Here is a 144,179-nt window from a genome sequence, read left to right as displayed (position 1 = left end):
TAATGTACAGGACTTATAAACAGTGATAGGAAGCTTAGAATTTTCATCTTACTGGCTCTTTAAAATAATAATAATAAATAATAATATGGAAGAAACCTAAAGGAAGCATTTTGCAGATGAGTTTATCAGGTAAGCTCTCGTTTTGCTCACTCAGGCAGCTATGCCTACCTGCAGTCATGAATACAGTGATGGACAACTTTCCTCAGTCGACTGGTGTTTGGATTTCAGTTGATTTCTCATTGTGGTGCTGATATTATGACAACTCAGTTTCACACATTACATTGATCAAAAGTAATTCCATTGTGTAAGATAATTTTCATCCAAATAAGTCCAACCATCGGTAGGCAGACGACGACCTTCTGTGATCAAATAAATCACCTTGTGGTTGACACGTTCCACAGCGCCACCCAGTGCATTTAGTTATAACTGACTTTTAGCTAGCGTGCTTTATCATGGATTCCATGCATTTACGGCCAGCATGGTAAGACATAGTAAAATCAAATACTGTTTTTATTTTTTCGAATAATAATCACAGATCTACTAATCGACTGATTGGGCATACCCCTAATAAGAACACAGCAGTATTCAAGTCTGCTTTTTTAACATAAGGAAAAGTGACCAAAGGTATTATTTATGAAAAGAAGCAGCCTAGGCAGATATTGTATATGAAGGAGGGGAGATGATTATTACAATTTTCATTTTGGGAAATGCAATAATAATGATAATAATAACAATAATATTAATAATAATAATAATACTTTCGTCATTTACTGTACACCATAAAAAATGTATATGTGTATATACAGAGGTGGGTAGAGTACCCAAAAACTGTACTCAAGTAAAAGTACTAGTCTGAATAGTTACTTGAGTAAGAGTAAAAGAGTATCGGATAAAACATTTACTCAAGTAGTTAGTTACTAGTTACTTTGGGTCTTATATACTGAGCCTATTTTTATTTAGATATATAGATAAAATGTATGTAATGTATGTGTGCGTGTATAAATATATATATATTTCATCAGCCTTTACTCCAATTTATGTAATTTATTATAAAACCCTGTCTGTTTACTTAAGTCACAGATATAGGTGTCATGACATTTTTAATACGACTGACTTTATAATAAATGTGAATTTAACATTGAAAGTTAATGAGATATAAAAATTGCTACTAATCTTTCATTGTTCAGAAAGAGAGCAAATAACATTTGCGTTATTAAAGATCATTTTAACTAGAGTTCAATCACTCTCAGAAACTCCCATTAAAATCACTGACACTCTTAACACTGCAAAATCAATATCTTAAAGGGCGGGTGAAATGCTTGTTTTCACTCAATACCCTGTTAATCAAACAATCACCTTTATTTATATAGTGCTTTAAACAAAATAAATTGCGTCAAAGCACTGAACAACATTCTGTCAGTCGAAATGGGCAGGATTCAGATGCGGGTTTACACAAGGCTTTATTTAGAGGCAGAGGAGGCAGAGCAGATGAGTCACGTTCACAGGATTACTCGTAGTGATTGGATGAATAGTCGAAGCAGATGAATCAAAGCTGATGAGTAACGTTCCACAGTAATTCGTATAACCACTGAGACCGGAGTGATGAGGACTGGAAGCTTCCAAGAGCTCTGCGCTTTGTAAGAACAGGGGGCAGAGAAATCAGCTAAACACACTGGAGCCTGAGGACAAGACACGACAAGGTGAGTGCCAAGAACAGCTAGAAGATTGGAGCTATTGATACGAGTAACAACAGTCTGACAATAGACAGAGAAACACAGGGAATGATAAAGGGAAAAAATTAGAAGAACATAGAGAACAGGTGGCGAGCAATTAAGGTTCACAACACTGAAACAAGGAGGGCGGGGAAAACTCAAACAGGTAGACGCGGTGAGCTGACAAGCGATCCAAACACACACAAATACACACACACACCAAAAACGCAGGTGATTAGCCCCGAGACCTGACAGTACCCCCCCCTCCCAGGAGCGTCACCTGACGCTCTAGGAAGGGTCCTACCTCGATGCCGCCGGAAGTCCTCAATCAACGAGCGGTCCAGAATGTCCCGGGACGGCACCCAGCACCTCTCCTCTGGACCATACCCCTCCCAGTCCACAAGATACTGAAACCCCCTGGCGCGGCGCCGCTCATCGAGTAATCTCTTAACCGTATAGGTAGGAGGGAAGAGAACACCGGCTTGAGCCTGGAAAAATGAAACACCAGGTGAACCCGACCAAAAGTTGGAGGGAGCTTGATCCTGATCGCCACCGGACTAACCACCTTGGTGATGCGGAATGGCCCAATGAATCTGGGTGCCAGCTTACGAAAAGGCGCCCGGAGAGGCAGATCCTTGGTAGAAAGCCAAAGCCGCTGACCACACACATAGGCAGGAGGAGAGTACCGGCGACGATCAGCTGCGGTCTTGGTTCGGCCAGAGGTTTGGATCAAAATCCTCCTGACTTTCTCCCAGCGCAGCCGGCACCGGCAACCTGCCAGCCGGGCACCCTCCCGGCATCTGCACCCCTCGACCGGCCTCCTCAACTCGCTGCTCGATACCCCATGAAAGAGCCCCGACCACCACCCCCTCAGGAAGGATGGCCTCGGCCGCAACCTCCCCCCTGGAGCACCGAACAGACGAGAGAGGGCATCGGGTTTGGTGTTCTTTGATCCTGGCCGGTACGAGAGGGTGAAGTTGAGCTGGCAAAGAAGAGCGACCAATGGTCCTGGCACGAGCTTAGCCTCTTGGCCGAACGGATGTATTCCAGGTTCTTGTGATCCGTCCAGACCAAGAAGGGCTGCACTGACCCCTCCAACCAGTGACGCCACTCACCCAAGGCCAATCGTACCGCCAACAGTTCTCTATTGCCGATGTCGTAGTTACGTTCTGCAGGGCTGAGACGACGAGAGAAGAATGCACAAGGGTGGAGCTTCCCATCGTGGAGGGAACGCTGAGATAGAACTGCGCCAACCCCGACGTCCGAAGCATCAACCTCAACAATGAACTGGGCCTCCGGATCTGGAACCAACATAACAGGTGCAGAGACAAAACTGGACTTTAAAATGTCAAAGGCTACCTGCACTTCCCGGTTCCATCTGAAGGACACCTTAGTGGAGGTTAAGGCTGTGAGCGGTGCAGCGATCTGACCAAAATTTCTGATGAAACGCCGGTAGAAATTGGCAAAACCCAGGAATCGCTGCAGAGCCTTCCGGGAGTCAGGGACCGGCCACTGGGCGACAGCTTCAATCTTAGCGGGATCTGGCTTGATCCCCTCCGTAGAAATAATGTGGCCAAGGAACGTAACTGACTCAGCGTGGAATTCGCACTTCTCCTCCTTGACAAACAACTGATTCTCTAGCAACCGCTGGAGAACCCGTCTGACATGCTGGGTGTGTAATTGGAGAGAAGAGGAGAAAATCGAGATATCATCCAAATACACGAAGACAAATTGATTGATCATGTCACCCAACACGCTGTTGACGAGTCCCTGGAAAACGGCTGGAGCATTGGTAAGACCAAACGGAAGAACCAAGTACTCGTAGTGTCCCGAAGGGATTTAAACGCCGTCTTCCACTCATCCCCCTCCCGAATGCACACCAAGTGGTAGGCGTTGCGCAGGTCTAACTTGGTGAAGACCCGAGCTCCCTGTAATAATTCAAAGGCAGAAGACATTAAAGGTAGGGGGTACCTGTTCTTAATAGTAATGTCATTCAAACCTCTGTAATCAATACAGGGGCGCAGGGAGCCGTCCTTCTTCTGAACAAAGAAAAAACCTGCACCAGCGGGAGAGGAGGAATGGCGGATGAGCCCAGCTTAAAGTGACTCACGTATATACTTGTCCATGGCCTCTCTCTCAGGACCCGAAAGGGAATATAAACGACCCTTAGGCGGAGAAGAGCCCGGGAGAAGATCAATGGCACAGTCGTAGGGGTGATGCGGGGGTAGCGAGGTGGCCCGGGCCTTACTGAAGACCGCCCGAAGATCATGGTACTCCGCAGGAACACCGGACAGGTCAGAGGGATCCTCCTGAGGAACACAAGACACAGAGACAGGAGGAAAAACAGCACCCAAACATGACACGTGACAAGACTGACTCCAGGCTAAAACAGAATTGTTGACCCAGTCAATGTGTGGATTGTGTTTATGTAACCACGGGTGTCCCAGAATTAAAGGAGCCTTAGGGGAATCAATAATAAACAGTTCAATCAGCTCGCTATGGCTGTCAGCAATATGATGGTTTATCTTTGGGGTGATGTGAGTGATGGTGGTAAGGGGACGGCCAGCTTATGACCATGCTGATACGGGACTAACCAAAGGAATAAGTGGTATTCTCCAACATTGAGCAGAAGCAGCATCGAGGAAGTTCCCCTCAGCCCCTGAATCCACAAGGGCGAGTCCAGCGTGAGATTGACTCTGGAAAGAGAATTGGAACGGCAGCTGAGTCCGTGCTGCAGGAGAGCTTGAACTAAGAACCGTGCCCACCAGGACTCTCCGCCTCACTGGTGGACCCTGGCTTTTAACGGACAGTGAAGGGCGAAGTAACCTCCCCTGCCGCAGTATAGACACGCCCCCGACGACAGACGCTCCTGCTTCTGTTGTGGTGTAAGCCGTAAACGACCCAACTGCATGGGCTCCACCTCCGAGGGCTGTCGGCCGGCTGAACTGGCTGAAGAGGACTCTAGGTGGCACCACGGAGCGGGAGTTTGCCGTTGTTTGCATGGATTGTTGGCATGAGGTTCGGACTCGTGGGACATACCGGTGTGAAGAATGGACCCCCGGCTCATTGCCTCTCGCTGAAGGTCGTCCACCCGTGTGAGGAGCTCGGAGACTCGGGCACTGAGAGCGTCCACATCCTGCGCGGTGGTGTTGAGCTGGGTGGCATGCTGTCCTAACAAAATTCCCTGCTGAACGAGAGCTGAGCGGAGTGGATCAGATCCCGCTGAATCTATGATCTGGTCAGACTGTTCTGTCAGGGGAAATGGGCAGGATTCAGATGCGGGTTTACACAAGGCTTTATTTAGAGCAGAGGAGGCAGAGCAGATGAGTCACGTTCACAGGATTACTCGTAGTGACTGGATGAATAGTCGAAGCAGATGAATCGAAGCCGATGAGTAACGTTCCACAGTAATTCGTATGACCGCTGAGACCGGAGTGATGAGGACTGGAAGCTTCCAAGAGCTCTGCGCTTTGTAAGAACAGGGGGCAGAGAAATCAGCTAAACACACTGGAGCCTGAGGACAAGACACGACAAGGTGAGTGCCAAGAACAGCTAGAAGATCGGAGCTATTGATACGAGTAACAACAGTCTGACAATAGACAGAGAAACACAGGGAATGATAAAGGGAAAAAATTAGAAGAACATAGAGAACAGGTGGCGAGCAATTAAGGTTCACAACACTGAAACAAGGAGGGCGGGGAAAACTCAAACAGGTAGACGCGGTGAGCTGACAAGCGATCCAAACACACACAAATACACACACACACCAAAAAGGCAGGTGATTAGCCCCTGGACCCGACACATTCATTTGGAAAACAGTGTCTCAATAATGCAAAATGATAGTTAAGGCAGTTCATCATTGATTTCAGTGATGTCATCTCTGTTCAGTTAAATAGTGTCTGTGCATTTATTTGCAATCAAGTCAATGATATCGCTGTAGATGAAGTGACCCCAACTAAGCAAGCCAGAGGCGACAGCGGCAAGGAACCGAAACTCCATCGGTGACAGAATGGAGACAAAAACCTTGGGAGAAACCAGGCTCAGTTGGGGGGCCAGTTCTCCTCTGACCAGACGAAACCAGTAGTTCAATTCCTGGCTGCAGCAAAGTCAGACTGTGCAGAAGAATCATCTGTTTCCTGTGGTCTTGTCCTGGTGGTCCTCTGAGACAAGGTCTTTACAGGGGATCTCTATCTGGGGCTCTAGTTGTCCTGGTCTCCGCTGTCTTTCTGGGCAGTAGAGGTCCTTTCTAGGTGCTGATCCACCTAATTAATGCAGCCTAAAAATCCTTTAACGGATTTGGATATAAAAAGCATATTAGTATGTTATGTTTATGCTAGGTTAAAGAGATAATCTAGATTTAAACTGCAAGCTTGTGTCTTCCTCCCGAACAATGTTAGGTAGGTTATTCCAGAGTTTAGGCACCAAATAGGAAAAGGATCTGCCGCCCGCAGTTGATTTTGATATTCTAGGTATTATCAAATTGCCTGAGTTTTGAGAACGTAGCGGACGTAGAGGAGTATAATGTAAAAGGAGCTCATTCAAATACTGAGGTGCTAAACCTTTCAGGGCTTTATAAGTAATAAGCAATATTTTAAAATCTATACGATGTTTGATAGGGAGCCAGTGCAGTGTGGACAGGACCGGGCTAATATGGTCATACTTCCTGGTTCTAGTAAGAACTCTTGCTGCTGCATTTTGGACTAGCTGTAGTTTGTTTACTAAGCGTGCAGAACAACCACCCAATAAAGCATTACAATAGTCTAACCTTGAAGTCATAAATGCATGGATTAACATTTCTGCATTTGACATTGAGAGCATAGGCCGTAATTTAGATATAATTTTGAGATGGAAAAATGCAGTTTTACAAATGCTAGAAACGTGGTTTTCTAAGGAAAGATTGCGATCAAGTAGCACACCTAGGTTCCTAACTGATGACGAAGAATTTACAGAGCAACCATCAAGTCCTAGACAGTGTTCTAGGTTATTACAAGCAGAGTTTTTAGGCCCTATAATTAACACCTCTGTTTTTTCTGAATTTAGCAGTAAGAAATTACTCGTCATCCAATTTTTTATATCGACTATGCATTCCATTAGTTTTTCAAATTGGTGTGTTTCACCGGGCTGCGAGGAAATATAGAGCTGAGTATCATCAGCATAACAGCGAAAGCTAACACCATGTTTCCTGATGATATCTCCAAGGGTAACATATAAAGCGTGAAGAGTAGTGGCCCTAGTACTGAGCCTTGAGGTACTCCATACTGTACTTGTGATCGATATGATACATCTTCATTCACTGCTACGAACTGATGGCGGTCATATAAGTACAATTTAAACCATGCTAATGCACTTCCACTGATTCCAACAAAGTGTTCAAGTTTATGCAAAAGAATGCTGTGGTCAATTGTGTCAAACGCAGCATTAAGATCCAATAAAACTAATAGAGAGATACACCCACGATCAGATGATAAGAGCAGATCATTTGTAACTCTAAGGAGAGCAGTCTCAGTACTATGATACGGTCTAAATCCTGACTGGAAATCCTCACATATACCATTTTTCTCTAAGAAGGAATATAATTGTGAGGATACCACCTTTTCTAGTATCTTGGACAGAAAAGGGAGATTCGAGATTGGTCTATAATTAACAAGTTCTTTGGGGTCAAGTTGTGTTTTTTTATGAGAGGCTTAATAACAGCCAGTTTGAAGGTTTTGGGGACATATCCTAATGACAATGAGGAATTAATAATAGTCAGAAGAGGACCTATTACTTCTGGAAGCACCTCTTTTAGGAGCTTAGATGGTATAGGGTCTAACATACATGTTGTTGGTTTAGATGATTTAACAAGTTTATACAATTCTTCCTCTCCTATAGTAGAGAATGAGTGGAACTGTTCCTCTGGGGGTCTATAGTGCACTGTCTGATGTGATACTGTAGCTGTCGGCTGAATGGTTGCAATTTTATCTCTAATAGTATCGATTTTAGAAGTAAAGTAGTTCATAAAGTCATTACTGTTGTGGTGTTGGGAAATGTCAACACTTGTTGAGGCAGTTTTTAATGCTTTTCTGTTAATCTTGAGTACCTATAGAGTAGTACTGCATCCTTCATAACTCCAAAAAGTCTTTAGTTTATTATATTCATAAGAGAAAGATAGTCTGTACCGATTTTTCCCCGGAAAAACACGACCGGCTGGAGGCGTGACGTGTGGGCAGAGCTAAAGAATCACGAGCGCCAGTAGGCTTTTGCGTTGAGAGCGTTTGGAAGCTGTGACATTTCCGTGAGGAAAAAAAACATCTTCCAAAACAAACCATGGCTAAGAGTCAGATTCAGCGTATATTTATGATCCAGAATCAGATCCAGAGGTTGAAATTTAACAAGAGCAGCATCAGCAACGACGTCTCTATGTGGTATGTACTGAAACTGTATATATTTGCTTAGCGGTTTTGGAAAATGACTAAGTTCCACTTTATGTGTTTTTTTTTAAGCTGTACATGTGGAAAGTGCAGTTTGATGACAACATCGCATGTTGTTTACTTGATGTGCTTACGCGCCGATAGCTAAGTTAACAACACAGAGATATTTGAAGCAGTTTTACTCACCGCATGCGGTTCCAACACACGATCGTGACCCTTTTTCGTTGGGACTGCATTATCCTTAAGAAATAAACGATGTGCAAATCCGGCGTCAAACTGGGCCTTGTTTGTAATACAAGCATCTTCGAAATGCAGGGGAACAAACAAAAACACTTGCACAACTCCGTTGATGCTCTGTAAAAATAAACTCCATCCATTGGTCCCTTAATGCTGTTTTTTTTGGTAATCTGTCCAGGGTTGTCTTGCCCTGGCAACCAAAAACACACTTCTTTTGTGACTTTTCGCGACGCTCTCGCTCTGATCAGTGAATGTCTGTGCTCTCAGTGCTCTGCTATACGGGAGCGCGCGCTCTTCCGGCAGAAGTGCCCTTAGGACCCATATAAGGAAATTCCACTCCATCTAACGTCACACAGAGCCATACTCGAAAAAAAACTTTCTGAAAACTTGTGACAAACCGGAAGGAGTATTTTTGTTCCAAAAATACTCCTTCAAACGTACAACTTAATTTTTGAAACTTTGTCCATGTTTAGCATGGGAATCCAACTCTTTAACAGTGTAAAAAACTCAGTATGCATGAAATAGCATTTCACCCCCCCTTTAATTATAGATTCGTATACAAATCTGCACTTTGTTGTTTCTGACGAGAGAATTCGCCAGAGAGAGGTCTCCAGTCATCGAGCGAGTAAAGGAAGCACCGGCATTTTAGCGATGACTCATCTGAACACCTCTGATTGGCCATTGCATTCAAAAGCTCAACAGAATCGTGTGTGATTGGTTATAATGCGCAGCGCTGTAAAAACGCATCTATCTCTGGCTCAGCGCCAGCCAGCGACCACTGATGATATGACTTGCTGAACGTACTCGCACCGGTGTGATTGTATTAAAATTAATAAAATCTTAATCTGCTATTTTTTGCCTTTTGAAAACTGTCACAGTGGTATCGTGTACTGTAATCGAATGTAGCCCAAGTTATTATCTGTTGAACAGTAGACAGCACACGCGGTGTTCATCTAATAAGGATCTCCATCGCAAGCAAATAATAGCCTTTGCAGATTTGCTTTCAATTTAGTGCAGTTCCATAGCCACGTTTTCAACGCTGCTGTTAAACGTTACAACTCTGAGTGAACCGCTTCAGATGCTCAGCGTGTGCGGCAGGGAATTGAACGAATCATTCAAACTGATTCATGAACCAATTCACTCGTTTACCAATTGGTTTGATCAAGCCTTTGAACAGAATTGACTCAAAAGAATGAATCATTCGCGAATGGGCATCGCTCATTGTCCAGAGAAAAGTAGACAGCGCGTTTCGAATAAACTGAAGCATTTATAACATTTATTGCATTAAGATAATGTAATGAGAGGAGCATCGCACACAGTAACAGAGTAAAAGTACAGATTTTTCCCAAAACATTTACTCAAGTAAGAGTTAAAAGTACCCATCTTTAAATATACTCCAAAAAGTATGTTACCCCAAAAAATTACTCAAGTAAATGTAACGAAGTAAATGTAACGAAGTAAATGTAACTCGTACCCACCTCTGTGTATATATATGAAACACATTTAGTGTTAAAAAATGTAATTGCATGTAAAACTTGCCACATCCAAAACCTGTTAAACAAAAGAAGCTAACCTAATGCTCACTTTTATGCAATGTAAACAGGTCATAAACACTCCAGACTTTCTGATGGGTCTCATCTTTGCTCTGGGAGGTTGGAGATATATCATAATCAGATGTGGATGTCAGTGTGCGACGCTGTCTTTGACCAGCAGGATGCAGAGGTTGTGTGTAGAGAGCTGGACTGTGGGGCTCCTGTACAGGTGCTGGGAGCAGCTGCTTTTGGTAAAGGAGACACTCAGATGTGGACACAAGAGATTCAGTGCAGAGGAAATGAATCTCAGATTTCATTCTGTTCGATATTGTCACCACACAAACACAACTGCACCAGTAACAACACTGTGGGACTGATCTGCTCTGGTTAAGTATAAATATTCAGCATCTCTTCATTTGTTTTTGATAGTCATGTCTTAGATTTAAGATATGAAGTGATCAATCTAAAGATACGTTTATACATTTTTTCTGAACTTTCCTTACTTTGCTTAGGTTATACTGCTCTCAGGCTGTTAAACAGTTCAGACTCTTGTTCTGGAAGAGTGGAGCTTCAGTTCCTCAGTAAATGGGGCACAGTGTGTGATGCATGCTGGGATATGAGAGCTGCCAGTGTTCTCTGTACACAGCTGAATTGTGGGATTGCTGTGTCTGTTGTGGGATCAGACTGGTTTGGAGAGGGAAGTGGTGAAATCTGGGCTGATGTGTTTGATTGTGACGGGAATGAAAGAAAACTCTCAGAATGTTCCATCTCTTCATGGAGTCGAGCTGAATGTTCTCATAGACGAGATGTTGGAGTCATCTGCTCTGGTGAGGTCATATTACTGTAAGATTGACTGATATTATGCTGCTCAAAGACTCAATAGTAGAAATACAATATTTAATCTCAAATGCATTTAACATATTTATTTTAGGCTGAAATGTTAATGTTCTTGTCATTTATTTCTAAATTGATTTATTAATATATAAAACGTTTTATTTTAAAACTTGCAGTATTTTAGTAAAATGTCAGATCTTTCACTCAGATTCCTCTCTGGTTCTTCATGATGGTCTGGTGCGGTTGTCTGGAGAGAGACAGTGTGAGGGGGAAGTGTATGTTTTCTTCCATCAGGTCTGGAGGAGAGTTCTGCTGGACTCCTGGAGTCTCACTGAATCCTCTGTGGTCTGCAGACAGCTGGGCTGTGGCTCTGTGCTGAACTTCTACAGCTCCTCTTCATCCAGTCCTGAACACAGTCATGAGTGTGTGACAGGCTTCCAGTGCTCTGGGAGTGAAGCTCATCTGGGGAACTGCAGCTCTCCACAAACTCTCAACTGCAGCTCCACACAACAGCTGTCAATCACCTGCCTTGGTGAGAAGAAAAACATCTGGACAGATTCTTCAGTTGTTCGTGATCAATAATGTTTCAATAATGTTTTTCTTTCTCTGAATAACAGGTCGGGGGTCCATCAGGCTGGTGGGTTCTGGGGGAGACTGTGCAGGGAGGCTAGAGGTTTTTCACAGCGGCTCATGGGGGACAGTGTGTTATGACTCCTGGGATATTAAAGATGCTCATGTGGTGTGCAGACAGCTGCAGTGTGGAGTGGCCCTCAGTAACCAGCAGGTACCAGCCTGGTTTGGTCCTGGTTCTGGAACCATATGGCTGGATGAGGTGGAGTGTGAGGGGAATGAGACGTCCCTGTGGAGCTGCTTTTCTTCAGACTGGGGAAAACATGACTGTCAACACAAGGAGGATGTAGGAGTTGTGTGCTCAGGTAACAGTACTGTAATTTAAATGTTTTTCAAAGAAACATCCTACATTTAAAAACACATTGGGTCCAGGAATATGTTTAAATGCTGTCAGTGATTGCAGCATGCATTAGAATTGTCTTCAGCACAGGTTTAGTACAACCTGAATACAATTGTATTCATTCACACTTTCCCATATAGAGTTTAAGGAGATCAGGTTAACTGAGGGCTGTGAAGGGAATGTGGAGGTTTTCTACAATGGATCCTGGGGTAATGTGTGTTACAACCAGATGGACAGAGACACAGCGAGTCTGATCTGTCAAGAGCTGAACTGTGGAAGATCTGGCAGTGAACCAAGATATTCAGAGGGACTTAGATCTACTCCTAATTGGTTAGATCATCTTAATTGTCGAAAACACGATGGGACATTGTGGCAGTGTCCATCTTTACCCTGGAGCCAGAACAACTGTTATGATAATGAGGTGGCCAATATCGCTTGCTTTGGTAAGACTCATTTTAATTATATAATAGTAATTGCATTTCTTAATTTTTTATTGATTTTATTTCAGCAAAATAAATACAGTTTTGTTTGTTATTGAGTTTTCATAAAAGTTTAGTTTCCATCTAAATCAGATGTTTGTTAATTCTTGAATGCTACTGTATAATCGCAGAGAAAGAGATTCCTGAGTCTCCACAGAGTCGTCTGACATGTTCAGCATCTCCTCACCAGAGACAGTGTTCAAGTGAGTAGGTTTTGTTTAAGTAAGAAGAGCATAATAAATGATTTTTGTTCAGTTTATAGTTGTGAATTTTCTGGCTGGTAAGTAATAACTGATGAGTCTTTACTTTTTATTTCAGAGCGTCTTCCTCTCAGACTGAGTGGAGGGGACGGCCGGTGCTCTGGGAGGCTGGAGGTGTATCATAACGCTGTGTGGGGCTCAGTCTGTGATGATCACTGGGACATCAGCGATGCTCAGGTGGTCTGCAGGCAGCTGGGTTGTGGAACAGCACTGAGGGCTGATGGGAATTCAGTCTTTGGTGCTGGTGAAGGTGTTGTGTGGATGAACAAAGTTGAGTGCAGAGGAAATGAGATTCACCTGTGGGACTGTCCTCTCTCCCTGAATAACCACACTGACTGCTCCCACAAAGAGCACGCTGGACTCACTTGTGCAGGTCACAGCAAACACAGGAATATTATTCATATTAAAGTTAATAATATTGTGACCCTGAAACTCAAAACCAGTCGCTGGGGTATATATTTTTTGCAATAGTTAAAAAAAAAAAAAAAAAAAAAAAAAAAACATTGTATAGTTCAAAATTATAGATTTTTTCTTTTATGCCAAAATCATTTGAATATTTAGTAAAGATCATGTTCCATGAATATATTTTGTAAATTTCCTACCGTAAATATATCAAAGCTTAATTTTTGATTAGTAATATGCATTGTTAAGAACTGAATTTGGACAACTTTAAATGGATTTTCTCAATACTTAGATTTTTTTTTTTTGCATCCTCTCATTCCAGATTTACACATTGTTGTATTTTGACCAAATATTGTCATATCTTAACAAACCATGCATTAATGGAAAGCATATTTATTCAGCTTTCAGATTATGTATAAATCCCAATAAATAAAAAATTACCCATATGACAGTTTTTGTGGTCCAAGGTCACTATTTGTGTATTTGCATGACTTTAATGTGTTTGTGTCTGTTTTGTCAGATGTGTCACTGTCCACTACTCCTGCCACAACATCATCAGCTTCTCCTCCAGTTTCTCCTCAAGTGCGCTCAACATCAGTCTTTCCTCCACAAACTCCTCCACCAGTGTCTTCCCCAGTGCTTGTGATTGTTCTGGGAGTTGTGCTCTTACTGCTCTTAGTGCCACTGCTTATACTGATTCAGCAGAACAGAGTGATGAGGAGAGGTAGGAGAGATCAAGAGACTGTCATATTGTGTCTTATTCAGTGTGTGATCAGTCATGTGTTGTGAACTGACAGCAGGTTTGTCTGTCTACACTCACAGCTCTCTCTAAGAGGAGACACAGGATGATGTCTGAGGCCATTTATGAGGAGATTCAGCACATAAACAGTCTCTTCACTCATAGGGGTGAGTAAGTGTCATCGTGTCTGTCATGAAGTGTCATTGTTTAGGTCAAGAGGATAATCACTTAATTCTGAGGGATGAGTGGAACAAAACACATTCATTTGTGGGACGTTGAGTGTTTTTTTTTAAAATGATATAGAGTTGGTGCTGAATGATCCAAAGGAAGTAGGGTTTTGGCAGATTTGTGATTCTAAATGTGTCTAATGGTTCTACTTCATAAGAGGAAGTGTCCTTTCTGAAGAACAGCATTCTGGATGTGAAGATGCTGATGAGCTCCTTTCAGGTTAGATGACTTAAAGTGCTAGTTGACCCAAAAATAAAAATTCTGTTATTAATTACTCACCCTCATGTCGTTCCAAACCCGTAAGTCCTTTGTTCATCTTCTGAACACAAATTAAGATATTTTTGATGAAATCAAAGAGCTTGCTGACCCTGCATAGATAGCATTGCAACTGAAATGTTCCCAGGCCCAGAAACACAGTAAGGACATCAATAAAATAGTCCATGTGACATCGGTGGAACACGCATTTGTCATTCTACTCTCAATAATGGCAGAGGACAGTGAGTTGGAGGAGAAGAGTGTTGAATAAAGTCGTTATTTTTGATTTCTTTGAACACAAAGTATTCTTGTAACTTGGACTATTTTACCAAGGTCCTTACTACGTTTCTGGGCCTGGAAACATTTTGGTTGCTATCTAAGCAGGGTCAGAAAGTTTTCATCAAAAATATCTTAATTTGTGTTCTGAAGATGAACAAAGGTCTTACAGGTTTGGAAAGACATGAGGATGATTAATTAATGACAGAATTTGAATTTTTGGGTCAACTTTCCCTTTAAATACAACTTACCTGCTAAATACAGAAGCCTATGTATGTTGTGTAATGCATGCAGTTAACTAAAAACATTTACTTAGCAAGCACTTAGCACTTTACTTAGCAAACATTTTCTTTGCAGAAATTATGTACAGTGCACTATTCAACACACAATTTAGATATGGTTTAATTCATTCATTTATTCATTTGTATATGCTAATTTAAGCAAAATCTGCAGAAGGGGTCACATAATGTTTCCATCACTATGGAGAAAATGAAACCATTTACAGGTCAAAAATAAAAATGACAGGTCAGTGACTTTAACTGATGGGTTTCCTCTGAACCGTAAACCTGTTTGTTTATAGACCTTTTTCAAGGTAGACTGCATATTTTAATATATATATGTGTTTTAACTGATGGATGCAGTTAATTTCTTACTGTTTTTGTTGTAGATGACTTACCAGAAAACTATGATGATGTTGTCATTGTACGACAGTTGTCCAGTGATAAACCAGGTGTGTGATTTAATTTTAAATTTAAATTTTTTAATTTTTTTCCCTTATTTTTCTTCACATTTCATGCCATATAAAGTATGTAGTCCAGTGATGACCAAACCTGCTCCTGGAGGGCCAGTGTCCTGCAGAGTTTAGCTCCATCTTGTCCCAAAACACCTATCTGGAAGTTTCTAACGCTGAAGACCTTGATCAAATGGTTCAAGTTTGTTTGATTGTGGTTAGGACTGTGGCCCTCCAGGAGCAGGATTGGACACCCTGATAGAGGTTTTTTCTCATGTAATTAATAAAATAAAACACATTTATTTCAGAGGGTGTTCATGAGGAGTATGATGATGTGAAGAATGTCTCAGAGTATATGAGTGACATGTTTGGTATGTTATGAACACCTTTGTTTCTTTATAATCACTTTATATTATCAATTTCTGTTATCATGAAATCTTATTTAAATTTACTGCTAATATTAATATTTATGTAATACATTTTAATGTATGTATTAACACATGAATTTGCTCTTTTTTTCTGCGATAACAGACTATGATGATGTGGAGGAGGAACCAGGAAAAACGGGAAGAAACTGACTACTCTTATAAGTGTTATAAGTTTCGTTACATTCTGTATTGAAATATACAATTGAAATTTTTGACAGAAATGTTTTGAAACTTCATAAAGAGTGGAGCCACCACCACTGTTTTGCCATATTGTTTTGCTGTATAATTCCCACATATTCTACTGAGTAATTAGAAAATCATATAAATTGTATAAGAAAACGTCACTAAGTCAGCATTTTTATATCTGAAGTCTCACTGTACATTCATACAATGCAAACGTCTTTAGCCAGTAAATATTTGTATAATGTTGGGAATTTCCCCTGCTTATTAAAAAATGTCATTCATATTCATTACTGTAACGAACAACGTTCAGCGGACAGACAAGACATCTCAATATATCCATTACAAATGTCAAAGTTATCATTCTGAAATCTGAATAAAAGTATATGCTTTGTAACGTATACACTGTGTACAGTTATACTCTGTGAACATTTTTCAACAATGATTTTGTAAACATGCATTTATGCATTTTGAAGCATTTAATGATTTAAATGTTGGTTAAATTAATATTTACAACACTTGTCACCTCTATGGAAACTGTAATTCAGTAAAACGCCACTGAATTAGTTCAGTCTTGAAGAATCTGACACAGATGTTGCTCATTTAGGATTGAGCAATAAACACATTATAATCTATATCTAAAAATTTAAGTACTTGCTTCTTGATTTATGTCTGTATCATAATCATAGTGACAGATGGTCTTCTCTGTAGTGTAAATAAAATCAGAAGGGTCAAGGCTTGATGCTGTCCATCATCAAACTCACATAAAATAAACTGTACCCATGAGAATGATGTCATACTGATATGTTCTGGTAAAATGTTTAACCTATTTATTTAACAAATCTGTTACATTTACAAAAATGTAATTGGTTGATCAGTACCATCATTATAAACTCAGAGTGACTGTATTAAACAGAACTATGAAATTTGTTCTCTTGCTTAGAATCTCAGTAAACTCTGTGTTTTTTCTCCAGATTACACTGATCTCAGGCTGCTCAATGGTCCTGACATCTGTTCTGGTCGAGTTTAACGTCAGTACTTCAATAAATGGGGAACAGTGTGTGATGCATGCTGGGATATGAAAACTGTCAGTGTCCTATGTAGACAGCTGAATTGTGGGATTGCTGTGTCTGTTGTGGGATCAGACTGGTTTGGAGAAGGAAGTATTAAAATCTGGGCTGATGTGTTTGATTGTGACGGGAATGAAACTAAACTCTCAGAATGTTCCATCTCTTCATGGAGTCGTGCTGAATGTTCTCATAGACGAGATGTTGGAGTCATCTGCTCTAGTGAGTGCATATTACTGTAACATTTACTGACATTATGCTACTGGAAGACTTAATCTTATTCAAAATGCAATATTTATTCCATATACATTTCAGACTGAAGATTAATGCTTGTGTGATTTAAGTTTTGAATTTACTTATATAAAATGTAACATTGATACTGTATAAAGCATATTTATTATATAAATGTTCCTTTGTGGTCTTTAAAACATTTGCAGTATTTTAGTAAAATATCAGATCTTTTAACATATTTATTTTAGATTGAAATATCAATGTTCTTGTCATTTATTTCTGATGTGATTATTTAATGCACACACACAGCAGTGAACACACACACACACACACACACACACACACACACACTGTGAACACACACCCTGAGCATTGGGCAGCCATTTATGCCGTGTTGCCTGGGGAGCAGTTGGGGGTTCGGTGCCTTGCTCAAGGGCACCTCAGTTGTAGTATTGCCGGCCCAAGACTCGAACGCACAACCCTAGGGTTAGGAGTCAAACTTTCTAACCAGTAGGCCTTGACTTCCCTTGCAGCTGTTGTGTATGTGACGGTAGTTTTGTCAGATTAAACAGTAAAATACTAAAGAAGTGACTCTCAGAGCAGATGGGGATGAAATTTGCGTGTTCATATTTTACGTTCAATTTAATTGTTTTTTTTTTTCAACCGGTTTATTGAATCAAACCATCCGAAAGAACCGGTTCGCGGAAAAGAATCGAACTTCCCATCACTATCAAGGACTCCCTGACTGCTTCATTACATGAGAATTATACACATGGGTTCAACCATTTCTCAGAAGCCGTAATATCACATGAAAATCATATTAAGTACTAACACATAAAAAAGGATTCAAAATCAAGTAACACTATTTCGTTCATTCCACCAAATATCAATAGCACAATATACCATAACTTCAAATTTAGCAATAATTATAAAAGGTCAAATACAAAAACTAAAGAACAGTTTCCATCCCGTTCCATGCATACTTGGTATCTCCCAGTCCCCATGATGCAACACAGCAAAGGTATAAAAAAGCTGACAAAAGTCCTTTCAGGTCTTTTACTCATTTCAAGATGGCTGCCACATGTATGCTGATCCAGGTAATAGCCAACAGTTTATAAAAAAAATTTCAATATCCACTGGTTTTAGTGTTCAGGTGGCTAGTCTGAACACAACAGTCTAGTTACAGGTGTGTAAAAGTGTGTGCTTGTGTGTGTATCATCCATCTCTACACCTTACTGACACATCAAGGTAAATAAAGAGTTTTAAAACTCAAGTATGTGTTCATGTGTTAATGCTAAAAGACTAGACCGAGGGAACAGAGGGCAGCTCTGTGACCGTTCCCCAAACACAATTAATTTTTAATCAATTTAAAATGTATGAAAAATTGCATCAGCTCATTGAGTCAGTTTATTGAAAAATTCTGACTGTTCAACAGTTACTATAAAATAGGCCAGCCACACAAAGTGAAGACTAGTTTAAAGTGCACTGACAGATGCTGACCAGCACAACAGACACACTTGTCCGGTTTTGTTGGATCATTGTGTCTCCCTGTTACTGGAGATGTTGAAGTCTTCATTGTTTCCATGAACTGAATGTTCATTCTGCGTTTTCATGTTGTGAAAAGTCTAAGCTGAATGGTGATTTTCCAAAAAATAGATGTGATCTGATGATTGTCATCTGTTGTTGCAGTGTGAATTAACCCTAAAATGCAGTGAGCTGAATAAACCGGTTGTTCACACCGAATGAAAGTGAGCTTTAAAAAAAAGCAAGGCATAGTGCAGTAAAAAAAGAGTTCATGGTCTAAAAAAAGGAAAGCTTTTAACTTGACCCTGAATTGGAAAAAACCCACTTATAAAAGATCCTAACCAGGGCCGTATGTATAAAGCCACTCAGAGTAAAATATTATTCTCAAGAGTGTCAATTCTAAGAATATAATTTTAATCTTATTCTTAGACTTAAGACTTATACGTGGCAAACTAAACACAACGTACAAAACGCTGCGGTTCAACAGCGGAGAAAACTCAGGATCTTCAGTCAGGCAGGTATATGGTACGATACTGTCAATGTCCTCGTCGTCTTGTAGTTGTGGCATTGCTATGCTCCATTCATGACAACATATGCTCTCCACTTCTGTTGGCATCTCATAACACTTGCTACTAAAACACCACCAATTTTGAAGAGATCTGTCTCTCTGAGGCTTGAAGACGTGGTGCTGCAGCGAATGCTTCTTCCATCGCTCCTGAGTACTTGATCGGTGTAATCAAATAAATATGGTTGTGAAAAAAATCCAACGTTGTCTGTTGACATATCGAAATCGTCTTCCATTGTGATTTCTTGTACATCTAAATATGTTTAGATCTTCACAGTGAAAGGTAACACTTCTGAAATCTGTGTAAACAATGAGTGATGTACAAGCACGAGAGATCACTTACGGCACTTGCGCAGACTAAGGCCCAATCCCAATTCTATTTTATACCCCTTCCCCTAAGGATTGAGACAACACTACTATGCTGTCACACGTCATCATTCGTCATCTAACTCTTACCATACACACATATACTGGTGTGCTGGTGTGCATTAGAGCCTTTAATTATTGTTCTGTATTAATGAGCTGCTTAATGACACTGTTACAAACACGCCAGGTTCCACCTCCACACAATCACAGCGCACACCCTCACCTGAGTACTAGTCATCACCACCTGCTCCTCATCATCCACTCATCAGCGCTGCACCATATAAGCCACACACACACGCACCCAGTCATCATCCGGTCACGTTCGCGACAAGAACATTCCTGTGTGCTAACTATTAGGACTAACTCCTCTTCTACCTTCTCTCTAAGGATTGCTTCCGAAGATTCCGATTCCCCTACAGTGCGTGTGTGTGGTTCACCATCCCTTCTCGAAGTCAATACCTTCCTGGCACGGATCCCAACGCCCATCCACTCCTCACTGCCTGCTCCTCTGCTTGTGTCTTAAAAATAAACACCTTCATCTGTTACTCCTCTGTCTCTTGAGGGATCCGTAACAGATGACCGGACCAGCACCGAGAGACACAAGCATGAGCCTCATGGATCCCTTCCAAGACCTAGTTGATGCACTCCGTCGGACACTCATGTCAGCACCAGCATCCCCACCACCAGCGAGCACTTCCGCTGATCCCGTCATCCCTCCTTCACCTGCCGTGCACGCCAGTCCCATGGCCAAGCCAGCGCCCTACTCCGGTTCGGCGGAGGAATGCAGCGGTTTCCTGCTTCAGTGTTCACTGGTCCTGGAGATGCAACCGCTCTCGTATCCAATGGACCGCTCTAAGGTAGCATTCATCATTTCTCAATTACAAGCCAAGGCATTACTGTGGGCAGATTCTCTCTGGACTCAAAATAACCCAGTGATTCAGTCATATTCTAGCTTCATCGAACATTTCCGCGAAGTTTTCAGCAGACCTGCCTGGGATTCTTCGATAGGTGAGAAGCTATACAATTTAAAGGTCCCGTTTTACGCGCTTTTTTTGAAGCTTTGATTGTGTTTACAATGTGCAATATAACATGTGTTCATGTTTCCAGTGTAAAAAAACACAGTATTTTTCACACAATTCACCTATCTGTATACTGCTGTTTTCACTGTCACAAAAAACGGGCTGATGACTTCCTTGTTCTATGAAGCCTCTCCTTCAAATACGTAACGAGTTCTGATTGGGCCAGCGGTACCTGTGCTGTGATTCGACAGCAGCTTAGAGCAGGCTGACCTCCTGGTAACGTGATTGGGCTAGAACACACGTGCTGGAGATGTATTTATAGTCACAGGAGCGTTTTTACTGACGAGATGCGCATGAAAACCGCATTTGTTTTTTTGCACAGCCCTAACATCTAGTTAACAAAGCTAAACAGTGTTGCCCTTTGTGTAATAAGTTACAGAAACTGTTAAATGCACCAACTTGAATAATAAAATACACTTACCAGTTGTGGTCCATAGACAACGCCTTCTCCAGACAAAGAGGGAACTGCTCCATCTTTCAAGAATAATCTTTGTGCAAATCCAGCATTAAACTGATTGAGATTGAGAAAGTTGTCCTCAGCAAAAATGAGCTGCACATAGTTTTACATGTGCATTATAATTTTCGGGAACCGAGTTAAACATAAATTGTAACCATTAATGTCAAAGTACAGCGTTCCTGGGAAGCCCAAACAAAGGTGATTGTACTCAGAGATGAAAAAAAACAGCGTTTCAACGACATGGCGACAAAAACAAACAGCTCTTCCTTCTTCTCCGTCGGAGCGCAACAAGGCCATGCCCCCTGTTTGTGAATTCATGTGGGTGGAGGTTAGTCAAAAAAACTGTTTTAGTGATGTCATTACTACAGGAACTAGAGGGCTGTAGTCCAAACGGGTTGTTTTTTGTAGGCGAATTCTGTTAAATCAAATATCTCGCTTGGCATTGAACTTTGAGCTTTAGAATTTTACAGATATTATTTATACTCTAACAACAACATTACACACTAACAAAAGTTTAAAACATGGAATCACGAAGAAGGGGACCTTTAAAACAAGGGAAAATGTCTGTCAATGAATATGCCTTACAGTTCAGAACTCTGGCTCCAGTGGATGGAACGAACAAGCCTTGTTAACTACCTACTGCCAAGGACTGGAACCCAGAGTCTGGTTGCATCTCGCTGCATATGAGGATACCATCGGCCTCGAGCGATTCATCCAGCTGTCCATCCGCTTCGCCACTCGTATGCAGTCGTGCTTAGAGCACCAGGACCAGGCGCATTCCTCCACACCTCTCTGCCGACCAGAGAACGTCAGTTCCCCAGAACCAGCCAACGAACCCATGATTGTGGATTCATACCGCCTCACTATACCACCATGGTGGAGCGTCAAAGACGGCTGGCCCAGAACTTATGTTTGTACTGTGCAGCTCCGGGGCATACCATAGCTGGGTGCCCCGTTTGTCCTCCTCGTCCCATGGTGAGTGCCATTCTCCCTTCATGATACCAAATGAAACCACTCACCACTGTTGTGACACTTACTGCCGCTGATGTATCTTCCAGTTTCCGCCCTCCTCGATTCTGGGTCAGCCGGCAACTTCATCTCCGGCGCCCTCTGCCATCAGCTCAGGCTCCCAACCCCGGCCACGCCGGCCACTTACCAGATCCACACAATCACCGGCAGGCCGTTAAGCAAGAAGTATGTACATCACTGTGTGGGTCCCATCTCCCTTCAGACAGGACTCCTACATCATGAGGAAATCCATCTGCTGGTTCTGGAGGATTCCACCGCTGACGTAATTCTAGGGTGCCCATGGTTGGAGCAGCATAACCCTGTGATCTCCTGGAAGACCGGAGAAATCCTGAAGTGGGGCAAAGCTTGCTTTCAATCATGTATCCGGCTGCCCTGTTCCCGTGGAACGTCCCCCCAAACCGCTACCTGATTACTCCACCTCCATTGAAAGCCCTGTCGAGAACAAGTCCATCTCCATTCCCCAGTGCTACGCCCCCTTCAGTGATGTCTTCTGCCCTAAGCGGGCCTCCAAGCTGCCTCCACACCGGCCGTGGGACTGTGCAATAGATCTGCTGCCGGGTGAACCAGTGCCAAAGGGACGGATATATCCCCTATTTGTTCCCGAGGAGAAGGCCATGGAGGAGTACATCAAGGAGGCGCTGGCACAAGGATACATCCGCCCGTCTACCTCCCCTGCTGCATCCAGTTTCTTCTTCGTGGCCAAGAAAGATGGAGGTTTACGGCCATGCATAGATTATAGAGCCCTGAATAAGATAACTCAGAAATTACGGTACCCTCTTCCCCTCGTCCCAGCGGCCCTAGAACATCTCCGTGGTGCCACTGTATTCACCAAGTTGGACCTCCGCAGCGCGTATAACCTCATCCGGATACGTGAGGGAGACGAGTGGAAGACCGCCTTCATCACCCCTACTGGTCATTATGTAAACGCTTGTAAACGCCCCATCCGTATTCCAGGACTTCATCCATGAGGTGCTCCGGGATTTCCTCCACCAGTTTGTCCTAGTCTATATTGATGACATCTTGATATACTCCCAGAGCCTGGCAGAACATCATTGCCAAGTTGCGGAGATCCTGCAACGCCTGAGGGACTACCAGCTCTACCTGAAAGCAGAGAAGTGCTCATTCCATCAACCCTCAGTGCAGTTCCTTGGGTATACCATCGACCGCAGTTGCATCCAGATGGACGACGGGAAGGTAAGCGCAGTCAGGGACTGGCCCATTCCTACCACTATTAAGGAACTGCAGTGATTCCTTGGCCTCGCCAACTTTTGTAGACGACTCATTCAGAATTTTAGTACTATCACCAGCCCTCTAACCAACCTCCTTCGCCAGAAGCCCAAATCCCTTTCATGGACTCCTGGCGCCACCGAAGCCTTCCAGGCCCTAAAGCGAGCCTTCACGACCGCCCCACTCCTCGTGCATCCAAACCCCGAACTGTCATTCATTGTGGAAGTGGACGCCTCAACCACCGGAGTGGGAGCAGTCCTTTCATAGCAGCAGGGGACGCCCAGCCGCCTCCATCCATGTGCCTTCTTCTCCAGGAAACTCAACCCGGCGGAGGTTAACTATGACATCGGGAATAGGGAGCTACTTGCCATCAAGCTTGCCCTGGAGGAGTGGAGACATTGGCCACTCCTCACTGACCACAAGAACCTGGAATACCTTAGAGCAGCCAAGAGACTCAACCCCAGACAGGCCCGCTGGGCGCTATTGTTCACCCGCTTCCAATTCTCCATCTCCTACCGCCCAGGGGTAAAAAACGTAAAAGCCGATGCTCTATCTAGATGTTACGCACCCGAAGAAATGTCAGAAGACCCTGAACCCATCCTCCAGGACAAGATCATAGTCGCCCCTCAGACACGCCCACAGACACACACATATTGGAAATCACGCAGCTCACACATCCAGGAGAAAATAAACTTAACGCTGCCCCATGAATTTTATAATAGTTTAAATACTGAATTGCTATATTATATTTTCCAGCGACGAGAGGATACAATCGCTGTTTTTAAGTAAACTCACTCTAAAAAGATAAATGCACAGACGCGAATACACACAACCTCCATTTCACTTTCTCTCTCTCGCTCTTTTCCTCTTGAATAGGCAATATTTGAGAAAATGGTTTAGCAATTTCTAAGTATTGGGGGGGGATTAGCCCCCATCAGTGTCTACGGCAGTTATCCCCCTGATCAGACATATGCTGTGGAACTACCATGCAGTCTGTAGCTATATGACGTTAGCAAACATTTTTTTTTTTTTTTTTTGCAAACATGTCTTTGAGTAACATGACCGTTAACATGAACTCACAATTGAATGTAACATAAAACAAATTATTACTTTGTTAAAATCTTTATTTATGCCAAAAAAGCTTACATTTATGTGTCTTTTTGTTCGCTGTAGCAGCCATGTTGCCAAGAAAATTCAGATCTCGAAAAATCTTTGTTTGAAGATCATATTTGGACCCAATTTATATTAAGTGGCCTTAACTACTATGTACTTACATATTAATTAATAATTTATTACAATGTACTTATTGTGTACATGTTTTTACATTGTACTTATATTTGAAAAAAACCTACATGTAATTACATCTGTATTTAATTTCTGTAATTACATTTATAATTACACTGTTGACCCATACTTTACACCTTAACCCTACCTTAAACTTACCCATACCTCCAACCCTCTCCCTAACCTTACCCCATCCCACCTCAATAGCAGCAAAAGTGTTTTACAATACAATATGAACACAGTAAGTACATTGTACTTATTTTTTTATGTAAGTACATAGTAGTTAAGGCCACCTAATATAAAGTGGGACCATATTTAGATATGGCTTCTTTTTTGACATATAGAGATTTAGCCGGCAACAGAAAATGGTACGGTGGATTGTGTTTTACAGCCAATGTTTTCTGGAAGTATTCCTGAGTCCATGTTGTGATTTCCATTACAGTACCATTCCTGTATGTGATGCAGTGCCGTCTAAGGGCCCAAAGATCACCAGCATCCAGTACAGTTTTCCGGGCTTGACCCTTACGCACAGAGACTGTTCCAGATTCTCTGATTCTTTGGATGAAATTATGCACTGTAGTCTACAGTGAAGTCAAGAGGTTCTCAAAGGAAAAATTGCAAAGAATTTGAAGTTATCGTCATCATCTACAGACTGTAGATGATGACGATAACTTCAAATTCTTTGCAATTTTTCCTTTGAGAACCTCTTGACTTCTGATAGACACTGCCACTCTGAGAGGCTCTTTTTATACCCAATCATGTTGCCAATTGACCTAATAAGTTGCAAATTGTTCCTCCAGCTGTTCCTTATATGTACATTTAACTTCTCCGGCCTCTTATTGCTACCTGTCCCAACGTTTTGGGAATGTGAAGCTCTCATGAAATCCAAAATGAGCCAATATTTGCATGACATTTCAAAATGTCTCACTTTCAACATTTCATATTTTATCTATATTCTATTGTAAATCAAATATAAGGTAATGAGATTTGTAAATTATTCCATTACTTTTTTACTCACAATTTGTACTGAGTCCCAACTTTTTTGGAATCGGGTTTGTATATATACCACTGATCTATAATATAGATCAGTGATATACACATTATTATCATTAATGAAACCGCATGGCTTTATCAGGTTTAATCTAATCATCTCAGTCAGTAATGAGATGTCTATGACATGACAAGCTATATTCCAAATTGCAATGTGAGGTTTTGTTTTACATGTGTTTCAGAGGGAGATCAGGAGGAGGAGGATGATGATGATGATGATGATAATGTGAAGAACACAATGAAGATGAGAAAAACCTAGGTAGGTTATTGTCACCTTATACTTTATAACTATAAATGCTTATGTTTACATTTAATTTTTAAACTAAATCTAGATTAAATTATAACAATGAATTATGTGAATTTGCTTTTGTTTTTAAAAACTGATTATGATGATGTGGTGGAGGGGTCAAAGAAGGAGGGGCCATATGACTCAGTGACCACACTTAGCCTATTTTTATACTGATATTCTGTGGCGGCTCCTTGCCAATTCTCTCAGGGGGGGCAAATGTTTGGTCGATTAATGAGGATAGGTCACACATTCAATTAATAAATTAATGGCTAGTTAAAGATGTAAAGGGAACTGTACTACTATAGTATTAATTACAAATAAACTGACATTGGGAATCAATCTCTGGCTATCCTTATGTTTCTATATGCGTGTTAATGTAACCCCTCTCTACTGGTTCGTTCTCTCGACCCTCCCGGAAAGGACCACACAGAGACCAAGGCTGAGCTCATCAATCGCACGTTTACTGAGTCGAAAATATCAGAGAATATGTGAAATGACACCAAACAGATTAAGTACAGCTCATCCGGTCACGTAACATTCTCCTCAACAGCTTCATAAAACTCGATTTATCAATTCAACAGACAATAAATCAATATCTTTGTAATTAAGAGCTCATTCTTTTTTTTTTTCAAACACAGAAAACATAGCATCATACAAACATTAGTACATCATACCTGAGAATATGTGAAATGACACCAAACAGATTAAGTACAGCTCATCCGGTCACGTAACTGTCAAAAATAAATAAGTGTAAAAATAACGTGAAAATACAAAAGATAGAAATACCATGTGCTCCTAACGTGCTCGACATTGAGTTTCATATAACTGCAATTATTCATCAACTCTATGTCTCTTATGACTCAAACATGAAATAAAACACTTTTAGTACACATTTTGACCTTAAGGATAAATAAAATCATGCCTGACAACATTTTATTTCTGTTCGACCGGAGAGAGATTTTCCACCTACCATTCTCCTCAACAGCTTCATAAAACTGAAGAGAATATGGCCGACTTAACTCAATTGTTATCATACTCGCCTGTAGGTGTCCCCATATCCTTTTCTTTCAGATGTACTTAACACATTATATTCAATTAATCTCAGAATTATTTTACAACATGAACAAACATTTTGGCAAAATACATTACAATTTTATTTTACCTGTTACATTCTCCCCCACTGAATTTGCCAAAATGTGGTAAACAAAAACAAAACAAACGAAACCAGTGTTTTTTCTTTTCTTCTGAAAACTCAGACAACTTTGAATTGCCATACTTAGCATTATTGCTTTTGATCAGTAACAACTGTTCATATAAAGAACTGACAGGAAGAAGTGCTGCGCATATCACTTTTCCTTGATCATGACCCAAATGAAGTGCCTCTTACATTTCATTTTAGCAATTCCTATTCCCACAAAGATTACCACAATACACTGAATTTAACACGTCATTACTTCAGACTAAGAATCGAAATAGACCATTTATTCAGTGTTTGCTTTCTGTTCTGAAACAAGGTATGTTGATTCATAGAAGAAATAAGGCGATTCACTGGTTTCAACAATCTTCCAAACTTTGATCTCTGACCTGGTAACTCAGTACCATCAATCGTACCCTCAACATCAGGGCCAGAATTACAAACATCCCTTTTTTCAGGACTACCCAGAAAGACCTGTCGGTCCGGAGAATCATTTCCAGAGACCACACTCTGCAGTGGAACATTAACAACCCCATTTGAATCATGAGCATCACATAACTCAATCATCTGAGGATCACCCTCAGCCACAACTGGGCCTTGACCATCAGGCATTGAATCATCAGAAGATACAGAACAATTATCAGACGCACCATCATCTACAGAAAATACACTCTCATCATCAGCTTTACCCACAGTGTCACTCAAAGGGAGGAAATTAACACACAAAAGAAGATTTCTGTGGACCACCTTTAGCTGACCAGACACAGGGTGCTTAATCTTGAAAATGTGAGTCTTAGGATCACAATCGACCACAGTATACACTACATTTTCCCACTTGTCTGAGAGTTTGTGCTTTCCGCGTTCACTCCTATTGGCTAATAGGACCCTGTCGCCAACTTCAATTCGCACACCTTTATTTTTGCGATTGTACATGTGTGCTTGATGAGACTGTTCTTTAGATGTGTTAGCCTCTGCAACAGCAAGAGCATCCCTCAAATCTCTACTCAGAGACTCTATATACTTAGGAAGAGAGTTGTTCGAATCATCCCACAGTACACTCTTGAAAACAACATCAATTGGCAGTCTAGGGGTACGGCCAAACATTAGATAAAAGGGAGGAAACCCTGTAGTCTCGTGCACAGTGCAATTGTACACAAATGTTAAAGTATGTAGCATTCGAGGCCAATCTTGCTTTGGGCGCGGTTCAAGGGCTCTGATCATGTTTCCCAGTGTTCGATTAAATCTTTCTGTGATTCCGTTGCCCATAGGATGATATGGTGTTGTTCTCATCTTCCTAACACCAGAAAATTCAAGCAAATGCCTGATGAGCTCACTACAGAAATTTGCCCCCTGATCGGAATGAATGCGCTCTGGGAAACCATAGTAACAGAAATAGTTGTCCCAGAGCTGCCTCGCTACTGACTTAGCTGACTGGTCTGGGCAGCGAAAAGCATGGGCCAGTTTGGTAAAATGGTCAGTGACCACTAAAACATCAACTGACCTATTCTGAGAATCCTCCGCTGTCCAGAAATCAATGCAGACTAACTCAAGAGGAGCAGAGGTCCTGATACTTTCCAATAGAGCTCGCCCATCAGGCTCCGGTGTCTTTGCCAGCACACAACGACCACACACTTTCACATTTTCACGAACATCACGTTCCATGTCTGTCCAATAAAAGCGTCGACGAGACAAGTCAAGTGTTCTATACTGGCCTTGGTGTCCAGCCTCGTCGTGACATCCTCTGAGAACTACAGCAGTCAGGGAAGAAGGTACCACGTACTGAAAACGTTTGTGACGCGTTATGGGATCTTTTGAAACACGATACAAGACACCATCGTTTAATAATAGCTTCTCCCACTGTTTCATAAGCTTACGCACAGCAGTGGGGTCCCTCATGCGCTCACGTCTCGAAGGCCTACGTTTTCGGTCAACATAGTATATCACTTTCTGCAAATGTTCATCCTCGATCTGTTTGTCTCTCAGCTCTTGGCGTGAATAAGAGGGAAGGGCATCAAACCCAACATCCGCGATCTGTTGGACAAGTCCAGCAAGAGAAGTGGCCCGTGTTCGTGTGCTTTCATCCCAAGAAAGGTGATTAGAAAAGACAGCTGACACTTCAGCACTCGAAAAACTCCCGGGCACATCATCATCTGTATTGACTCCTGACTGCTCACAGGCATCTGCTGGGTCCTCTGCACTGTCAATCACTTGCTGACTGGCGATGGACAACCGGAAAACATCCTGGACAGCAGCAAAGCAATGATTTACTGACTCCGCTACCAACTTATCATAAGGTTACCTTACTATGCGGTGACTAACATGACGGTCTGCAAAAGGCTGCCTACTCAAGGCGTCAGCTATGGAGTTCTTCGGCCCAGGAACATATTTGATGTCAAACTCGAAGGCAGCGAGTTTAGCCACCCATCTTTGTTCGCAGGCGTCGAGCCTAGGTTTGGTCAAGATATGTGTCAGGGGATTGTTATCTGTCCAGGCTGTGAACTGATGTCCTTTTAGCCAGTGGCTAAATTTATCACATACGGCCCATTTGAGAGCAAGAAACTCAAGGCGGTGTGCTGGATATCTGGATTGCGCCCTAGAAAGTGACTTACTCGCAAATGCAATGGGTCGCGATCTGCTTTCTCCAGGACTCAGTTGTGAAAGCACGGCGCCCAATCCCTCAGACGAAGCGTCAGTAGCAAGAATAAAAGGTCTGGAAAAGTCAGGATGTGCAAGGACAACATTGGACAGAAGGGCTTCCTTTAAAGCCAACAGAGCCGCCTCACAAGCTGGAGACCAGTCATCGGGAGTGAGTTTTCTGGACGCAGGAGCTCCTCCACGCCCAACACCTCTAGCTTTCTTAACTCCGCTAGTCAGAGCAAAAAGTGGTCGTGCGAGGGACGAACAATTCTCGATGAAGCGCTGGTACCACATAATGAGGCCAAGAAAAGACTGAATTTTCTTAACTGATGGAGTGACACCATCTGGACACATCAAATCCGCAGAAGTAATTTTAGTAATTGCCTCAACTTTTCCAGGGTCCGTAGATACACCTCCCTCTGTAATCAGATGACCGAGGAATTTCACAGAACGTCTTAAGAAGTGGCATTTCTTCGGCGACAGTTTCAAATTGTGCTTTTTCAGCATTCCGAAAACAGTTTCAAGCCTCTGCAATGCAATTTCTTCAGTAGGTGCGAAGACCATTAAATCATCCAGGTAGCACAACAGTGACAGAAAATTCTGCTCACCAAAGATCCTAGTCATCATACGCATGAAGCTTGCGGGTGAGTTACAGAGGCCTTGTGGGAGCCTATTGTATTCATGCAGTCCAACCGGTGTTGTGAACGCTGTATATTTTGTCATCCTCATGTAACGGGATGTTATAGAATCCCGAGGTCAAATCCATTGTGCTAAAGAACGAATTGCCACCCAGTGCTGCAAGACAGTCCTCCTGATGAGGTAGGGGGTGCGCATCTTTCACTGTTCACGCATTAAGCCAGCGAAAATCAGTGCATATACGAAGATTGCCATCTTTTTTCCAGCACAGAACCAGAGGTGATGCGAATTCGCTGACTTACGGATTATACCCCTTTCCTCCATTTCATTCAAAGCGACACGTAACTTCTGGTATTGTGAAGGGGGAACTCGTCTGTATGGTAAGCGAAAGGGCCTTTCGTCAAACAGACGGATTCTGTGCACAAAGTCCTTGACTTCACCACAATCAAGAGAATGTCTGGAAAAGATAGATTCATACTCGAGCACTAAGTCACACAGTTTCACCTTCCAGAATTTAGAAACTTCACAATTTTCCAGATCAAGAGTCTCCAATCCACACTTTCGCAGCCTGTCGGTCAGTGTATCAGACTTATCCAACTGAGCAGCTGACTGCTGAACGCTTGAACGAAGTGGAAGCTCAGGGTTAGTTTCGCACACATCCTCTAATGCAATACAGGGGTAAACGTCAGCCACTTTGGCGTTTCGCCTCACGGTTACTGGCCTATCGCTAGGGTTGATCAGCTTAAGGGGAATCCATCCATCGCCCCAAAGTGGAGTGACAATACGACACACTAGAACATTCCTGGAGGCAGAACGAAGTCTAGATGGTTCCACCATAACAGTACTGCCCGGTTGGGTACATGACTTAATGGGGAGTTTACCCCAGACAAGATGCTCTTGTCCAGGCAAATGTGTAACTGCATGTTGTAGTTTAACAGTACCAACAACATCGGGAATTGATCCACCTTTCCATCGACATACACCAGCCATCATAGACAAGAACTCGTCACTTTCCAGATTAGTTTCACTGGGCGTAGATATCAGTTCCCAATATCTGTCAGAATCTTTCAGCCTGTGGACAAGATGTTTAATGACGTTAGTCCCCAAAATGAGATCATCTCCTTGGCCTGGAACAACGAGACATGGGACAATAAGGTCACAACCGTAAACGTCCAGCTTAAGCTCAAGCGTGCACTTTGGAAATACTCGTTTGCCGCCGCATCCAACTAAAACGATGTTGGTATCTTCTTCATCTACATTATCCAAAACACCGTGTTCTCTCAGTGTACTGACAATTGAATCATTTAATGTACAGGCCATAGAGCCGGTATCCAACATTGCACTCACGGTGAGTGAATCATTAATACGAACAGGTGTGTAAAAGAGTGTATCTGAGCATTCAACGCGTTGTATGTTTTGAAAGACGACTTTCTGGGAATCAGGACATATATTCTTAAAGGAGCTAAACAAAGCTTCGAAGTCTGTATCTGCTTTGAGGGAATTTTCAAGGTCACCCACACCCCCCCTCTCCGAATGTGGGCGTGTCAGTTTCCCTGACCATTAGGTGATGTTAGTGTAGAAGCTGAATTTGGAAATTTTGCTGTGCAGTCACGTTTTGAGTGACCAGAGCCATGACATCTAAAACATAAATGATCAGATCTGCAGTGGTCGATTGTAGTGTGCGTTGTGTCGCCACAAATCTTACAGTTCCTCGGTCCCGCAACGTTCCTTCTGTGCAGTCTCCCAGAAGACTCATACTCAGGTTTACTCTTCTCCTTTTGTCTTCGAGACTTCGATCAACTGAGCGAGCATGTCAGCCATTCGATCCAGTCCAGACTGATCCTTCGCATCCTGCTTAGATTCACCAGGCCCGTTTGTCCCCTGCTTCAGACACACTAATGCAGACTCAGAAACAATGTTAGAATTTCCACAATTTTGTATGGACGTTTGTGCATTATGGCAGACTGGGTAGGTGTTAGGGTTCGGTCTTAGTTTAAGCTCACGTTGGAAACTGTCCAAAAGCTCCTGAACGTCTTTCGCGGTCCAGCATTCTAGCGGCCTTACTTTAAAAGTGCGTGCTAAATCAGGCTGTGGGCAATTCCTCACAAACATCATTGCAACTTCAGAATTTAAGTTGTCCATTCTTCTACCCTGTCCCCTGAGACACTCGTCGGCTATATCTGCTGCCTTATTAAGACGAAGCCAGTAGTCAAAGGGATTTTCACCGTGTTTAGGCAATGTACTGTAAAAGTCTGCGAGTGGCATGCTTGAGTAAGACACGTCACTAAAGTGTTGCCTTAGTATACTGTAAATAATCTCAGGGTGATTTGTGCAGTCAAGAGCAGGGTTGCTGCGTAGGGCTACTTTCACAATGTCTTTGGCCCTGCCCATTAGATGACCAACAATCTCATTAGCCTGTTCAGTAATCCTGACATTTCTCTTTTGCAGGTAAACTTGCATCATATCAATCCATTCTTGAATGTCACATCTGCCTAACCCATCCCCTCTAAACACTGGGGGGTCTCTTTCATCTGATTTCAGAATGACATTCAACTGTGACAAATCAAGATTAGCACATTGAGAGCCTGTGTTATTACCATTAGTAGTTCTGGGAAATTCACCCCCTGACAAAATGTTGGCCGTTACGGAGTCACCAATTTGTCTGCCCAATTCTTTAACTATAGCCCCGAAATCGCTGACGTCTCGATCGCTAGAACCCTCTACATTGCATGGCTTTGGTGTAGAAGTAATAGGGAAAGTTTTGTTTACATCATGAGCTACATAATTCCCCCTAGTACCATCAGGAATGTGAGCCTTATAACCGAATTCACCTGACCCTGGCTTGGTGTCAGAGAACTGCATCCGATATTTACCCCGTCCAATCCCGAAAAAGGAATTTTCTGCACCACCCTCAGCCATTTTCTCAAATGCAAAAGATTCAAAATATTCTAAAGCTAAACTCAAAAGTCAGATTAATCAAATAAAACTGTTGTTTAAATCACTTTACTTATCTGCAGTCCAACGAAATGTATTTTTCCCTTTTAAAAGTTCGTCAGAGAAGAAAAGAGAAAAAAAAAAATTCTTTAACCGGAGAATCTGGCAATCACAGTCCACTTGAACGGATGACACGTGCGACGTCCTCACTGTTCTCTGCTGTAGGCCTTGTTGTCGTCGTCCCCCCGGAGATCGGCTCTGAATTGATCACAAACGGGAATCACGGCACCATTGTAACCCCTCTCTACTGGTTCGTTCTCTCGACCCTCCCGGAAAGGACCACACAGAGACCAAGGCTGAGCTCATCAATCGCACGTTTACTGAGTCGAAAATATCTGAGAATATGTGAAATGACACCAAACAGATTAAGTACAGCTCATCCGGTCACGTAACATTCTCCTCAACAGCTTCATAAAACTCGATTTATCAATTCAACAGACAATAACTCAATATCTTTGTAATTAAGAGCTCATTCTTTTTTTTTTTCCAAACACAGAAAACATAGCATCATACAAACATTAGTACATCATACCTGAGAATATGTGAAATGACACCAAACAGATTAAGTACAGCTCATCCGGTCACGTAACTGTCAAAAATAAATAAGTGTAAAAATAACGTGAAAATACAAAAGATAGAAATACCATGTGCTCCTAACGTGCTCGACATTGAGTTTCATATAACTGCAATTATTCATCAACTCTATGTCTCTTATGACTCAAACATGAAATAAAACACTTTTAGTACACATTTTGACCTTAAGGATAAATAAAATCATGCCTGACAACATTTTATTTCTGTTCGACCGGAGAGAGATTTTCCACCTACCATTCTCCTCAACAGCTTCATAAAACTGAAGAGAATATGGCCGACTTAACTCAATTGTTATCATACTCGCCTGTAGGTGTCCCCATATCCTTTTCTTTCAGATGTACTTAACACATTATATTCAATTAATCTCAGAATTATTTTACAACATGAACAAACATTTTGGCAAAATACATTACAATTTTATTTTACCTGTTACATTAACATAATTCAGCAGCAAATGAAGACTGATGCCAAGATGTCGGTTTCAGTTTAATAAGAAATAATTTAAGTCATATAAATCAGGGTTTACACAACTCACTTATATTACTCTGTCCCGAGACACTCTCAAGTTACGTTGAGACCGATTATTCCCCAATCTTCCACAATGTACTTCACATAGGATGAACTGGTTCCAGTTTTTAGCAAAACAGCAAGGATTCATTAATGGATGACCGCACCTTAGAACTCTTCACTAACACTGCCTGCATCACCTGGGCCACAGAGAAAACAATGTTACTGTCTGTACATGGCACAATTAACCTTTAACCTTATAGCTGAATCAATGCAGTAACACTGTACTACCATTAACAATGTATCAAATGTTGAATATACAGAGGAGAACTGGTCCCCACTGTTTTTGGTTAGTCTCGTTTCTCCAAAGGTTTTTTTACTCCAGTATCAGCAGATTACAGATTTTTCTTTATTTACCACTGTTGCCTTTGGCTTGCTTGTTTTATGTATGAAGGCTTAAGCATTTAGCACCAACTATTAAAACAGTGAGGGTGTTTTTGACCATATAGACACTATAGTATGTCTTCCTGTAAAGATTCTTTGAAATGTTATGTATTTCGAAAAATGTATAAATGTTTTACATTGATAGTGTGCATATTGCTTGAACATTTATATATAAAAACGAAATTCTGTAGAATTATTATATTATAAATGCAAGTTATAATTATATAACAATTATAAACCATTTAGATGTATTTTTAGTTTACTTTCAGTGCACAAACAACTATTTGTCACTTAATATACTTACACTGGCTTCCCGTTACATTTAGTATTGCTTTTAAAGTACTTCTAAAGGACCGAAATATGTTGCAGATATGTTCACTTGAATCTAAACCTAACAGACCACTCAGATCATTAATATCGAGTCAGTTAGAAATACCAAGGCTTCACACAAAACAAGGGGAGTCCACCTTTAGTCCAACTATGCCGCCCGCAGTTGGAATCAGTTTCCAGAAGAGATCAGCTGTGCTAAAACATTATATGGCGTTACATTTTAGTCAAAAGTTATGAGCGTGTAAGACATGCTCACGAGCACATTATGTTATTTCACACGCGCAAAAATGAACCTTCAGCTGGCATGATAAAAGTACTCGCGCACAAATTCAACAACCGAGAGGTGTACATGTAGCTGCGAGCGAGCGCCTGGCATACTCGCATAGTTTAAACTCTGCTTGTGCAGCGGAATCCTGCTCGCGGAGTGCTGTTTTGCTCGCGGGTGAATTTCTGCTCGCTCAGCTGATTTCTGCTCGCTCTAGTCTACATGACTTTTGACAATTTGGGGGCGGAAACCAAGGAGGGCACTGACCCTCTTATGATTGGTCACTTTCACACAGGGACATCCTTGTACCTTGATTGACAGCTCTCATTACAGGAAGCACGGAGTTGGGTTAAGTTACCACCGAAGAAGAGTGGGAATGAATTAGAATGAGTTTTCTAATATACATAAAATATCTCGGCATGTATAAAATGCTGCGCTGATCATAGTTAAATCAGTTACCATCGATGAATATACACTCTAGAAACGGTTGGGTCATTTTGTTGGGTTATTTTATTTCTTTTTAAACACTTTTGGGTAGTTTCAAATTTACCACGTGTTGGGTTATACCTGCTGGGTTGCGTCGCTGGGTTGTTTCAGGTCAGCGATGGGGTTATTTAACGCGCCTTGAAGATCGCTCCCCAACTGTCATTTTGGAAGAACAACGGGGCAAAGCCACCGCTTTCAGCGGTTTTAAGGTACGTTTATTTAACTATCTATCTGCTCTAATGTAAACGCCTGCAGTTTTCCATATCGACATGGGTTCAAATAAACCGGTTCAGTAATTCTTGAACAAAGTGATTCCCGGAAAAGAATCAACGTCTCGGGGCATTTCAAAGTGCGCGCACGCACAGCGGACGTAGGCCGAGTTAGTGAGTTAGTAATGATTTAATGCTTGTGTGGTTTATAAAGACTTTTTACTGTAACAGAAATGAGTCGAACCAGACAAATTAAAGAGTCTATCAAAGCGATGTTTGAAACACGAGAGCCGAATTCCTCAGGAAGTCATAAATCAGTTCTAGTGCCACAAGAACCAAGCAAGATGACCAACCAACTTGTTCACACAACAGCTTTCAACATTAACACCACTAGAACAATTATGGACAATTTTAATTCGCAGAAGAGATTGTCAAATTTGTTGTTCGTAAATGCAACGCTCGACATCACATGAAAACCCATGAGAGTACTGCACAAGTCCCATTGACTTCCCCCACCCAGCTTTAAACCTCTGTCTCTACAGAACATCCCTATGTCATGAGAATGGCAAAGAAACTGCTTTTTGTACATATATATGGACCAGAATGAACTCAAAAAGACTTATAAATTAATCATTCCATCGCTTAACTCCATATTCATTTATGTGTAACCCACACATTTGACTATCATGTATAATCACTTATTGTGTATGTCTTTTGATAACTACAGGATACATAGTCATGTCTAGTATTGATATAATCAAATCTGCTTGCTTGATATTGTCCAGACAATAATTTATTTGTCCCATGTATCATATTCGTGTAATAGGAATCATGTCCAAAATTAAACCCTGCAAGGCAGGAAAATTCGGACCACATGCTTGGTAAGATAAACAAATGATTTATGATACCCCCGAGCCAAGACAATATCTGATTGGTCAAGACAACATTTGAGGTGTGGCCAACAGGCCTGTTTAAATACCTTGGGACACCATAAAATCTTTGCTTTTAGTCTGCTTTTAGTCTCTAGCTATGCTGCGGCTTTTAGTCTCTAGCTGTGCTGCTGCTATCAGTCATGCCAGTTTCTAGTCTCTAGCTATGCTTCTGCTAGCTTGTAGCTTCTAGCCATGCTGTTTGTCATCACTATTCTTTGAGCGCGGTTGCAGCGTGCTTCGGCCTGCAAGCCTGCTGCTACTTAGCCACGATGAGAAGGAACACAACCTAGTCTCGTCAAACTTTATTTCTTTTCTTTTCCGTTTGAGAGTTTCGTGTTCTGAGTTAAGTTTTGTAACGTCGAGTCTCCGACGCCTGACCTCGGGTGCCTGTTCAACTTCTACCAGCCCACAGGACTCTGCACTTTCAGCCAACGCCCAACAACCACGGGTTCCCAAGACGTCACTTCAGCCACTACTGAACTTCCAGCCAATCAGCGACACTGGGATACCCCTTTCAACGTGAGTCCCTTTCACAGGAAAGGAAGGCAATGTATCCCCAGATATTTGTTGTGCTGGTGTATCTTATATAATTTTAGTCACATTGAGGAACTCAATGCGAGGGCTAATTACGTGATTGATGGTTGTTCATGTCTATGCAATTTAACGTATTGCTGTAAACTTGGGATTCCATATTTCCATTTTCTTAAACTCATCTTTCCCTAACTTTCGATCTTCCTGCAACTTGTATGAATGTGTGAGTGCATGCGTTTATGTGTTAGATTAGTTTATATGTCTTAGATTTATCTAATAAAGCCTTATTCATATTGAAAAGAGAAGTATCTTGTGTTTTGTGCTTACAAGTTAATGTCTTAAACTGCCGATCTTGTTACTGTGCTAATTGATAGTGTTTCACTATAGTTTGGATATTAGTATCCAGCGCAGATTTGATGTTAAACGGCTCGTTCACTGAATCGCAGGGCATCTCAGTGACCAGCCGTGAAACAGTGATTCTGTTCAAATTCCCTTTAAAATCTTAAATGATTCCCTTTGAGCTAAATTGACCTGTTTCCGTTACATTACATACAAGTTATAATTCAAAATATTGTTTTTTCCTTTCAGAAAAGCACATGGATACACTTGTGAGAGAAAAACTCTTCGAGTGCAGTCTTATTGAGGCATCTAACGGTAAGTTCATGTTTATTATACATTGTACATAATTGTTTGTCTGTTATAATCAACTAACGTTAACCCTCACTTAACTTAAACGCACATTTTTATTTCGTGCATAAAGCTGCACTTTATGTAACTATGTTCAGATTACATAATTTATGAGCGTAAACTTCATATACCCATTTTCCAGATCGTGTTTTTGACTTGTCCTTATCACTTTGGTACACCTATAAGTGTTTATATATGGACTGTTTTAGAGCTGCGGAGTAACCCAGTACCTGTGTGACTTGTCATAGAAATGTCTGTGTGCACGCATTCAGTGTGATCTCCCTCACTGTGCCACTGACTGTGTGTTTGATAAAGCCAGGATATTAACATAAAACTGTGATTTATAATGACTGGAACATCCCATTGATTAGACCGTTTGAAAGCACACCTTTCAGCCAACCACTAGAGCATATTCTGCTTCTGTAGACCAACTCATAGGTGAATTTAACTCATAAGCATGATGGACTCAATTTCATGATGAACTTCACACAGTTAATTGAACTGAATCACTGTTATTAACAGTTAACAAATTAAAACACTTTGTATTTTCTTTTACTTTATTTTATAGGTTGGAACAAACATGGAATTCTTTAACTGAGCAGAGTACACAAAACCCATCCAATTGTCTTGGCGATTTAAAAATGCCAGCAGATCTCTCAGGCATTGATCATAATTAAAGGACAGGTAAGGATATTCTGGACTATTTTCAAAAAGAATTGCAAATTGTATATTTAATTGCATTTTTCCACATGTGTACATTGTGACAGTCCAAACGCAATTGAAACGCATTTGAATTTCAGATGCTTTACACAGAAAGCTGTCAATTTGTGTCAAGGGTGGGACTATACTATGGGGCATGTTTGTATTGGGAGATATTTAGTAGTTTTTACCCCAAATCTCTTCACTGTTTCCACTCTGATGCACGTCAGCAAAACAACATTGCAGTTCAATTACTTTACCAATTTACCTATTTGCATCTTACCCTATATTTTATTCAGTTTTTAAATTGCTTGTTTTATTTTTGAAATTATTTTTCTTCATGATTTTTACTTTCTTTTAGTAATGCACTTACCATTGTGTACGAAATGTGCTATATAAATAAACTTGCCTTGCCTAGCAGGTCAGGCTGGGGCATGCCTTCACACTATGGCAAGCATTTCAAGGGTTGCGTCCAATCTTAGTTTACATTAGCTGAACCTCTCCGTTGTCAGTGAAGTTCAAAATGCTCACCATCAAGCATTTTGTAACTCAAATCAGATCCGAGGACTGGTTTGTCACAATAGATCTTAAAGATGTGTATTTTCACATATCCATCCTTCCACAACACAGGACGTTTCTGAGATTCGCTTTTGGAGGCAAAGCTTACCAATATCGAGTACTTCCCTTCGGCCTTGCACTCTCACCCCGCATTTTCACGAAATGTGTAGATGCAGCTCTGGTTCCTCTGCGTATGCAGGGCATCCGCATTCTGAATTATAATGACGATTGGTTGATGTTAGATCGATCAGCGCACATGGCGGTTCGACATCTAGATGTCATTCTCACACACATGGGGGGGCTGGGTTTTATGACTAAATGCCAAGATGAGTGTACCTTCTCCAGTTCAGAAAGCCACCTATCTATGCGTAGTGTGGGATTCCACCTGCATCGGTCTCCTGCTCTGATTCGAGTCGATCCTCGTGTCAAGAGAGTCAAAGAAGGCCAGTCACTCACTGTCAATCAGTTTCAGAGACTATTAGGGCTAATGGCAGCTGCGTCCAACGTGATACCTTTTGGCCTGCTGTACATGAGACCCCTATGGTGGTGGCTCAAGTCCAAGGGGTTTTCCTCGAGGGGGGATCCACTTCGAACTATCAAGGTCACGCGGCGAAGACTTTATGCCTCAGACATGTGGAAGAAACCTTGGTTCTTGAATCATGGCCCGGTGCTGGGAGCTCTTTGTCACCGTGTAATGCTAGCGACAGATGCGTCCTTCACCAGTTGGGGTGTGGTTATGAGTGGCCACCCTGCCCAAGGTCTGTGGAGCAGTCGCCATCTGACATGGCATATCAAATGTCTAGAGATGCTAGCTGTGTATCGAGCATTAAAACATTTCCTCCCAGACCTGAGAGGTCACCATGTGTTGGTGTGCACCAACAACACATCGGTGGTCTCTTATATCTGTAGCCGCACTGTGTAGTACATTAATGTTAGCTCAAATGATATATAGGGAATTTTAATAATTAATCAGGATTATGATTAATATAAATCTCATATGACGGTTACATAAAAAAATATTGAAGATGAAAAATAAGTCAGTTGTATATATCAATAACTCATTACAAGGCGCTGTAATTTACTCATTAATATGTCAATATTCCATTCTTCACATCAGTTATCGTGATATCTTTTTCTGGGAATTAATGCAAATCGAACAGTGGTTTGTCCAGCAAACGGCCATAAGATTAACTTATCAACTTATCAACACAGAGTAAAAATGCGTATAACAATGCTAACAGTAAAAACAAATACAAGACATAACGGATACAGATGAGAGAGAGAGAGAGAGAGGATGAGAGGGTAAGCGAGAGAAAGTGAAAGTAGAAGGTGAGAAATAATAGGCGCGATCACAGAATAATCGCTCAGTATGGCAAAATCACAGACTGTAAACTTGAAAGACAACAATGAATCGGGTCACCTTGAAAAGGTAATAGACAAACGTTAAGCAGCATTTAAATCTATATAGAAAATGATACTCGCAAGTCAAGCGTGCGTGTGTCGTTCTTTTGGAGCTGGGCGTGTTCTCTCTTGTCTTCCGGGGCGAGCAGACTCGCGTGAAGTTTCAAAGGTTCACCGAACGAAATTATTACCAAAGAAATGGTTCAAAGTTCATCTCCCTCGTGGGGAGAGGCGAATATGAGAATAAACTTAGTATAGAAAATAAAAGAAAAACAGAGATGAAAGCTCCCTAAGGAGCCATGAGAACAGGCTGTTCTCTCAGACGCAGTGCTGAGACCAAGCGAAGAAGGAAAGAAGTGACGAAGAGCAGAAGGGGCGAGAACTTCCTGGTTCAGTTCTCTTATGTATTGACTGGTTCACACCTCTGCGCGAACAACCAATTAATGTCTGCGTTCTGAAGCGGGAAAAAGTTTCTGTCTATGGGGAAACACCCACTCGCGTAACTTATGGTGTTGTCAGAATTCAGTAGTTATATTCCAGCAAGATGTAATTCCAGAATAAATACATTTTACATTGATTTCCTATATTTTAATAGTTCAGTCACAACATGACGGTTAAACAAATACCAAGAATGATGTTCATAAATGATAGAAACATGAAGTTGCATTCATATGCAGAATTACACACATTTAAAGTTGGATTAACACACGATAAAATTGCAGATACTCCAATTTGATATGGGAAGACATCTAAGCACAAAAAGGCAATACAGTCAATATATTTAGAATACATTTCTAAAAGGTACTTTTCTCTTTTCTTACAATAATTCCAGCGAGCTGTGCTTTCCTGTTGCTCCCAGTTGGTTTATAAAAGTTTTATGACCTGGTCAGGGGTAGGGTTACAAACTCATGACTTTTTGAGAACATTAATTCCAAAAACATTTCCAAGTTACAACTCAGAAAATCATAACTATCGCTTAACTGGCTAGTCAACCTATCAAACACATCTTAGTAAGGACTTACATAAAGAGTGTAAAGAAAAGTTTGTGTGTGTGTATGTGTGTGTGTTGAGAGAGAGTTCTTAATTTCTCTGAGGTTGCTCATGTGACTCATGTGGAATGTGTCGTGTCATTCCAGGGTGACGTAAACAATTTAAATCCAGCCATTTTTGCGCCAGGCCAGTCATTTAGCTTAGAGAGAGTTTGGTTTATATGCATGCATTCAGAGGCTAAAAGCTTTGGATTTTAGCCAAGGACGGTGTATTGTTTTAGATTCAGCGAACCATGATTCATTAGTTCAGAACCAATGAATCAATGAATTGCTCATATGTTACATATCAATCACCAGGGGGGTCTGCGTTCGCGTCCCTTGTACAAATTGGCACATCAGATCCTTCTGTGGTCCCAGGGCAATCTCCTCTCGCTCAAAGCTGTGTATATTCATGGGAGATTTAATGTGGGAGCAGACATTCTGTTGAGACAGGGGCCGATGCCCGGGGAATGGAAGTTTCACCCCGATGTGGTGAAGCAGATATGGAGAGTGTTTGGCATAGCCCAAGTGGACCTCTTTGTGACTCAGGATTCATCGCAATGTCCCCTTCGGTTCTCTCTAGTTTATCCAGCTCCTCTAGGACTGGACGCTATGGTACAGACCTGGCCGAGGCTTCGCTGGTATGCATTTCCCCCTATCGCTCTGCTCCGGGAGTTCTGGCAAAATTACGCCAGGACGAGGTTTGTCTGTTGTTAGTGTGGTTCGCAGATCTGATTTCTCTCCTCAACGGTCTCCATGGGAGATTCCGATCAGAACAGATTTACTCGCTCAGACCGCCAGCTTGACCCCGTTAACTGCCCAGTTGATACAATTCTGGAGTTTATCCAGGCTAGGTTCTCTGCGGGGTTAACTCACTCCACCTTAAAGGTGTACATGGCGGCCATTGCTGCTTACCATATCCCTTTCAATGATCAGTCAGTGGGTAGACACCTCCTAGTTACACGTTTCCTCCGCGTTGCCCTGAGGCTGAGGCCTCCAGTACGGTCCTGTGTTCCCCCCTGGTCTTGGTTGTGGTTTTAGAGGCTCTTTGTAAAGCTCCATTTGAGCCAATACATGATATCTCAGATAGACATCTGACTCTTTAGACTGCCCTGTTACTGGCTATCACATCTCTAAAGAGATCTTCAGGCCCTCTCGGTGGCCCCTACCTACCTAGACTTTGCCCCTGGTATGGCCAAAGCATTTTTATACCCTGGAGCGGGTTATGTTCCTAAAGTTCCCTCTGTCACACCACAACCCATAGTACTGCAGGCCTTCTGGCCTCCTCCCTTTTGGGAGCCAGACCAGGAAAAGCTATATTGTATGTGTCCAGTTCGAGCACTGGATGCATATGTCCACAGAGCTACCCTGTGGAGAAAATCAGACCAACTGCATGTTTGCTATGGTCCCCCTAAAAAGGGTTTTCCTGCCTCTAAGCAGACCCTAAGTCGTTGGATAGATGAGGCTATCAATATATCCTTTGAGTCCTCTGGTCTTCCCCCTCCTTTGGGAGTCAATGCTCACTCTACTCGGGGTATGGGGGCCTCTAAGGCCTTCTCAGCAGGTGTGTCCCTCTTGGACATCAGCAACGCTGCGGGATGGTCCATGCCCTCTCCATTCGTCAGATTTTACGATCTAGATATGAGAGTCATTCCTTGCTCTTCTGTTCTCTCGGCTATGCTCTTTGGATACACACTAGGCAGGGATTTAGAAGTCTGGCGGCATAGGCACATTGAAACCAAAGGGTTCGACACAGCTCGAGTTCCTGAAGAGGAATGTCCTAAGGTTAAGAATATATCCCTAGTTCCTCAAGGGAACGAGACGCTGCGTCGCATCGCCATACTTCCGGCACCCCTGCCGGCACTTGCTTCCCTACTCGAAGCTGAAGCCAGCTGCGCGGCATGTGCTTTTATAGCTTCCTGGTCACTACGTCACCCTGCCTATGACGTCATGCCCTTCCATTGGACAGATTGCACACGATATTCAGACGTCTCGCCAAAGGTGTTCCCCTAAGCGTTCGACGCAGCGTCTCGTTCTCTTGAGGAACAAGGGTTACATTCGTAACCTTGGGACATTTTTTTTTGCTGTCGTTTTGTGGTTGAGTCACACATTGCTGCATTCAACAAGCAAGCCCATGTACTTTAATACTTGCTTTAATGAATGAAAGCGGTTTATTTACAGTAAGACTTTTGTGCCATTTTTCTAAAAATGAATATTACAGATGAATGGACAATTATAAAATATAATAATAATAAAGCCAGAATAGGTAGCAGGGTTGCAAATTTGTTACACTTGGGAGTTATAATTTGTAATTAATTTTGAATATGTTCATCTCTTTTTTAGAATAATTTGTTTAACATGGTTCAGCAGTTGAGCTTGATGATTGCAATTAACACTATACATTAAGAAAATGGAATAAGATTAATTGTTTTCCTGTCATGCTGTAAATTGTTATTTTCTGGGTGTCACCATTTTTTTAAGGAATTTTCATTTATTTATTGTATGAGTGAAATATATGTTTAAATTGAGCCTTTATCAGTCTCTGTATCTCAGCAGGTGTTGATACTGTAAATATCCCGGTGTGCTTCCTCTCTCTAAAATCTTTAATGTCTCCTGTATGATGTGTGTCTATTTTTGCCTCTGGCAGGTGTGTGTGCACATCCTCTCTAAAGAGTCTCTGTATGGAGGAGGAGGAGTCCTGTTCAGCGCTGACGTTCTTTTGATATATATGGTAAGATTCAGAAATGCCTCCTCTGATTTGTCACTGATTGTGTTTGATGATTTCCTCTGCTGTGTCTAATAAGGTAACAGTGAGTGTCATTGGCAGCTGTGAGTCTCTCACTCTCTTTAAGGGGCTGACAGGAGCCAGTTTCTTCAGTGTGTTTGATGGAGCAGAGGAGAAACTTGTGCTGCACTTTGCGCTGATGAAAATTGTTTGTTGAGCAGAAAATGATGGAGAATTGTCTGATGCTCATATTTCTGTGCTATACAATAAAACTCATCACGTCTGGTAGGTTTATGTTTCAAGGAGGAAAATAATTTAAAATCAAGCATTTATATGTAATACTCTTATACAGCAGTTATGCTGTAATGATTTTATTAAAGCTGTTAATTTCTTTAACTTTTTTTCATCTCAATATTTGATTTTTTTCCCCTTTTTATTTATCTTGGTGTTTTATTTATCTGTTGCACAAATAGACAGTGTAAATGTGAGGTTGGTTGGTAGTCACAGTCGCTGTGCTGGTCGAGTGGAGGTTCTTCATAGAGGTCTGTGGGGAACAGTGTGTGGTGCTGGTTGGGATTTGGCTGATGCTGCAGTGGTGTGTAGAGAGCTGGACTGTGGAGAACCTGTAGATGCTCTGAGTGATGCTCGTTTTGCATCTGGATCAGGACCGATCTGGATGAGTTATGTCGAGTGTTCTGGATCAGAGTCCACACTGAAGAACTGTGGATCATCAGGATGGGGTAGACATGAATGTCATAGTAAAAATGCTGGAGTCATCTGCTCGGGTGAGTTGTTACAAGTTATGAAATCAATGAAAATTGTTCACATTTCATGAACATAAACTAAAATAAACACACACACAAAATCTATACTTTCTGAAAACATCTTATAATAAATCTGTTCCATGAGTATTTACAATTATTAATGCACTGTGACCTTTCAGGAGTCCGTCTGGTTGGAGGTTCTCGCTGCTCTGGGAGGTTAGAGATCCTTCATAATCAGACGTGGATGTCAGTGTGTGACGCTGTCTTTGACCAGCAGGATGCAGAGGTTGTGTGTAGAGAGCTGGACTGTGGGGCTCCTGTACAGGTGCTGGGAGCAGCTGCTTTTGACAAAGGAGACGCTCAGATGTGGACACAAGAGATTCAGTGCAGAGGAAATGAGTCTCAGATTCATCTCTGTCCAACATCACCATCACATGAAAACAACTGTTCACATGACAATGATGTTGGACTGGTGTGCACAGGTTGATTTAATTTGAGTAAAATCATTAAAACAATTTTTTTGTTTTTTTTTGTTTGTCTCTGTTTCTGCAATATCATTTTTTTTCCACGTTGTCCTTTAATGTTTCTTTATCTCTCATTCTCTCTGTTTAATATCAGACAGTATAATGGTGAGACTGTTTAATGGTAGCAGTCGCTGTGCTGGTCGAGTGGAGGTTCTTCATAGAGGTCAGTGGGGAACAGTGTGTGATGACTGGTGGGATATGGCTGATGCTGCAGTGGTGTGTAGAGAGCTGGACTGTGGAGAACCTGTAGATGCTCTGGGTGATGCTCATTTTGGTTCAGGATCAGGATCCGTCTGGATAAATTATGTCTGGTGTACTGGATCAGAGTCCACTTTGAAGACGTGTAGGTCAGAAGGATGGGGTAAACATGACTATAATCATACTAAAGATGCTGGAGTCATCTGCTCAGGTAAACTACTACAAACCTGTCCATATAGTGATGAACCACTTGCCTTAAACCTCTCATTAATAGATTTAATGGATTAGAAATTGTTCCACTTTTTTTTTTCATGTGATAAATAATGTCCAGGTCTAAAATAAACATTACACATAACATGTATGTAATATTTGTTAACACATCATAAAGAGGTTAAACTTTAAGTTTGTTAAATAACAAATACTCATTAGTTAACAACATTTATTAATCTAATTTCTACATTGACAAAGATTAAAGCAGCATTTTCTTCTTTAAAACGTTCTGTAATGATCTTTTCGTTTACAACATAATTCTTTTTTACATTTCACATTTATTTTCAAACATCATTTTCTATAAATTAACATTCATACATTATGATGAACAACTGAGAATTAAACATTATTAGAACATTAATCTAAATCAATTAATGGTTTCAAATAATGGTGTACTGTACTATGTTCATGATACTGAATGCATTAATGTTAACAAATTAACCCTTAATATAAAGTGTTACCAAGGTTTTTTTCTTTTTCTTTAATTGTTCAGAAGTCCGGCTGGTTGGAAGTTCTCGATGCTCTGGGAGGTTAGAGATCCTTCATAATCAGACGTGGATGTCAGTGTGTGATGCTGTCTTTGACCAGCAGGATGCAGAGGTTGTGTGTAGAGAGCTGGACTGTGGGGCTCCTGTACAGGTGCTGGGAGCAGCTGCTTTTGACAAAGGAGACGCTCCGATGTGGACACAAGAGATTCAGTGCAGAGGAAATGAGTCTCAGATTCACCTCTGTCCAACATCACCATCACATGAAAACACCTGTTCACATGACAATGATGTTGGACTGGTGTGTACAGGTTGGAATTAATTTTCGAGTAAAATCATTTTTATTTTTTACTTTGTGTGTGTGTGTTACTGGCCAGTTTCCTCTATTTCCTATACATCAGCCATTCTCTCATTATTTAGACAGTGTGAATGTGAGACTGGTAAATGGTAGCAGTCGCTGTGCTGGTCGAGTGGAGGTTCTTCACAGAGGTCAGTGGGGAACAGTGTGTCATGATTTCTGGGATTTGGCTGATGCTGCAGTGGTGTGTAAAGAGCTGGACTGTGGAGAACCTGTAGATGCTCTGAGTGCTGCTCATTTTGGATCAGGATCAGGACCGATCTGGATGAATTATGTTGAATGTACTGGATCAGAATCCACATTGAAGATGTGTGGGTCAGAAGGATGGGAGAAACATGACTGTGATCATAGTAAAGACGCTGGAGTCATCTGCTCAGGTAAACTACTTTAAACCTGTCCTCAGTGATGAACCTCAAACCAACCTCTGATTAAAATGTATATTTATTTATTTGAACTTTTTTCCAAATGTAGAAATATTTTTTTTCCGTTAAAATGAATGTATAATGTTTAATAGTTGACCGACGATGACTAGAATTATGTTAGAAATGTACCAGTGTTTTTCATGACAAAAATAATGTCCAGGTCTTACATAGTTTCATATCTGAGAACATGTTACAATGAGGTTAAATTAATAAGCATTTGTATGTTTCATGAGTTAACAAGGAATCAAACTTTTACAACATTTATTAATCAGTTTTAACCTTGGAGTTTGTATAAATTAACCTATATTGTGATGAACAAGCGTGAATTGAAAATAACAAAATACTGATTAATTAATTTTAAATGTTTTAAAATAATTGTGTTCATAATTACATCAGGATAACTAATTAATTACCTGATGTTAACAAATTAAACCTTATGAAGTGTTACCAGTGTTTCTTTTTCTTTCATTGCTCAGAAGTCAGGCTGGTTGGAGGTTCTCGTTGCTCTGGGAGGTTAGAGATCCTTCATGATCAGAAGTGGATGTCAGTGTGTGATGCTGTTTTTGACCAGCAGGATGCAGAGGTTGTCTGTAGAGAGCTGGACTGTGGGGCTCCTGTACAGGTGCTGGGAGCAGCTGCTTTTGACAAAGGAGACGCTCAGATGTGGACACAAGAGATTCAGTGCAGAGGAAATGAGTCTCAGATTCACCTCTGTCCAACATCACCATCAAATGAAAACAACTGTTCACATGACAGTGATGTTGGATTAGTGTCTGCAGGTTTAGAATTACTTTCCTTTCAAATCATCTTTAAAAAGTAATATTTTTTCATAATTTTGAGTATTTTTGCATCTCACATTTTCTTTCTTTGCTTATTTCAATATTTTATTTGTTTCATTCTCTTTGTGCATTAAACAGACCGTGTGAAAGTGAGGTTAGTTGGTGGTCACAGTCGCTGTGCTGGTAGAGTGGAGGTGTTTCACAGAGGTCAGTGGGGAACAGTGTGTGATATTGGTTGGGATATGGCTGATGCTGCAGTGGTGTGTAGAGAGCTGGACTGTGGAGAACCTCTAGATGCTCTGGGTGCTGCTCGTTTTGGTTCAGGATCAGGACCGATCTGGATGGCTTTTGTCTTATGTACTGGATCAGAATCTAAACTGAAGAACTGTGGATCATCGGGATGGGGTAAAAGCAGATGTGATCATAGCAAAGATGTAGGTGTCATTTGTTCAGGTGAATGAGAGTGATCTTCAATACTTTTTGGAGCAAATTCACTAAACAGTCATGCCAATCTTGCACATGCTGTCAACTCTGTCTTATGTACCATCTACATAATAATTTAAACCTGGACATTCAGCATCCAAATAGAACTTAGATGCTGTAAATAAACTAGGTGATTGTTGTTTATACAAACCCGGTTCCAAAAAAGTTGGGACACTGTACAAATTGTTAATAAAAACAGAATGCAACGATGCAGAAGTTTCAAATTTCAATATTTTATTCAGAAAACATTATAGATGACATATCAGATGTTTAAACCGAGAAAATGTATAATTTTAAGGGAAAAATAAGTTGATTTTAAATTTCATGGCATAAACACATGTCAAAAAAGTGTGGACAATGCCATGTTTATCACTGTGTGGCATCCCCTCTTCTTTTTATAACAGTCTGCAAACGTCTGGGGACTGAGGAGACAAGTTGCTCAAGTTTAGGAATAGACATGTTGTCCCATTCTTGTCTAATACAGGCTTCTAGTTGCTCAACTGTCTTAAGTCTTCTTTGTCGCATCTTCCTCTTTATGATGTGCCATATGTTTTCTATGGGTGAAAGATCTGGACTGCAGGCTGGCCATTTCAGTACCCGGATCCTTCTTCTACACAGCCATGATGTTGTTATTGATGCAGTATGTGGTCTGGCATTGTCATGTTGGAAAATGCAAAGTCTTCCCTGAAAGAGACAACATCTGGATGGGAGCATATGTCTTTGTTTTCTCTGAGAAACTCCTTTCTGATATTGCTTCACTATTTTTTCGCCGCAGCATTGGGGAAATTGGTGATCTTCTGCCCTTCTTGATCTCTGAGCCTCTGAGAGGCTCTTTTTATACACAATCATATTGTCAATTGACCTAATAAGTTGCAAATTGGTCCTCCATATGTTCCTTTAACTTTTTTTGGAATGAGTAGCTCTCATAAAATCCAAAATGAGCCAATATTTGGTATGACATTTTAAAATGTCTCACTTTCAACATTTCATATGTTATCTATATTCTATTGTGAATAATATATGTTAATGGGAATTGTAAATTATTCCATTCCTTTTTTACTCACATTTTGTACAATGTCCCAACTTTTTTGGAACCGGGTTGGTATAAAACCTTTTCTCATTTTCTTTTGGTAATTAAACGTCATGACATTTTTTAACACTGACACTGACTTGCAATTGTCTGTATTTCTATATCATAATCATAGTGACAGATGGTCTTCTCTGTATTTCTTTGTTCAGGAGTCCGGCTGGTTGGAGGTTCTCACTGTTCTGGGAGGCTAGAGATACTTCATGATCAGACGTGGATGTCAGTATGTGATGCTGTCTTTGACCAGCAGGATGCAGAGGTTGTGTGTAGAGAGCTGGACTGTGGGGCTCCTGTACAGGTGCTGGGAGCAACTGCTTTTGACAAAGGAGACGCTCAGATGTGGACACAAGAGATTCAGTGCAGAGGAAATGAAACATTCATTCGATTGTGTCCAACTTCACATGACATACAATGCTCTCAAGAAAACAACGTGGGACTGATATGTTCTGGTAAAATGTCAATGTTTGACCTTTAAAAACGATTTCAAAAAAGTTTTTAAATAAATGTTTATTATTTAAATGCGATATGTTAAGTTTAAAGAAAGGAACCACAATTTCAGAAAGAGTATGTTAGAAATTGTCAAACTCTGTAATACCTTCTTTTTTGGCTCTCAACGAAGGCGGTCGCATTTTTCTCTCCCTCTCCTCCCCCTTACCTTCCCTCCTTTGCTCCTCTCATCTCTTCTATTGTCTTATACTTTGAGAGACTCTCTCCACACTGCTCTCCGAACTAAAAAATCTAAGAAATCATGGATTTGATCAACTGGTCTCTCATCGCAATTGACACCATCTTCTCGACGAGAAGCTTGGGTTCGGGGGAACCTGACTACCCTGCCGGAACGTTCGCGGCTGGCTTCACGATGGACGCGTAGGAGAGATGGCGGGTCGTGTGTCTGATGGCTCTTTCCGTGGAGGACATTGAAGATATCTGCCTATTCAGAACCATGATAACAGGTCTTCTGCTGATTGGATTTGGCATTGCCCTGGTTTATCGAGGTATTCAGGAAACATTAACAGCTGTCCAAAGCCTCACAAGGCTGTTCGTCATGATTGAAGCAGTGGGCAGAGCGGTCAGTACTGAGACCAGGACTATTAACCGCAATATGGATAACATTGCAGAGAAGTTCACGGCTTTGCAAAGGCAAATGGATTGATTTCGGAGACCAGAATGGACTAAGGGATTAGTCGTGTAAATTGGAATGTGGCTCTCCCCAAGACCAAACAATTCCAATCTTATCTGCTTTCGGCTCCCCTCAACCAGCACTCGCCTCAGCCAAGGCCGCTGTTGGAACAACAACTCCCCCGGAAGAGCACTGCAGTGAGACGCTCTTGCCTGTGCTGGATTACCCCCCCATCCCTCGCCTTCGCCGCTTTGTACCGCCAGTCTGACAAATGGGTCTGTGAACAGCGTCGAGAATGGCTGCAGGACCGGATGGCTGCTTGCCTGTGCTGGATTACCACCACCCCCGACTCCCCTCCCCTGTTGCAAGTCGTGTGTTTTTCATGCTGTACTGGTTATGTGCTTATGTTGCTGAGGTGTTTTTTCCTGTTCCCGCATTGTTTTCCCCACAGGAGAATAGTCTGAGGGTTGTTTTTTTTTCTCCTCCCCTCCCTCGTGATATGCTGTATTTCTTCCTCAATTCCCTGTCTTCCTGTCCTGTCTCCTTGTCATATTGTATGTATGGACAGGTTGATGGCTAATATCACTGTACCTGTGACCAGTGACAATAAAAGCTACTACTACTACAACTACTACTTCAAAATATGTATAAATATTTGTATTTACAAACTTCTGTTCTGCTACTGTGGTTAAATCATCATCTCTCTCTCTCTCTCCCTCTCTCTGTCTGTGCTTAATTTTTCTTATTCATATACAGATTTGGAGACTGTTAGGTTGGTTGGTGGTAACAGTTCCTGCAGTGGTAGAGTGGAGGTTCATCATGATGGTCAGTGGGGAACAGTGTGTAATAGAAATTGGGATCTGACTGATGCTGAAGTGGTGTGTAGAGAGATGAGCTGTGGAGAGGCTTTAAATGCAGTGTATGGGGCTAACTTTGGACAAGGATCAGGACCAATCTGGATGAATCAAGTGGCCTGTAGTGGATCAGAGTCAACTCTGAAAGACTGTAGATCAAGGGGATGGGGTGTTCATGACTGTGATCATCGATATGATGCTGGAGTCATTTGCTCAGGTGAGCTGCTACATCACCCTGTTTATGCAGCACTGATCAGACTTACATTCATAAACATCATTTTTGCAAATTAAACTAATTTGATTCCAAAGCATTTCATGAACAATTAATTAATAATAAATATATTTTATGGTCTAAACCTACTACTTTAATCAATTTATCTCTTTTTATTATCTGGATGTTGATTTGTATGTCTTTATCATAATCATAGAGACAGATTGTCTTTTGTGTTGTGTAAATTTAATCAGAAACTATAAACTATGGACGATTTACAAGACTTGCTGATGGACCTCACCTGTGCTCTGGGAGGTTAGAGATCCTTCATAATCAGACGTGGATGTCAGTGTGTGACGCTGTCTTTGACCAGAAGGATGCAGAGGTTGTGTGTAGAGAGCTGGACTGTGGGGCTCCTGTACAGGTGCTGGGAGCAGCTGCTTTTGACAAAGGAGACGCTCAGATGTGGACACAAGAGATTCAGTGTAGAGGATATGAATCACACATTCGACGCTGCCCATCATTAACTTCAAATAATATAAACTGCACCCATGACAATCACGTGGAACTGTTGTGTTCTGGTATAATTTAATTAATAATTTAAACAAATGTAATTGTTAAATAGACTAAAATTATACAGGGCTTGACTTTAACAATCACCTAGTGTGGGTGACGTGTAACACAGTCATTTGTGATTAGCCACTTTGGTTGGTTTCTGCAGGTCTTTAATAACTCTTAAATTTTGTTGTATCAAATAGAAAATTTCTAAAATGCTACATGAAAAGCCTGTTAGAATTTCAAGAGGTCTTAAATTTGGGGACAGAAAGACAAGAATCACAATTCAAAGCACAGTGCAATTGTTTTTTCTTATGTATCGAGGCACAGCTTGATTTAAAAAATATATATATTTTTGTGAAGCTTTTGAGGTTCACAATGTTGCTGAATTACACAGGGCTTGACAGTAAGGACTGCCAAATGCCCAGTTTTTAATATGAATTGTAAATCATGTCATTTTTTTGTTTTGTTTTGTTTAATATCTTACTCTAGTCATTGCCCTACCCCACTCATATGGTAATAATTTTATTTGTGCAGCACTTTAAGAAAAAAAAAGCCCTTAAAAAGCTTTAATTTGTATTTAAAATCCTGCAGATACCCTGTAAACATATGGAAACAGAAAAGAAAAGTCAGTTCAATGAAAAAGTGGAAGTCAGGTTGAGAATTGATGCTATATGATCCAGCACAGAATCATGTACTAAATCATGACATTTGCATTTAAAGAAGTTGTAAATCTATCTTCAGTGTTTTAGCATAGTCGACTTTAATCATATAAAATGTCATTTCCCAACAAAAAAATTATGGTCAATAAAAATGCTGAGTGGCTAGTAACTTTGGAAAAAACCCATAGCAACGGTGGCTGGTAAACAAAAATGTTAATGTCAAGCCCTGCTTTGACTGTATTAAACCGAACCATCTGAAGAATTACGCATTACTAAAATTACTGTTATCTTCTGTTTCATTAAGACCATGTTCTTTCTCCAGGTTACACTGATCTCAGGCTGGTTAACAGTTCAGACTCTTGTTCTGGTCGAGTCGAATGTCACTACTTCAGTAAATGGGGCACAGTGTGTGATGCATTCTGGGATATGAGAGCTGCCAGTGTCCTCTGTAGACAGTTGAATTGTGGGATTGCTGTGTCTGTTGTGGGATCAGACTGGTTTGGAGAAGGAAGTGGTGAAATCTGGGCTGATGTGTTTGATTGTGATGGGAATGAAACAAAACTCTCAGAATGTTCCATCTCTTCATGGAGTCGAGCTGAATGTTCTCATAGACGAGATGTTGGAGTCATCTGCTCTGGTGAGAGGATTTTATTGAAAAATGGGTTAGAAGATCTCCATTTTGTATTTTGTTGAAAAAAATTTTTTTTCACATTTAGTTCTGCTCTTTGTAAGCAACAGAAGATACTTGTATGTTTCCCAGAACACAAATCAAGTACAATTTACCTATAGTTTTCCTATAGTTGCTGAGGAATATAATGCAGGAATCCAGTATTTAACAATAATAAAAAAAGGCGCAGCACCATTGACAAGTTCATGTTGGCCTACTCCTGAACGTTTCTGTGTGAGCAGCGGATCTTCAATTTCTCTCTCTCTCTCTCTCTCTCTCTCTCTCTCTCTCTCAATGAGTGGTGTGTGTGTGTGTGTGTGCATTTAAGCAGCACATTAATATGGAATGGTGATTAAACTGACTTGGAACTACCTGTGCGTTAAACAGTTTTAATGCATACTTGCCAGCCAATCAGAATCAAGTATTAGGAGAGACCATTGAATAATATAATAATAAAATGCCACATTTTCCACTCAGATTCTGCTCTGTCTCTTCATGACGGTCTGGTTCGGTTGTCTGGAGAGAAACAGTGTGAGGGGGAAGTGGAAGTTTTCATCCATCAGGTCTGGAGGAGAGTTCTGCTGGACTCCTGGAGTCTCTCTGAATCCTCTGTGGTCTGCAGACAGCTGGGCTGTGGCTCTGCGCTGAACTTCTACAGCTCCTCTTCATCCAGTCCTGAACACAGTCATGAGTGTGTGATGGGCTTCCAGTGCTCTGGGAGTGAAGCTCATCTGGGGAACTGCAGCTCTCCACAAACTCTCAACTGCAGCTCCACACAACAGCTGTCAATCACCTGCATCGGTGAGAACAACAACATCTGGACAGATTCTTCAGTTGTTCGTGATCAATAATGTGTTTTTCTTTCTCTGAATATCAGGGCGGGGGTCCATCAGGCTGGTGGGTTCTGGGGGAGACTGTGCAGGGAGGCTTGAGGTTTTTCACAGCGGCTCATGGGGGACAGTGTGTGATGACTCCTGGGATATTAAAGATGCTCATGTGGTGTGCAGACAGCTGCAGTGTGGAGTGGCCCTCAGTAACCAGCCGGTACCAGCCTGGTTTGTTCCTGGTTCTGGACCCATATGGCTGGATGAGGTGGAGTGTGAGGGGAATGAGACGTCCCTCTGGAGCTGTTCTTCTCCAGGCTGGGGAAAACATGACTGTCAACACAATGAGGATGTAGGAGTCGTGTGCTCAGGTAAAAATTACACTTAAAATTAATATAAAGGTTTAAGAAATAACCTTTTAACACATTCCCATATCCATAATGCCCAGGTTTTCCAATTTTGGTAATTTTTAAAATGATATTTTCTTTTAATTTCCCTCTAGAGTTTACAGAGATCAGGTTAACTGAGGGCTGTGAAGGGAATCTGGAGGTTTTCTACAATGGTTCCTGGGGAAATGTGTGCTGGAACCAGATGGAGGGAGACACAGTGAGTCTGATCTGTCAAGAGCTGAACTGTGGAAGATCTGGTGTTTTGTCTGATTCTACAGCAAGAGTGAAATCAGCTCGTAACTGGCTGGATAAAGTTACATGTCGACCACATGATTCATATCTCGGACAGTGTCCATCTTCACCCTGGGGACAAAACGACTGTAATAATAATGATGAAGTGGCCAATATTATCTGCTCAAGTGAGATAAAATTTAAATGATTTATGAGGCTTAAATAATGTTTTCACACTGATATGGTTCACTGAAAGATGTTATGTCCCTTGTGTCCTAATGTTCAGTTCTCTTCATGTTTTAAACTCAGAGGAGGAGAATCAGGAGTCTCCTCGTAGTCATCTGACATGTTTTATCTCACCATCTCCTTACCAGAAACAGTGTTCAGGTAAGTTTTTGACTTTCACATTGTAGATTTACAAGCCATGACACAAAGTTACGAAACTAAACAACCGAAAGCAATATATGTCTTTCTTAGATCTAATGTTAGTTCTGTACTTCAACGTTGGGTAAAACATCATTATAATCTCCTTTGTGGTAACAGCAAAGATGTTGAATTAAACATACACACAATCAGCTTTTCCACATGCCCCTATAATCAGAACTGTCCAAAACTTAGTGCTTGCATCATTTCTGCAGATCAGTTTTTGTAACAGTATTACCTAATCCACCTGTTGCTTTGGTCTTAATCAATAGCCGCTTGCACCATCAGCTGGTGAGCGACTGACAGCAGATGGAGATCACACATCGGTGCTCTACTGCTATTCCTGCAGCAGTGAAATAAAATGGACCGAAATTTGCCTGTCGAATATTACACGTCATATTTTTTATAACTGACTGAATATGTTGCAAGTGAATTCTGGAACGTGAATGTGAATTATAGATTTTTTTAATTATGAAAAGGTGTGTGAAATATTTTGAATTGTAATATTCACAGCTCAAATGAAAAAAAATTGAAATTTCAAGAGCTAAAAATGCAAGCCCTGGAAATACACAGTAATTTTTGTTTTTTAAGACATATGTCATTATTTTACTTCCATAAGAGAGTTCCTCAGGGACAGGGGCTCAAATCTAAAAAAGGGACAATGTAAATTAAAAAAAAAACAAAAAAAAAACTTATAGGTCAAAAGTTTGAATACATTACTATTTTATATTTTTGCAAGAAGTCACTTAGGGTCATTAAGCCTGCATTTATTTGATCAAAATTTTAATGTACTTTCAAATAAATTGTATTCAGTACTGATTTATTATCAATGTTGGAAATGTCTTGGTTACGTATGTAACCCTCGTTCCCTGAAGGAGGGAACGGAGATGTTACGAATGGGATCTCGCCCGAGAGCCCAATCACCTTCGAGTGGTACAAAACGAGCCAATGGTACACAAAGTACCTTGGTCTGCGGAATTTGCATCGAGAGCTCCGCCCCGCAGAGTGGGTATATAAGGAGCAACGCGAGCAACTCACATTCAAGTCTTCGCTGAGGAGCCGAGCCAGTGACCCGGCCGTTCAGCGGAACAGCGATGTGGCAAGGGGACGTAACGTCTCCGTTCCCTCCTTCAGGGAACGAGGGTTACATACGTAACCAAGACGTTCCCTTTCAGTCGGTCACGTTCAACATTACGAATGGGGTCCCTTACAAAACGCCACATGGCTGTCTTCCAGCGACCCGTGTGAGTGATAGCACCCTGTCGTGAGGCCAGCACGAGTGAGGGCCTATAGCTCGCACAGAATATACTGGGTAGCATATTCCAGCTGGACATATGCTAGCAGGCTGCCTGCCCGTGGGAGGACTTACAGAAGGCAGGTATCTACCAAGGTGGTGATACATAAGAACTCTGAGGTACCCAGCCCGCAGGGTGGAATTTTCAATGACAGAGCTGGCAAGGGGCTTGCCAAGGGAAAGACACATGCTGTGGAGAGACTTACTGTGGACATACACACGTGGGATTACCCAGAAAGGGGAATCACGACACATGGAGGCACCTAGTCCCACACATGGCTGACCAAGGGGCATGTACGCAAGTGTTGGACATCAACAGTGCTGAAGGAACCCAGGGTTCTGACTGAGGAACTCACCTGAGGGGAATAGCGCACGCATCCAGTCTGCGGAGTGGAATGGCGCAGCAAGCAGATTGACACCGAGCAGGTTCTTACTGGCCAGAAGGGGCGAGTACCCGGGAGGACACGGGCTCTACACAGAGATTATAAAATCTCGCGAATGTGTTAGGTGTTGCCCAGCCTGCAGCTCTACAGATGTCTGCTAGCGAGGCGCCATGTGCCAGCGCCCAGGAGGAAGCTATGCTCCTAGTTGAGTGAGCTCTCACCCCTAGGAGGCATGGCAGGTCTCGAGCCTGATAAGCCAGGACAATAGCATCCACTATCCAACCTCTACTTGGAGACAGCCTTTCCCTTCTGGTGGCCTCCGTAACAGACAAAGAGCTGGTCTGAGGTCCTAAGGCACCGAGTTCTGTCCACGTAGGTGCGGAGCGCACGTACTGGACAGAGCAGCGCCAGGGCTGGGTCTGCCTCCTCCAGGGGCAGCGCTTGCAAGTTCACCACCTGATCCCTAAAAGGAGTGGTGGGAAATTTGGGCAAGTACCCAGGCCGGGGTCTCAAGATAACGTGAGACTTAGCCGGCCCGAATTCCAGGCACGCTTCGTCAACTGAAAATGCCTGCAGGTCCCCGACCCTCTTCACCAAAGCCAAAGCCGTCAGGAGCGCAGTTATCAAAGATAAAATCTTTAGCTCTACTGAGAGCAAGGGTTCGAAGGGAGCTCTCTGCAGTGCTGATAGAACCACTGCAAGGTCCCAAGAGGGGACTTGCTGAGGGCGAGGCGGATTGAGCCTCCTTGCTCCTCTCAGGAACCTGATGATCAGATCGTGCCTCCCAAGAGACTTACCTTCAACAGGGTCATGGTGAGCCGAAATGGCAGCCACATAGACCTTTAGGGTGGAAGGAGACAGCCTTCGTTCCAACCCCTCCTGAAGAAAGGAAAGCACTGACCCAATCAGGCATCTCCAGGGGTCCTCACGCCGTGAAGAACACCAAGTGATGAAGAGGTTCCACTTCAAAGCATAGGCATGTCTGGTGGACATGGCTCTAGCTGAAGTGATGGTAGCTACCACCTGTGGTGGCAAGGTACCTAAACCTTCCGTGACCCGTCCAGAACCCACACATGTAGGTTCCACAGATCGGGACGTGGGTGCCAGAGGGTGCCCTGTCTCTGAGAAAGAAGGTCCTTCCTCAGAGGAATTGGCCAAGGAGGGGCTGTCGCGAGGAGTTCAAGTTCGGGGAACCAGGTCCGGCCGGGCCAAAAACCAGGCGGGCGCAACCATAAGGACCTGCTCCTCGTCCTCCCTGATCTTGCACAATGTCTGTGCAAGAAGGCTCACTGGGGGAAATGCATACTTGCGCAGGCCCAGCGGCCAGCTGTGTGCCAGGGCGTCCGTGCCGAGGGTGCCCTCGGTCAGGGAGTAAAACAACTGGCAGTGGGAATTTTCTGGAGAGGCAAACAGGTCTACCGGAGCGTCTCCGAAGTGTTCCCAAATCAACTGAACCGACTGGGGTTGGAGTCTCCATTCCCCGGGGCAAGACTGCTGTCGTGAGAGCTCGTCGGCTGCACAATTGAGCCTGCCCGGAATGTGAATGGCACGAAGCGACCTCAGATGCTTGTGACTCCACAGGAGGAGATGGCGAGCGAGTTGCGACATGCGGCGGGAGCGTAGACCACCCTGACGGTTGATGTACGCTACGGTCGCAGTGTTGTCCGTACGGACCAGAACGTGCTTGTCCTTCAGCAGGGCCCTGAAGCGGTGCAGAGCAAGACGTACTGCTAGCAACTCGAGGCAATTGACATGCCACTGAAGTCGGGGTCCTGTCCAGGAGCCTGACGCAGCATGCCCGTTGCACATGGCACCCCAGCCCGTGGCAGAGGCATCTGTTGATACAACAACATGTCTGGACACTGGTTCTAGGGGCACGCCGGCCCCATAGAAACGAGGGGTCCAACCACGGGGTGAAGTATCGTCGGCAGGCCGGAGTGATGGTCACTCGGAGCGTGCCCTGTTGCCATGCCCATCTCGGGACTCGGTCATGAAGCCAGTGCTGAAGCAGTTTCATATGGAGTAGCCCGAGCGGTATGACTGCTGCCGTGGACGCCATATGCCCCAGGAGCCTCTGAAACAGTTTCATTGGAACCGCTCTCTTGCCCTCGAATTGTCTCAGGCAATTCAGCAGTGACTGCGTGTGCTCGTTCGTAAGCTGTGCGAACCATACCGAGAAAAGAGATCCTCTGCACAGGGGAGATTTTGCTCTTTTCCCAGATGACCTGAAGACCCAGTCGGGCGAGGTGTCTGAGCACCAGATCCCTGTGCTCGCACAACCGCTCTCGAGAGTGAGCTAGGATCAGCCAGTCATCGAGGTAGTTGAGGATACGGACACCTTGTTCCCTGAGAGGAGCCAGGGCTCCCTCCGCAACCTTCGTAAAGACGCAGGGAGACAGGGCCAACCCGAATTGGAGAACCTTGTACTGATATGCCTGCCCCTCGAAAGCAAACCGAAGAAACGGTCTGTGTCGATGAAGAATGGAGACATGAAAGTACGCATCCTTCAGGTCGATCGCTGCAAACCAATCCATCGAACGAATGCATTCGAAAATGCACTTGGGCGTTAGCATCTTGAACGGGAGTCTGTGTAGAGCTCGGTTCAAGGCACGCAGGTCCAGGATTGGCCGTAACCCACCTGTCTTCTTGGGTACTATGAAGTAAGGGCTGTAAAAGCCGGACTTCATGTCGGCTGGAGGGACCAGCTCTATCGCGCCCTTTGCCAGCAGGGTCGTGACCTCCGCGCGCATGACAGGGGCATCTTTGCCCACCATCGTCGCGTGGACACCCCGAAACCTGGGGGACGCCGGGCGAACTGAATTGCGTAGCCGAGCCTGAGTGTCCGGATAAGCCAGCGGGAAGGCCTGGGGAGCTCTAGCCAGGCTCCCAGGAACCAAACCAGCGGGGTCAAGGGGACTACAGGCGTACCCACAGTGGGGCAGTGTGGTGGAGCAGACAGCTCCGGCATGGGAGGCATAGCGTCCCTTAGCGGGAGTGGAGTGCGGGCACTCATCTGACTCCAAGTGGCAAAGAGGGCATGAGAAGGCAAAGCGTTCTTGAGCCGTCTTTGTATGGAAACTGGCAAGGGGAGAGGAGAACGAGAGCGGCGAGGAAGCACGTCGCCAGCTGTCGTTCATGGCCTCTTGGGACCCAGAGGTAGAGGAAACAGCTCGTTTAGTGAAGGTTTGGGTACCACCGGCCGCAGGGCCAGTGGCGGAACAAAAAGAAAATGAGAACAAAGGATTCCCACTGGCCCTCCTCCAGGGGAAGGAGTGGTCCTGCTACCATCTCCTGATGAGCTGACGTCTCCAACTCCGGGTCGCCCGTCTCAGGAATGCCGCTTGGCCTGGCGTTTGGCAGGTTTAGGGGCAGAGATGGGTTGCGTCGCCCTTCTGCGGCCATCTCCTCGCTGCAGCCGGGGTGAAGGCTGCTGCTGTGGCCGAGCGGGAGTGGAGGAGGCCGCAGGGGGGCGTTCGGCAACGAGCAGGCTGAGGTTGCGCCGGCGGCGGTGTGGAAGCAGCAGTGGGCCGCCGGGGCAGGATGTGTCTGATGGCCTCTGACTGCTTCTGGGCGGCAGAGAACTGCCGGGCAAAGCTCTCTACCGCGTCGCCGAAGAGGCCATCCTGGGAGACCGGGGAGTTGAGGTGCTGAGCCCGATCAGACTCCCTCATGTCTTCCAGGTTCAGCCATAGGTGGCGCTCCTGGACCACCAAAGTGGACATCACCTGACCCAAGGAGCGCGCAGTGACCTTCGTCGCCCGGAGATCGAGGTTGGTAGCAGTGCGCGCCTCCTGCAAAACCCCTGGGTCAGCACTGCCCTCGTGCTGCTGCCGGAGCAGCTTGGCCTGATAGACCTGAAGTGAGGCCATGGCATGCAGGGCAGAAGCGGCCTGGCCCGCAGCTCTGTAAGCCTTGGCCACAAGCGATGATGAGAACTTACAGGCCTTGGAGGGCAGCTTGGGACCACCACGCCAAGCGGAGGCGCTCTGTGGACACAGTTGCATCGCAACAGAATGCTCCAGCATACCCCTTGGCCGCCCCGCCATCGAGGGCAGTGAAGGCAGAGTAAGAACCAGAACGGTTTCGGGCAGTTAAAGGTGCCTTCCATGAACTAGTTACTTCCTGGTGCACTTCCGGGAAGAAAGGAACCAGAGGGGGGTGCTGGCGATCCGCATGAGCAGCCCCCAGGAACCAATCATCCAGCCTCGAGCGCTCGGGACAGGGTGGAGGATTCCACTCAAGCCCGATGCTCTCCGCTGCCCGGGAAAGCACGGCCATCAGCTCGGGATCGGACTCGGACAATGCTGGCACTCCTGAGGGAGGCAACGCAGCCGAACCCTCATCTCCCGAGGACTCAAGCCCGCCTTGTGATGCAGCGATCGACATACGGTCCTCTTTGCGAGCCCCGAATGAGATGTCAGGAGCCTGAGAGGGTCCAGCAAACTCATCCGGGAACTCGACCGGCTGCGGCATATGTGAGGGGTGTGCATCCACGAACGCAGTCTCAGCGTGCTGGAAGCCCAGACACGTGACACAACGATCGTAACCGTCATGAGGAGCGATATATCGACCGCATCCAGAAACACACGGGCGAAATGACATCTTTAAAAAGATGCAAATCGGCCCGTATCTCTTTTGTGAGAGAAATTGTCTCTTTTAGAGGTATTGAAGCCCTCAGGGGAACGTGGGAGCTGTCGCAGGAAACCCAGACGAACCGCTGAATCGCGCCATCACACCAACACCAGCTCTTGCTTGTAAACACTCCGGTGATTGCAGCAAGCGATGTGCTCGGCTCCGAAGCGAAAGCTTGAATGCAAGTTGCTCGCGTTGCTCCTTATATACCCGCTCTGCGGGGTGGAGCTCGCGATGCAAATTCCGCAGACCAAGTTACTTTGTGTACCATTGGCTCGTTTTGTACCACTCGAAGGTGATTGGGCTCTCGGGCGAGATCGCATTCGTAACGTCGAACGTGACCGACTGAAAGGGAACCTGAGCTAATTTTCACCTGTGATTATTTGATCAATAAAAAAATAAAAGAAAAAAATAACAGCTTTATTTAAAATATTACTTTTGTAACAATATATAATACTGTTCAAACGCTTGAGTTTTTTTTATATATTGTTTTTATTCAGGGTTTGTTAAATAGAAATGCTAAAATCTCTATTTTGAATAAAGGCAGTTCGTTTTAACTTTTTATTTAGCAATGACCCCCCAGAAAGTATTACAGGTTACAAAAAAATTAAAATAATAAAATACAATTAAGCAGCACAAGTTCAGACTGGAGTGGACTAATGATGCTGAAAATAAAGCTTTTCATCTCAGAAATAAATTATATTTTGAAGTATATTAAAATAGAAAAGCATTATTTTAAATTGAGTACAATTTAATTATTCTTTTTAAATATAGTTTTTATAGTTTTTTTGTATTTTTGATCAAATAAATGCAGACTTGGTGAACATAAGATACTATAATAATACTGCATAATTAAAAAAAAATTGTAATATAATAAAGTCCTTTCACATCACCATTGCTCCAGCTTAAACTTCACATAATAGGCCTATAGGTGGCCCTTCATTATTCATGAAGGTGTACCATACATAAATATAAGGGATTTGAATACTGATTACCATTGTTGTTATATACGGTTTTGTGCAGTGCTTTTGCAGTCATTATAGCATCCATTTTCTCAGCGATGTCATTTAATTTATGAAATGAGACAAACCACAAAACCAGATCACTTGACAAATGTAAGCTTGTCTGTCCATGTAATTTTCAAATGATTTATAAAATCACAGCTTTCACTATATTGTCCAATTAAAGGGGGGGGGGGGGGGGGGGGGTGAAATGCTCGTTTTCACTCAATATCCTGTTAATCTTGAGTACCTATAGAGTAGTACTGCATCCTTCATAACTCCAAAAAGTCTTTAGTTTTATTATATTCATAAGAGAAAGATAGTCTGTACCGATTTTTCCCGGAAAAACACGAGCGCCTGGAGGCGTGACGTGTGGGCGGAGCTAAAGAATCACGAGCGCCAGTAGGCTTTTGCGTTGAGAGCGTTTGGAAGCTGTGACACCGTGAGGACAAAACCAACCAAAACAAACCATGGCTAACAGTCAGATTCAGCGTATATTTATGTTCCAGAATCAGATCCCGAGGCTGAAACTGAACGAGAGCAGCAGCAGCAACGACTCGCTCCGAGCGGGGCTCGAACCCGGGTCTCGGCATGGGAGGCGGACGCACTAACAAGAAGGCAGAGATATTTGAAGCAGTTTTACTCACCGACTGCGGTTCCAACACACGATCGTGGCCCTTTTTCGTTGGGATTGCATCATCCTTAAGAAATAAACGATACGCAAATCCGTCGTCAAACTGGGCCATGTTTGTAAAACAAGCATCTTCGAAATGCAGGGAACAAACACAAACACTTACACAACTCTGTTGATGCTCTGTAAAAATAAACTCCATCCACTGGTCCTGGGGGAGGGGGGGGGGGGGGGGGGGTGAAATGCTCGTTTTCACTCAATATCCTGTTAATCTTGAGTACCTATAGAGTAGTACTGCATCCTTCATAACTCCAAAAAGTCTTTAGTTTTATTATATTCATAAGAGAAAGATAGTCTGTACCGATTTTTCCCGGAAAAACACGAGCGCCTGGAGGCGTGACGTGTGGGCGGAGCTAAAGAATCACGAGCGCCAGTAGGCTTTTGCGTTGAGAGCGTTTGGAAGCTGTGACACCGTGAGGACAAAACCAACCAAAACAAACCATGGCTAACAGTCAGATTCAGCGTATATTTATGTTCCAGAATCAGATCCCGAGGCTGAAACTGAACGAGAGCAGCAGCAGCAACGACTCGCTCCGAGCGGGGCTCGAACCCGGGTCTCGGCATGGGAGGCGGACGCACTAACAAGAAGGCAGAGATATTTGAAGCAGTTTTACTCACCGACTGCGGTTCCAACACACGATCGTGGCCCTTTTTCGTTGGGATTGCATCATCCTTAAGAAATAAACGATACGCAAATCCGTCGTCAAACTGGGCCATGTTTGTAAAACAAGCATCTTTGAAATGCAGGGAACAAACACAAACACTTACACAACTCTGTTGATGCTCTGTAAAAATAAACTCCATCCACTGGTCCCTTAATGCTGTTTTTTTTTTTTTTTGGTAATCTGTGCAGGGTTGTCTTGCCCTGGCAACCAAAAATACACTTCTTTTGTGACATTTCGCGACGCTCTCGCTCTGATCACTGAATGCCTCTGCTCTCAGTGCTCTGCTATACGGGAGCGCGCGCTCTTCCGACAGACGTGCCCTAGGACCCATATAAGGAAATTCCGCTCCATCTAACGTCACACAGAGCCATACTCAGTATGCATGAAATAGCATTTCACCCCCCCTTTAAGTTTGAACTTCTTTTGCTGATCATGATTGGTTAGTGTATTATATATGAAAAATGGGCACTGGTGAATTATTTAATAATTATAAGTTAAATTAAAAACTAATTTTGAAAAGTTATTTAAAGGGGGGGTGAAATGCTATTTCATGCATACTGAGTTTTTTACACTGTTAAAGAGTTGGATTCCCATGCTAAACATGGACAAAGTTTCAAAAATTAAGTTGTACGTTTGAAGGAGTATTTCTGTTCCAAAAATACTCCTTCCGGTTTGTCACAAGTTTCGGAAAGTTTTTTTCGAGTATGGCTCTGTGTGACGTTAGATGGAGCGGAATTTCCTTATATGGGTCCTAGGGCACGTCTACTGGAAGAGCGCGCGCTCCCGTATAGCAGAGCACTGAGAGCAGAGGCATTCAGTGATCAGAGCAAGAGCGTCGCGAAATGTCACAAAAGAAGTGTATTTTTGGTTGCCAAGGCAAGACAACCCTGCACAGATTACCAAATAAAAAAAGGGATTAAGGGACCAGTGGATGGAGTTCATTTTTACAGAGCATCAACGGAGTTGTGCAAGTGTTTGTGTTTGTTCCCTGCATTTCGAAGATGCTTGTTTTACAAACATGGCCCAGTTTGACGACGGATTTGCATATCGTTTATTTCTTAAGGATGATGCAATCCCAACGAAAAAGGGTCACGATCGTGTGTTGGAACCGCAGGCGGTGAGTAAAACTGCTTCAAATATCTGCCTTCTTGTTAGTGCGTCCGCCTCCCATGCCGAGACCCGGGTTCGAGCCCCGCTCGGAGCGAGTCGTTGCTGCTGCTGCTCTCGTTCAGTTTCAGCCTCGGGATCTGATTCTGGATCATAAATATACGCTGAATCTGACTGTTAGCCATGGTTCGTTTTGGTTGGTTTTTTCCTCACGGTGTCACAGCTTCCAAACGCTCTCAACGCAAAAGCCTACACGCGCTCGTGATTCTTTAGCTCCGCCCACACGTTACGCCTCCAGTCGGTCGTGTTTTTCCAGGAAAAATTGGTACAGACTATCTTTCTCTTATGAATATAATAAAACTAAAGACTTTTTGGAGTTATGAAGGATGCAGTACTACTCTATAGGTACTCAAGATTAACAGGATATTGAGTGAAAACGAGCATTTCACCCCCCCTTTAATAAGATGAAGATTGGTGCAATAAGATGATTGGAAAGTTAGCCCCACCCTAATGGATGGATTCAGGACAGAGATGATGCAACGTTTTTTTGAGAGAGAAGCAGTTGATGCGATCCTGAAAAAGAAGAGGACTTTTTTTTTATTTTGAACTTTGAATTTTAACAAACTAACAATTGTGTCAGATAAATACATGATGAATAAGATTTTGAGATAAAAGTGTGGATTGAACGTCATTAGTTAATGACCACAGGTAGGGCCGGCCCTAGCATTTTGGGGGCCCTAAGCTGATTTTCAAAAGGGGGCCCCATACTTACATTTTCATTTCCCCATATTTACCCCAATGGGATGCGGGTACACATCATACAAGGACGCCTAATTTTAAAGTTTTACCAATTTGTTTTACTCAATATATTTATATATTAAAATATAGATAGGAAAATATATTTGTGTAGTTAACAAATATGCAGTAAAAAATTAAAAATTGAAATTAAAAATTAAAGTTGTCCGTATGTTTAAAAACAGGATATGGTGTCACACCGAAGGACAAAGTATTCAGAGACATGATGTATTAAGTTCATATGCTTTTAGAAATATATGGATGAAAGAAATTATTACTAAAATAGACTCTTGTAAAATTATGCCTGAGGTATTTATTAACAATTATATGCTTTTCTTTTTAATTTATAAAAGTTGTAATTTATTGAACATCCTTGAGACAGTCACACTATAGGTCAATTTTGAGATTTATGTAGCTAAAAAATGTAAAATAATAATAATAATAATAAAAAATCTAATAACAAAAAAGTTTTTATAACAATGGGTCCATGTAAGACAAATACATTTTAAATGACAATATTAATTATATATTTTTTTATTCTTGTGTGACAGTGAAAATGCAATGTCATGTAAACAACCCATTTAAGCAAAGTTTACATTTTTTTTATTAAAGAGTTTATCGATTGCTTAAGAGAAATGTATCAATATTTAGTGAAATTAATGCTTTAAGCAAAAACACCTGGTTATGAAAATAACTGAATAATAATAATTAATTTTCTGGGCTGGCATGACAGGCTATATTAAAATGAAAAATAATAATGTTGAAACAGATTTAAGCTACATCAAAGGTGAAGGCAAAAATTTGAGACCAGACACAAGATAGGGTTCACAAGAATGAGACTAAACAAGATTTGTACACTATTTTAAGAAATCTTCACTGATGAAAAATAGTCTGCAGGTGCATTTGAAATCTTGCAATAAATGCCATCTCAGTTCTGCTCTCTGAGTATGAATTAGGTTATGCAGCAAACAACAATACTAAAGGACTGTAAAATACTGAACTGACTGCCTTCACTTTTGTATGATTTCATGAGTCTCTTCATACCTATTGAATTGTACTTGCAGGCTATGGGTTTACCTCCTATCTGAACTTTTTTCACAAAGTTTTTTTGATCATTAAAATTAAAAAAATAAAAAAAAACTTACTTCTTAGTCTTATTAAGTGCAAGCATAATCAAATTAGGTTATTGTCTCTACTCAAATCAAAGTACAATAATAAACCAAAATTTTCTTCAAGCATGTTACAGAGCTAAGAGATGGTTATGACTACACAGTGTGTATAATAATTTCAGCCTAGATATTGTATGCAGTCTAATTTGCATGCATCAGGTGTAATGACAAATTGTGTAGAATGCATAGACATGTCCACGAATATTTTTCATTAATTCCTATGGAAGTACAGCTCCAGAGAACGCTCCAGCTCAGCTCTGCTGTTGCCATCTCCACCATCACCTTGCCTTATTCCCGTGATTGCTGTCTGGCCACCCTGATGGCCACAGGGGCCCTATGCAGCCACTTATATCGCTTATTAGGTAGGGCTGGCACTGACCACAGGTGAGATACAGGCCTGAAGTTGAAATTTCATAATTGAAAAATCTGATTCTCTTGACTGGGTCTTTTCTCGCGCAACGCATGGTAAACTAGTTTTGATTACTGATGGGGAAAAAAGAAACAAATATTAAGTTATTTTTTTCCTTCCAGTGACCCATAGGCACTTACTGAAAAAAGGTTTCTGAAAATACTGTGGAATATCAAGCGAAACGCATAGCAACTCCTCAGATTGACACATAGGCCTACATAAAAATACACAGGAATTTTCATACCTTTGAGCAATTAATTACTGTTTTGTACACATTGTCATATTAATTATAATTCAAATGCTTTTTGTTTTATTGATCCCAACATAATTGCTATTTGTCTGAGGGGCACTTTTTAATAATTTAAAAAAAGGGCAAGGGTTCGAGCCCCCAAAGGCCCCACTTCTGCACATGCCTGATAATCATACATTTAAAGCCAACCTTGTTCAGTGTGTGTTTTGTTGTAAATGTTTTGCTGAAGCTGGTCAGTGCTGGTTGATGTGTGTGTTTTAGATCATCTTCCTCTCAGACTGCGTGAAGGGGACGGCCGGTGCTCTGGGAGGCTGGAGGTGTATCATAACGCTGTGTGGGGCTCAGTCTGTGATGATCACTGGGACATCAGCGATGCTCAGGTGGTCTGCAGGCAGCTGGGTTGTGGAGCAGCACTGAGGGCTGATGGGAATTCAACCTTTGGTGCTGGTGAAGGTGTTGTGTGGATGAACAAAGTTGAGTGCAGAGGGAATGAGATTCACCTGTGGGACTGTCCTCTCTCCCTGAATAACCACACTGACTGCTCCCGCAAAAAGCTTGTTAGACTCACATGTGAAGGTCACAAATTTTTTAAATAATTTTATTGCTAATAATAGTTCAGTATTTAATCAGTCATTTGCATGATTATAATTGTGTTTTTGTCAGATGTGTCAGTGTCCACTACTCCTGCCACAACATCATCAGCTTCTTCTTCAGTTTCTCCTTCAGTGCGCTCAACATCAGTCTCTCCTTCACAAACTCCTCCACCAGTGTCTCTCCCGGTGCTTGTGATTGTTCTGGGAGTTGTGCTCTTACTGCTCTTAGTGCCACTGCTTATACTGATTCAGCAGAACAGAGTGATGAGGAGAGGTAGGAGAGATCCAGAGACTGTCATATTGTGTCTTATTCAGTGTGTGATCAGTCATGTGTTGTGAACTGACAGCAGGTTTGTCTGTCTACACTCACAGCTCTCTCTAAGAGGAGACACAGGACGAAGACTGAGGCCGTTTATGAGGAGATTCAGCACAGACACAATCACTTCACTCAGAGGGGTGAGACATGAGCCATCAATCTCATTTAATATCATTAATAAGAGTCTGTCAGACAGTTGATGTTCATCTATTATTAGTCCTGTTAAACCTCCTGCTTCAAACCACAGAATTCCTGACAGAAAACCACAGAGCTGCAGGTGCATGTTCATGTGTGTGTGTGTACAGTAAAAAAGCAGTGTCAACTCAACACTTAAAGTGTCAGTTTTAACACTACTAAAGATCATATATGATCCCAATCTGTCTAGTGTTAAACGTACACCGTTCGTAGTGTTTAATTTTTAGTGATATATAGCACTTCACAGTGTAGAAACATTAAACTCCAAGTGTAAAGGGGTGTTAAATACCCCATAGTGTAAATCCCTTAGTGTTTTAATCCCTTAGGTGTTATTAATAAAGTATTATTTTCAGGGCAAAAAAAAAAAAAAAAAAAAGCTTTTGTATGGTGTTTAATGTACAATATCAGACATAAAATCAAGAGCCTTCAGACAGATTTATAAATTTCAACGTTTATTTAACAAATGGGTGTTAAATGATGCATAGAAACATAAAATAGTTAAATAAAATAGTTGATAAAGCACAAAATCATCACATTTACGTAGACATGAACACATATGACAGGTAGATTTGACAGACAGTTTTGTAGCTGTTCCTCGTTGCCCCATTAGAACGTATTGTATGTAAAGCTGTCTCTTCTCTGCAATCAAGTTGTTCTTCTTGTTGGTGCCTGCAGATCAAAGACAAAAATAACACTCAAGGTCAATATCACTGTCCCATTCTAAATAATAGATATGACAAATTCAGCAAAAAAAAAAAAAAAAAAAAAAATGCATGAATATAGATAAAGCATGAATATAGATATATCTATTCTGAAATACAGTCTAGATACCTTAGATATTGGTTTCATGCTCCTTTACAGCTCATTCCAAGGTACATTGGGTCCTTGAAAGTCTTGGGAGAAGCCAGGAACTTGGCTTCTTGGAAAGAAAAGAAAAAAAGAAAAAAACAATTAATAACATAAACATCTCTCTCAGGAACCATTCTGCTAAGCTGATTGTGTAGTCACACAGTGGCTCTGTTCACAACCTGGCGTTGGCATGCATTTTAGGGGACACATATGGCCCCATACATTTATTACAGGGTTAGTTAAAAAATTAAAAAATTCTTATTGTTTACTCAGCCAAGACTTTTATTTTTGAACACAACTGAAAATATTTTAATAGAATATTAGATCTCTTATAAAGAGATCTAATCCATAAAGAGAAGTAATCCATATGTATCATGTTTAATCAAAATTTTCTGTTTTTCTGTTTATGTTCCTGATCAATGTTTAAATGTAAAAAAAAGAAGAAAAAAAGTAAATCTGTTCATTGTAAAGTGAAAATTTGGACTCAAGTGCTTCATTAATTTGGATTAGTTATTATGATCTCTTATTGAACTTCTTGAAGTATCAAAGTGGTAGTTGTGTAGACTGTCAATGGAAGGAAATGTTCTCATTTAAAATATCTTAATTTGTGTTTTGAAAATGAATGCAAATCTTGCAGGTTTGGAATAACAAAAAAATTAGAAATGATGACAATCTTTTTATTTTTGGGTCAACTTACAATTTATTTTTTGCAGCTTGATATCTTAATTTAATAATTAGTACATTTCAGGTGTGACCATAAGCTGATATTGTGTGCCTGCCAAGTTAAACTTAAATTTTTTATATTCATTTGTGTGTTTTAAATCTGTACTGCACATAAAATAACATATAAATGACACCGACTCCTAATTCTGGCGTCATCTTCAGCATTCTGCTCCTTTCGTGAAGGGCTTCCATCACTCACACATTAGACTCCCAGTTTGCAATCTTATGAGAGAAGCTTCCTTCACTTGACACTGCAGAAGTCTGGGCCAATTCTACTGAAAAAAGTATACAAAAAAACTAAACGAAACAAACAAACAAACAAAAAAAAAAAACAAAAAAAAAAAAAACACTTATTTCAGTAATTAAGTAAATATGGTAAACAATTGAGTTTCCCCCAATTATGAGTATGCTGAGAACTGTCTGTGTCAAATCGTACACATATATATTTTTTACATCCTTCAATCTATAGTCAATTAAATTAAACATTGTGCAATATTCACATGGAGGCCTGAAACAATTTAAGTATTTATTTAATCTGATTATTAAATACATTTTTATAATTTTAAAGAGTAACATGAGTAATAAGGCATCTTAAAACAAACAGTGTACTACACTAGAATAAATGAACACGTGTTAAGAATTTATCTTACTATTAATTTATTATTTATAATGGGAAAATAAAATATAGATAGATTCAGACATATCTCTCAATCAAAACATAACTTTGTACATCTGGAAATATTTAGTACATTATTTAACCCAACAGAGCATGCCATATGAATTGATAAGGCACTGAAGGAAATTGAAAGACTGACGCATTTACAGTTTAACATACCTTTAACTCACTTTCACGATGCTTGCATAAACGTAATTGTCATAAAAAACTTGATGGTTGCATGTTAGTGTGCCGATATGACGACATGACAGACTTGATAGGGGAGAGCGGGGTCGAAAGTAACGTGGGACGAAAGTAACAAAGCTATTTTCTCAGAGCCTCTTACTGCATTTGCATTCCAAGCATGTTCAACACGCAACCCTTGACGTAGCTGAGAAATAGCACGTGATTTGTCATCTCCCGCAGTTAGGTCCGTAAAACTGTTTTTGAGTAGAAAAATAAATTATTGAAGCAACATTTAAAAAATTTTTTTTTTTTTTATTAGTTGTTTTTCTTGTTTCATGTGTCACAGTAATGATCAATCTACAGGTTATTTAGTGCTTTAACACATCCTAAAGTTTGTATTTTCAGAGTTTTTCAGTATAAAAGTAAATCAGGTTTAAATGTCAGGAGTTTCTGTCGGGACGAAAGTAAAAGATTGTCACTGTAGTGGGACAAAATTAACAAGAAGTATTTCTTTTTTATTACGGTGCATGTTATATTGTTAATTTCTGTGTCTTGGATCATTTATAAAAATGTTTGTCATATTATACAAAAAAAATAGGTCAAGAGTGAGGGTCAGAAAGACAGACAGAGGTCTGGTTTTATCCGGATGTTTATGAGAGCATTACTGGACATAGACATAGACATAGTTATATTGAGGTTTTAGGCATACTTTACATTTTAAACCCCCACCTATATGAATTTGCAGTGTTTCCAGATGTTTTAATGCACATTTTGAATTGATGCATAAAAACAACTGTATGGAAACAGGAATAAGCCTACTGTTACATTATGTTTAAAATTTATGTAACTCAAGTTTTATATTGTTCATTCTGTTGAAAAAAGTTTTATAAAAATTAGAGGTGGCCATAGATTAATTTTTAAAATCTAGATTAATCTCACTGAAATCTTGGAATTATCTAGATTAATCTAGATTTAAAATGGCTCATTTGAATTCTGCCAAAGGCATTCAGAATATGTGTGCTACCCAAATACAATAATGACTAAAAGTAAGGCTTTGAGAACGGGTTTCTCAAGCCAGGTGGTGCATTAGACCGGGGGCTCATCTCCTGTTTCCAAAATGCATCACAAACTGCTTGAGAAAGCTGTAAACTAATTCCACATTGCACAAGGTGCAAACAACCTTATGCCTGTTACACACATACTCGTATTCATATTTTTTTACGCACCCATGTTAATGGATTCTGACTGCAAACGTGTCCTGTGTGAAAGCACAATGAGTATGAGTCCGTGTTGCTTCTGCACCACATACGTAATGCACACGGACTGCATATGCACTGCAGACGGATTATGTGTGAAACAGGAGTGCGTCTTGTTGAGGATTCCTTTCTTAAAAAAAAAAATCCCTGAAGCAAACCCGGCAGCATCTTAGCTGCATCCATGTTAGCACGTCACGTTTGATGTGGTAATTTCACAGTTGACATCCACACAGGCGCAAAGACTCGTTCTCGCCCCCTACAGATTCGGCTAGGTAAACATTTGCGCTAAAATGTCAAGGTGAAAGTCATCATAGCTCGCGTAGTATAGACCCAGCTCTCAACCCCAGTTTGAGAATAGATTAACGGCGATATTTTTTTTTATTGTTGAATAAGAGTCTCCTGTTAACGCAGCACCTTAAAACCGATAACGGCCCACCACTAATAAAAATACAATGAAATGAAAATATATATTAAAAAAATCAACTTTTTACATTTCTACAAAATACCACCTGGTATTGATAGACCACACTTCTGAGTTACTGGCCAGAAATATATCTCTGTCTAAAACATTATCTTTTTTAATTGTTTTTCTGAAAAATGGTACTTTTGCCCCTGCTCTCCCCTATTCAGCACTGAGAACAAGCAATGTAAAGATTACACAGTTCACACTTAAACATGCTCTAATTGACCATATGCACGATTACTTCCTGGTTTTATATAAGCCAGCTCAATAATTTCCGGTCAACTGTACTGTGCCATAAAGAGCCCTTTGCTCGGTTTATCTACATAATCCTTTCACAAATTGGAGAAAAGTTTTGTTAGTCTAAGATGACCAAATGTCCACGTATAACATTTCAGGAATGACAAACACAAATTTTAAATTTACGCACAGAATCCTAAAATCATGCCGTGAGTCATTGCTATGATTGACAGTGGCAATGGAATGACTCGTATGACAAGCCGGTCAAAACAGAGCTGTACAATAAGTGATTCAGACAAACAAAACTACAGCAGCAAGTCTGTGTTGGACAAAACTTAAACGATGTAGTTTTTAAATTAAATCTTAACATTTGCAAATATTCAATCCATTATTTATTTGTTATAACTTATTTAATTTGTATTTAACTATAAGGTATTTTAAAAAATTCAGCATTATAGGCTGGCCTTATGTATTTCTTTAAATGACAAGTGACTGTGACTTCCTGCACTAGCTATAGTGTGATAAAGTACTAAATTTGTTATAATATTTATTTTATAATAGTAATAAAAAATAAAAAAAAAACCTAGGGTGTTGAAATGGCAACTGCAGCCAGTTAGTAATCCTAAACTGCCATCTCATGGTTTTAATGGTTATTTAATTTTCATCTTAAAAAGTCTTTATTTTTCACAGAGACACATTTTTGACACATTTCTTCATTGCACAACAATGAAAATTAATAAATGCTTTAAATTTGTATACAATTTGTAAAATGTTTTTGAAGGTTAGAGATTGATTATCGAGAATACCATTACAATGTTGTTTAAAAGATTAGCATAACTGCCTAAACAGTTACAACAGTGTTTATTTGTCAGCATTAAAATGTACAGTTATGTTTCTGGGTCATAGACTGTATAAAATCTGAGTACTTTCCTGGGATTACCAGATTCTGCACATAAAATTATATGTTCTTTAATAACACGAAACTGTATGTTAATTCCACTGACATTATTTATGGTGTTGCAATTGTTTTGTTTCTCAGTTTTTGATAAGAATGCAGGAGAGGTTTCTTTGAGTCTCTACCCATGTATAGCACATATAAAATGAGCTTCACTGGAAGATTATGAGCTGGTTTATCTTTATCTGGAAGTTCTAAATAGTGCACTGTGCATATGGTCAATTCCAGAGTTTTGCATTAGATAACATCAATCAACAAATAATAATAATAATACAAATAAAATAAAAATTACCATTTGATGAATTCTCTCATTTGAGTAGAAAAGCACCCAAATGTAGCTGCTTCAGACTTCAGTGCCAGACTTGCAGTAAAACCAGGCCTAGGCGGGAATGGAGGCGAGAGGATGTATTAACAAACCAAAATGAAAGAACTTAAAAACTTATCTACATAAATTTTAAGCACATTCCAAAAAGTTATTTTACATGTAATCACAGGAAATCGAACCGGCATGAGAAACTTCTGTAACTTAACATTACATCTCTGCACCTCATGCACAAGAACTTTACACTAAACGTGACAAAAAAACTTGCAGTTCCCTTTCAGTCAGTCACGTTCAATGTTACGTCAGAAAGAGACTGACGAATGGGGTCTCGCCCAAGAGCTCAATCACCTTCGAGTGGTAAAAAAACAAGCTAATGGTACACAGTGTACCTTGGTCTGCGGGAGTCAGAGTCAGATGCATCTGAGGTCACTTTGTGCCATTCACATCCCGAGCAGGCTCATTCATGCAGTCAAAGAGCTTTCACGTCAGCAGTCTTGCCCCAGGGAATGGAGACTCTACTCCCAGTCGGTTCAGCTGATTTGGGAATGCTTTGGAGACACTCAGGTAGACCTCTTTGTCTCTCCAGAGAATTCCCACTGCCAGTTATTTTTCTCCCTGACCGAGGGCACCCTTGGCATGGATGCTCTGGTGCACAGCTGGCTGCTGGGCCTGCACAAGTATGCATTTCCCCCAGTGAGACTTCTTGCACAGATCAGGGGGGTCCTCATGATTTTCAGTTGACGAAGCGTGCCTGGAATTCGGGCCTGCCAACTCTCACGTTATCTTGAGACCACGGCTTGGATATGTGCCCAAAGTTCCCACCACTCCTTTTAGAGTTCAGGTGGTGAACTTGCAAGCGCTGCCCTCTGAGGAGGCAGACCCAGACCTGGTGCTGCTCTGTCCAGTATATGAACTCCGCACTTACATAGAACACAGTGCCTCAGGACCTCAGACCAGCCCTTTGTTTGTTACAGAGGGCAGCAGAAGGGAAAGGCTGTCTCAAAGCAGTGGTTATCCTACTGGATAGTCGATGGTATTGTCCTAGCTTATTAGGTTCAAGACCTGCCATTCCCCCTAGGGCTGGCGCATGGCACCTCGCTAACAGACATTTGTAGAGCTGCGGGCTGGGCGACACCTAACTGATTTGCGAGATTTTATAATCTCTGTGTAGAGCCCATGTCCTCCAGGGTACTAGCCCCTTCAGACAAGTAAGGACCTGCTCGGTGTCAATCCGCTTGCTGCGCCATTACACTCCACGGACTGGATGTGTGCGCTATTCCCCTCAGGTGAGTTCCTCAGTTCAGATCCCTGAGTTCCTCCAGCACTGTTGATGTCCAGCACTCGCATGCATGCCCTATCGGTCAGCCCCTGTGTTGGACTAGGTGCCTCCATGTGTTGTGATTCCCCTTTTTTGGGGGGCAATCTCATGTGTGTATTTCCACTCTAAGTATATTGGTAGCGTGTCTTTCCTTTGGCAACCACCTTGCCAGCTCTGTCATTGAAACTTCTGCACTGCGGACTGAGTACCTCAGAGATTCATGTGTATCACCACCACATGGTTGATGCCTGCCTTTGTAAGTCTTTATATGAGCAGGCAGCCTGCTAGCATACGTCCAGATGGAATATGCTACCCAGTGCATTCTGTGTCAGGTATAGGCCATCACACGTGCTGGCCTCACGACAGGGTGCTATCACTCACACAGGTCACTGGAAGACAGCCATGTGGCATTTTGTAAGGGACCCCATTCGTCAGTCTCTTTCTGACATAACGTCGAACGTCTAGGTTACGTATGTAATCTTCATTCCCTGAAGGAGGGAACGGAGACGTTATGTCACTGTTCTGCTGAACGGCCGGGTCACTTGGCTTGGTTCCTCAGCGAAAACTTGAATGTGAGTTGCTTGCACTGGTCCCTATATACCCACACAGCGGGACAGAGCTCGCAATTCAAATCCTGCAGACCAATGTACACTGTGTACCATTGGCTCGTTTTGTTACTACTCAAAGGTAATTGGGCTCTTTCTGACGTAACATCTTCGTTCCTTCCTTCAGAGAACAAGGGTTCTATATGTAACCTAGACATTAGTAATTTCTAAATGTGTTCACCACCAATCATATTTTGACTAAAATTCTCAACTAAATTTTTTTCCCATATACTTTTATCAAGAGAAAGTAATCCAACTTACCGTCTCGGTCGCTCGAAGAAAATATGGCACTGTCTCCTTGTGATGCAGCAGTCATTGAACAGTGGAGTCCAGACAATTTGGCAGGTTTTTTATTCCGCACTTCTAGTGTAAAAGTGAAATTACACCATATAATAACACTGAACATGATTACTGTTTAACACTGTAGGCTGTTTATTAAACTCTTAGGGAATTAATAACTTTTAACATTGCAAATGTAACACTGCTGATTTTACTCTGTGTGTTTGTGTCAGACAGCATCTCTTCCTGAGTGTATTTCTGGAAGGCAGCGAGAAATGGGTTCATGTGAGGATATGTGTGTGTGTGTGTGTGTGTGTTTGCTAATTGGCCCAACAAAATATTCTTTTAAAATGCAAGTAATTTACATTTTTGTTGTGTTGTCACCAACACAATGCTTTGTAACCCAGAGAAAATGAGGATTTAGTCTGTTTTTAATAATGAACATGATTCTGACTGTTCTGCTCTTCTTTAACAGGGAGTTTCATCTCTAAAGAACTGCATTCTGGGTATGAAGATGCTGATGAACTTCTCTCAGGTTAGAGAGCTTAAATTATTTCAAATTAATACCTAAAAATAAAACATTTGATTTTCATACTCAATGAAAAATAGATAAAATGCATTTCACATTCAAAATCACACAAATATAATTATTTTTAAATTGTAACTTTTAGCATATTCCTAAAACTGGATCTCATCAGGGACGTGTCTATGGAGAGGCAGTGCCTCCCCTAGGATAAGCCCTGCCTCCCCTGAGAAATTATCTGTCCATCTGATGATAAATTAAAATTTAAAAGTGTATTGTTTTGTGCATATTTTTCCATAGCTTGCAGATGGGTCTGACCCCCAAATAAATCCAGTTTGGCCTGTTTGACAGTGCGCGTGTGCTGAAGGTTTTCTTGAAAGTCAGAGAATTCAGATTTTCACTCGCTCTCATGTGCTCCATTACTGCTCAATCAATAGCACAGTTAATGCCGGAACTATAGTTGTTCTAAACCAGTTCTGCTTGGAGTGCACGAACACATGTACTGTACAGACACATTACGGATCACTCACACAAGCTGCCCTGATTTGTCAATAAAATGCTTAGAAACATAAAGGTTATAGGGAAAAAAAAATTGTGTTTTGAAGTAATCAAAATCCACAGCTTCCTTAAAGGGTTAGTTCACTCAAATAGCAAAATGATGTCATTTATAACTTACTCTCATGTTTTTCCAAACCCGCAAGACCTCCGTTTATCTTTGGAACACAATTTAACATATTTTAGATTTAGTCCTAGAGCTCTCAGTCCCTCCATTGAAGCTGTGTAAACGGTATACTGTCCATGTCCAGAAAGGTAAGAAAAACATCATCAAAGTAGTCCATGTGACATCAGAGGGTCAGTTAGAATTTTTTGAAGCATCAAAAATACATTTTGGTCCAAAAATAGCAAAAACTACGACTTTATTCAGCTTTGTCTTCTCTTCCATGTCTGTTGTGAGAGAGAGTTCAAAACAAAGCAGTTTGTTATATCCGGTTTGCGAATGAATCATTCGATGTAACCGGATCTTTTTGAACCAGTTCACCAAATTGAACTGAATCGTTTTAAATCGTTTTAACTCTTTAACCGGTTCACCGGTTCTTTTGCGCTCGACGTAATAGCGTCATTGGCGATGATTGCCCTTGATTCAAGCCTTCGGTTTAACCGCGCTCATAACACTAGCACAGAATCAGTTCAGAATCAATCACCAAAAGAATCAGTTCGGTTCAGACGCTCTGTGTGTCGGTTTGCTTCACGCTGAAATACACATGCGCAGTATCATCATCTCTTCGGTTCTCGAATCGGACGCGTCTGACGGAAACGGTTCTTGACTTGAGAACGAGTCAGTCTGTTGTTCGTTATCTGGCTCGGCTCGGTGTTCATCTTCAGTTCTCTCTTCACAGCAGTTCAGTCAGTGTACTGCTTGAGTAAATGAATTACTCCGGATTATTGGTTTGTTTGAACTCAGAGGGAGTTTCAGCCACATTAAAAGTGCAGCACGAAAACAAAAAATTCAATTCAATTCAAGTTTATTTGTATAGCGCTTTTTACAATACAAATCGTTACAAAGCAACTTTAGAGAAAATTATGTTTATGCTTCTCTCATCATCTGAGGTCCTCTGAGGGTCAGCATCATCTCTTCTCAGGTGTTCTGGATCCAGACTGGAGCTTGTGTAAATCCTAGTTAGTTACCACGGGATGTAAATCCCATGGCAAAACATAGAAACAAAATGACATCATTAGCATGCTGCTGATCCAACAAAGTAAAATCAGTTTAACCCAAGCTAATGAATAAAAATGCACATTTGATCAGATCCAACTATCAGTGTATATAGTATTTTATCTTTATATTTGTTCATTAAAAAATTTTATGCTCCTTCTAAATACACCTCTTGTACCTGAAAATAAAACACTTTATTTGTATAATATCTGTATTTGTAATGTGTATCTTTGTTCTCTTTTTAAATAACAAAGATAAAATTAATGAGAAAGATTTCTATCTTTACCCATGCACTTTGGCATAAATATCTGCCACACTTTCATATTTTGTTACCTTAAAAGATATTATATAGGGAAATTAGTTTGGCTGTGATGCTCAAACAGCTTGCAAAATAGAAAAACCAACATGACAAATAATCAGGATAAAATCATGATATTTCTAAAAAAAAAAAAAAAAAAAAAAAAAAAAAAATATTTGTTATATTTTTATCATATCGCCCACCCCTAGCTGAGGGAGAATGAGGGAGAACAAACCCATAGAGACTCCAAACCCCTGTAGAATAATAATAATAATATTTGCCTATTGCAAGCACCACTGATAATAAAAAAAATAAAAAAATAAAAATAAATACAACTATATTTAAAAAAGTTATGTTGCCTCTGCTAATCATATCATAATTTCAATTCTTATAGTTTAACAAAAATAGCTTTTATTTCCACTCTTTGGGTCTCTTGTCCCCCTGTAGCTTAATATGTTTCCTTTTATCTAGGCCTGCATGTTTACATTTACATTTATTCATTTAGCAGACACTTTTATCCAAAGCCACTTACAACCAGAGAATAACATTCAAATACTGTTCTCATACTAAAAGTAGCACTTACGTCTGGAACAGCTTAGAAGAAGAAACAAATTAATTTACCTCGTCTGTACAAATGTGACTTCAGATTCATTTAAACTCTCTTGCCCCCTCGGTAGCCTAGTCTTCTCACAAGCAAATACCTGTCACTCATCATCACCGTAATAATAATAATAATAATAATAATAATAATAATAATAATAATAATAATAATAATAATAATAATAATAATAATATCATCATCATCATCATATATAATTAATGAATATAATTAATTTTGTGCTGATTTTTTTCAATTGTTTATGTTGCTCCCCGAAACATGACATCCTGGTAACCCCTTCTGCTTCGGAGGCCTGGTCTTCGAAGTCAGTGGCCTTCAAAGTGTGCACACTCAACCTTAGGACACAGCTTTAGGCTATGTCCAAACAAAGCCAGAGCTCTCCCTATCCGATCTTTTTTTTCTTCCTCGTCTCAAGAAATATCCGCGTCCACACAAAACCGCAAAACGATGTAGTATACATGCCAGACCAGAGATGCACTAAAAACAGAGAAGACATGGACTATGCGCATAAACCTTGTGCATGGTCAGAGATGTATAAAGTACTAGAGACCCATACTTGAGTAAAAGTACAAGTGCTCTATCAAAAAAGTGACTTGAGTAGAAGTTGAAGTGCTCTTTAAGCACCACACTTAAGTAGAAGATTACATTTTTTGTACTTAAGTATTGCAAGTAGTCTATTTTAAAATTTACTACTCAAGTACTGAAAGTAAAAGTACAAGTATTGTGTTATGTAGTTATTAAAGAAAGTAGTCAAAAGTTTGAACATATTGTTTTTACTATTTCAAACGATTAACCTAAAGGACACTCACAATTCCTTTGACTGTAACTTTTTGTAAACAAAAAACAGATTAAAGGGTTAGTTCGCCCAATTTGCAAAATTATGTCATTAATAACTTACCCTCATGTTGTTTCAAACATGTAAGACCTCCGTTTATTTTTGGAACACAGTTTAAGATGTTTTAGATTTAGTCCGAGAGCTCTCAGTCCCTCCATTGAAGCTATGTGTATGGTATACTGTCCATGTCCAGAAAGGTAAGAAAAACATCTTCAAAGTAGTCCATGTGACATCAGAGGGTCAGTTAAATATAAAAAATAGCAAAAACTACGACTTTATTCAGCATTGTCTTCTCTTCTGTGTCGGTTGTAAAACAGTTCAAAACAAAGCAGTTTGTGATATCCGGTTCGCGAACGAATCATTAACGTTAGATGTAAACGGATCTTTTTGAAACAGTTCACCAAATCGAAATGAATCATTTTAAACGGTTCGCGTCTCCAATACGCATTAATCCACAAATGACGTAAACTTGTTTAATGTGGCTGACACACCCTATGAGTTAAAACAAACCAATATCCCAGAGTAATTCATTTACTCAAATAGTACACTGACTGAAGAGAGAACTGAAGATGAACACCGAGCCGAGCCAGATAACGAACAACAGACTGACTCGTTCACGAGTCAAGAACCGTTTACGAATTCGTGTCCGATTCGAGAACCGAGGAGCTGATGATACTGCGCATGTGTGATTCAGCATGAAGCAAACCGACACAAGGAGTGTCTGAACCGAACTTTTGGTGATTGATTCTGAACTGATTCTGTGCTACTGTTATGAGCGCAGGTAAACCAAAAGCTTGCAACCATCGCAAATGACGTCATTACGTCGAGCGCAAAAGAACCGGTGAACTGTTTTCTTCAACCGGTTTATTGAATCGAACTGTCAGAAAGAACTACTGGTGATCCGGAAAGCGATGCAAACGGTTCTTGACTCGTGAACGAGTCATTCATTTTCTGTCTCGGCTCGGTGTTCATCTCTCTCTTCACAGAAGTTCAGTCAGCACGCGCAGTCTTCGCTCAATCATGTGCCAGCTTCATCAAACCTGCCATCTACAGTTCTGGCAGTGGTAATGGGGTTTGTAATGGAATGATTCGTAACATTTTTATAATTGTAACAAGTAACGATGCAGCACATAAAAAAATATCGGAGTAAAAGTATTAAACTCATCGAAAATATGTACTGAAGTAAAAGTGGAAGTAGGGGAAAAAAATAATACTCTAGTAAAGTACAGATACCGCCTTTTAGTACTTAAGTACAGTAGTGAAGTAGTTCTACTTCGTTACTATACATCCCTGTGCGTGGTACACAAACACACATGCAACAATACATTTATTAATCTGTGTTAATGTTAGTTAATAAAAAGACAATCGTTCTTAGCTGTTTGTTGCTGTTACGTGATGCACGTCCTGATTTTGCTGAGTTACATGTGTTCCTAGGTCAACATATTTAGTTGACCCTGGAGCAACATTTTACTCCAAAAATATATTCTTGACCATATCCCTACACCTAAACCTAACCTTAACTATGAGTAATCCCTAGAAACAGAGGAAATGATAGATGAATGACACTGATGTACAAGCACCAAACAGTGATTTTAAGCGTAAACTTCACAAAATCTATAAACTGGTTCTTCAAATCTGATTGGCTAATCACAGTGTTGTTCCAGGGACAACAAAGGTGTTGTCCCAGGAACATGTCTCACTTGGTAAAATCAGGTTCTGCGTTATGTGATGTAGCAGTGTCTGACTAGGGGCGAGACGTGGGCTGATGAGGTCATCATTTCAGAAAATATATGGATTCGCTGTCCACATAAAAACGCAAAGGCATTTTCAAATTTATCCACTCTGGGACCCGGTTTCAAAAAATATCGGTTTCACTCTCCCGAAAAGCCGGATCCGTGTGGACGAAACGCATATATGATACAAAATTTATGCAAATACAGCGAAACGCGTCTCTGTGTGGATGGGGCCTTAGTGAGTCTGAAGACCTTGATTACTTTGGTTCAGGTGAGGTGTGTTTAATTAGGGTTGGAGCTAAACTCTGCAGGACAGTGTCCCTTCAGGAACAGCTTTGGACATCTCTGAAATAAAATATTTTTCTCTCTCTCTTAGATCATTATGATGATGTCATCATTATTGGACAGAACTTTCAAGGTGTAATGAGTGAGTCACACAGAACTGCAATTTAATATCACTCTTATATGTTTTTATAATATATTGAACATGCCTTTCTACCATTAATGAATCAACATGGCTTTATCAGGTTTAATCTAATAGTCTCAGACAGTCATGAGGAGAATGAGATGAATGACACAAGCTATGTTACACATTACAATGTGAGGTTTTATTTCACATGTGTATCAGAGGGAGATCAGGAGTATGATGTTGTGAAGAACAGCAATGAAGATGAGAGAACACTGTTAGGTATGTTTTTTGTCATCTTTTTACATAATATACTTTTAATCATTATGTTGCTCATTTAAACCCTATTTAAACTATATCGTGATTATAAAAAAATATAATAAATTTGAATATGGTGATGTGGAGGAGGAGTCAAATAAAGGAGGAGCCATATGACTCAATGGAGACACCCTCTGCCTCTGATCATGAAACCATATTACAGTTACTGTTAATGCATCAGTTTTTATATTTTAAATATTTTTGTATGAAAAGTTAGATGCTTTGCAAAATTCAGTATCAAACAAATGTAAATATTAGCATTTTAGCATTTGGTCTTTTATTACTATTTTGATATAAATCTTTAATTAACTTAAGAAGAGTATAATTTAATATTTTATTTACAAGAAATATTACTGGGAAAGAAAAAGGTATGCAAAGGTATACACATCCCCTATGGAATTATTTGCACTGAGCTTGAATCTTTTGCAGCAACAGCTCCATATGCAGGTTAAGGTTGGGCTGACCCTTTTTGGTTTTTCTTTTCAATAAATTATATGTTGCCGTTTTCTTCTCCTGGGTTTTGTCTTTCAAGAATTCCTACTCAGACACTCATAATAAAACATGCATCAATCATTTGTTAAAGAATGTAAATGATTAAACTGTGTATGTTTACATGACATAATAGGTCCTTAATGACAGTGTTTCTCAGTGAAAGGAGAATCCAGCAATGATTTTAGTTCATCGTCTGCATCTGTCTCTTCATCTACTGCTCTGCCTTTACATCTTTTCTTGTTTTTTTCTTGTTCTTCTTCATCTAGTCGTTCTCTTTCAGCCAGATAGATGTCTCAGATGCTCGGGATATTCCTCCTCTAACTGGATTTTTGATGCTTGCATTTTCTTTTCTCTCTTTTCAAAGTGTTTTTTATTCATGTTTTATTTTCTCCTTCCTTTTGAAAGCAAACCCTGACCTGAGAAAGAATGAGAGCGATGAGATTCAAACACAATACATTTCAAGTTTAGTCCTTTTTATGCATACTATTAACTATTTATTATACATACTGGTTGACAGCGTAAATACAATATTGCAATATATGCAAAAGAAGCCTTGGATTAACTTCTTTTAAGGAATTGGTTTAAACACTTTGAAAAATGTACATTAATGCAAATGATGCATATCTAAGAACCAGAGGTGTGACCAAGTCGTTTTGCATGTCACAAGTAAGTCTCGAGTCTTTGCAATAAATTCTCGAGTCACGTCCTGAGTCAAGACAGACAAGTCCAAGTCGAGTTGCAAGTACTGAACATTTAGCTTCAAGTCTTAAACAACTCATTACTGCTCTTTGCTCAAATTAGTGTCTCAAAATCAATTACCATCAAATGTATAGTCATTTATATCAGAAAACCAGGTAGACTATGTTTGACAAAAATTAAATTTCATGTGAGATTTATGCCCTTAGTAAAACTTGGGCAAGCTTGCCAAAATTGGACAAGCAGTGAAGAAAACAACTATTTTATTAGTAACAGAATAGCCAAAACAACTGCATTTCATAGAAATACAGCTGCAACATTGTATGTGGGTTTAAGAATATATGCTAGGTGTTCTATCTTAGCCAATGAGCCATTGTTTGGAACTTCAATGAAGCAGATTGAAAAATGTGAGCGGAAACACAGAAAGAAACTGCAGGCATACTTTACAAATGAGTGGAAACATATGGATGCAGACAAACTCATGAAGACAGCATTCAAAAATGCTGTACTATCATTCTTTAAAATGAACAGTAACAAAGACAAAATCATTTTATAGAAACAAATGTTGAACGTTAAATGTTAAGTTCATAATATGCGTAGCTGATCGTTAAATTTAGGGGCTATGTGTGCTATAGGCCTACGGACTGATTTACAAGACATGAATTTATTAATTACAAAAGATATCAAAGTGACCAGTGCCTTGTGAAGAGGGATACAAATGTAGTTTATTTTATAGTTATATATTCAATTATCATTTTGTGAAAGAAACACGTCTTCAAATTATATTTTAAATGATCACTAGGCCTATTGTCGCTTGCTTCAGACATTAGGCCTAATGTGCTTTTATTTTATTTTTTTATTATTTATGAAATTAAAGGCAAGGTTTGCATTGATTAATTTTAAATCTAGATTCAATCAAGCTTTATCTAATAATTATGTTGCCTTTAAAAATAAGCAGGTTTACATTTAAACCCTTCATTTTGATCCACTGATCGTGGCCGCTCCTCTCGTTTCACTTGCCCGCTCCATGTGTCTGTTGGGCGGCGATCAAACGGGCAGGGCAGCATTTTTCAGGAGCGGACATTGGAGATAGCTTTAGAAAAAATCCTGTCATTGTTTTCTTATCTCAGTTATTTTGTAGTAAGTTATGTTATTACTCCATTAGTTATACTAGCATATAATGTCCACCGCTCCCTGAACGCAGTCTCTGGCGACACTGATCTGATCATAAAGTCTTTTAGAGTCACAGGGCTCAAGTCCAAGTCAAGTCTCGAGTCATTGCTGTCTAAGTCGAGTCTCAAGTCTTCTGTAATTATGTAATTTCGAGTCGAGTCACAAGTCATCAAATTTGGGACTCAAGTCAACACCCGTTTCATTCATTCATTCATTCATTCATTCATTCATTTATTAAAGCAAAATCTGCAGATGTTGTCACACATAGTGTTTTTCCATCACTATGGAGAAACTTAAAACATTGCCAGGTTAAAAAAATAAAATTGACAGGTCAGTTATATCAACTGATGTGTTTATTTTTTATTATTTATTTATTTTTTATTTATGGATGCATTTCATTTATTATTTTTGTTGTAGATGACTTACGAGCACACTATGATGATGTTGTCATTATACGACAGTTTTCCAGTGATAAACCAGGTGTGGGATTCAATTTACACACTTCTAGATTGGAACAGTTTTTTTTTTTTTTTTTTTTTTTTTTTATCATTATTATTTTTATTTACATTTTAATGTGATATAAAGTATGTAGTCCAGTGATAACCAAACCTGCTCCTGGAGGGCCAGTGTTCTGCAGAGTTTAGCTCCATCTTGTCCCGGACACCTATCTGGAAGTTTCTAACCCTGAAGACCTTGATAAAATGATTCAGGTGTGTTTGTTTGTGATTAGAACTGTGGCACTCCAGGAGCAGGATTGGACACCCCTGATATATATATTATTATTATTATTATTTTCATGTAATTAATGATAGCCACATTTATTTCAGAGGGTGTTCACGAGGAGTATGATGATGTGAAGAATGTCTCCGAGTATATGAGTGACATGTTTGGTATTAACACCTTTGTTTAGTCTTTATAATCACTTTATATTATCAATTTCTGTTATCATTAAATCTTATTTAAATTTACTGATAATATTAATGTTTATTATAATGAATTTTAATGTATGTATTAATACATGAATTTGGTCGTTTTCCAATAACAGACTATGATGATGTGGAGGAGAAACCAGGAAAAACAGGAAGAAACTGACTACTCTTATAAATCTTATAGGTTTCAGTTGTTTTGTTACACCAACAGAGTTTTGTTACATTCAATATACAAATGAAATTTTTGACAGATTTTTTTAATCATATAAATTTAATAAGAAAATGTCACCTAATGAGCATTTTTATATCTAAAGTCTCACTGTACATTCTTACAACGCAAATCTCCTACGCTTTTAAATGGTTGTATAATGTTGAAAATTTCCCCTGCTTAATAAAAAATTACATTCATATTCATTATAGTAACTAACATTTGATCAGCAGACGAAAGAGATGTCTCAAAATATGTATTATAAATGTCAAAGTTATCATTCTGAAATCTGAATAAAAGTATATGCTTTGTAACGTATACACTGTGTACAGTTATTCACTGTGAACATTTTTCAACAATGATTTTGTAAACAGTATGCTTTTTGAAGCAGTTAATGATTTAAATGTTGCTTAAATTAATATTTATTTACAACACTTGTTACCTCTATGGAAACTGTAATTCAGTAAAATGCCATTGAGACAGTACGCTATTATTGTTTCCAAAGAGATTATGAAAATGAACGTGAATTTGCTTGTTTTTTAAAACAGACTATGACAATGTGGGGGAGGAGTCAAATAAAGAAGGAGGGGCCATATGACTCAATGGCCACACCCTCTGCCACTGTTCATTAAATCAAATTATAGTTACTGGAAATGCTGGGAGCTTCTCATATTGTTACTAATGCATCAGTGCCTTATGTTTTTATGTTATTTTAAATATTTTTGTATGAAAAGTAAGATGCTTTTCAAAATTCAAATATCAACAAATTTAAATATTTGTATTTTAGCATTTGGTCTTTTATTATTATTTTGATATCAATGCTTTTCACCAAATAAACAAAATATATCCTTCCAACATAATGATGATGAAATGTTGCCATTTTCTTCTCCTGGTATTTCTTCAGAGCCTCTTCTCCTGAGCTTTGTCTTTCAAGAATTCCTACACAGACACGCATAATAAAACATCCATCAATCATTTACTAAAGAATGTAGAGGATGATTAAACTGTGTATGTTTACATGACATAATGGGTCCTTAATGACAGGGAATAGAATTCATCATACTGATACATTTGCTAGGTTTGATTTCCTCACCTCTCTTTTTCGTGGATGTTCCTCCTTTATCCTTTCATATTCTTGCTTTGTCTTCTGATACAATGACATTTTCTGCTTCTGCTTTCTTTGGATGAATGGAGTCTGTGTGTGTATATATATATATATATATATATATATATATATATATACATACACACACACACACACACGCACACACACATGCACACACACCTGTCAGACTCTGCTGGTTCATTAGCTGAATCAGAGGCAGTAATTTTGTCAGTCGTTGTGTTTGAGATGTGTTTCTCAGTGAAAGCAGAATCCAGCACTGATTTTAGTTCATCGTCTGCCACTGTCTCTTCATCTACTGCTCTGCCTTTACATCTTTTCTTGTTTTGTTTTTTTGTTATTCTTCATCTAGTCATTCTCTTTCAGGCAGGTGTCTCAGATTCTCGGCATATTCCTCCTCTAACTGGATTTTTGATGGTTGCATCTTCTTCCTCTCTTTTCTAAGAAGTTTGTTGTATTCATGTTTTATTTTCTCCTTCCTTTTGAAAGCAAACCCCTGACCTGAGAAAGAATGAGAGAGAGATGAGATTCAGACAGAATACATTTCAAGTTAAGTCCTCCTTATGCACACTATGAACTATTTATTGTATATACTGGTTCATAGCGTAAATACAAATATGCAAAAAAATAAAATATAATTAAGTACATGGTATAAACACTTTGAAAGTTTGCAAATAATGTATATCTAAGAACTAGACATGTACGTTTTAAACTCGATTTTTTTTTTCTATTTTCAGACGTCTTTAATTGCCCCTTAGGTCAATTAGTTTATAATAGTGTAGTATCATCTGCTAGTTGGGTGAGGATAACTTCTCTTTCTGCAATTGAAATTCCTTTTAAAGTACTATTTTTAACATGGGTGAAAAGAAGTTGAGAACATAAAATTAATAGGTAGGGGGAGGCAGGGCAGCCCTTTCGGATGCCTCTTTGCAGCTCATATCTATGTGATCTAAATGTCCCATTTTTTAGTCTGATAGAGCTATTGCCTTTGCAGTACAGAAAAAAAATCACCAAAACCAAATTTCTCAATAGTTTAAAATATAAATGTATTTTCTACTGTGTCAAAGACTTTATAGAAATCCAAGAAATAGATATAACTATATCATCAGGACATAAAAATGAATAATCAATGATATCTATTATAGCCCTATTCGGACGGGACTAGATTTCTAAACTACGGTTTGAGTTTCGATTCTTACCACCTGACGTCTGATATTTTCATGTAAATACGAGACTAACATCTCAGTGTTTATTACAGAGGTGGGAGGGTCTGATTTGTGCATCTGGGCGTCAACAATAGAAGAGGTTAAGCGCTTTCTCTCCATATCGTTATTTCCCTAATGCGTACACTGTGGACTTTTACACGCGTGATGTTTGGAGCGCGTTCGCGTGTGTGAGTCCAGAGAAAGTGTTGTGTGCTATCAGTTCCTCACATGACCGCGTGAGGGCGACAGAAGGTAAGAGAAGCTCAATCTGATTCTTGCATCCTTTTTATATATATATATATATATATACACTCATGTGTGTGTGTGTGTGTGTGTGGCTTGTTTGGCCAAATGCTGTCGAGTCAAACAGTAAAAAAAAAAAAAAAAATCAAATTTAGTTTAGTTTAAAACAAACTGAATTTCATCTATTTCATCATCTGTTTCTTCATCTCAGATGATAGATGTGGGTTCATGGAAAGGCTACATGTGCTTCTATCTGTCCATGCTGTTCAACCTGCAAGTGTTCGGATCGACTCCTCTAGCACCGACAACACACATGGAGCTCATGAGAGGAACAGGAAACTGAAGAAGTTCTCCAAAGCCTATCAGAAACTGGACAGAGCCACTAAAAAACAACCTTTGGACAGTGAGGATGGGAGTAAACAACACAGCAGAAACTTTGAAAACAGTGATGGCCACAAAGACTTTATTACTAAGGAAAATAAAAACTTTATGGCTCAAGCAGAAATCAGTGCTCTATCAAAACAAGTCACCAGTGATTTATCCACTTCAGATAATGCTTCAGAATGTCCATTAGGCCCAAATGATTCAGATTCAGGAAGCAGCTTCCTCAGTATGCTGTCTCTGGATGTCATAGAGGACGTCTCTCCCCGTGTCCACCCCATCCAGCTGAGTCTGGAGGAAAGAGAGAAGTGGAAGAGAGAGAATAGGCAGAGGAAAGCATGAGAAGAGAAGGGGAACGACAGAGACAGCAGCCTGTTTTCCCCTTTGACCTCATATATCAGTGCAGAAACGGAGCTCGACACAGAGCTGGAGGTGAGGAGAGGTCATAATACAGGGGGCTCTGATCAAGGGTAGGCTATAATATATAAAAGGGTATAATATATACAATTTGTAAAATAATAATAATAATAATAAACTATTATTAATAAATTAACTAATTTTACATCGTTGTTTTAATAATATCATAACATCATATAATATAAGGCTTGAAAAATACTAATAAGGTACTCAAACTGTATTTTCCATGCTATTTGAAGCATTACGTTTTTGTATTGTAAATGTGTTGTGAATTAATTTCATATCACATTCTCTCGGGGTCAAAAAACTCATGTATACTAAACTCATATAAAAGCACAAGAGAAACTCTGTGCTGTAATAGTGTTCCAGCTGTGGGCTTTGATTATGGAGCTGAAGTTGTTCCATTGCTATTACAGTTCAGCGAGATGCCTGCGATTATCATAATTATGTTAATTAGGTGAAATTGTGCTAAACATGGAGAGAGACCTGGTTGTGTCCATAGCAGATTATTTTTGATCAATGATCAAAGTCTCTGTTGATTTCTCTAAATTACCTTTTTTTTTTCTCCCTCTCTATTTTCTCTGTGTGGTGTCCAGGATGTAGTTCTGGTTGACCTGCATACATGTGGAGATTTGGCCCCCAGCACTCTGCAAATGTTCAGGGCCAAACAGGAGCTGTGTGCTGTTTGCAGTGTGAGCTGCTGCTATCACCTGCTCTCTGAAGAGTTTGATCAGGACAGACAGGGTAAGAACACTTCCTGTCACACACACACACACACACACACACGTGGACAGATTGTGTCAGAGTGCCCAAGTCAAGACAAGACAAGCTGTGTGTAATAGCATTTCTCTGTATAATGTTGTTCCCAGCAATTTTTTAGCTCTGTACCAATACTGGGTGTAAGAAAAAGGTACAATAATAGTAAAATTTTTATTATAAATATATATATATATATATATATATATATATATATATATATATATATATATATATATTTATATATTTTTTTTTTTTTATCTATATCATTTACAAATATATACCATTCTAACAATGAATTAAAACTTGTAAAACAGTTATAATAATAACACATACAAGATTGATAATAAATGTGTTATTCATTATAAAATAATTTACCAAAATTATTATTATTATTATTATTATATTTATCATTTTATTATGAATATACATATTATTATATAATGAATAATAAATTGTTGTTTATGAAATTAAATTACGTAATTCATTAATTTAATATATAATTTAATAATTTAATAATACTCTTATCATTAGAAAAATGTACTAATTTGTAACTATATATTTTATTTTAATGAATTGTAAAATCACTATTATTATTATTATTATTATTATTATTATTATTATTATTATTATTGTTATTATTGTTATTATTTAAAGTTTACTAGGCTCCAAAACGACTCCATTAGTCTCCACTGACTTTCATTGTGTGGACAAAAAGCACTCTTGTTTTTCAAAATATCTTTGTTTGTTTTCTGCAGAGAAATGAAGTCATATAGCTTATAAGTAAATGATGGCAGAATTTTTATTTATAGGTGAACTTTTCCTTTAAGAGTTGGTGTTAGTTTTAAGAGAGCATGTGGTTTCCCTCTCTCTCTCTCTCTCTCTCTCTCTCTCTTCCTTCTCTTAGACATTTTTTTCATAAAGCAGGCAGCACAGAAATGATTGGAGTGCCTTCAAAATGTGATATTTTGATCACATAATTACTGTGCTATGAAGCACAGCAGGGCTACAATAATATCTCATTGTCTTTTAAAGCCTGGTGATCACATCACAGGCTCTCGATTGCTGAAGGGATAGAACTAAAACACCTGAAGTATTTGCAGAAGTTGGACTGACATCACAAACACTCTCCCCTTCACCAGACTGTCTGTTTGATCACTAACTCAAGAAGAGGCAATACAACATGTACTATGCTGATGACACTCAATTCTACCTCTCATTCCATCCTGATGATCCGACGGTAGCTGCTTACATCTCAGCTTGTCTAACAGACATTTCTTCCTGGATGATGGACCATCACCTTCAACTCAACCTGGCCAAGACAGAACTGCTTGAGATTCCAGCAAACCCACCATTTCATCCCAATTTCACCATTATGTTAGGCACATCAACCATAACTCCTTCAAAAACAGCCAGAAACCTTGGAGTTATGATTGATGATCAGCTGACTTTCTGCTAAAAATGTCCAGTCCTGCAGATTTGCTTTATTCAACATCAAGAAGATCAAGCCCTTTCTTTCGGAACATGCTGCACAACTCCTTGTTCAAGCTCTTGTTCTGTCCAGGCTGGACTATTGCAATGCCCTCTTGGCAGGTCTTCCAGCCACTTCTATCAAACCTTTACAATTAATCCAGAACGCGGCAGCAAGATTCATTTTTAATGAGCCAAAAAGAATACACATCACACCTCTGTTTATCAATTTGCAATTGGCTACTAATAGCTGCTCGCATAAAATTCAAGGCATTGATGTTTGCCTACAAAACTACCACTGGCTCTTCACCCATTTACCTAAATTTGTTACTTCAGACTTACAGTCTTGTTCAAAATAATAGCAGTACAATGTGACTAACCAGAATAATCAAGGTTTTTCGTATATTTTTTTATTGCTACGTGGCAAACAAGTTACCAGTAGGTTCAGTAGGTTCTCAGAAAACAAATGAGACCCAGCATTCATGATATGCACGCTCTTAAGGCTGTGCAATTGGGCAATTAGTTGAATTAGTTGAAAGGGGTGTGTTCAAAAAAATAGCAGTGTGGCATTCAATCACTGAGGTCATCAATTTTGTGAAGAAACAGGTGTGAATCAGGTGGCCCCTATTTAAGGATGAAGCCAACACTTGTTGAACATGCATTTGAAAGCTGAGGAAAATGGGTTGTTCAAGACATTGTTCAGAAGAACAGCGTACTTTGATTAAAAAGTTGATTAGAGAGGGGAAAACCTATAAAGAGGTGCAAAAAATGATAGGCTGTTCAGCTAAAATGATCTCCAATGCCTTAAAATGGAGAGCAAAACCAGAGAGACGTGGAAGAAAATGGAAGACAACCATCAAAATGGATAGAAGAATAACCAGAATGGCAAAGGCTCAGCCAATGATCACCTCCAGGATGATCAAAGACAGTCTGGAGTTACCTGTAAGTACTGTGACAGTTAGAAGACGTCTGTGTGAAGCTAATCTATTTTCAAGAATCCCCCGCAAAGTCCCTCTGTTAAAAAAAAGGCATGTGCAGAAGAGGTTACAATTTGCCAAAGAACACATCAACTGGCCTAAAGAGAAATGGAGGAACATTTTGTGGACTGATGAGAGTAAAATTGTTCTTTTTGGGTCCAAGGGCCACAGGCAGTTTGTGAGACGACCCCCAAACTCTGAATTCAAGCCACAGTACACAGTGAAGACAGTGAAGCATGGAGGTGCAAGCATCATGATATGGGCATGTTTCTCCTACTATGGTGTTGGGCCTATTTATCGCATACCAGGGATCATGGATCAGTTTGCATATGTTAAAATACTTGAAGAGGTCATGTTGCCCTATGCTGAAGAGGACATGCCCTTGAAATGGTTGTTTCAACAAGACAATGACCCAAAACACACTAGTAAACGGGCAAAGTCTTGGTTCCAAACCAACAAAATTAATGTTATGGAGTGGCCAGCCCAATCTCCAGACCTTAATCCAATTGAGAACTTGTGGGGTGATATCAAAAATGCTGTTTCTGAAGCAAAACCAAGAAATGTGAATGAATTGTGGAATGTTGTTAAAGAATCATGGAGTGGAATAACAGCTGAGAGGTGCCACAAGTTGGTTGACTCCATGCCACACAGATGTCAAGCAGTTTTAAAAAACTGTGGTCATACAACTAAATATTAGTTTAGTGATTCACAGGATTGCTAAATCCCAGAAAAAAAAATGTTTGTACAAAATAGTTTTGAGTTTGTACAGTCAAAGGTAGACACTGCTATTTTTTTGAACACACCCCTTTCAACTAATTGCCCAATTGCACAGCCTTAAGAGCGTGCATATCATGAATGCTGGGTCTTGTTTGTTTTCTGACAATCTACTGAACCTACTGGTAACTTGTTTGCCACGTAGCAATAAAAAATATACTAAAAACCTTAATTATTCTGGTTAGTCACATTGTACTGCTATTATTTTGAACAAGACTGTATGTGCCCTCTAGAAGCTTGCGTTCTGCAAGTGAACGTCACTTGATTGTGCCATCCCAAAGAAGCACAAAGTTACTTTTACAGACTTTTAAATTAAATGTTCCCTCCTGGTGGAATGACCTCCCCAACTCAATACGAATCCTAAACCATCTTCAAGAATCGGCTTAAAACACATCTCTTCCATCTTTATTTGACCCTCTAACTTTAACACTCTCTATTTTAACTCTATTCTTTTTGTATTCTATTTTCTTTTCATTTATTATACAATGATATAAAATAAGACCTCTAACACTACCTTGCTCTATTCTTTTATATATCTGTTTTCTTTTCATTTATTTTATTATTTAAAAGCACTCGCTACGTGTCCTGTGTTTAAGCTAACTAAGACTTGTTATAGCACTTACAGTATATATCATTGCTCTTTTGTTGTTTTTTGAGTGCTTCTATTGTCCTCATTTGTAAGTCGCTTTGGATAAAAGCATATGATAAATGACTAAATGTAAATGTAACGTGGTGTTTCAGCATGATGATGTCAGAACGTTTGTTCTGATGAAGAAACAAAATGTAGTCAAACTAATGCAGTTCTAGTGGAAATGAACATTGTGTCTTGTAGTCTCAAAACCTGTAAGATTACAGCATGCTGTGCATATAAAGGTGAAGTGTGTCATCTATGTGTCACTAGCAGTATCCCACAGATTTATGTAGATTTTGCATAGAATTTAACTTGCTTGAGCAGAATTAACTGCTATGTTTTTTTCATTTTGACAGCGTAATACTTTTTACATAATATCTCCTCTCAGGGCTTGCATTTGCTGACTCAATACAGAAGAGCCCTCGCAATGTCTCCTACTTCAACAGAAAACAGGAAGTCCCACCCACAAGCATAATTTGGTTAAGCAGTCACTTATTTATAGTGAATTAAATTAATATTTTCATTTAAAAAATACACACTTCAATTTTGAACAATGTTTTATTATCAAATGTTAACTGAAGATCCTTCAGTTTAACACCTCACAGCAACTGATCTTCTAAAGTGTTGAAGTTCATTCACTTTCAGACATTTCATGATGAAAATGCTGATATTGCTTTGCACACTGTCCCTGCATTTTCTTTATAAACAGCTCATACATTTTTCAGGCCTGTGCTGGACTCTGGATCCTGTTCAGTTTGGCATGGTTTAGATTAACATGATAGCTGGAGTAAACAGTGGTTATCTGCGTCACCAATAGTCCTCAAACCACAGCGTGGGTCTTGTTTGAGTGGCATGTGTTCAACAGGTTCTCATCCACATAATGTTTAGCTTTCACTTTTAAAATGCAATAAAAATTTGGGGTTGTTAAGATTTTTAATGTTTTTAAAATAAGTCTCTTATGTTTACCGAGGCTGCTTTCCTTTGTTCAAATATAAAACAAATACAGTATTATTGTGAAACATTTTTATAATTTAAAATAAGTTTTCTATTTTAATATAATTTAAAATATAATTTATTCCTGTGATGCAAAGCTGAATTTTCAGAAGGCTTTAATCTTCAGGTTCACATGATCCTTCAGAAATCATTCTAATAAGCTGATTTGCTGCTCTAGAAACTTTTCTTATTTTAATCAAAGTTGAAAATGGTTGGAAAAAGTTTTACATGATTCTTTGATAAATATAAAGTTCAAAAGAACAGCATTTATTTGAAACAGACATATTTTATACTTTACTGTCATCTTTGGTAAATTTTAATGCATCCTTGCTCACTACAAGTATAATTTCTTTTAAAAAGTGAACAGTATTTTTATGTTAAAAGCGGTTTGATTTCATCTGTTTTTGTGTGTTGTTTTGTGGCTGTTGCTCAGGGTGTGATGATGGTGTGTGTGTGGTTTCTCTGTTAGTCAGTATTTGAAGGCTCAGGCTTGTTTCTGTGGTCGAAATGCCAGGATGTCAGCTTGTCTCGTAATTCTGGTTCACATGTCACAAATAACATCACATTGCCCGCGCATCTTCAACCACATCCTTTGCTTATTAGCTGATGAATCTTACATCACATTTTAACACTAAATATACAATATTTTAGGTGTTTTTTTTTTTTTTTTTAGATGAGCACATAATGCTATTTAACTGAAAGCAACTATCAAACAATGATATCATGTGTTATCATAAGTTTTTTTTAGTTCCAGCTTGTTTCCTGCAGACTCTTCACAAACTCTTTTTATTCTCCTCTCAGGCTCTGGAGAGAGTGTCTGCTGGAGGAGGGGTGAGTATTTGATTGTGTCATATATCATATAAATATTAATACATTAAAAACCCATTTCTCCTGCAGAATTTGCATAAAAAGAGGGCAGTCTCATGCGATTGAGGCTGTTTGCACAATTGATTGTAATGTGCTGGTCAAGCTTGAATGCCAGAATGTACAGCAAATGTGCCTATGCATATTTGTCTGATTTAATTAGATGCACTGTGTATTTTATTATGATTTTTCTTCTTTTAAATATGATTGAAAGTTCAGAGGTGAAGCAGTCTGCATCCTAATCTCTTTCTGTCTTCTGCATGCCTGATTGTGTGGATGACATAATTGTCATTTTTTTAGTTGCCACAAATGGGACAAACATTTCAAATGAAGTAATAAAAAATATAAATAAGTAAGTAAACATTATCAATAAGTAAGTAAACATAATCAAAGAAGCATGAGTTGTGTTAGCAAGCAGCTTTGAAATGAAAGAAAATTGTTTCTTGTCTGTTTCAGCTGCCTGTGGTGTCAACTGTTTTATCTGGCAGTTCTTCATGTTATTTTACGGGATCACTATGATTCATTTAAAATATATTTATACTAATTGTTGGCAAATCAAATCTTCATGACTTAAAGAACCATATTGCCAACCAAATTGCCAACTATTGAAGGTTTGGCAGTAAATTATAATTCAATAAAAAATAAAATAAAATAAAAAGTCCTGGCTTTGAAAAACAGTCTGTAAAAACAGAAACACACTCTGCAGCAGAATCAACTCTCAGTCAAAAAAAAAAAAAAATGCTCTATGACAAATATTGAGCTCCTACACTGTTCCCCTCCAAAAGACCAGGATCAGCTCATTAGACAGAAAACAACCACCTGTCTTTGTTTTAGTCGCCGGAGAGCTTTAGTAAACTAGAGGAGAGAATAAAGAGGCTCCAAATTCCCTCCGGCCCTTCCTTCTGTTTTGCAGAGGATGAGAAATGTTTATTGAGATACTTGATCGTGGCTGTAGAGAGCTGTAGAGATCTGATTCAGTGCTGACTGATACTTGTGACTCAAACCACAAAGCCCTGTTTTCAGGTTTAATAAGCTTCTGTGAGTCAAAGCCAAACCATCAGGTTACAGTAATGTGCAAGTCAACAAGGAGTGCAAAGTTCACCCTCTTCATGTGACTTACTGTCTGTACATTTAGTTTTTAAACTACATTCAATTAAATTTTATCCCCACATCGTGTCAGTGGACTTTCCCTTGATTTTGAGGGACAATCTGCAGAATTCTGTTAAACAGTAAAATAATGTATACTGTATTATATTTTATATAAATATATTATTTAATATATTTTAAAATGTAATTTATTCCTGTGATGGTATAGATGAAATGTATGAAGTCTTATGAGTCACATAATATGCTGATTTGGTAAACATTTTCCAATAATATACATAAGATTTTAACTAAAGAAATTATATTAATAGATTTATATAAATATATATTATTTTCTTATACATTTCTATATATATATATATATATAGAACTTTTTTACTTTGCAATAAAAAAAATATATATTATGTTTATTCTGTTAAACTGTAAAATATAACAATATAAAATATTACATAATAAAATATATTTTTATTTTGCATTATATGTGTATGTGAGTTTAAATTTTTTTTCTAAAGTACATATAGTTATATTTATATAAACATTTTACTTGCAATATAACTTAATTTAACATAAAATATTTTAAACAAACAGAGAAACTTATATGTCCTTTATTTTGATTATAAACTTCATTTATGTCTTTTTTGCATCTTCCTCAGTTGAAAGTCACTTTGGCACCATGTATAGAGGATCTCATCCTCCTTGAACAACTTTGCTACTTGAAAGAGCAGGTAACAAACCATTTGTAGGACAGATAACAGAACTTGTACATTTAACCCTCTGCTGTATGTTAATCCTGTACATTTGTGCATGTTAAGATGTTTAATCCTCATATAATTAGAGAAGTGTGAGGGGCTTTTTGTTTCAGTCTTTACTTCAAAACCACAACACAGTTTGCCCAAGTCAACAACTTACTTTCACAGCATTTATATCAAAAGACTGTTACCACATAAAGCAGATCCAAAAACAAAAAACAAATATTGTTTTTGCTTTTTTCAAGATTTCTAACTTACAGGAGGTTTTAATTTACATGCCCATTTCCTTCTTGACCACTCAGCCGTCTGTGAAGAACGTTAGACTGAAAATTTAGGCCCTAACAGAATCATTTTGTTTATACTCACAAAACAGTGACAGCAGTTTTCTGTGGGATCAGTTTCCATGTGATACAAGGGGTCACTTATCAGTTGTGTAATGTAAAGCAAGTAAAACCTCCCCATTATCAGATCTGTGCATTTCTTTTCTATAGAGGTCTGTGACATTAAAGGGCTTGGCAGCATGATAAGGTTTCTCATTGACGATTCTGTGAACTCTGTTAACCACATTGAAATGAGATTCTGCTTTACAGTTTGGCATGTGGAGGGTTTTATTATGTATAAACCATTCATAACACAGTACTCTGGGTGTGCTGCCAATTACATTAATGTGCTTTGGTCATTGATTATGAAAAGCTGTAATATGGATTTTGGATTGAAACAAGCTGTGCTCAGTTCAGTTGATTATTTTGATCAGGTCCAATTCTCTTTTTACTTATGGATATGCTGGGAACTTGATTTAACTTGATTTTTGGGAAGTCGTGGCCTAATGGTTAGAGAGTTGGACTCATAATCCAAAGGTTGTGGGTTTGTGTCTCAGGCCTGCAGTGATTGTAGGTTGGGGGACTGAATGTACAGTGCTCTCTCAACCCTCAATACCATGACTGAGGTGCTCTTGAGCAAGGCACCGAACCCCCAACTGCTCCCAGGGTGCAAAAATGGCTGGTGTGTGTGTGTGTGTGTGTGTTTACTGCTGTGTGTGTGCACGTTTGATGGGTTAAATATAGAGCACGAATTCAGAGTAGGGGTCACCATACTTGGCTGTATGTCACGTCACATCACAAACTGATGGTTCATCCGAAATAATATATCCTGAGTGGATATAGAACCACAATCAGGGTTGAGAGCAAGTGTAACATGATTCCTGAACTAAGTGATCTTATGATCTGCTTGTTTTTAGTGAATTAAAACCATACGAAGTGACCAGGTTGTCTGATTCTCAAATGAATTACTCTCATGAGTCTGAAACTTACAGCAACAATCAGTGTGTTCTGATTCCCGAACAAATGATTTTTTTTGAACATGTTCTTGTTAGTGAGTCAGAAATATACAGCATGACCAGTGCACCGATTCCTGACAAACTTGTCAGGTCTTGCTATAAGAAACATTTTTTAACTTTTAGAACACAGTATCAGACGCTGCTTATGAGGTGTTAATTTTATATAAATTTGTACAAGGTGATTCGTACAGAAAAGTGTGATTTGTAGAAAAGCAGCATAAAAGTACAGCCCTACACATATCTGTCAGTTGGGCATAAGCAAATCGTATGACAACACACAAATTAGATTTAGTATTTTCGAACTTGAGTGCCTCGTTGCAAGGTGCAACATTCAACTATAACAGCTGTGTGTTTTTAAAAAATACATAAAAAAGCAGTGCAGTTGAGTGCAAATCTGCATTCTGTGTTAATAGCCTCTTATGATTTTTGAATGCTACTTTTCTTTGCTGTTTTAGCTTTGTGGACATCCAGGCCCTGTCAGTTCTGTGTGAGAAAGAGATGAAGAAGGAAACAAAGAAAAAAACACAATTTTCTTTATCAGGCATCAGTGCTTTATAGGGAACTGCATGGGAAAAGATGGAGAGTGAGGCCGAAGGGAATTGGAAGGAATGAGAGGAGCGATTCATCTTTTCATCAGTGATTCAAAGTGACTAACAGGATGCACAGATGGAAAATACTCTGTTATTATTTCTCTCTCTTTCAATCTCGTCTCTATTTCTCCCTCGCACTCAAACATATGCCAATCTCATCTAGAATGATGCATGATGAGCTCCATCTGAAAATAATCAGCTTCTTTTTGTCTCACTGTCTGAAGTGTTAACAGGATTTTAGGAAATAAATCTTTTTTTTTCAGTTGTGGATGAAAATGTAAACAAGTTTTTGTAATGTGTTTCCTATCACAAATTGGACAGCAATGTAAAAGGTTTCAGATTAAAATGTTTTGCGCTGGAAAACATTTTCCCATAATATCCTCACTTCCTTATTTGAGTCAGGATGCATGCAAACTATAACAAAATCTCTCATTAGACCAGCAGCATTTTACATGACAAATTTTTTATACATATAACATATGGAAGGCAGAACTAAAATGACACTTGTATTATAAATTTAATTTAGTGCAGCTCTTCAATATTCTATGGGGCAACAGGTTGGGAACAGATTTTGAGAAATTCAGCATTACATCACTTGAATGGATCCTCTGCAGTGAATGGGTGCCGTCAGAATGTGAATTCAAACAGCTGATGAAAACATCACAATAATCCACAAGTAATCAATTTTACCCTCAGCTGTGATAAAGTCTTTCCTGTATTATAACACACACACACACACACACACTACATATATATATATATATATATATATACATAAATTCTTTATACAACAGCAGAAAATGAAGCACATATTACAATCACTGCTTTACGTAGAAACTACTTATTCTCCCATTGCTTTTTTAATTGTATACTTTTTAGATTGACATCTATTCTGTCTGACTGTGTATCTGTACTTATAAGTTCAGAGCTTGTGTTGATCCCTGAAAACAGCAGTTGTCCTCCAGTGGGGTTGATGGTCAAGGGACAACAGCTTGAGGTCAGCGGGGTGGAACAGGAGTGGGTTGACTACACTGGGGTACAAATGATCTCCTCTGTCTCTCATTCCTGTGTTTGACCCACACAGATTCACACATGCACTGAACAGGTTTTGCCCCAGCTGCTCCTCTATGGGGATTTTAAGAGATCCACGTGCAAAAAGCACAACTCACCACAGGGTGAACATCTAATTCATCATCTACAACACTTCCTTCAAAGCAGGTTATTATTACATAACAACAGTTCTCAAATTTGATTTGCTGAATGGCATTGTTTTCTACGAGTTTTCTAGGGTCTACGAGCCTCCGGGACGTGATCTGCTGCTGGAACATTTGCTGATTATTTCATCTGGGGACATCTGATCTGATTTTGAGCTGGAATTTCCCACTGATTCAGTGCTTATGGACAGATGTTGGTGGAACTGGTTAACAATTGAACTAGTCTGGAGGTAGAGAATGAAGATAGAGCATCTGTGAAGTTCTGCTTTGGACAGAAAAGAGTCTTAAAAGTGTTAAAGAATAGTAAATTGCACAAACACAGAAGAAATGGTGTTTGTAACATGCTGGATTGTATTCTTCTGAAAGCACTGATCTTGTTGTATTTATCTTGTTGTATTTTTATCCCCCAACGGAAGTGTCTTTTTCTATGACTTTTAAAAAGAGTTGAGATTGTCGTTATGCTGATATTTAATATGCCTCTTAATTTATTGTTGATAAATGAAAAATTTGTCACCTACAGTGGTTGTTAATGAAACTTAAATTCTCAGTATCTCTCATCTCTCAGACCTCAATGTGTTATGAAGCACTATTATTTTGCTTTGTCTAATTTCAGGCTTTTTAACCAGAACAGTTTACTACAATAAAAATGTATGCTTGACCAGAAATAAAGTAATTAAGAATTTTATTATAAGAAAAACATAAATACTGTATTTCTGTTCCAGTAAGCGTTCAAAATGTAGACACTCTCTACTGCTGTAACACGAGCACAAGACTCTTATCAGCTCGTTGCTGGCATCAATTGAAAGACTAACGCATTGCAGGATGAAATGCACCTTGCAGTCATTAGAATATTTTTTTTGCTTCCATCTTGTGGTTGAAAAACACATTGCTACATTCAACGGACAAGTCCATGTACTTTAATACTTGCTGCAGTGAATGAAAGCGGTTTATTTACAATAAGACATAGATTTTTGTACTATAATTCTAATAATAGAATGAAATTCTTGAATGAAAAATGTTTAAAATAATAATAATAATAATGCCAGATTAAATTACAGGGTTGCAAATTTTGGAGATATATGTTGTAGTTATTTTTGAAGATATATATTCATCTTTTTTTTATATATATAAGTATTTGTTTAACATGGTTCAGTGGTTGAGCTTAATGATTGCAGTTAACACTATTGAGAAAATTGAAAAATATTATTTGTTTTCCTGTTATGCTGTAAATTGTTATTTGCTGGGTGTCACAATTTATTTTTAAGGAATTTTCATTTATTCATCGTATGAGGAAAATATATGTTTAAAGTGATCAGTTATCAGTCTTGAAGGTTGGGGTGAAGATATAGTGAAGATTCTCTATATGGAGGAGGAAGAGTCCTGAAGGTTGGGGTGTTCATGGCAGCTGTGATCATCGCAGTGATGCTGGAGTCATTTGCTCAAGTGAGCTGCTCAATACATCACCCTGTTAAAGGATCACTGATCAGACTTTCATTCATAAACTTCATTCATAAACTAAACAATTGATGTGATTGGATTTCAAAGCCATTTATATCCAAATAATTGGTAACTGATATATTTCATGGTCTATACTGTATTACTTTCATCCATTTATCCATTTTATTAATTAACGGTTTTATAGTGGCGTGTAAGAAAGTCAGCCACTTTGTCCGCTTGGTTTCTGCGAGTCCTTAAAAACTCTTAAGTTTAGTTGTATCATATTTAAGTACATGTAAAGTACAATGGTAATGGTACAAGAAAAGCTTTTATTATCATTTCAGGAGGGTGTTAAATTTAGGGATGGAACGATAAAAATCGCAGTAGGTTTATGGATTAATGTGACGATTAAACTTCAAAAGACTATATAATTCAAGTCAAGTCTGCTTTATTGTCAATTCTTCCACATGTACAGTACATACAGTCTTGTTCAAAATAATAGCAGTACAATGTGACTAACCAGAATAATCAAGGTTTTTAGTATATTTTTTATTGCTACGTGGCAAACAAGTTACCAGTAGGTTCAGTAGATTCTCAGAAAACAAATGAGACCCAGCATTCATGATATGCACGCTCTTAAGGCTGTGCAATTGGGCAATTAGTTGAATTAGTTGAAAGGTGTGTGTTCAAAAAAATAGCAGTGTGGCATTCAATCACTGAGGTCATCAATTTTGTGAAGAAACATGTGTGAATCAGGTGGCCCCTATTTAAGGATGAAGCCAACACTTGTTGAACATGCATTTGAAAGCTGAGGAAAATGGGTCGTTCAAGACATTGTTCAGAAGAACAGCGTACTTTGATTAAAAAGTTGATTAGAGAGGGGAAAACCTATAAAGAGGTGCAAAAAATGATAGGCTGTTCAGCTAAAATGATCTCCAATGCCTTAAAATGGAGAGCAAAACCAGAGAGACGTGGAAGAAAACGGAAGACAACCATCAAAATGGATAGAAGAATAACCAGAATGGCAAAGGCTCAGCCAATGATCACCTCCAGGATGATCAAAGACAGTCTGGAGTTACCTGTAAGTACTGTGACAGTTAGAAGACGTCTGTGTGAAGCTAATCTATTTTCAAGAATCCCCCGCAAAGTCCCTCTGTTAAAAAAGAGGCATGTGCAGAAGAGGTTACAATTTGCCAAAGAACACATCAACTGGCCTAAAGAGAAATGGAGGAACATTTTGTGGACTGATGAGAGTAAAATTGTTCTTTTTGGGTCCAAGGGCCACAGGCAGTTTGTGAGACGACCCCCAAACTCTGAATTCAAGCCACAGTACACAGTGAAGCATGGAGGTGCAAGCATCATGATATGGGCATGTTTCTCCTACTATGGTGTTGGGCCTATTTATCGCATACCAGGGATCATGGATCAGTTTGCATATGTTAAAATACTTGAAGAGGTCATGTTGCCCTATGCTGAAGAGGACATGCCCTTGAAATGGTTGTTTCAACAAGACAATGACCCAAAACACACTAGTAAACGGGCAAAGTCTTGGTTCCAAACCAACAAAATTAATGTTATGGAGTGGCCAGCCCAATCTCCAGACCTTAATCCAATTGAGAACTTGTGGGGTGATATCAAAAATGCTGTTTCTGAAGCAAAACCAAGAAATGTGAATGAATTGTGGAATGTTGTTAAAGAATCATGGAGTGGAATAACAGCTGAGAGGTGCCACAAGTTGGTTGACTCCATGCCACACAGATGTCAAGCAGTTTTAAAAAACTGTGGTCATACAACTAAATATTAGTTTAGTGATTCACAGGATTGCTAAATCCCAGAAAAAAAAAATGTTTGTACAAAATAGTTTTGAGTTTGTACAGTCAAAGGTAGACACTGCTATTTTTTTGAACACACCCCTTTCAACTAATTGCCCAATTGCACAGCCTTAAGAGCGTGCATATCATGAATGCTGGGTCTTGTTTGTTTTCTGACAATCTACTGAACCTACTGGTAACTTGTTTGCCACGTAGCAATAAAAAATATACTAAAAACCTTGATTATTCTGGTTAGTCACATTGTACTGCTATTATTTTGAACAATACTGTACGTACAGGTCCAGGAGAGGTCCTCTGTGAACTTGGTGCTGCTCACTCTGTCCACAGTCGCACCATTGATGGTCAGAGGAACATGCTTAGTGTGTTCTCTCCTGAAGTCAACAACAATCTCCTTCGTCTTCTCCACGTTCAGAGAGAGATTGCTGTCACTGCACCATCTGACCAGGGGGCTCACCTCGCTAAATACTAATACAGTGGGGCTATATATTCTTTTATCAGTGTTGTAGGATAAACGTGTCTCAATACAACAGCGCTACTACAATAAAAAAAAAATACAAATAAATCTTTTATCGGTTCTGAAAACACAGATTTGTGGCCATTATTGGAACTAAAAAAGGCTTAAATAACCCGAAACACACAATTTTGGAGATCACGCCCCATTTTGGAGATCTCCGGTCTGCAGTTATACTAACTTGGGAGAATCTGGCCAATCGTGAAACAGCTGTGTTGTCATCAGTGCTTCTGTTGTCTCGATAATTATTTATTTATTAATTTATTTATTAATTATATATAAATGTATTTGTACGATCATTTTTACCTCTGTACAATGTACAATCAATAATTTAAAAAATCCCGTAATGTACAATCATTTCAGAATTTTATGAAATTGCAAAAAAATTAACTGACGCCACTATTATTAAGTTAATAATTTTGTACTCAGAAGCTAGATTGTTAACTGTTTTGGCACACACGTATATGCTAAATGCATTCAGGATGATTTTGAAACATATTTCCAAAATAAAACCAATTAGAGCTTTATCAAAAAGTTGTAACATCTCTAGAACAGACATACCGTATGTTCCGGACTATAAGTCACACTTTTTTTCATAGTTTGGCTGGTCCTGCGACTTATAGTCAGGTGCGACTTATTTATCCAAATTAATTTGACATGAACCGAGAGAAAAGCGATTTTATGACAATTTAACAATATGACAATATGACAATCACACAGCCCTAGAATGGGAGATGGGAGAACCAGACCCAGGCAGAGCTCGGCAGCGGGTAGACAGTCAGCGGAGCAAGCAGTCAGGAGGGAATATGTTGACAGCCATTTATGCATGTTTGAATTAGTTTTTCTGTAGCATACATAGCAAAAAATATCTGAGATAAATTGGTGGTTTATTCTTAAACCAATCAGCGAGCTCAAATAGTGGAAGCATAGTAACAGTTTAGTATTATTTTTTTTGTTATTTAATTATATATATGAAATGATGTTATGTTATGACTTTGACATTTGACATTTTTACATATATTAACAATATTATTATTTATTTTAAAAGTAATTGGCGGCCCACCTGCAATAACACCGCGACCCACTAGGGGGCCGCGGCCCACAGGTTGAAATCCTATACTATAGGAGGCTAATGTGAAATAAGATTGGGAGTCTGTTTATTTTGAAATGTACATGTTTTTTAGTTTTTTTTTACTGTTTTGTATTTGCTTTGCGGTTTGTACGCGGCATGCGTCAAAAATAGACTAGGCGCCTGTCTTTAGTGAAAGTGAAGTGCCCCGGCGCGTTTGGTGTAAACATAAGCATTGACTAGAGTGGCCACGATCAGAACCGGTAACCGCGTCGGAGCCGTAACGCGCCGCAGACGTGTGCAGTGGAAATCAGGGGTGAGATTATGTGGGGGAAGGGTGAGCGTGATTTCACCAAGTACAACATGTTCCTGGATCGTGTATCCTTCCAATCAACCAATCAGAATAGAGATATACCTTTTCAGGAAATATCTGTTTTAGGTTCACAGCCAGAGTTAGGTCCTTCTACACCCTTGTTTATCAGCTATCATTTCACACTGATTTTAGGAATAAATTATGGGTAAGGTTAGGTTTACGGGTAAGGATTGGGTTAAATCTATATTTTAGAAAATAATGTTGATCCAGGACCATCAAAAAATGTTGATCCAGGAACATGTCTTACTTGGCAAAATCATGGCTTAAACATAAAACATATTACAGCTTCTGGAGTTTGAAGGAAATTCATGCATTAATTCATGCTACCTCCTTAATTTATAGTAAATTTAGCTGATTCTATGCCTTATTCAGTTGAAGCTGAAGCTGTTTCCATGTTCTGGGATTAAGATACATTTTAAAGGCTAGTTTATCTTCAAATTAAAGGGGGGGGGGGGGGGTACAATGGTGTTTTGTGTATTCAGAGTTGTTCACAGTGTCAAAGAGATGGATTCTCATGCTAAAAAGGGCCAAAGTTTTAAAAAATAATTTTGAAGAATGACTGAGAATTTCTGTGTCGAAAATCTTACTTCCGTGTTGGTACAAAGACTCCGATCGTGGATCTAATGAAGTAGATGAGAACGGAAGTCCTTATATGAGCATTTGTCCTGGAAAAGCGCGTCCGCACACACACATTTGACCCTAGGAGAGCGAGACAGCGCACGTCAATGTGTTTCAAAATCGTTGGCAGCGCTGCATAGGATTTGTTTGAGAATGCCTCCAAATAAGTGCATTTTTGATTCTGACTTTCACTTGTGTAATGACTTCTGTGCTCTTAATAAAGACAATAATGCTTAAAAAAAGATTTACAGTATGCTATTTTACAGTCATATTTTACAAAGAGTAAATGTATGTATAAACTAAAAATTAAATGTGTGTATAAACAGTTACGTATGTATGTAAATGTATGTAACACAGTTTTTTATTAGTTATTCTGATTTTTGATCTTGTCTCTGCAGGTGTTGACTTTGATGCTGTAAATAAACCAGTGAGCTTCCTGTCTCCTGTAAGACTTCTTTACAGTTTATTTTTGTGATTTTCTTCTTTATGGGTGGGTCCAATCAGCACGGACTATTTTGATGTATATGGAGAAAATCTAAAAAGCCTCCTCTGATTTGTCACTGAAGTTGTTTGATGATTTCCTCTGTTGTGTCTAATAAGGTAATAGCGAGTGTGATTGGAGGGTGTTGGGCCTCTTTCTCTCTCATTAAGGAGAGAGTACTTGTAATTCTGTATCATAAGCGCGGAGAAGCTTGTGGGTGTTGAGTTAATCATGCTGAGGATGATGGGAAGATGCCTGACACTCATTTTATTGTCTTCAGTTGTAATGCTCATCACAGCTGGTAAGTACAGAAGTAAAAAGAGATACAGTTAAAAAAAGTAAAAAAAAAAAAAAAAAAAAAAGTATTTTCTTCGATCACTGTTATGTAAAAAAAAAAAAAAAAGTAATTATATGGTAATGATTTTTTAGATGACTGTGTAATCCCTATTACAATATAATTGTTTTCAAGTCTTGTGATCAAAATATAATTTTCATGTGATATCAAAATAGAAAATGTTGTTTTAACCTTCCATACATTACTCACCTGCACCTGCTTCTCTGGTCACAAACAATTTAATCATTGTGTCAAAAATCTTTCTTTAACCATGTTAGACTAACTGAGACTTCTCCTACCTTTTTCATAAGAAGAGTTCAGATAGAAAAGCCTCTAAGTGCTATCTGAAATCTCCTAAAATTAATATTTTTTATCAGGCTCCTATGTTTAGGTTCAGTAATTTTACTTTAATGGCAAAGTATAGGTCCTTTACTATGCCATTATAGTGAAATAACTAAAGAAAAAATACCGGAGCCTGATAAAAATGCTCATTTTAGATGAAAATTTCAGAAGACACTTCTGAACTCTTCATATTGTTGCTCATTTGTTGGTTTAATTGTTTCTATTTTTCTTGTTTGTAAGTCGCATGGATAAATGCATCTGTTAAATCACTAAATGTAAATGTATAACCATGCATATGTCCCAGTCGTTCAAGCTGGGTGGCAGTAAAACTGATCACACATTTGGGGACATTAGAGTATCTATGATGATAAAGTTCTGATTTGATAAAAGAATTGGAAGTATCACTGACAAAATGAAAACATCAATTGCTTATACATGATCCTGCAGCATAAATGCTTCATTATGTTCACAAGAAAGTGTGATCACAAGAAACAAGATAAAATAATAATAATAATAATAATAATAATAATAATAATAATAATAATAATAATAATAATAATAATAATAATAATAATAATAATAATAATAATAATAAAAACTACAGCTCTGGAAAAAAATTAAGAGACCACTGCAAAGGTTTCTTTGGTTTTACTATTTATATGTGTTTGAGTAAAATAAAATTTGTAAAGCATCTATTTCAAGAAAATTACAACTGATCAAATTATCAACAACAAAAACTTAAATGATGCAAAGAAAGTTCATATTCATTTTTAAAGAACACAAATGTTTTAACTTAGGAAGAGATTAGAAATCTATATTTGGTGGAATAGCACTGATTTTCAATCACAGCTTTCATGCGTCTTGCCATGTTCTCCACCAGTTTTTCACATTGCTGTTAGGTGATTTAATGCCGCTCTTGGCAAAATTAAAGAAAATTCAAGCAGCTCGGCTTTACTGGCTTGTAATCATCCATCTTCACAATCCAGAGGTTTTCAGTGGGGTTAAGGTCCATCCATATCTTAACTGACCAGGCTGTGTGGCATGGAGCACTGTCTTGCTGGAAAAAATCAGTCCTCAAAATTGTGGAACATTGCCCGAGAAGAAGAAAACAAGTTTTCTTACAGGACAACCTTGTACGTGGCTTGATTCTTTTTCCCCTCACAAAGATGAATGTGCTCAATTCCATCCTTGCAGAAAGCACCCCCAGATCGTCACCAGTCCTCCACCAGATTTCACAGTGGGTGCAAGATGACTTTACCCCAGTCCTCTGCTGTCTTTGCCCATTTCGAACTGTCCTTGCCATGCACTTCACCCCAGCTGCTGTTTGCTATTCTTTTTTTTAGGTCACTTGATGTCATCCTATGGGTGTTGAGTGACATTTGAAATTTTACTCATAAAAAAAAATGGTTGAGGTGATCACCTAATCAATACTTCATTAAGCAGAATGAGGTGTGCCTGTGTTGGAATTCAACAGACACTGAAACGAAAAGCCTGCCATACATGTACAGATGCTGATTTAAGAATTTTTTGTGTCTGTGTTTTTTTTTTTATTATTATTTTTCCAGAGCTTTTTATGGAGGATACATTTTTTTAGTAATACACCAAGATTTTTAGATAGAGATATTAACTGCTTTTCATTAAAATAATAACCTTTAAGAGGGAATCAGCATGATTTTTTGTATTAATCAACATAACAAAATTGCTGTTGTCTGAGCTCTGCTTGTAATGAGCTCTGAATATTCCTTTAAATAGATGCACCTTCAGTCTCTCTCTGTATACTTCTGTCACTTAGATGAAAAGAATGTGAGGTTGGTTGGTGGCAACCATTCCTGTTCTGGTAGAGTGGAGGTGTTTCACAGAGGTCAGTGGGGAACAGTGTGTGATAATTACTGGGATATGGCCGATGCTGCAGTGGTGTGTAGAGAGCTGGACTGTGGAAAACCTGTAGATGCTCTGGGTGCTGCTCATTTTGGACCAGGATCAGGACCAATCTGGATGAATTTTGTTGTGTGTGCTGGATCAGAGTATTCACTGAAGAACTCTGGATCATCAGGATGGAGAAAAAACTACTGTTCTCATAATAAAGATGCTGGAGTCATCTGCTCAGGTAAAGCATTTTACATATCCTTAGTCATGTCATTACTGGCTTATATGTACAAATAATTTTCTTGAAGTACAGTACCATATTCTTTTTCTCTAAGCCATAATTTTGCTGATTTGTTGTTTTATTTTATAGATGTCCGGCTGGTTGGAGGTTCTCGTTGCTCTGGGAGGTTAGAGATCCTTCATAATCAGACGTGGATGTCAGTGTGTGACACAGTCTTTGACCAGCAGGATGCAGAGGTTGTGTGTAGAGAGCTGGACTGTGGGGCTCCTGTACAGGTGCTGGGAGCAGCTGCTTTTGACAAAGGAGACGCTCAGATGTGGACACAAGAGATTCAGTGCAGAGGAAATGAGTCTCAGATTCACCTTTGTCCAACATCATCCTCACAAAAACAAAATTGTTCTTATGTGAACAACATTGCTTTGCTGTGTACTGGTAATCATTTTAAGTAAAACAACACATTTAATTTCATTTTATTTTAACAATTAAAATTTACTCTCACATTTGCTATTGCACTCTTTAACATTCACAGAGATAATAAAAGTGAGGTTAGTTGGTGGTCACATTCGCTGTGCTGGTCGAGTGGAGGTTCTTCACAGAGGTCAGTGGGGAACAGTGTGTGGTGATGGTTGGGATTTGGCTGATGCTGCAGTGGTGTGTAGAGAGCTGGACTGTGGAGAACCTGTAGATGCTCTGAGTGCAGCTTATTTTGGACTGGGATCAGGACCGGTCTGGATGAAACATGCAAAATGTACTGGATCAGAGTCAACACTCATGAAATGTGGATCGATGTTTTCAGATTTTCATGACAAGTGTCGTGAAAAAAACGCTCAAGTCATTTGTTCAGGTAAGCTGAAGCTAGAAACCCCATTTTACTGTACAAAACAACTGCACCAAAAGCAGACATAAGTTAATTTCTTTTCTTTTTTTTTCTTTTTTTTTACCATTTTCTACCTTTATTTTTGTCCATGCGTACTGTTAAAATAGGCCCTGTTAAAATAAACTCTACTGTACATTCTAATGTGATATGTCATTTACGATGAGAATGTGGCTCATGTATTCAAATTTTTAAAGCAACAATGCACTGTTTTCTGTGAGGGATGTTTTTGTAGCTTAAGACAATGTAGTTGTCTTGTAGACAAGTTTTTGGACTGTGGAAAATATTTTGCTGAAATTTGTAATGTTTTTATGATGTCTTTTATTTCAGAAGATCAAGGAAAATATGATTTCTCATTATATGATTTAAACTGTAGGACTAATTTTTGAAATTCTCTAACTTAAAAGTTCTTCTTTTCATTTTTGTATTTTTTTTTTCTCTCCAGAAGTCCGGCTGGTTGGAGGTTCTCGCTGCTCTGGGAGGTTAGAGATCCTTCATAATCAGACGTGGATGTCAGTGTGTGATGCAGTCTTTGACCAGCAGGATGCAGAGGTTGTGTGTAGAGAGCTGGACTGTGGGGCTCCTGTACAGGTGCTGGGAGCAGCTGCTTTTGACAAAGGAGACGCTCAGATGTGGACACAAGAGATTCAGTGTAGAGGAAATGAGTCTCAGATTCACTTCTGTCCAACATCACCATCACTTCAAAACAACTGTTCACATGACAGTGATGTTGGACTGATGTGTACAGGTTTGAGCCTTGTTTTTATTTATTTATTTTTTTCTCTCTCTTTGTATGAAACCGTTTTTTTCTCTTTTGTCCATACACATTTTGCTCTCTCTCTCTCTGTTCATTTTATAGGCAGCACGAGAGTGAGGTTGGTTGGTGGTCACAGTCGCTGTGCTGGTAGAGTGGAGGTGTTTCACAGAGGTCAGTGGGGAACAGTGTGTGAGCATTTCTGGGATATGGCTGATGCTGCAGTGGTGTGTAGAGAGCTGGACTGTGGAGAACCTGTAGATGCTGTGGGTGATTCTTATTTTGGACCAGGATCAGGACCAATCTGGACAAATCTGAAGTTATGTACTGGATCAGAATCTACGCTAAAGAACTGTGGAACAGTGGAATGGGGTTTATTTCAATGTGATCATACTAAAGATGCTGGAGTCATATGTTCAGGTAAGCTGTTTCAAACAAGCCCTTTTTTACATCACTGATACTCCACTTGACTCAAAGGGACAGTTCATCCAAAAATTAAAAGTTAGTCATTGTTTACTTACTCTCATGTATTCTTTAAAATCCCCATTTTTCTTCAATCAAAGAAAGATAGTTAGAGTAGTTTGGAGTGACTTGAGACTTGGTAACCAATTATTTTCCCTATTCAACTCCTTTTAACAGTAATAAGTGTTTTGTGGTAGGCCAAAATGACAAGAATTACATGTTTACATAACAAACACATCTGATTTTTTTTTCTCTTCTGGTTTCTTATTTCTTGCTACTTCAGGCGTCAGGCTTATTGGAAACTCCAGTTGTTCTGGGAGCTTAGAGATACTTCATGATCAGACGTGGATGTCAGTGTGTGACACTGTCTTTGACCAACAGGATGCAGAGGTTGTGTGTAGAGAGCTGGACTGTGGGGCTCATGTACAGGTGCTGGGAGCAGCTGCTTTTGACAAAGGAGACGCTCAGATGTGGACACAAGAGATTCAGTGTAGAGGAAATGAGTCTCAGATTCACCTCTGTCCAACTTCCTTACACAAAGACAGTTGTTCACGTGATGATTATCAGAAGCTTTTCTGTGCTGGTGAGAGTTCAAATAATATGAGAGTAGTACCTCATATATTTTTTCTCATAGGGTGCGTCTCAATCACTAACCTGGGAGCCAGCCATTTTTAAGGGCTGTCTCAATCACAAAATCCTTTGAGTGCACTGTAATATTTGCTCACTAAAAATCACACAGTGCACTGCAAAAACCAGATATTCAGTATATTTCCTTAATGGAAATTCTGAATTGTGAAACATAAATCACATAAACCAACAAAAGCACATAGTGATGTCACTAGAAATTGTAAAATCAGTATTCCAGTCTGTAGTGAACCACTGTGCTGTGCCCAAATCCCAGACAGCAAGCAGTTTCGGCCCAGATCCGGCAGAGATCTGGCCTGTGTGAAATCCATGCGGGCCAGATGTGGGCCGGATCCGGGCCGAAACTGCTTGCTGTCTGGGAATCTGTTTTACGCAATATAACGATTCACAATTTAGGGAGTTTATAGAGACACACCCACAGTTGTATCTCTATTCTCCTGTGACTTAGATAAAAAGAATGTGAGACTGGTTGGTGGTCACAGTCGCTGCGCTGGTCGAGTGGAGGTTCTTCATAGAGGTCAGTGGGGAACAGTGTGTGATCTTGGTTGGGATATGCCTGATGCTGCAGTGGTGTGTAGAGAGCTGGACTGTGGAGAACCTGTAGATGCTCTGGGTGATGCTCATTTTGGACAAGGATCAGGACCAATCTGGATGTATCTTGTATTATGTACTGGATCAGAGTCTACACTGAAGAACTGTGGGTCAACAGGATGGAGCAAACACGACTGTACTCACAAATCTGATTCTGGAGTAATCTGTTCAGGTAAATCATTTAACTTATTGTTTATGAATATATGGTGAATTATTGTTTTGTTTGGAAAACTTTTTTTGTTGTTGTATGTATGTGTGTGTGTGTGTGTATTGCTGTGTATAGTATTTAGCTATCAAGCAATTATCTTTGTCTACTGTGCACTGTTCATGTACTTTATCCAAACAGGCCATAAACCTTCCAGACTCATTAATGGATCTAACCTGTGCTCTGGGAGGTTAGAGATCCTTCATAATCAGATGTGGATGTCAATGTGTGATGCTGTCTTTGACCAGCAGGATGCAGAGGTTGTGTGTAGAGAGCTGGACTGTGGAGCTCCTGTACAGGTGCTGGGAGCAGCCGCTTTTGACAAAGGAGACACTCAGATGTGGACACAAGAGATTCAGTGCAGAGGAAATGAATCTCAAATTTCATTTTGTTCAATATCATCATCACACAATCACAACTGCACCAGTGACAACACTGTGGGACTGATCTGTTCTGGTAAAGTATTAATATTCACTTTTTCTTCATTTGTTTTTAGAGGAAATATAATTTCTTCTCTGACAGCTGCATTGTACTTTGTTTCTAACCTCTCTGTTCTTTATTCAGGATACACAGATCTCAGGCTGGTAAACGGTTCAGACTCTTGTTCTGGAAGAGTGGAGCTTCAGTTTCTCAGCAAATGGGGCACAGTGTGTGATCCATGCTGGGATATGAGAGCTGCCAGTGTCCTCTGTAGACAGCTGAATTGTGGGATTGCTATGTCTCTTGTGGGATCAGACTGGTTTGGAGAGGGAAGTAGTGAAATCTGGGCTGATGTTTTTGATTGTGACGGGAATGAAACAAAACTCTCAGAATGTTCCATCTCTTCATGGAGTCGAGCTGAATGTTTACATAGACAAGATGTTGGAGTCATCTGCTCTGGTAAACTTATTTGACACTGAGAGTATGATACCGATAAACTCTCTAAATTATGTATATTGAAGACTATTTCAGTATGTTCTACCACAAATCTAAGTTTATTAAAAAATGACATTTTTTCCCTCAGATTCCGCTCTAGCTCTTCATGACGGTATGGTGCGGTTGTCTGGAGAGAGACAGTGTGAGGGGGAGGTGGAAGTTTTCATCCATCAGGTCTGGAGGAGAGTTCTGCTGGACTCCTGGAGTCTCTCTGAATCCTCTGTGGTCTGCAGACAGCTGGGCTGTGGCTCTGTGCTGAACTTCTACAGCTCCTCTTCATCCAGTCCTGAACACAGTCATGAGTGTGTGACAGGCTTCCAGTGCTCTGGGAGTGAAGCTCATCTGGGGAACTGCAGCTCTCCACAAACTCTCAACTGCAGCTCCACACAACAGCTGTCAATCACCTGCCTTGGTGAGAAGAACAACATCTGGACAGATTCTTCAGTTGTTCGTGATCAATAAAGTGTTTTTCTGTCTCTGAATATCAGGTCGTGGGTCCATCAGGCTGGTGGGTTCTGGGGGAGACTGTGCAGGGAGGCTGGAGGTTTTTCACAACGGCTCATGGGGGACAGTGTGTGATGACTCCTGGGATATTAAAGATGCTCATGTGGTGTGCAGACAGCTGCAGTGTGGAGTGGCCCTCAGTAACCAGCAGGTACCAGCCTGGTTTGGTCCTGGTTCTGGACACATATGGCTGGATGAGGTGGAGTGTGAGGGGAATGAGACGTCCCTGTGGAGCTGCTCTTCTCCAGGCTGGGGAAAACATGACTGCATACACAAGGAGGATGTAGGAGTCGTGTGCTCAGGTAAACAATAAACAATAAATAAATAAATTCTAGTGTATTTACATTACACAGATCAAGAAGGGGGTTAAAAATTGTTCTTATTCCAAAGTGTTTCCATTTTCAAAAGAATTCTGGAAGTGTTTCCTTTAAGTGATGTAATTTTTTTTAATGCGAAGAGAATACAGTACTGAAACACTCCTGAAAAATTCAATTGAAAGATTCTTGCACTTTGACCCAGAACTCCACTTCTAACTTTTCATAGTCTGACAAAGACATGCATCTTACCACTGCAAATTGTAAAATATAGGCCTTTTTATATTTATTTTTCAAAGGCACTCAAATAACTTATAAATAATTTAAAAATAACAAATAATTTTTCCATCTAGAGTTCAAAGAGATCAGGTTAACTGAGGGCTGTGAAGGGAATCTAGAGGTTTTCTACAATGGATCCTGGGGTAATGTGTGCTGGAACAAGATGGACAGAGACACAGCGAGTCTGATCTGTCAAGAGCTGAACTGTGGAAGATCTAGCAGTGAAATCAGATATTCAGTGGGACTGAAGTCACACAACTGGCTTGATTTTTTTCATTGTCGACCACATGACTCCACTTTATGGCAGTGTCCTTCTTCACCCTGGGGACAGACTGCCTGTGATAATGATGAAGTGGCCAAAATCACCTGCTCAGGTAAGATTTTAGACCACTTGGTGATGTTTCTATATAAATAACAAATCTGTCAATTGGTGATCATGTTATAATCTCAGAGGAGAAGAGTCCTGAGTCTCCACGGAGCCATCTATCATGTTCAGTATCTCCTCACCAGAGACCGCATTCAAGTGAGTTTATTTGACAACAAATAGGTTTAAATGTTTACTACTTTTTTCCACATACTGTATAAAACTCACTATTTTTGATTGATAACTCAAAATAGCTCTGTCACAGCCCTAGACTCTTTAAACTGCAGTGTGTTGTTATTGTTGTTGTTTTTTGAACTGTGTGCTGAAGTTGGTCAGTGCTGATGTGTGCGTTTTAGATCATGTTCCTCTCAGACTGATCGGAGGGGACGGACGGTGCTCTGGGAGGCTGGAGGTGTATCATAACGCTGTGTGGGGCTCAGTCTGTGATGATCAGTGGGACATCAGCGATGCTCAGGTGGTCTGCAGGCAGCTGGGTTGTGGAGCAGCACTGAGGGCTGATGGGAATTCAGTCTTTGGTGCTGGTGAAGGTTGTGTGTGGATGAACAAAGTTGAGTGCAGAGGGAATGAGATTCACCTGTGGGACTGTCCTCTCTCCCTGAATAACCACACTGACTGCTCCCACAAAGAGCACGCTGGACTCACCTGTGCAGGTCACAGCAAACACTGAGGATTAATATTCATTTGATCATTTAAGAGCAAATATTTGTGCATTTGCATGTTTTTAATGTGTTTGTGTCTGTTTTGTCAGATGTGTCAGTGTCCATTACTCCTGCCTCAACACCATCAGGTTCTCCTCCAGTGCACTCAACATCAGTCTCTCCTCCACAAACTCCTCCACCAGAGTCTCCCTCAGTGCTAGTGATTTTTCTGGGAGTTGTGCTCTTACTGCTCTTAGTGTCACTGCTTATACTGATTCAGCAGAACAGAGTGATGAGGAGAGGTACTGTAGGAGAGATCCAGAGACTGTCATATTGTGTCTTATTCAGTGTGTGATCAGTCATGTGTTGTGAACTGATGCAGGTTTGTCTGTCTTCACTCACAGCTCTCTCTGACTGGTACACAGGACTACACAAGACACTGATTGAGCCAGTTTATGAGGAAATTTGTCATAGACACAATCACGTCTCTCGGAGAGGTAAGGAAGGCATCATGTGATATAATTACATATAATTGGGTCATTCTACAGAAACATACATTTTTCTGTCCCTAGCCTTTACAGATATATTACAATTGAAAGCAATGTGGCATTCTTTGTTTTAATAAATGTTAACAAATACTAAGCACCACAAAACGTCTTTTCACCAAAGCAATGTAGAGGGGGAAAGTGCTTTATTTTGCAGTCAAAAACAGGTTTTTCTACCATTTAAAATACAATAGTGTATTCATAACTATCAAATATATGATATAAATGGCAAAATATATAAAAAAAATGCTGAATAAATGTTATAAAATATATCATAAAAACAATGGTTCCCTTAAGTTGTGTCACTGGTGTTACCGTTTGACAAAAAATCTGTTATTTTGAAATAAAAATCACACTGATAACATCACTTGACTTCCTCCATCCTATTCTCAAAAGATCTATGAAAAAAGTCACATGTTACTGTAAGTCCACTGTTTCTTTTCAGTTATCAGAATTCTTTTCATTTAACTTATGATTTCATACGAAGCTTTTAGTTGACATCACTGGTATGACCTATTTATTGTTAGGGAATTATAAAGAAAAAAAAAACTATAATACAAATGGATTACACTACTTAATTTAGTGTATGCAATGATTGACAACATATGGTTTGATAGCTTAAAGCAGACATTTTGTAAAATACATTTTTCAGGAAAATTGTCACTGGTTTTACTGTCACTAGTGTTACCTTCCTTTTGGGTAACACCAGTGAAGATCAGTATATCAGGTTTTATGTGTGTCACTGGTGACTCATTGTGTCACTGGTGTTACAGTGCTGTGTTACTGTGTTACTGTACTTTGATGCAGTATGTACTGCATTTTCATTATTTTTCGGGAACACTGACTACATGTGCTGAAAAAAAAAATTGAGAAAATATATTTCATAAAGTATTTTGATATTGATAAAGAAGGTAACACCAGTGACAAAAAAAATGTGGTCTTGAAATAATTGCACAAAAATGCTAAAAAGAACATTAATTCAGCTTTTATTTATATGTATTCATAAAGTCAAAAGGTAATCTAATAATGTGGTCTACGTTTAAATGTCATAAAAAGAAATCCATTTTAAGACATTTTGCCATACCAAAAGTGGACGTTTCTGTAGAATGACCCAACTGCATTCTGATTCAAAGGGCCACTACACATTGTTCATTTCTCCTCTTTCATTGTAACTTTTGCATATTCTGCATATTATACCTACAAACAATCATACAAACCCCACCTGGTACTAATTAAATTCAACGAAAAGCCTCACCTCCTTTCTCAGGCATTTATTTCAGTTAAACTTATTTAAGTACTGTAGTAATGCATAAGGACAGGTTCATAAATTTCCCTCTCAACTTCCTGTAAAGTGATGTATTGATATACTCTTATTCTCTTATTATTTGGATTAGAGGTTCACGTAAAATAGTGGAATGTCCTGTGAAGTCCTCTTTTAATTGATTGGAACTCAACTTATGTTGTGAAGTAATGTGTTTAGATAATTGTGAAAATCTTGTTGAGAAAGTAATGACATCAAGCAAAACACATCACTTAACAGTGTTAAAGTTTTGTTACTCTAGTAATGGGAAACCTTTCATCCTTATCTCTTAATTATGAATCATTATATCATTTCATCATTAATTGATAGGAGACATCGGTTAAATTCAATTCAAGTTTACTTGTATAGCTCTTTTCACAATGCAAATCTTTGCAAAGCAGTTATACAGAAAAAAATACAAGTGATACAGATATGATCCACTGTAGAATTAAAGCTTTATCTGTCATTCACATCTGCTTAATCAGATTTAATAAGTATCAACTACAAAAAGAGCTGGTTTTCTGAAAATATAGTTCAGTGTTGTGATTTAACCTCATAATTGTTATTGTATAAAGTGTAATATAAATAAATGTGACTTGATATTTTTCTATTTTTATTAATTTTTATTTCTTTTCTGAAGAAGAGGTTCATATGTTTGTTAGTTGTCTCTTCCTATATGCAGATTTTGAAAGGTAGGGAGGAATGGGTTTGCATACTACATGCACAGATATTGGTATGCAGTACCCAGGTGCCCTTCTGGTTATCAATCAGTCAATAAAATACAATTCAGTCAGTCAATCCAAAATGAAATAAAAAGAAATCCATAATGGGCATTAATGCATCATTCATATGTTATGCAGAAAAGACCTCAATAAAGTAATAGTGTAATGGTGTCTTAAAACTAAAGGGTTATCAGATGGATAGAACGTAAAAGGGAAAATCTGCACTTTATTGCTTTCTGGAGGTTTATCACACTCATTTCCAATTACCCTTGTAGTGCAATTGATTAAAAGTCAGTTTATCTCATCCATATTTAAAGTTAAGGTGATCTTAACACCATCATTGCTTGCAATACTGATTCCTACAAAGATGACACATTTCCAAAAGAAGAAGAAAGCACTGAAATCATTTTGTGGGTCATATTTTTTTACTTTTTCTCAACAATCTTTATGCTCCAAAGGTAATCCGTATTAGTAATTCTGACATGTTTCTGACTGTTCTGCTCTCTTTTAAAAGGGAGTCTAAACTCTGAAGATCTGCATACTTATGAAGATGTTGATGAGCTTCTCTTAGGTTAGAGAGCTGATTTACAAACTTGGTAAACCAGTGTAAATGGTGAAATTCACAATTTACAGAAAATGTATGACCCATAAACAGTGAAATTTGTAAGTGATGATGATGAGGATGATTATTTATTTATTTATTATTTTTTGGGGGTGGTCACTGAAATTACACCAGGATACTATGATGATGTCATCATTGATGGACTAAAACCAGATCATGAGACAGGTGCTGGTGCTTCTCTGTACTTGTTTTTGTAGTTCTCTCTCTGTAATTCTACAATCTGTTTATTAGTATAAGTTTGTTTTGAGTATTATGACATTGGTTTCATGTTACATTTTTAGATGACACACCAGAGGACTATTATGATGATGTCATTACTTGTGAACAGAACTATGGTACTAAAAAAGGTTTTTTTATCATGCATTTTTACACCCCATTTCTTTAAGGTGAAGGGTAGTTCAAATATAAATAGAATAATATTTTATCAGCTTTATTTTATATTCAACATATTAAATATAAAATAAATGCTTGTGTGTGTGTGTAGTGGACACACCAGAGAATTACGATGACGTCATTAGTAGACAGTGCCCTCAATGTGTAACAGGTGAGTCACAGAACTTCATTTTTAGTTCTATTTTGTTTTCTATGATATATTGAACATGGGTTTCTACTATAAGTGAATCAGCATGGCTTTATCAGGTCCAATCTAATAGCCTCAGATATTCATGAAGACTTTTTTTTTTTTTAATACATGTGCATTATAGAGGGAGATCAGGAGGAGTGTGATGATGATGATGATCTTGAGAACAGCAATGAAGATGTGAGAAACCTGTCAGGTATTTTTTATTTTTTGGTCTTGCGATTTCTGCACTTCTTTTTGTTGCACAATTTCTGCAGGAATGTACAGACAGACAATTTGCAGAAATACTGATGCAATCACAATATTGAATACGTTTTTTTTTTTTTTTTTTTTTGCAGACTATGATGATGTAGGGGAGTTGAATGATGAGGCAGGGACTACTGTATATGACTCAGTGGCCACACTCAATGCCACTGCTCATTAAAGCTTCTGTTGTTTGTTTTGTTTTTTGTTTTGTTTGCTTGTTTTTGGTTGATGAATTTGCTTGACAATTTTTTGAAATACATTTAGAGTTCTCTTTGATATTTTTTTTTTAAATATTTGGAGTCATAAACATATCTTGAACAACATAATTACTGCAAACATAATTTCTAGTGTGTTTATTGCCATGATTGCTACAGTTCATGCTCAGGTTTAAGTGTTTGATTTCATATTTCACTTTTTTTGTTCCTTTCAAATAAATTAGATGTAAGAAGGTGACTTTAATATTTAATTTATGTTGTTTGATTTTTTTATTTTTTTCCCCTCTTTTTTATTAATTCAGTGATGGAAGTTGTTTTTTTCTTTCTTTTTTTTTCTTACAATAAGTGCTGGATACTTGAGTATTACGCTCGGATTTGTTTGTGACTATAGACAGACAAAATAATGTTGGATTTCTCTAATGACAGTTCAGACTGAGCCAGCAAACTGTGATTTTAGTTCCCTGCTTGTTTTGAAGTGAACAACAAGTGATAAATGTTCTGTGGATTTTATGGTATTTTACTGTCTTTTGGAGATCAGTTGCAGTAATATACATTTCTGAAGTCATTTGCCAAAATCATTCTGTGAAAATCTTCTTTAATAAATGTCATAAATAATCAAATGCTTATTTGTTAAAAATAAAGGAAACAATTAACTTTTGTTCATCATTTTAAATTAGCTCAAAATTAGGGCTGGGATAAACGATTATTTATTAAACGATTAATCTAGCGATTATTTTTTCGATGCATCGATTAATCTAACGATTAATTTTTCCAGACCGATTCGATTTCGATTATCTCCCCATTAATTGAATACTAACAATTTATACATGTTGATTTACATATCTGAATGAAAAAAAAAACATGAATTCCTTAACATTGCAATATATGTTTATAGCTCTTAAAATTACAAAATAAAAGACTGACTAAGAATGCATTACTTTGCACTTATAGAGATAGCATTCAATAAAACCTTGAAGCCTTGAAAACACATAGCTTACTGAAACAAGCTTACTGAACACATAGGGCCTAGCTTACTGAAAAAAAGTTCTTCTTTCAGATGAAAAAAACAACAACTTGATGTCTAGCATTCAATAAAAAAGGTCACCCAAAGTACTTGTTTAGAGCAATTTAAAGAATACAGTAACCAATGCTCCACGTGAAACTTTGGCGTTCCGCCCTTTTTCTATCATGTTTAATGATATTGATTAATATGCACAAGGGAGAGAGAGAGCAAGAAGCGCTCGTGTTGTTTGAAGACTGTGAGTGCGCGCGCACAGCCGGGGCTCTCTCTCGTACGCGCCCAGTCAGGCCCAGCAGTCATTCTATTCTACATCACTCACCGATCAAATAAGGCTTTGACAGCCGCCAAAAAAAGATCAATGAAGAAAAACCCCTGGATTGGTTATATAACGTTGGACAGAATGTTGATCCGGCCATCGCGTATATTCAGCGCACATAAGGTAAACGTTTTTTAGAGAAATAAAAACAGGTCGACGAATCGATGCGCATATTTTGCGTCGACGTATTTTTTGCGTAGACGTCATCGATGACCTCGACGCGTTGTCCCAGCCCTACTCAAAATGTATTTTATCATCAAGTGAGTACAAGGGAAATTGGAACATAATTGCTCACCCTTTGACATTACTATCAAGGACGCAGTCTCAAAATAAATAGAGGAGGGAAATGTTCTGGGGTGCAAAACAGAAAAAGACTTGGGATTTGGGATATGACTGATGCTGCAGTGGTGTGTAGAGAGAGGGACTGTGGAAAACTTGTAGATGCTCTTGTAGAAGTCACACTTTGGACAAGGTTCGAGACCAATCTGGAGGAGTCATGTCAGATGTGTTTGTCAACAGGTGGTACAAGTCTTAATTTGATCATACTAGAGATGCTGGAGTTAATTTATAGTTCAGAATTCTCAAGGTACTTTATACAAGAAACCGGAACGGTAAAGTGACCTCGTCCTGTGAGCAGCGAACACAGACAACCAAGTGTGAATACATATGGATGTTTATTAAACAACACTACGGGGGAACATGCAACATCAGATTAAACACAAACATACACACATTAAACATAGATGCCAACGCAAGGAAGGCATGGATATAGAGAGAGAGGGAGGAGAGAGAGAGATTTTTCGATTTTTCAATTTTTCAATCATCTTTATCAAAAATATTCACATAAAAACAATGTAATTTTTTTTTTTTTAGTGGAGTGCAAAATGACAAAATGAAGTTCATTCTCAATGACAGAACACAATGCTCCTCTGTGACACCATATTCCTTCAAAAACATTTAAAGAATCCATTGCTTTGTAAAAACGAATATCAATTACAATCCTTGATTTGATCATTGCTGCAAACACCCTTTCAACATTGTATTCACTTTTTTCTCAATTTTATCTCTTCTGCTGATATAAATCGCCATTTTGGCTTTACCCAAAATAAAATTCAACAAATGACACTCATACTTTCACCTTTGAACATATTTCAAACCTAAAATAAAAGTTTGTACGGAAAACTTCTCATTAAAACAAGTAAAAAGATTTTGCAAACTATCAAATAAAGGTTTTAGTCTTGTACAGTACAGAAAGGTGTGAAAAACAGTTTCTCTCTGGCAACAAAAAGGACATTCTTTACCAACATCCAGATTTAAAACAGAAATAAAAGCATTAACGGCAATAATGCAGTGTAAAATTCGCCATTGTAAATCTCCATCTCTTTTAGCTAACGGTGGCTTGTACAATGCTCTCCACTCTGGTCTGACATTGTCACTCATCTGAAGAATGTTACGCCATGGTGTGTCAACTCTTTCTTGTAGCTCTTTTTTTGTTAAAAGATTTTACACAAGCTTTGTAAAACATTTGTCCATTGCTTTCAAACAAATCTGTCAACTTTTCAGATTTTAGAAAAATTCCTGCATATTCACCTAAATTTGGTGAAAGAGACAGATTTGGAAACGGATCCCTCTCGTTAGGGATAACTTCCCCTTCACAGTAAACTTGAAGCATTGTTTTCTCTTCCATTGTAAAGGCAGAGTACAGTTTTTTAACACTTGTGCCACAATTCGAGTGGATTTAACCCCCAATAAAACAGCTACCTCTTCATCTTTTTCAAAGCTTGAACCAGACACTTTAATTAAACACCTAAGGGTTGTGATCTTAGATTTAATAAAGTCTGCTGATATTGTCCCACACCCTCCTAGAATGTCCAAACGTGATCCATAAATCAGAGGTTCCTTTAACAGCCAAAACAATGATGACGGAGAATCAGTTCTTTTGATCTGAAAGTGGTCCCAGACTTTAAAAAGATTCTTGTAAAACTGTGGCAATCTGGAGGTGTTGATTTTTCCGGGATTTAACAAGAACAAAGACTTGTCCAAACATAGTCCTTCAGCGGTCTTTAGAATCGTCCTGGTCACCGGCCTCCAGCTTAAAGTCTCTGGACCTGGGAGGAAACGCTGTATGAACGGTAGCTGGAAAGCTGCAGTCCTGCTCTGCAGATGTACAAGCCCTTGTCCTCCTTCCTCTTTTGGTAAATATACTACATTATGAGGTATCCAATGCATCTTTTCCCAAAAAAAGTCTACTAAAAGGGACTGAATTTTAACAATTATCGATACAGGTGGACCAATGCATGCCAAGTGGGTGCCACAGAGAAGAGGCTACTAAATTATTAATGATCAGAGTACGTCCTCTATATGATAAACTCTTTACAATCCATTCCCATTTCAATAGGCGACCTTTAATTTTTTCAACTGTTCTCTCCCAATTTTTTTGAACAGTTGTTTCATCTACTAAAACACTCCTAAATATCTTAAACCATCTTTTCTCCAACTTAATCCACTTGGGAGTACTGGTACCCCTCTTTCCCACTTTCCTATTAGCACTGCTTCGCTTTTACCCCAATTAATTCTTGCTGATGATATGGTTTCAAACTCTCTTAATGTTTTTAATAATAAATCCATGTCACTTTGCTTACTAAGTATAATGACCACATCATCAGCGTATGCTGACAAACACAAAGTGCTGTTACAGGCTTGTAAAGATACCCCTTCTAAAACTCTTCTCAACTTATTTAAAAGTGGTTCTATTGCCAAAGTGTAAAGTATTCCTGACAGAGAACACCCCTGTCGTACACCACGACACACTTTAAAAGGAGCACATAAGCCACCGTTAACTTTCAGTAGACTCTCAATGTCATTATAAAGAATTTTATTGTAACCTATAAAATCAGAACTAAAACCAAATGTTTTCCAAAGGTAATCGTGTTCTACACGATCAAACGCTTTCTCTTGATCCAAGGAAATCAAACCCATGTCGATTCCCAATATTTTTGACACATCAAATAAGTCTCTTATAAAATAAATATTATCAAAGATTGATCTTCCCGGTACGCAGTACGACTGACCAGAATGGATTACCTCTTCCAAAACCCTTCCTAGTCTAGTAGCTAGAACTTTTGAGAGCAATTTATAGTCATAGCACAATAATGATACAGGACGCCAGTTTTTTATGTCTCTCACATCACCTTTTTTTTGGCAACAGGGTAAGGACCGCCCTTCTACAGCTCAGCGGCAGAAGTCCTCCGACTAAACTGTCGCTGAGAACCGCCAGCAGATCCTCCCCTATCACAGGCCAAAAGGCTTTATAGAACTCAACTGGGATTCCGTCGATCCCAGGAGCCTTGCCGTTCTCCATACTCTGGAGGGCTTCATGCAACTCTTCCAGGCTTATAGCTCTCTTGAGTTCTGCATTAGAGTCCTCAGAGACCTTTGGTAGCTCTTCATGAAAACATTGCTCAACAACCTTATTTTCTCTGTGCTCACAACTATAAAGTTTTTCATAAAATCCGTTTGCTCTTTTCCGAATTTCAATAGGGTCTGATTCAAGAGAACCGGTCTCAGAAAACAAAGAATGTATAAAGCGTTTCTGACCGTTCTTTTTTTGTAGACTAAAGAAAAATTTTGAGGGTACGTCCATCTGGTCTATATCATTAAAACCTGATCGCACTAGCGCCCCCTGTGCCTTTATTCTTTGTATGTCAGACAAAGCAGATTTCTTTAAAAAAAGGGATTCAATATGTGTTTGATTTCCACTTAACTCTGCTGTTTCTTGAAATTTAAGAATTTCCTCTTCTAATTCTTTCATGGATCTTATTATATCTTTTGTGACATTGTGAGTATACTGTTGACATAATTGTTTGGTTTGTATTTTGCCATACTCCCACCACTTTTGTAAAGACTGAAATCATCTTTTTCTTTCCTAAAATTCTTCCAAAAACAATTGAAAGTTTCTCAAAAATTTGCATCACTTAATAAATTATTGTTAAAGTGCCAGTATGCACTTTTTGGCTTAACAGAGTGTAAAGTAACTGTACATATAACAACCTAGAAGCACATCTTAATAGTTAACAAGAGGTTACTTGCATTGGTTCTGTAAAGTGCCTGGTCTGTAAAAGTGAAGTGTCCCAGTGCATATATAATGTGTAGATTCCTGTTGAATCGTGTTAGGAGTGAAACCTTCATCATTTCATCCATGGGTTGACTGTTTCAAACTAAGTGAATCAATAAAGTTGCTGAAAACTGCCGGAAGATCCAACTCTCAACTACCCCCACCCCCCCAAGTCGCGAGGTGTCCAAGGTGATGGGTGTCTACAGGGAATCGCAAGTTAAGAGAAGCAAACTTTTTGGGTGTGGAAGAGGTTTTATCTGGTTTCCCGGTAACACCCCTTTTAGTTGGATTGACCAATAACAAGGCATATCGTTTCAGCAGGAAAGTGTTTCTTTGTCTCAATGACACCTGATTTACATATTGTATGAATGGCGTGATGAACTGGTTATCTGGTTACCCAAACTATGGTACAAATAGTATGATGCATTTTAGGCTCACATAGTAGAGATATTTAGCTAAGGCAAACCGAGAGGTTTAATTAGGTACCAAGAAAGATATGCAAGAAATATAGAAACATAAAGATACATTCTTATGCTTGAATATAGGCACTTAGAGGTCAACTAACATGGCTAGAGAATCATAACTATGCTAAATATGAGCTGGGAAACATACAAACACACAGGTATATATCGTATACATTTGGAATGGCTTATATTCGGAGTTAAATGCAAGAAGGTTTGAGCATATGTGTGCGTGTGTGAGCAGCATGGGGAGGTATTTTCCTCTGCATGCTTTTCATTGAAGCTGATTAAGATCTCTTGGAAGCTTTTGAGTCTGAGCTAGGAATGTAGAAGTGTTCCTGGTGATGCTCAAACAGGCCCCTAAAGGTGTCAATGGCACAGTTTGATGCAGACTCATTGGCCCTAATCTGTAATTTACATGAGGTCAGTCAGTAGATTAAAAATCTTTCTGATTATTAGAATGAATGTGTTATCATGATCTGGTCCATACGCTACAGTTGTGAGTTGAAACAACCATGGACCAAGCATTGTCCTACTTGAAAGAGGCCACTTCCACCTGACTCTATCATCATGAAGGGGTGGACCTTTGTCTGCAACAACATTTAGCTAGGTGGCATATGTCACATTTACGTCTGATTTGAGGCGTGTGCAATGCATTGTGTTGTGGCACATTCCTCCCATTATCATCATTAAAATGTTGTGCAATTTGTGCCATAGGAGACCTTCTGTTGGCTTGAACAAGGTATAGCCTTGGACAGGATAGCCTTCATTGCTTCCATGCATTGATGAGTCTTAGATGACCAGCAATCTGTCATCAGTTAGTGGACTGTCTCTCCTCAGACCACTGCCTGGAGCAACCCACAAGCCTTGCTGTTTCAGAGATACTCTGACCTAGTCTTGCCATAACAATTTGGCCCTTGTCAGTCACTCAGAGTTTGTGCCTTGCGTTTCTTCCTCTCTCCACTAGAGGTCACAATCTCCCAGACTCCATTCTTCAAACTCCATACACCTGTTCACTCATGGACTCATTACACTCCCCCTCAGCTGTTCCCTATTGTCACAGACTATACAGTCTCCTCTCAGTCACCACTCTGCCTGGCTGAATTAATTTGTAGTGTAATGTTTACGGTGAAGACCAACTAGAAGGTGACGGGATTGCAATTTTATTTTCCCACATGTAACCAACTTCAGAGTCTAGATATTTAAGTTTCTCTGGAGACATGCGGTAAAAATGCTGTTTAATTGGTTGTGCGTTTCCAACATCAACATCATGTTCGATTCAATTTGTGCATGTAGGAACATCATCAAACAGACATTGTTATTTCTGTATCAGATCAGACAACTCACCACGCTTAGATTCAGTCAAATGCAACAACAGACTATCAAGGTTACGAAGTGTCTCAGAATTTTTTAGACGACCATATAACAAACTGTCATCTGGTTCTGGCACTCCGTCTACCTCCTGTGATTCTGACACCGAACTCACAAGCAGAACCGGATGCACCTTGTCTCTTACGATCTGGCTTACTTGAGCGTCACGTTTATAATATGATTTGAGAAGGTTGACATGACATAACAGTGTTGACTTTTTCCGTCCTGGTGTTGCTATTATATCAATCAGGTCAGACCTTCTCTCAACAACTGTATAAGGACCAGCATATTTAGCCTGAAATGGCGAGCTCACAACAGGCATCAGTGCAAGCACTTGATCTCCCAGACTAAACTCTTGATGCTCCGCACGGCGATCATAGATATTTTTCATCTTACTCTGTGACACTTGCAATTTCTCCCTCGCCATTTCACCTGCTACAAACAGACGATGTTTAAAGCCATTGACAAAATCAATCAAATTTCTGGGCGGTTCTGCCTCCACCAGACCATCCTTTAAAACAGCCAAGGGTCCACGCACTTTGTGTCCAACAACCAAGTCATTAGGACTAAAACCTATACTTTCCTGCACAGCTTCTCTTGCAGCCAACATAAGCCAGGGAAGACCCTCCTCCCAGGCTCTATCCAGCTCTGTGCAATATGCACGCAGGAGAGACTTCAAAGTCTGATGGAATCTTTCCAAGGCCCCCTGACTCTGTGCATGATAGGCTGATGACTGGTTATGACGGACACGCAACAACTTCAAAATTTGACCAAACATGTGCGAAGAAAAATTGGACCTCTGATCGCTCTGGATGACCTTCGGAATGTCAAAGACAGAAATGAACTGACTTAGAGCTTTCACTACCGCCTTAGTGGTAATTGCCCTCAATGGATACGCAGCAGGATATTGAGTATTCTGACACATAACAGACAGCAGGTATTTACAGCCAGACTTAGAGCATGGTTACGGACCCACACAGTCCACAATCAGGTGCTCAAATGGCTCATTCCTAACCAAAATGGGTTGTAATAGAGCAGGTTTAACATACTGATTGGGCTTACCCGTTAACTGACACACGTGACATGTCTTAATGTATGCTGCAACATCTTTTTTCAACCGTGGTCAAAAGAAATGCTACAAGACAGTAAGATAAGTCTTTTTCACACCAAAGTGCCCACCCTCATCATGAGCGACTTTTAAGACAAGGGGACGAAATTTACTTTCTCACTAACATGTTGCAATGTAGCCAGGAAGCATGTTTTTGAACTGCTCCAAAACAACAAGGTCACACAGATGCCCAAAAGTAGTGACCTCCAGCGCATCCAACCAATGTTTAAAATGACCAGTTACGTCCCGAGCAAACTCCATATAAGTTTGACCAGTGCGTCTTTCCCAGGACCTAAAACATTGGCGATACGCTTCTGGTACCAGCTCATACGCCTTTAACACAGCAGACTTGATTTTTACAAAGTTAGAGCTATCTTCTGCGCTCAAGGAGGAATAAGCTTCCTGCGCTCGTCCTGTCAGCACACACTGAAGCATCAAAGCACAGTCTGCATCACACCAACCTCTAGCTTTAGCAACACGCTCAAATAATATAAAAAAGTATCCGGGTCCTTTTCATTAAACTGTGGCAGTAGTCTTAAATTATTAATATCAAAAGGAACACATAGCTCTAGAGAACTGCCCGCTCTGAACTTCAGTGGACCCCTTACTATTATTTGCCAAAGATAAGCGGTGCCCTTCCAGATTTAATTTGGCCTGCTCTATATCTTGCCAATCTGCTTTTTAATTTGCAACTCATGTTTACATTTGTCATGATCAAGCTGAATCAACAACAGTTCCTTTTGTTTGTCAAATGTTAAGCCCTGAGTCTGGATAAGTACACCAGCAGAAACTGGAGAATCATCTTTCTCATCTACAGCCAACACACCCTTCTTCCTCAACTCAGACTTCAAAACTACCTTACTATGTTCTCTTTAAGGCGTTTGTCCCCTACCACTATAGAGAAGTGCTCTGCAATCTTCAGTAGCTGCTCTCTAGTACAACGCTCCAACACCTCTTCAGACGGAGGTGCAATAAATGCATCACAATCTGTCATTACACCTAATTACAATTGGCACATCAAAACCACAGCAACAGACCCAGCAAGACAGTGTAGCTTCCTCGTGCGTACTAAAAGGACGAAACCTCACATGGTATGGAGTTTTCCCGCTATCTTGATCAACCCAGCTAACTAACTCATCCCTAGTCTTCATGCAGCTACTTGTGGTGGGCAGTTATGCACTAATGACTGCTGGCTTGGAAGAGCAACTAGCACACTAGCGACCCTCCCAAAACCACGGACATGCTCCCAAGCTAAAAGCTTCACCCACGTTTGCCACAACACTACCAAGGACCCGCACAACAAGCCCAAAAGTGGACCGTCACTACAGCCTACAAGAGAAAACTCCAACCGCTTTTGACAACAATATCCACTCAAGGACCCACAACAGTCACCTGGATTATTAATTTTATTTTTTTACAAATTATTTATTGTTGTTGCTACAGTCAACAGATAATCACCTACAAGTTTTTCAAATGCCAAAACAAACCTTCACTTACCCTGCTCAACCAACAAACCCATCACCACAGCACTACCCCAAATAAACAAACAAGCAAACAAACAATTACCAAAGTAAAACAAACTTCTTACCATTCCCACGGGCTGCCACGCTCCCAACAACTAGATCCTCATACATAGGCCTACGTATTAAACATTGATATATTATTAAATTGCCAGAATTCTAAGACCGAGATGAGCCCCCATTTTGTCACAACCTGGCTCAAGGGTCATGACAAAAGAGGGAACGAGGCAGCATAAATAATCAACAGTGATTTATTTAACAAAAGAGTCACTAAACATAACTATTTAAATGCAAATGGTAAGTCTCTATAACACAAATAAACCCAAAACAAAATATAGTAATCGGAGTGATCAGGCCATGGATGACGTCTGGATTGCAGAGAAGAAAATGCCCAAGTAGTTTGTTCAAGTGGAGCTTTATCTCCACTGGTTCATAGGTTCCAGGTGCACCACTCACAGGTTCCAGGTGCACCCAATCAGCAATCACCTCAACAGAACAAAGATAATTAACAATCACACAAGGGCCGTCACACTAGCATGGTTAGCAAATTACTAGCATGTTGTTAACATGATTCTAGCATGATTAGCATGTTATTACCATGTTTCTAGCATAAGCAGGTCCCACTTTATATTAGGTGGCCTTAACTACTATGTACTTACATAAAAAATAAGTACAATGTACTTATTGTGTTCATATTGTGTTGTAAAACACTTTTGCTGCTATTGAGGTGGGATAGGGGTAAGGTTAGGGAGAGGGTTGGAGGTATGGGTAAGTTTAGGGGTGGGTTAAGGTGTAAAGTATGGGTCAACAGTGTAATTATAAATGTAATTACAGAAATTAAATACAGATGTAATTAAATTTCGTTTTTTTTTAAATATAAGTACAATGTAAAAACATGTATGTACACAATAAGTACATTGTACTAAATTATTAATTAAAATGTAAGTACATAGTAGTTAAGGCCACTTAATATAAAGTGGGTCCCATAAGCATGTTGTTAGTAGGGCTGCACAATAAATCACATGCGATATTTAATGCACATCTTGTCAGTAATGCCGGTTCTGTAATCGGCGGTAAATCACTATCACCTGCGCGCTTTCAAATGGAGAAGCGTTAACTACACAGAGCCATTGTTCACTGACAAGCTGTGCAAAATATGATTGTGGTTTTGCACAGCTTGTCAGTGTACAATGGAAGTTGGAAGACATAAAATTAATCTTTCAAGCTTCCCGAGAAATGCTTCAAAGTCTCCTTAAAGGGGGGGTGAAATGCTCATTTTCACTCAATCTCCTGTTAAACTTGAATACCTATAGAGTAGTACTGCATCCTTCATATCTCCAAAAAGTCTTTAGTTTTATTATATTTAAAAGAGAAAGATAGTCTGTACCTTTTTTTTCGGAAAAACACGAGCGGCTGGAGGCGTGACATGTGGGCGGAGCTAAAGAATCACAAGCACGAGTAGGCTTTTGCGTTGAGAGCGTCTGGAAGCTGTGATAGTACCGTGAGGAAAAAACCATCATCCAAAACAAACCATGGCTAACAGTCAGATTCAGCCATATATTTATGAACCAGAATCAGATCCCGAGGCTGAAATTGAACAAGAGCAGCAGCAGCAACGACTACAGCAGGACGTCTCTATGTGGTATGTATTGAAACTGTATATATTTGCTTAGCGGTTTTGGAAAATGACTAAGTTCCACTTTATGTCGTCTTTTTTTTTTTTTTTAAAGGTGTACATGTGGGAAGTGCAGTTTGATGCCAACATCGCATGTTGTTTACTTGATGTGCTTACGTGCCGATAGTTAAGTTAACAACACAGAGATATTTGAAGCAGTTTTACTCACTGCCTGCGGTTCCAACACACGATTGTGACCCTTTTTTGTTTGGACTGCATCATCCTTAAGAAAAACGATATGCAAATCCGGCGTCAAACTGGGCCTTGTTTGTAAAACAAGCATCTTCGAAATGCAGGGAACAAACAAAAACACTTGCACAACTCCGTTGATGCTCTGTAAAAATAAACTCCATCCACTGGTCCCTTAATGCTGTTTTTTTTTTGGTAATCTGTGCAGGGTTGTCTTGCCCTGGCAACCAAAAACACACTTCTTTTGTGACATTTCGCTCTCTCGCTCTGGTCAGTGAATGTCTCTTGTCTGCTCTACGGGCGCGCGCGCGCTCTTCCGGGAGAAGTGCCCTTAGGACCCATATAAGGAAATTCCACTCCATCTAACGTCACACAGACCCATACTTGAAAAAAACTTTCCGAAACTTGTGACAAACCGGAAGGAGTATTTTTGGAACAATTTAGGAATCCAACTCTTTAACAGTGTAAAAAACTCAGTATGCATGAAATAGCATTTTACCCCCCCCCCCTTTAAAGGATGCAGAAAGTTGGAAGTCTGACTAGCACAGTTCCTATCTGGTGTGTAATGACTTTTAGATGCATAATCTGTCTGAGGTTTTACATATAATGTTGTTATTTAGACTGGTGTTAGGTCTATTGTTGACGATGCTCCTACCTTTTTCTTGATGTTAAAAACTGAAAGATCCTGATTGAATTGGGTGGTGTCCCAATGTAGAAGGCTGAAAACCCACAGCCTTCCTCATTATGAGTTGCGTGATTAGCAGCAGCTGAAACAAGTGCTTCCTTGTCCTCTGAAGTATAATGAGTTCAGTTTATCAACGTCCTCCAGCACCCTGACTATTTCTGTCTGGATTATGTATTATATACAAAGGTTATTTGTTGCGTTTTATGCAGTTCCTTTTATTTTAGTTGCTAAGTTGAAACACTGCTTTGTGCAGAAACTTTATAAGTGGAGAATATTTTCCTGTGTTGAGTATTATTTCCTTGGCGTTCATGCTGTTGGGGGTTTTGTGCTTCAAAGCGAGTGAAGAAGGTGTTCAGCTCATTCAGCAGGGAGAAGGTGCTTTAACAGGTCCGAGGTGGGAGCTTGTTGTCCGTAATAGTCTGTATCCCCTGCCATAGGCTCCGAGTGTCTCTGCTGTCACTGAACTGATGGGCTATTCTCCTGTAGTACTGTCTCTTAGCCTCTCTGATGCCACGGGACAGGTTGGCCCTGGCTGTCCCGCATCATTCAGACCAGTCTATAGTGTTAGACAAGTCTAAAATTTGCTCATAGACTAGTCTAATGCAAGTTAGACTGTTTCACAAAGATAAAGACTGACTTAATTTAGACCAAAAAAAATTAGACACCTTACCCCCAGGCTAACTTAGGTCTAAGACTATGTTACCTTGGCAACCAGCGGAAACAATCAGTTACATTACAAACAGCCAAAAGAAAAGGGAAAATGGCTCATAATTTGTGGTTTGCTGATGACGTTATGGAGAGAGCTATGAGAAGGGTAAGGGCTTTTAGGGACCGCAGTAACCAACTGGAAATTTATAATAATGAGGACTTCATCAGTCGGTTTTGTTTGCCCAATGAAGCTATACTGAGTCTGACAGATGAATTAGCTGAAGTACTGAGCCCTGCCTCTTCAAGAAGCCCCAGTATCCCAGCAGTGCTACAGGTTTGCACTGCTTTGAGATATTATGCAACATGAACTTTTCTGAATGCTGTTGGAGACACAGTGGGTCTCCGGAAATCTTCTGTCACAGGTGGTATACAGGGTATCAAAGGCACTTTCAAATAAGCTCCCAGTTCCCAAACCAAATGGCTGAGCTGAACAAACACAAAAAATGGTTCTTCAGCATAGCAAGATTTCCCAATGTTGTTGGAGAAATTGATGGGACACATGTCAGAATCCAGGCTCCAACTGCTCATGAACATTTGTTTGTGAATAGAAAAGGATATCAGAGCCTAAACATTAAGGCTGTTTGTGAATCTGATCTCCGGTTCCTCAACTTTGTGGCCCGCTGGCCTGGATCACTTCATGACTCTCGAATTCTGCAAAATTCTCAACTTTGTCTAGCACTTGAGCAAGGCATTATTGATGGCGTCCTGTTGGGGGACTCTGGCTACCCTCTAAAACTTTGGCTCCTTACTCCCTTCCTGAATCCTACTACTTGCACAGAGAAACTACAACGCAGCACACTGTTCAACTCATAACACCATAGAGTGGGCATTTGGTGTACTGAAGAGGAGTTTCCATTGTCTACATGGGGAATTGCGAATGGCACCTGGCAGAGTGTGTAACATCATTTGTGCGACTGTAGTGCTGCATAACATAGCGAGGTAGGCCAACCTGAAAGCAAAATCTACATTGCCATCCATTTTCAATAGGCCTAATTGAATTACTATTTACCACATGCTACAACTATAATCACATTTTTTTATTTCATTAATCATTAGGGATCTCCGGCTACCTGAGCATGAAGGTAAGGATATGAGAGATGACAATCTCAATGGACTGGAGGACAGAGAAGATTTAAAGGAGCAGAATGGAACTGGTCGATATGTCCATCAGATGTATGTTGACAGGATTTTCAATGTCTGAAACAACAACAAAAATAATGTTGCCTGTCTTTATCTATTAGGGTTAAATGAGTAGCAAACAACTTAATAAATATATAAAAAAAATGTAAGGTTTCTCAAGTGACATACTGTTCATTCAATAAATTATTCAATAAATTACACTACATTCGAGTCTCATTTCATTCATATCAAAATCCTCAAGGTTATTAAAAGTACAACTTACTATACAAACTGTAAAACAATTAACTCACAAAACAAGTGACATACTGTTCATTCAATTAATTATTCAATAAATTAGTTAAAACAGGAACCACTTTGGCAAGTTTACTTGAGTTTATTTAACACAATTTATCCATGGTTCCTTATGGGGGTTCTTGCTCCCAGAATAATTGAACATACAAGAGCTTTAACATTAACCCCCTGGAACCATGAATTTAGAAATATATAACAATTAAGACTTTTAATTAAGTCTTTAAAGCAAACAGTGATAATCATGTAGATATGGCAGTGGGATGTCTATCCTGTAGCCTGGTTATGACTCTCACCAGTGAGGTTCATACTAGCTAAGATTGTGGAAGCCTTAGTGATCTGAAACAAGAAGATGACAGCCAGAAGGTGCGTAGTAATGTTCTAATGCTTATAATGGGGAGCGAGGGTTGCGAGCCATTGAGCATACTTACCGAGCAGTAGTGCCACGTATATATATATATATATATATATATATATATATATGTCCCGTGTATAATAGGAGAGAGGTGGTGATTGGAGCGATTTGACAGCTGACCGCATCAGCTGTTCACAGCCTTGCCTTCGTGGCCTGACTGAACTAACGCTGCACTCGATTTCAGACAGGAACCACTTTGGCAAGTTTACTTGAGTTTATTGAACACAATTTATCTTTGGCGGTATGGTTCCTTATTGGGGTTCTTGCTACCAGAATAATTGAACATACAAGAGCTTTAACATTAACCCCCAAAACACAATGAGAGGTATTACTGCCTGAAGAAGAACCCCCCCAAAACCAACCTTGTTTCAATCCTGCAAAGAGAAAAGACAGTGTTATTGAGATATCCTTAATGTAGCCTACTGGCTAGTGAAGGGGTATTCTCCCTTCTATTGAGTCAGAAAATAGCGGGACTCTCTATAATTAAGTGAAGAGTATTTTCTCCAGCTGGAGAATCGCAAATGAGCAGCATGTCCCTAAGCTTGGTATGAGTTGTAGGAGAGTAATGTGAAGACCCCCCAAAATTTTGTTTCCTTCCTGCAAAAGAGAAAGATAATGTTATAGAGATGTCCTTAAGGCAGCCTATGGTAGGAGAGGTATCGCGGCAAGAGGTGATCTCCCAGCAGGAGAAAACATCAGCCCCTTTTCCTTTATAATTTTTCTCTCTCTCTCTCTCTCTCTCTCTCTCTCTCTCTCTCTCTCTCTCTCTCATCTCCTTCCCATTCAAGCTTGCCTTCTCCATCTCCATTTAAATAGCAGGGGTGTTCATCATCTACTGAAGCTAAGTAGGGCTGAGCCTGATCAGTACCTGGATGGGAGACCTCCTGAGAAAACTAGGTTGCTGCTGGAAGAGGTGCTAGTGAGGCCAGCAGGGGGTGCTCACCCTGTGGTCCGTGTGGGTCCTAGCACCCTAGAGTAGTAATGGGGACACTACACTGTCAACAAGCACCGTCCTTTGGATGAGACGTTAAACCGAGGTCATGACTCTCTCGGGTCATTAAAAATTCTTGTGGTGTGACCTCTGCATCCTGGCTAAATTCGCCCATTGGCCTCCGACCATCATGGCCTCCTAACAATGGCTTCATCACTCTGTCTCCTCTCCACCAGTAAGCTGGTGTGTGGAGGGCGTTCTGGCACTCTATGGCTGCTGTCACATCATCGAGGTGGATGCTGCACACTGGTGGTGGATGAGGAGATACCCTCTGTCTATGTAAAGCGCTTTGAGTGCCTAAAAAAGCGTTATATAAATGTAATTAATTATTATTATTATTATTATTATTATTATTACTATTATTATTATGAAAAGCAGTCCCCTGCAGCTATAGCAGCAAAGGGCGTTCTCTCCAGCTGGAGGCTGGAGCTGGAGGCGGCAAGGGGTGATCTCCCAGTGAGAGAAAACAGCAGCCCCTTTTAATTTTTTTTCCTCTCCTTTTCATTCTCCTCCACATTCAACTTCTCCATCTCCATTTAAAGCTGCAGTCGGTAACTTTTGACACTCTAGCGGTTAATAAACAGAACTGCTTGCGTGTTGCGGAAGGACATTGTAGCCGGAGCTACTTCTCTCAGTTTATGTCTATGAAGAATCAGAAAGGTACTGGGTTACTCCGCCGCGGTACCCCTGAAGCAATCTAAAATAGTCCGAATATAAACACTTATTATAGGTGTACCCTAGTGATTCAGGACAGGCTAAAAACACGGTTTGGAAAATGGATTCATGGTGTACTCGCTTATTATATACATTTTGTATACTTTGAACACAAAAAAAAGTTACGGACCGCAGCTCTGATTGGTTGTTTCTTAAGAGAAACAACCAATCACAGCTGTGGTCCGTAACTTTTTTTTTGTGACCTGACTCAATACAACAGCTGACTACATTAAAAGCTTTTACCGTTCTAAACGCAGATTTGTGGCCATTATTGGAACTGAAATTTTGAATAAACTCGAAACACACGTGATCGTAGTCATGTGGTGAATCTGGCCAATCGTGAACAGCTATGTTGTCATCAGCGCTCTAGCTGTCACTCTGGAGAAACTGCAGGCTGAATCAGCCGGCTGCTCTCGAAACAGTCTCGCAATACTTGATGCCACACGTGACGGACATGTGCGTCGGGGCAGTCTCAGTCTGACAATATTCTACCCGGTATACACTGCTTCAGTCAGATTGCGATCGGTTTGCACAGTGCTGGTGAGTCGAACACGCCTGATGCTGAGCGAGTCAGCTGCCTAAGATCGGATGCAGCCAGTACTTCTCACTAGTGATTCCCAATGGTTTCAGAGGATGTTTAGTCTTTGTCGCCCTCTGTTGTTCAGAGAAAGGTACACCAGGGTTCTTACACCCTCGGGTAAATCCAAGCACTTCCAAAGACATTTCATTTTCCAGCACTTTAGACTGGGTAAACAACTATTTTTTTATTATTATTATTTTTTTTGCATAAATACTCTTACCTTAGTTAAGCACATGCACAGATACCCCACGGACATGCTTGCTTGTAAAACGTTTGGATTTTAAGGCGCATTAGCAATTTCATTGTTCTAGACAAATCATCAAATTGCCAACAGGCGGTACATTTGGACCGGTACAACGTTTTGTATGAATGTCCTTACAATAATGATGTCCTTAGATTTGTCACAATGATTCATGTTTGTGGGAGAATGACACATCATGTTCATACATCCTTCGATATGTGGTTTTTGTAGCATAACAGATGGTTAATCCATTCGGGATTTAATTTACAGAACGTGCAACATATCCCTGATTGATGACTGCCGATTCCACTGCATTTCGCGGACTATGCCACAAATTAATTTTTGTTTACATCGTTCCTCTGTTGTGATGAAGATGTTTGAGAGAGTCCAGTCCAGTGACGCATGATCTGACACGACTGTAGCATTCAACACTGTGTGTGATTATATAATGCCAATAATACCTACCCTGATGCTGGGAAACCCTGCATATGATTGTATGCATTGCGGTCTTAGAATGTAGTTTAACTGAGCAGGGAATTTATTTTTTATATTTTTATATTATATAAGAGCTGCTTATAAAATGACCATGGTTACCCATTCATTAAGAAGCAAGTATTAACCCAATGCGCACATTTCCATGCACTTATTTAAATCCAAGCACTTATATAATTAACCCTGAAAACACTGCATTCATTTCCAGCATTTTGAGGATTCGAATGGCCGTACTATTACCCTGTATGATGGCAATGGCAGGACTAGCACATGATGCTGGACAATATATAAAACTCACTAGCAAGCAGTCCCAAAATCTTGATAGCTTTAAGCAAAGACCTTCTTAGTGTGTGGAGTGGTGTGGGACCGCCTACGAAAATAGGAGTAGTGAAGGTTGCTCTTTTAAACAGCCGGAGATCAGCGTGCACCTGTAAACAGTAGCCTAACCTTATATATATATGGTCAGACTTTAATTTAGGCAACAGCATAAGCCCTTGTCGGATACGTTTTAGCATTGATACAAGCAAAATTACGATCTGTACATGTAGTATTAAGCACTTGATCGATACACTAGTTTGAGCAACAGCAGATGACTGATTAAACCCAGGTGTTGGAGTAATCGGATAAGTTTGATGAAAGCATCCCCAATAGATGAGTCTGAAGCAGCAGCCATTAATATCGACAGCCTTGACCACAGATTAACGAGGCTCGTGGGTATATTTAACTGTGTTACTGGTGTGGTAATATGATAGCATGCTTCGCAACATAACTGAACAATAGTTTTACAATAAGCAATGTCTGAAGCATGTTATAGTGCCAAAATAGCACTAGGCAGTAAAAATGAAATAACTTAGCTTAGCTTCGTGAAGACGTCCAGAGATGAATTAAAGTTGAAATTGCCAGTTGTTCGTGGATGCTTTGATTTTGTTGAATATATAGCTTCAACAGATCTTGGGTAGCAGATCTCGTGTAAAGTTGTGATTCGGTCGTACTGTATAAGTAACACTCTGACGATGAATCGCATGCGAAGTATCTATATTAAGAGCTTGCTCATATCAATTCAGCCTGTTGCTTGACGAACAACACGGTGAATTTGCTTAAGTTCACGACTGAAATCTGATGAGATACTCTGTGGGAATCCTGCCAAATCCTGATTTTAACGCTTCCTATGGAGATTCGCCGTCTGATAGTTCCTGAGCGAGCAATGGCTCTCGTGAGCAGTTTGAGCCATTGAGCATACTTACCGAGCAGTAGTGCCACGTATATATACTATATATGTCCCGTGTATAATAGGAGAGAGGTGGTGATTGGAGCGATTTGACAGCTGACCGCATCAGTTGTTCACAGCCTTGCCTCCGCGGCCTGACTGAACTAACGCTGCGCTCGATTAGGCTACTCAAGATATAAAGCAAAAGGAAAAACCAAACTGATTTATTAATAACAATCAGCCGCTGTTACCTGTATTCTCATCTTGACTGTCTGGCTCTTCCTCTTGACATGGTGGCGGGGTGCTGCTTTCAGTGGCTGAGGGAACTCCGTCATTTACGTCAATGTTGATGGCACCACACACTTCACTTTCCTGTCTTCCGCTTATCCGCCAGAACATAGGTGACTGTCCACCATAAATATTCATCACCATTTCAGTGGTGTCTTTAAGTTTCTCTTGGGGTCCTCCTCCCGTTTTTGAATATTTCTTTTTTGGCATCTTGTACCATGTTTTTGTATCTTTTCTGTATGTCTTTAACACTCTGCTCAAGGGTCAGATTAATGCTGTTAACTGTCGCAGCAATCTTTTTCCAAATTAAAAATTTCTTCTTGTTATTACATTCTCCTCCACTAAATTTCCCTAGTAAAATATCCTTGTAACTATTATACTCCTCCAACAAACAAATATTTTCTGCTGGGATAAACTGCACTGATCGGTTAAATGCGCTTACTCGATCCGCCATGTTTTTTTTGTTTTGAAAAGTGTCTTAATTTACCCAGAATGCACTGCAGTGTAATCCTACATAAGATAGCCAGAGTCTTAAGTGCTTTGTGCAACATTATGCAACATCTGAATTAGATGTCTATCTGAAGTCTGACTATCAACTATACCTTAGCCATAGTCAAAGTCCATCTTTGTGAAACCGGCTCCAGGAGTCTGTAGACCTCCCCTGTCATCCACGGCTTCTGGTTGGCCGGTACAGTGATGGTCTTTGTGACTGTTACATCATCTATACACTTGGTGATGTAGGCAGAGACAGTCTCAGAGTACTCTTGTAGGTCTGTGGTGTTATTGTATGTGGCCGCCTCCTTAAACATATTCCAGTCGGTGGTGTCAAAACAGTCTTAAAGAGCCTCTGACGACCCTTCCGGCCACACTTGTATCTGTATGTGATGGGGATTTCATTAGTTCATATTTGAAGGCTTTAAAAATTGTGAGACACCTTTAACACTCATTAAACCTGGAGAGGAGCATAGACCTCTGTGTTTCATCACATTCTGGTCCTCGCACAAACCTCTTACTTCACACATCACTTCTCAAGTTTAAAAGCAATGTGTGCTACTTTTCATGCAGTGGTTTCATCAAGGTATTGATGCTTGCCTACAAGATGACCACTGTCACAGCACCAATATACCTAAACTCACTGGTTAAATCTTATGTGCCCTCCAGAAAGTTGCTCTCTGCAAGTGAACGACGCCTTGTGTTGCCATCCCAAAGAAGTTCAAAATCACTCTCACGGTCCTTCTCCTGGACTGTGCCCAGCTGGTGGAATGACCTCCCAATCTAAATTCGTACAGTTGAGTCTTTACTCATTTTCAAGAAACATCTAAAGACTCATCTTTTTCGCCAGCAATTAACCAACTAATACTAGCACTTTTCCTTTTGTCTCTTCATAAAAAAATAAAATAAAAAAAACACTGGCTATGTGTTCTGTACTAGACTAACTGAGACTTGTCATGGCACTTGTATCCTGTTGTTGTTCTCTTGTTGACCTGACTGCTTCTATTGTTCTCATTTGTAAGTCGCTTTGGATAAAAGTGTCTCTTAAATGATTAAAAGTAAATGTAAATTGTTGTTTTAGATTATACATTTTTTGATTTTATGTAAATTTATATAAACTTATAATTTATAATTCTATAAAATGTTTTGTTGTAAGTTATTGATTATTACAAATTAAGATTATTTTTATATAGAGATACTGATTTTATATACTATGGTTCAGTATGCCTGATTCCTATATCTCTTTCTTTGTCTCTGTGTGTTTTTTGGAGGCTTGCTCTTCACTGATATCTGACTGTTTGACCTGTGGGCTTCTGGTCTGCTGTGTTTGAGTAGTTTTCAATCCTGTGAGCTCCTCTCTGTTTGTTTCTGTCAGGTCAGTTTCTGTTGCAAGAGTCTCGTCTGGGAGAGGCAGCAGTGATGGCCCAGAAAACTGCAGAGCTGGACAGTTCTGAGTTTGTGGTGTTTAGCGCTGCTCAGGTGTGTGTGTCTCGCTTGTTTCATCATCCACATCCATAGCCACTTGCCAAATAAATACATGAACCTAAAGATTTAATATCGTTGAAAACTTTATGTTGTTGCTAATAATAACTTGATGTGTGTGTTTGTCCACAGACAGGCTAGTCTGAATGAGGCAGCTGAAAGATATTATGGGAAGGCAGCAGATTTAAGACCTGATGTAAACACACACTCTAGTCATTCTATCAGATGTTATAACGTTACCTAACATAATTTATTCTCTTTACATGCATTATTTATATAAAAGCACTGTCTTCTATCATAATTGTTGCCTCTATTGTTTTAGAATGTCAGTTTTTTTTCTTTATTAAACCTAATGCTTTAGTCATCCTTATGCTGATTAACTGTTTCTTGATTTTTCCCAGCAGCTCTGAATCTTGGGGCGATCCTTTATCTTAAAGGTCCCCTTCTTCGTGATCCCATGTTTTAAACTTTAGTTAGTGTGTAATGTTGTTGTTAGAGTGTAAATAATATCTGTAAAATTTTAAAGCTCAAAGTTCAATGCCAAGCGAGATATTTTATTTAACAGAATTCGCCTACAAAAAAAAGACCTGTTTGGGCTACATCCCTCTAGTTCCTGCAGTAATGACGTCACTAAAACAGTTTTTTGACTAACCTCCGC

General features: G+C 39.7%; 5 protein-coding genes and 3 pseudogenes across 5 annotated transcripts; 6 read left to right on the top strand and 2 right to left on the bottom strand.

Annotated features, from left to right (window-relative positions):
• The first annotated feature begins 12,639 nt into the window (after nt 1–12,639).
• LOC113097441 (scavenger receptor cysteine-rich type 1 protein M130-like) lies at nt 12,640–15,668 on the top strand. The gene is made up of 6 exons (XM_026262681.1): nt 12,640–12,807; nt 13,357–13,560; nt 13,659–13,742; nt 15,002–15,064; nt 15,373–15,435; nt 15,596–15,668. Exons 1-6 carry the CDS (start codon nt 12,696–12,698, stop codon nt 15,640–15,642), a joined length of 573 nt encoding a protein of 190 aa, XP_026118466.1. The 5' UTR covers nt 12,640–12,695; the 3' UTR covers nt 15,643–15,668.
• Nucleotides 15,669–32,072: 16,404 nt separating this feature from the next.
• On the bottom strand, nt 32,073–34,158 carry LOC113097437 (uncharacterized). The gene is made up of 3 exons (XM_026262676.1): nt 34,131–34,158; nt 33,835–33,891; nt 32,073–33,637 (listed from the first exon to the last, which is right to left on the bottom strand). Exon 3 carries the CDS (start codon nt 33,225–33,227, stop codon nt 32,073–32,075), a length of 1,155 nt encoding a protein of 384 aa, XP_026118461.1. The 5' UTR covers nt 33,228–33,637; nt 33,835–33,891; nt 34,131–34,158.
• An 11,010-nt stretch (nt 34,159–45,168) lies between these two features.
• LOC113097436 (deleted in malignant brain tumors 1 protein pseudogene) lies at nt 45,169–46,472 on the top strand (annotated as a pseudogene).
• A 641-nt stretch (nt 46,473–47,113) lies between these two features.
• On the top strand, nt 47,114–48,874 carry LOC113097435 (scavenger receptor cysteine-rich type 1 protein M130-like). Its single transcript, XM_026262675.1, has 4 exons — nt 47,114–47,250; nt 47,360–47,674; nt 48,196–48,214; nt 48,868–48,874. The coding sequence occupies exons 1-4, from the start codon at nt 47,133–47,135 to the stop codon at nt 48,872–48,874; spliced, it is 459 nt and encodes a 152-aa protein (XP_026118460.1). The 5' UTR covers nt 47,114–47,132.
• Nucleotides 48,875–50,210: 1,336 nt separating this feature from the next.
• Nucleotides 50,211–78,089, top strand: LOC113097434 (deleted in malignant brain tumors 1 protein-like). Its single transcript, XM_026262674.1, has 11 exons — nt 50,211–50,517; nt 51,945–52,259; nt 52,508–52,834; nt 53,793–53,909; nt 55,015–55,034; nt 55,155–55,332; nt 55,629–55,769; nt 55,891–55,968; nt 75,737–75,843; nt 77,828–77,887; nt 78,051–78,089. Exons 1-11 carry the CDS (start codon nt 50,286–50,288, stop codon nt 78,087–78,089), a joined length of 1,614 nt encoding a protein of 537 aa, XP_026118459.1. The 5' UTR covers nt 50,211–50,285.
• A 6,108-nt stretch (nt 78,090–84,197) lies between these two features.
• LOC113097433 (thyroid transcription factor 1-associated protein 26 homolog) lies at nt 84,198–89,119 on the bottom strand (annotated as a pseudogene).
• A 976-nt stretch (nt 89,120–90,095) lies between these two features.
• On the top strand, nt 90,096–101,088 carry LOC113097431 (methyltransferase-like protein 25; annotated as a pseudogene).
• Nucleotides 101,089–107,486: 6,398 nt separating this feature from the next.
• LOC113097430 (scavenger receptor cysteine-rich type 1 protein M130-like) lies at nt 107,487–117,405 on the top strand. The gene is made up of 12 exons (XM_026262672.1): nt 107,487–107,490; nt 108,362–108,408; nt 112,547–112,583; nt 112,961–113,275; nt 114,411–114,725; nt 114,900–115,039; nt 115,118–115,214; nt 115,323–115,483; nt 116,179–116,479; nt 116,845–117,144; nt 117,222–117,293; nt 117,389–117,405. The coding sequence occupies exons 1-12, from the start codon at nt 107,487–107,489 to the stop codon at nt 117,403–117,405; spliced, it is 1,806 nt and encodes a 601-aa protein (XP_026118457.1).
• Nucleotides 117,406–144,179: the final 26,774 nt, after the last annotated feature.

This window comes from Carassius auratus, unplaced genomic scaffold (genome assembly GCF_003368295.1).
Source record: "Carassius auratus strain Wakin unplaced genomic scaffold, ASM336829v1 scaf_tig00216276, whole genome shotgun sequence".
Taxonomy (NCBI): domain Eukaryota; kingdom Metazoa; phylum Chordata; class Actinopteri; order Cypriniformes; family Cyprinidae; genus Carassius; species Carassius auratus.
The sequence above is the reverse complement of the archived record's forward strand: the minus strand, read 5'-3'. Positions and strand labels throughout refer to the sequence as shown.

Excerpts from the sequence above, each read along its gene's own strand:
- LOC113097441 (XM_026262681.1), top strand. The coding sequence starts at position 12,696 with ATGAACAAAGTTGAGTGCAGAGGAAATGAGATTCACCTGTGGGACTGT. Across the intron at positions 15,065-15,372 it reads GTTGTCCAGTGATAAACCAG|AGGGTGTTCATGAGGAGTAT; the intron begins GTGTGTGATTTA and ends CATTTATTTCAG. Across the intron at positions 15,436-15,595 it reads GTATATGAGTGACATGTTTG|ACTATGATGATGTGGAGGAG; the intron begins GTATGTTATGAA and ends CTGCGATAACAG.
- LOC113097437 (XM_026262676.1), bottom strand. The coding sequence starts at position 33,227 with ATGGCTGAGGGTGGTGCAGAAAATTCCTTTTTCGGGATTGGACGGGGT.
- LOC113097435 (XM_026262675.1), top strand. The coding sequence starts at position 47,133 with ATGTGGACACAAGAGATTCAGTGCAGAGGAAATGAGTCTCAGATTCAC. Across the intron at positions 47,251-47,359 it reads TGTTGGACTGGTGTGTACAG|ACAGTGTGAATGTGAGACTG; the intron begins GTTGGAATTAAT and ends CTCATTATTTAG.
- LOC113097434 (XM_026262674.1), top strand. The coding sequence starts at position 50,286 with ATGTCAGTATGTGATGCTGTCTTTGACCAGCAGGATGCAGAGGTTGTG. Across the intron at positions 50,518-51,944 it reads CGTGGGACTGATATGTTCTG|ATTTGGAGACTGTTAGGTTG; the intron begins GTAAAATGTCAA and ends ATTCATATACAG. Across the intron at positions 53,910-55,014 it reads CTGGGATATGAGAGCTGCCA|GGCGGGGGTCCATCAGGCTG; the intron begins GTGTCCTCTGTA and ends TCTGAATATCAG.
- LOC113097430 (XM_026262672.1), top strand. Across the intron at positions 108,409-112,546 it reads CAGTGAGCTTCCTGTCTCCT|AAGTCCGGCTGGTTGGAGGT; the intron begins GTAAGACTTCTT and ends TTTTCTCTCCAG. Across the intron at positions 115,484-116,178 it reads GTGGGATTGCTATGTCTCTT|CTGGTGGGTTCTGGGGGAGA; the intron begins GTGGGATCAGAC and ends GGGTCCATCAGG.